This window comes from Oryzias latipes, chromosome 12 (genome assembly GCF_053564925.1).
Source record: "Oryzias latipes strain Hd-rR chromosome 12, Olatipes_Hd-rR_3.1".
Taxonomy (NCBI): Eukaryota; Metazoa; Chordata; class Actinopteri; order Beloniformes; family Adrianichthyidae; genus Oryzias; species Oryzias latipes.
Window position 1 is genome coordinate 29,517,202 of NC_136248.1, and position 141,686 is coordinate 29,658,887.

The 141,686-nt window shown below is 41.8% G+C and overlaps 10 protein-coding genes across 15 annotated transcripts in view; 4 read left to right on the plus strand and 6 right to left on the minus strand.

The window, feature by feature from the left end:
* Positions 1-275: 275 nt before the first annotated feature.
* On the plus strand, positions 276-10,088 carry wdr41 (WD repeat domain 41). The gene is made up of 13 exons (XM_023960517.2): positions 276-613; positions 1,222-1,337; positions 1,851-1,899; positions 1,986-2,108; positions 2,180-2,242; positions 3,006-3,117; positions 3,202-3,264; positions 3,342-3,446; positions 5,511-5,695; positions 5,762-5,883; positions 7,814-7,899; positions 9,474-9,607; positions 9,679-10,088. Exons 1-13 carry the CDS (start codon positions 566-568, stop codon positions 9,817-9,819), a joined length of 1,347 nt encoding a protein of 448 aa, XP_023816285.1. The 5' UTR covers positions 276-565; the 3' UTR covers positions 9,820-10,088.
* A 718-nt stretch (positions 10,089-10,806) lies between these two features.
* On the minus strand, positions 10,807-68,128 carry pde8b (phosphodiesterase 8B). Of its 4 annotated transcripts, none has more exons than XM_020707479.3 (22): positions 67,928-68,128; positions 37,712-37,768; positions 31,035-31,225; positions 29,186-29,245; positions 27,756-27,813; positions 27,475-27,563; positions 26,531-26,609; positions 26,015-26,155; positions 25,839-25,927; positions 25,710-25,764; positions 23,909-23,960; positions 23,638-23,715; positions 23,261-23,337; positions 21,265-21,429; positions 20,367-20,412; positions 19,980-20,109; positions 19,676-19,874; positions 19,057-19,274; positions 17,719-17,857; positions 16,247-16,414; positions 16,043-16,172; positions 10,807-13,331 (listed from the first exon to the last, which is right to left on the minus strand). In XM_020707479.3, exons 1-22 carry the CDS (start codon positions 67,982-67,984, stop codon positions 13,222-13,224), a joined length of 2,388 nt encoding a protein of 795 aa, XP_020563138.1. In that variant the 5' UTR covers positions 67,985-68,128; the 3' UTR covers positions 10,807-13,221. The 4 variants fall into 4 exon arrangements, with proteins under 4 accessions (XP_020563138.1, XP_011479758.2, XP_011479757.1 ...); XM_011481456.4 differs by lacking the exon at positions 67,928-68,128 and adding an exon at positions 62,099-62,637; XM_011481455.4 differs by lacking the exon at positions 67,928-68,128 and adding an exon at positions 55,522-56,204.
* Positions 68,129-72,988: 4,860 nt separating this feature from the next.
* Positions 72,989-80,448, plus strand: crhbp (corticotropin releasing hormone binding protein). Its single transcript, XM_004074502.5, has 7 exons — positions 72,989-73,168; positions 73,238-73,328; positions 74,256-74,413; positions 74,643-74,853; positions 75,066-75,211; positions 78,001-78,118; positions 79,957-80,448. Exons 1-7 carry the CDS (start codon positions 73,088-73,090, stop codon positions 80,109-80,111), a joined length of 960 nt encoding a protein of 319 aa, XP_004074550.1. The 5' UTR covers positions 72,989-73,087; the 3' UTR covers positions 80,112-80,448.
* A 7,661-nt stretch (positions 80,449-88,109) lies between these two features.
* On the minus strand, positions 88,110-92,736 carry s100z (S100 calcium binding protein Z). Of its 2 annotated transcripts, XM_004074501.5 has the most exons (3): positions 91,219-92,734; positions 90,981-91,156; positions 88,110-89,028 (listed from the first exon to the last, which is right to left on the minus strand). In XM_004074501.5, the coding sequence occupies exons 2-3, from the start codon at positions 91,119-91,121 to the stop codon at positions 88,873-88,875; spliced, it is 297 nt and encodes a 98-aa protein (XP_004074549.1). In that variant the 5' UTR covers positions 91,122-91,156; positions 91,219-92,734; the 3' UTR covers positions 88,110-88,872. The 2 variants fall into 2 exon arrangements, with proteins under 2 accessions (XP_004074549.1, XP_078812096.1); XM_078955970.1 differs by having other exon boundaries at positions 90,981-92,736.
* A 7,474-nt stretch (positions 92,737-100,210) lies between these two features.
* Positions 100,211-106,459, minus strand: LOC111948343 (uncharacterized). Of its 2 annotated transcripts, XM_078955715.1 has the most exons (9): positions 105,738-106,459; positions 105,583-105,666; positions 105,432-105,497; positions 104,659-105,238; positions 104,494-104,583; positions 103,255-104,389; positions 102,031-103,108; positions 101,875-101,938; positions 100,211-101,769 (listed from the first exon to the last, which is right to left on the minus strand). In XM_078955715.1, the coding sequence occupies exons 4-6, from the start codon at positions 104,726-104,728 to the stop codon at positions 103,263-103,265; spliced, it is 1,287 nt and encodes a 428-aa protein (XP_078811841.1). In that variant the 5' UTR covers positions 104,729-105,238; positions 105,432-105,497; positions 105,583-105,666; positions 105,738-106,459; the 3' UTR covers positions 100,211-101,769; positions 101,875-101,938; positions 102,031-103,108; positions 103,255-103,262. The 2 variants fall into 2 exon arrangements, with proteins under 2 accessions (XP_078811841.1, XP_023816685.2); XM_023960917.2 differs by lacking the exons at positions 103,255-104,389; positions 104,494-104,583; positions 104,659-105,238; ... (1 more) ...; positions 105,583-105,666; positions 105,738-106,459 and having other exon boundaries at positions 102,031-103,116.
* Positions 106,460-113,757: 7,298 nt separating this feature from the next.
* Positions 113,758-117,330, plus strand: ch25hl2 (cholesterol 25-hydroxylase like 2). The gene has a single exon (XM_020707478.3). The coding sequence runs from the start codon at positions 113,908-113,910 to the stop codon at positions 114,805-114,807; it is 900 nt and encodes a 299-aa protein (XP_020563137.1). The 5' UTR covers positions 113,758-113,907; the 3' UTR covers positions 114,808-117,330.
* A 1,087-nt stretch (positions 117,331-118,417) lies between these two features.
* On the minus strand, positions 118,418-121,589 carry LOC101174360 (proteinase-activated receptor 2). Its single transcript, XM_004074500.5, has 2 exons — positions 121,433-121,589; positions 118,418-120,267 (listed from the first exon to the last, which is right to left on the minus strand). The coding sequence occupies exons 1-2, from the start codon at positions 121,503-121,505 to the stop codon at positions 119,183-119,185; spliced, it is 1,158 nt and encodes a 385-aa protein (XP_004074548.1). The 5' UTR covers positions 121,506-121,589; the 3' UTR covers positions 118,418-119,182.
* Positions 121,590-125,358: 3,769 nt separating this feature from the next.
* LOC101167884 (proteinase-activated receptor 2) lies at positions 125,359-127,579 on the minus strand. The gene is made up of 2 exons (XM_004074640.5): positions 127,323-127,579; positions 125,359-126,651 (listed from the first exon to the last, which is right to left on the minus strand). Exons 1-2 carry the CDS (start codon positions 127,402-127,404, stop codon positions 125,591-125,593), a joined length of 1,143 nt encoding a protein of 380 aa, XP_004074688.1. The 5' UTR covers positions 127,405-127,579; the 3' UTR covers positions 125,359-125,590.
* Positions 127,580-129,104: 1,525 nt separating this feature from the next.
* On the minus strand, positions 129,105-131,556 carry LOC101167634 (proteinase-activated receptor 1-like). Its single transcript, XM_004074639.4, has 2 exons — positions 131,242-131,556; positions 129,105-130,740 (listed from the first exon to the last, which is right to left on the minus strand). The coding sequence occupies exons 1-2, from the start codon at positions 131,315-131,317 to the stop codon at positions 129,494-129,496; spliced, it is 1,323 nt and encodes a 440-aa protein (XP_004074687.1). The 5' UTR covers positions 131,318-131,556; the 3' UTR covers positions 129,105-129,493.
* Positions 131,557-140,315: 8,759 nt separating this feature from the next.
* LOC101167381 (proteinase-activated receptor 3) overlaps positions 140,316-141,686 on the plus strand; it is a 4,701-nt gene continuing 3,330 nt past the window's right edge. Inside the window, exon 1 of the mRNA XM_023960583.2 lies at positions 140,316-140,722. Within this exon, the coding sequence (XP_023816351.1) occupies positions 140,650-140,722 (73 nt within the window). The 5' untranslated portion in view covers positions 140,316-140,649. The remainder of the gene's footprint in view (positions 140,723-141,686) is intronic.

Sequence of the window (141,686 nt, forward strand, 5' to 3'; positions counted from 1 at the left end):
TAGAGAGGGTTGCGTCAGGAAGGGCATCCGGCGTAAAAAATTGCCAAAATAACCATGCGAATCATCCACTTTTTAGGCTTTTAAGCTGTTTAAAAATGTGTTTTCAAACGAGACCAGCTTGAATATTAAAGAAAAGTAAGCAAAATGCCCTGTAATTGAATATTAATAGTATTTGCGCTCTGAAAAGCGATTTGTTTTGTCATTTCGGGGGGCATCGAGTTCCCTTTTCCAGCGTTGCTGGAACGCCGTCAAAAAGGTCCGCGTCAGGCTTCCGTAGTTCAGTCACGTGAACGCATTTCTGTTTGTCATGACTGAAACGTAAACAAACAGACGATGTAGCTTAATATTCTGCGGTTTAACGTCGTTGCTTTCTGTTTATCGAGGTACTACGTGGATGGGGAAGGTTGTTCTGTGTCAGAATCCTCCATAAAGGTCAGAAACATCGCGTCGATCGAGAAATCGTCAGTTTTTGGTGCAGCGCGTAAACCAAAACTGGACGTTTCCGCTCACAAAATCAAGCAGATTCCTGGTTTTTGGTTGTTTTCTGGGTCTAAAGTATCAAATCATGCTTCGGTGGTTTCTGGGAGGCCGAGAAGCGCAGAGCTCAGTGGAAGTAAGTTCGCTGCTTTTTTTAAATTATTTTTTTACACAGAATCGACATTTTCCAACCAAACCTTCAAATTAAACCTCCGTCTAACCGGAAATGCCCTCACAACAAACGCAGAGTGTCAAAATAAAAGGACAAAGCGAATTTCTTTCTTATTAAGTCGTCTTTCGTTTCCTTCAGAAATAAACATCCAAGATGAGTGAAGTTTGCAGAGAAGATTTAGAAAAAGGCGTCAGATCTGCTGCCAATGTCCGGTTCTTCACACTCTGATGGTGGAGATTTGTGACAAAGAAAACACAAATTGGATCTTCTTTTCTCTCCCTTTTGTGTGTGTGTGTGTGTGTATGTGTTTAATTGCATTATGTTAATGAAACATAAAGAAAGATTGTGGCATTTGTAAAATGTGAACATAAACTTGTTTGTGGTCAAATCTGGTCGCCTTAAACCGAACTGTTCCTCTTTTTCCAGACATTCAGTGACCTCCATGTGTTTGTTTCCACATTTGGTGTAAAAAAAAAAAAAATCTTGCATTTTTTAAATGTATATATAAACTTGCTGGTGGAACAGATGAACTGACTCCTATGCCCCCCCGCCCTCCCTCCTGGGTGTTGCAGAGAAGCGGCGTGCTGAGCATCGGAGAGGAACAGCCCAGAAACTGCTTCACTGAGCTGCAGGTGCTCAAAGGACATTTTGACATCGTTCGATTTCTGGTGCAGATTGATGACTTCAGGTAAGCAGACAGACCCCCCCCCCCCCCCCCATAACACCCCCCAGCTGGCCTCCATCCCCTTGTGATTGACAGGAGATCCTCACCTACAGCAGACCTACAGAGCATGACAGGAGGCCCATCATGGGCTCTGTTTGATGCCGCACAGCCTTTAACGGCCCCCCTCCCCGCGTAAGGAAAGGCTGAGCACCTGCTCTCCTCTGGCGAGTGCCCAGATGGCCATTTATGTGTGCGGGGGCTGCTTCACGCCTGGCCTCCCCCGGTAATAACCCCCCTCCTCGGGGTCTTGTCCTCGTTGCTCGCAGGTCCGCAGTCGGGGGGCAAAGGCCAGAAAATTCCCTCCAGATTGCTTCTGGAGTCCACGGATGCATCCTGTGGTTCCATTTCATCCGCTCGTCCTGCATGTTTATTCTGCGGCGGGAGGGGCGAGCCATGGGGGCGGTTGGAGCCCCCACCCTGCTGTTTTTGAGCGACACGATTCTACCTGTCAGCTGATGTTCCTGATGTGTGTTCCAGGTGTGCGTCTGCGGGGGATGACGGTCTGGTCTTCGTCTGGAACATCGAGGTAAGACGCCGCCGGACATCGGATCTAAAAAAACAAACAAAAAAAACCCGCTTCCCAATCATTGACCACTTTGATGGCGCTCTCAGACCGGCGAAAGGCTGCAGGAGCTGAGAGGCCACACCCAGCAAATCACCGCCATTATCACCTTCGCCTGTGAGGCCGCCGCCCACACGGGGCTCATCACCGCCTCCTCTGACCGCAGCGTCAGCGTATCCTGAACCACAACAAAACTTTCAGATGGTCGCTCAGAACTTCCTGTTGTCCTTATCCGAACCGCCAGCTGTGGGATCCAGACTCCGGAAACAGAGTCCAGACGGTGTCGGACCTGCAGTCCTCGGTGAAGGTGACCAAAACCTCTGAGGCTCTTTCAGTTAGCAGAGACACAAACCATGATTCTTACACCTCCATCCTTTAAAGACGATCCATGATTTCCATTGTTTCTGTGCGGTTTCAGGGTTCTTGCATAAAATTTAGGTTTGTTTGACTCACATCTGGAATTTAGATCAACTCTTAACAGAACCGTTTGGTCCAGTGTCTGACAGAACTAAACCCAACGAGAGACGCAAAATCCCAGCTCCGTCTTTAGAACACAACACTATTTATGGTTTTATCCATCCATCCATCCATCCATCCATCCTCCGGCCTGTTCCATTTATTTCACTTTTGACAGCAGCACATAGAAGTTACTTTCAAAATAAAATACATCCTGTCAAAAAAATCCTCCTTAATTAACTTGATAATATTTTAGACTTCAGAAATTTGACATAAAAACCGTTTGGTTGCGTTTTCTGGGTGAAGATCACTAAAAATACATTTTTGCTGAAGCTCCACTTGGACGGCCGGTCTTTTTTTTGTGTGTTCCTTGATTCCCTCATTCCGTGTTGGAATGTTCTAATTAAAAGGTTTTACTCTGAAGGTTGTTCTGAAGTTCTGAAGCGAGCTGGAAGAAGCTAATTGTCTCCTTTTGATTGCAGATGAAGGTTAATTGCAGCGTGTAGAAGCTAATTAGCTTTGATTTCTCAGCTTCAGTGGAGCTTCATGTTTGTGGAAGCGTGTGTGTGTAGGTCGGAACCCGCTGCTGACGTGTGCGTGTCTGTGTGTGTCAGTGTCTGCTGGGGCTGGAGCGTCTGTGCTTGTGGGTGTCCGGCGGGGAGGAGTTGTGTGTTTGGAGCAAAGACTTCCAGCTGCGGTGCCTCCAACAGACACACGGCGACAGCGGTGAGAACGCAGATTTTGTGCCATCGTTGCTGAGCCCCCCACCCCCCCACCCCCTACAGCCGTTGAACGTTTGTGTTTTTTCAGGAGTAACCACTCTGATCGAGCTGCCCAAGAACCACCTGGCAGCGGCGGTGGACAGAGAGATCGGTAAAAGAACCGGATTGGTTTTGTCGCCACTCCGCGTGAGAAACGTCGATAAGGAATTTCTCCTCATTTCTCTGCAGTCATCTACAGGCTAACGTTTTCCGACGACTCTGACGTGTCGCTCACAAAGATCCGCTGTCTGTCGGACCACCGAGACCAGATCAGAGCTCTCATCAATGTCAATGGTGAGTCTGTCTCAGAAGCTTTAGAGGCTTCGGAAGCTTTAGAGGCTTCGGAAGCTTTAGAGGCTTCGGAAGCTTTAGAGGCTTCGGAAGCTTTGGAGGCTTCAGAAGCTTTGGAGGCCTCGGAAGCTTTAGAGGCCCCGGAAACTATAGAGGCTTCAGAAGCTTTAGAGGCCTCGGAAGCTTTAGAGGCTTCAGAAGCTTTGGAGGCCTCGGAAGCTTTAGAGGCCCCGGAAACTATAGAGGCTTCGGAAGCTTTAGAGGGTTCGGAAGCTTTAGAGGCTTCGGGAAGCTTTAGAGGCCTCAGAAGCTTTAGAGGCTTCGGAAGCTTTAGAGGCCTCGGAAGCTTTAGAGGCTTCGGAAGCTTTAGAGGCCTCAGAAGCTTTAGAGGCCTCGGAAGCTTTAGAGGCTTCGGAAGCTTTAGAGGGTTCGGAAGCTTTAGAGGCTTCGGGAAGCTTTAGAGGCCTCAGAAGCTTTAGAGGCTTCGGAAGCTTTAGAGGCCTCGGAAGCTTTAGAGGCTTCGGAAGCTTTAGAGGGTTCGGAAGCTTTAGAGGCTTCGGAAGCTTTAGAGGCCTCGGAAGCTTTAGAGGCTTCGGAAGCTTTAGAGGCTTCGGAAGCTTTAGAGGCCTCGGAAGCTTTAGAGGCCTCGGAAGCTTTAGAGGCTTCGGAAGCTTTAGAGGGTTCGGAAGCTTTAGAGGCTTCGGGAAGCTTTAGAGGCCTCGGAAGCTTTAGAGGCTTCGGAAGCTTTAGAGGCCTCGGAAGCTTTAGAGGCTTCGGAAGCTTTAGAGGGTTCGGAAGCTTTAGAGGCTTCGGAAGCTTTAGAGGCCTCGGAAGCTTTAGAGGCTTCGGAAGCTTTAGAGGCCTCAGAAGCTTTAGAGGCCTCGGAAGCTTTAGAGGCTTCGGAAGCTTTAGAGGGTTCGGAAGCTTTAGAGGCTTCGGGAAGCTTTAGAGGCCTCAGAAGCTTTAGAGGCTTCGGAAGCTTTAGAGGCCTCGGAAGCTTTAGAGGCTTCGGAAGCTTTAGAGGGTTCGGAAGCTTTAGAGGCCTCGGAAGCTTTAGAGGCTTCGGAAGCTTTAGAGGCTTCGGAAGCTTTAGAGGCTTCGGAAGCTTTAGAGGCCTCGGAAGCTTTAGAAGCCTCGGATCCTTTAGAGGGTTCAGTGGCATCGGAAGCTTTAGAGCAGGGGTCTCAAACTCGCGGCCCGTGGGCTATTTGCAGCCCTCAAGATGATATTTTGCGGCCCCCGCCTTAATAAGAAAATTTAATGTCAATGCGTCCCGCCAGTTTGTATGAATGACACTTTTTCAGTGTTGTGCACGGATCTGACGAACCAACCAATCACAGTGGGGTATATGACTCTTGGGGGCGTGACAACGACTGGGCTTGAAAGCAGGACCACACTAAGGAGTTCCTTACTTTTCTTTTTAGAACGTTTTTATTCGCTCGTAATTTTCTAAATACATGCAGTCAGTGCTGAACTTTTTTCTTTTTTTTTCCTCACGGACCCGGAGGAGGGTTAAGGATATGGTTACGGTTTAGTTTAGTTTAGTTTTTGTTTAGACGTAAACAAACTCACAAAAACACACAGACAGACATGCACTCAAAAAGCAAAAAGAAGACGGTCAGAGATGGACAAAAACACACACACATGCACACACATATGTGTGTTTGCACTGATGCGCACACACAGACATACACGTGTACACAAAACACACGCACTTGTACATTTTTGCACACACCAACCACAAAAAACATACACACCCCCTTGCACACAAACACAGACACGCACTCATAGACATGCGAAATCAGAGATAGAGACTCACAAAAATCACAAAGACACAAAAACACACAAACGTATCCATGCTCACACAAAACTTTCACAAACCCCAACGCACATACAAACACTCACAAAACACAGACACACAACAAGCAGAGAAACCACAGGATTCTCCTAAAATCCTCCTAAGGATCTGAGCTCTAGTGACACATTTTGAACAAAACTTTATTTAAAAGTTGAATAAAATCATTTCATTCTTTTCTTCCTCCTGACTTCTGGGTTCCTGCTCCTCAGACCGCCTCTTCGCCAGCGGCTCCCACGCCGGCGAGTTGATCTTGTGGGACGCGGTTGATTGGAACGCCCTGAAGTACCAGCACATCCTGTGGGAGGAGTCACAAACGGGCGTCCAGAGCGAGAGCCGGCTGAAAGCTCTGCGGCCCAGCGAGATGTCCATCCAGCACCTGACCACCAACGGACAGGTGAGTGTGGACACGAACAAGCGTTCCGTCCTCGCGGCGTCCGTGACAGCGTCCGTGTGTTTGCAGCTGATCCTGGCGGCGGTGGGCAGCGGCCTGTACGTGTACGACCTGCAGAGCCAATCAGTGGCGGCCTACAGGAAAGCCGCGCACGACTCCAACGTGCTGCACACCATGCTGCTGTCTGACAGGTGAGGCTTTCCCACAATCCTCTCTGTCCGTGCGCTCCAGCTCCCTGCCAGGAAACCAACTCAAGCCCGCCGCTGTTCTGATTTGAGGCGAGGAGCCACTTCCTGTGACCTCGGCAGCCGTGATGGTCACTTTTAGCACATTTGCTTAGAACTCAAATGGAAGCCTGGAGGAAATTCAGCAAAACAAGCCAGCTTTTTATGATCAGATGCTTCCTTGTTGAGTGGTTTTTTTCCCCTGTAAATCCGTCCTGCAGCGTGCCAGGATGCTGGTTAACCGGCACAAATGCGTTTGACAGTTTAATTGGTGCCGCGAGATCAGGATTTATGATCTTTTTTCTGACGAAAACACGCCATTGGAGCTTTTTGAACCCTCGCCAAAATGCATTGATGTTTTCTGATGATTACAGAGTAGAAAGTGGTGTAAAGAAGACCGCCACAAGAGGGCAGCACTGCACCGCACTGCTATTGTAAAAGTATTTCAGAAAATTGACTTGAGGAGCGTCACAAGACCAACTTTAAAGAACATTTCTGTCAATTTAAAGATGCGCTAACTGTTTAGTGTTCTAGTTTTACCTCAAGGAACTAGGATAAATCTTTTTTCTACGGTTTTTACTCCTACCTGGCAGACCTGATGCACATTTGTTTCAGGACAGAACTGAAAGCAGACGCAACTTTCAAGAAAAAAAATGTCAAATTGATCTTATTGATTAAAACATTCTTCATCCTGTAGGATCCTAACGTGAATTTAAACAACAGAAAGAATCAGCGGAAACATTTCTCCTTTATTATCTAAAATTCTCTACTTTTTTTCTGGTTGTCCTTGTAGCATAAAAGTTAATAAATATACAGGAATAAAGTTGTAAAATTATGAGGAAAAAAGTCAAAAAAAAAATCTGTACAATTATGAAAACTTTTACGGCAATATAGTTGTTAAATGATTAAAAAAAGTCAAAATTTAACAAGAATAAAGTTGTAAAATTCTGCGTAAAAAATCTATAATTTAGGAGATTAAAAAGTCGTAAATTTATGCTTTAAGTTACTTTGTAGACGAATCTGCCGAGTATGCTTTACTTTTGGTGAAAATAAACACATTTATCTTTAGGAAATCACAATTTTATCCTCATGACTTTTTCCTTGTAGATTTTGTAACTTTCTCATAATTTAAGACTTTATTCTGGTAAAAGATTGACTTCTTTCTCATAATTTTACTACTTTTTATCATTTATTTTTCTTCTTTCATTTTTTTCCTTTTATTTCTTACTCTGAGTCAGTATCTCATTTTGAGACTTTTTTTTTTTCAGCAACAGCAATGCAAACCCGCCTGTGACATCAGCTGCATTCGAAGTGTTTTTGTTGTTGTTTACAAATTTCTTCCTATTTACACAAATCATTTTTACTTTTTCCTAAAAAAGTTAAATATTTATGGGATTTTCACAGAAAAAACAAACAAAATTCTTTTACTTCTTTCTTTAAGATGAAGTCATTCGAGAAAATGACTATAAAATGTAAATAAAGGTGAGTTGGTGCTGAAGAAATGATACCAAAAGCAAAGTGAACAGAAATTGACGTTAACATCCAATAATAACCTGAACTCGTAAGGGTTAAATATGAAAAATGTATTTTATTATTTTATTTAAAAACAAAACAAAAACAGGACTTTGATCCTAAAAAAACAGACTAAATACAGACTTTTTTTAAAATGTCCATGAATTTTTCTTAGACAATAAAATCATCAGTCAATGCCATCTATTCCTAACTATCTATCTATTCCTGACTAAGCCTCCAAGAGGCTCCTTTTTTAACAAAATAAAAGCTGAAAGCATTTATTTTCTCTCATCTGTCACTTTTACTGGAAAAGGTTTTGTTTTTCTAAACATGAAAAGTCGTTTGGCTGCTTCCTGCTTTGACCTCCTGACCTTTTCTGTTCCAGCGAGTTGATGTCGTGCTCTGAGGACGGCAGTGTGAGGATGTGGGAGATCCAGGACTTACCTTTACCTGCCGAGCCCGCCTCTGCAGGTGAGCTCCGCCCTCCATAGAAAAGAGCCGAGTGGTAAACGGTTCGCTATCCAGGATGAAATCTTCTGAGGATCTAGATTTCACATCCATGTTAGTACTAAGAATCACCAAAGCAGTGAATTGATTTCCGGTTCTTTAAGCTGATCCAGACTTATTGACTGAACATTTCAACAAATAAATGCTTTAAATTCTCCTTGAACAATCTATTGTTCAAATTTTCAGCTGCTTTACATCGTCAAAAGCGCTGAAGGTTGGATTTGTTCTCGTTTATAAACGAAATTAAGAAATCAACAACTCATAAAAATTTCTGGATTTTTTGACGTTTTACTCTGAATTCTTTTTAAAAATCCCAGAAAGAGTCAGAATTGAATCTCTCTGCCGCCTGGATTAACCCTTGTGCTATCTTAGATCAGTGTTTTTCAACCAGTGTGCCGTGGGAAATTCCCCTCATTTACTGATCTAAAAACATTTCCCATCTCCAGGATATCAGCTCTGTGTTCATCCAAACAGGCCCTGATAAAACACTGAGTAGTTAGGAAGATGAAAGATCATAAAATACTTTTTTCTTTGTGTTCATTTGATTAAATTAAAGACATTTTGATAAGAATGACGGTACCGCGATTTAATCCCGCCCCTTTAACTGTCTCCACCAATCATTCTTGGAGGCTTAATCACACGTCATCAGTCTGACCAATCAGAAGTGGTTAAAGTCTTCACTTCCTTGTTCTGATTCTGCTCATAAAATCTCAGTTCCAACAAAAATACCAGCTAAAGCTCGTCTTTAGCGGTGTAGCTTCCCACAGAATCTGGTGTCAGACCGTGGAACAAGTGAACCAGAAACAATGAAGCTCAGAGAAACGATCTCTGGCTGTTTTTACACTACATCTCCCATGATGCACTGGGTTAAAGTGACAGCGTCTCAGCGCACAATGAGTCTTCGTGTTTAACGTCTTGAAACAACAACGAACACACAACAGTTTTTAAATCTTCTAATTTAAATTACATCTTTTAGAAGAAAAAAACGCAGCTTCCATCTTTTTCTGACACAATTATCACAAAAATGCATGTGAGATTGTGGAGGGACTGTACATCAATACAGACTATGAGTTTCTCCTTTCTTTTAATTTTTGGATGCTGGTGTGCCGCGGGATTTTTGTCAAGGAGAAAGTGTCCCTTGGCTCTAAAAAGGTTGAAAAACACTGATCCAGATGACCCCCCCCTTCCATTGACGTGTTCTCCCCACCATGACAAAGGTGGAATAAAGGTGGAAAGATTTCATGTAATCCATGGACACCAGTGAAGATCACAAATCATTGAAGAAAAAAGGTTCAGAGCACTGTCTAGTGGGTCTAGATGACCCAACTCCCAATGTTAAAGTGCCTAGGATAGCACAAGGGTTAAAGACGATCAATTACCATAGTTATACAAAATGAAATGATCTTTATTGACACAGGAAACAGACATATTTTAAGGGTTATTGTTTCCTAAGAAGGTTCGAGGCTCTTAGGTAAGCTTGACTTCTAACCCTTAAGATTCCGCTTTTTTACATCTCGCTGTTTGGGATCTGGCCTCAGGCTTCTTCGGGAATTGGACGTTTGGCCGCTCCAGCAAACAGTCCGCTCCTCCGTCCAAGAAGGCGACGGACTTCCCCAACACGCGGAAACTGGAGCTGATCGGAGATCTGATCGGACACTCGGGAGCCGTCCAGGTAGGAGGCCCGCTCCCTCCGAATACCGCTCCGCCTTTCGCGCCATGCTCCTGAACGCGTCCCTCCCTCAGATGTTCGTTGGCTTTGGCGAGGACGGCCTGGTGACGTGCTCCGCTGACCACCTGCTGATTCTGTGGAAGAACGGCGAGAGGCAGTCACGGCTGCGCAGCCAAGCGCTCTTCCAGAAGCTGGAGGAGAACGGCGGACTGTGACGGCTTTCAGGCGCCGGAATCTGGACGGTCTGTTACGTTCTACAACGTCTACCTGTTGGCTGAGACGTCGCCATCAAACTGGTTATTTTAGCGCCGTGTTTGAAATGTTTTTTGGTCAAATCATTTCCTGTTTTGCTGTAACAGATGATCAGATTTGCACTAAAGTTCCTTGATGCCGATAATATTTATGAAGGAATAAAAAATGTGGATTTTATTTTTGGTTTTACGTGGTGAAACTGTTCCTAAAATAAATCATGACTTATCTTGAATGGATGAAATCCTTTAGAATCCTCAGAGAAGTGAACTTTTCCTGTAAAAAACGGCTCCTCAGCATTCCTCCAAGCTCTGAAGTTTGCTTGGACCAAAGGAAAAGTGTGGAAAACAGAAAAAAAAAGCCTAAAGCTAAACATTGAAGATAAGTAACCCTTGTGCTATCCTAGGCACGTTAACATTGGGAGTTGGGTCATCTAGACCCACTAGACAGTGCTCTGAACCCTTTTTTCTTCAATGATTTGTGATCTTCACTGGTGTCCACATGAAATCTTTCCACCTTTATCCACCTTTGTCATGGTGGGGAGAACACGTCAAATTAAGGGTGGGGTCATCTAAGATAGCACAAGGGTTAAAGCAGAAGATTCATATTAACCCCAAAGTCCACGGTACTAAGTATGGGCTACTAAGTCTATGCTACTAATTCTACGGTACTAAGTCTACGGTACTAAGTCTGGGCTACTAAGTCTGGGGTCGTGGCTAGTCCTTTAGAGGTCAGGGCGTGGTGAGGCACTTAAGACGTAGCCTCAATTTAGATTATCAGCAGAAATAAGCGGCTTCATTGAAGAACATTGTTAGTACCATGTTCTTCATTGTTCAGGCGCTTAATTTGAAAACTCTCAATGCTGCCATCTAGTGTTCGGAGGCTTCATTACAAAAACAAAACTTCAGCATCGAGTCAAATTTCCCATAAAAAATGGTGATACTGAACACGCGTCATATTTCAAACTGCTTTAATCGTCTCACGATACATTTTCGTGTTGAACAGAAAACATTAAAAGACACCGCAGAGATACGAACATTTTAGGTGACGGCGGTTTAAAGCTTTTACACGTACAATGCATTCTAACCACCTCCATAAAAATCCCGTGATTGTTTTGTGGCTGTCGTCACGTTGACGCCACCCTCCTGGCGGCGGTCCCACTTTGTCCACAGAGGAGGCAGAGTTCAGCTCCTCGTCAGGAGAAAACTTGGCGGCACAAAAATATCCTCTGGAGATGGTTTGAAGCAGCCGCGGTGAAACACATTTCAAGTTATGGTTACCAAATGAAAGGAAAGGAAAATGAAGCTTTTGGGAAGCAGCAGGTAAAAACAGCAAAGCTGGAACAGAATCAGCAGGTAGCTTACAGTGCAACCACGGCGACGGAGCGACAGCATTAAGGCGTTTCTTCAGACCTTCGTTGTCAGTAAAGTGACTACAGAGCTGGAAACACAGAGCCGGGATGCCAGCGTGAGCCTCAACCCCAGATTCTCAAACACTTATGGCTTTTTTTCAATAACGATACAGAAGAACGGATGAATGAATAATTGAATAAGGCACCGGTAACGAGAGCTCTCTGTGCCTTTGGTTTACTCTGCTTCACTTAGGATGATTTTTTATGGGTTTCTATCGATTCCACCACCAAACATCCTCCTGTTGCTTCCTTTTAGTGGTTTTCAGCTGAAAAATGACCTGAGAAATGCCCCGACGCTAATGTTCCTCCGCGTAGACCCACTCCGATGAAAACCTTTGTGGCAGTTTTACGATGATTGAGAACAAATATTAGGAAAATGAATCTTAAAATATCATTTTCGAGTATTTATGTCATCAAATGGTTGTAAAATCAGGATGCTGGTTGACGTAGAAACGTCGAAAAAAAAAAGCCACAGGGTCCATGCTCCGGCCCTGATGCATCAGAGAGCATAAGCTAGCGGGAGTGTGTGTAAACAGAGAGCTCTCAGCAACGGGGAGGAAAACAACTACAATTTTCTGATCTCGAAGGAAGATATATTTGAGAAAACTACCGGATTCTGTTCACCACATCGGTCTATCTTGACGTGTCACATGACTTGAAGCTGCTGCTCGGACCGCCAAAGTAAAAGCCCAGAAATAAAAAGCTGACTAACGAGCATAAAACTGTGGACAAGGGAGAAAATAATCAGTGAGGAAACCGAAGAAGAATAATGTGTCTCTTTGTATTTTGCTTTATTTATCCGTCACACCTTGAAAGTGGGACGTGGCTGAAGTTAGCGTCCGGTTGTTAGCTTCCACTTTGGAAAAATCTTCATCGCAAAGTCTAAGTTTGAACCGGCCGCACATATTTAGCAGAGAATGAAGATTCAATCAAATGCAGTCGTTTCTCAATTTGTGTCAACTTGTAAAAAGGGACATTTATGATTTTTTAGCACAGAAAATGTAAAAAAATTATAGGTTTTACAAAAAAAATCCTCGTGACCTGAAAGACGACGTGAGTCTGGGTTACTCAGTCCTATAACGGCATTCTGTGAAAAAAACTGTCCTGTGGCTTTTTTTATGAATGTTTTCTTCTATAAATCAACTACTTTGTTTCATTAAATCTTAGTCATGTGAGAAAATCGAATGTTTTCAGATTTTGTTTTAAGTGTTAGACACTTTAGACGATCGGAGTGGGTCTTTCCTGCCACTAGGGGGCAGACACGCTGCACCAACCCCATCATCATCAGTGGGTGTGTTTGGTGTGGAATTGCAGGGGGGGCCGGGCAGGGTTTGCCTTCACAGGAACACTGACTCTGGATCCGAGGCCCCAAACGCCACAGAAGGAGCTTCTACAGTTCGTGTCACAGCTAGGAAATGTGGTCTAACTAAAATACAGTGCGTCTCTACTCGTTCGTTGTCGTCATCCGCTGCTTTCACTAAAGAGAAGAAGGTCTTTTTCTTTTTTTTTTAGCTTCGCTACCACAAAACAGCTGATTCCTCAACGTCCAGCCCTTTGTGTTTTATTGTGAATCTGATCAGAACCTGGTCCCAGAAGCACATCCATGGGTCTTGGAGACAAAAGAGAAACGGAAAAGAGGAGTTGATCCTTCTGAGCACCGTCACAAGTTCGTGATTAGAAACCAGTCAGACTTGGTCTGTCCTCCGCCACGTGACACACAAAGGGAGGGGGAAAGCGAACGCAGGGGGGGGTTCCAGGCGTCTGGATCGGCTAAAGTGCGGCTTTGTGGCGAGGTGCATCGTATGGTACAGATTGTCAGGCGAGCTGTTGGACCTGCAGTTCACGGAGGTGCTACAGAGAGGGGGGGTGGGTGGGGGGTTGACGAGCCCCCCCCCCCTCAACAGCCAGGAGACGGTTCAGAGCGCCATCATGACCACGCCGGGGACCCTCCTGCAGGTCAGGACGGAGGCGGGGGCCGCAGGCTCTTACACCTCCCCTCGTCCAGAGTCTTCCAGTACTTGTAGTTCTCCGACAGGTGCTCCATCAGGATGGGGAGGCCGGCGAAGGCTGCAGGAACACAGACACTTAGGGGGGGAGAGAACAGCACCCCCACCCCCCTCCAACAAGGCGCCGCTTTGTGTTTTTTAACGTAAACACTTGGCTGTAACACTGCATTGATTCTCTCTTTCACAGGAGTCTTTGGAGGCTCTTTGGTAATTGTTTCTATGTATTTTTTATTTTTGACACGATTTGAATCTTTTGAAATCGGTTTGTTGGAGACTCAGATCCACAAATATAAAAACATTCGCTAAATAACTTAATGTTAACTTCCTGTAATGAGTTCGCTAGTAAGAGATGCAAAAAAAATTATGGACGATTTTAAAATCTGACAGAAGTTTAGGATTTGTATTGACTGAAAAAAATAATGTAAAAAAATGTAAAAATAAATACATTTTAAAAACTAACCATCTTGTCATCGTTGTGTTTTTTTAAATGAACCTATATTAATAATTTTTTTATCCTGTTTGAACACAAGTGTATTAATTGTGTGTACAAAAATAAAAATAAGAGTCACATTTTTGAGATCATTGGAAATCTGTAGGATCCCATTAAACACTTTAATCTAACAAACTGAAGGTAAAAAAGTAATTTTACAGACAATCTGTCAATTCTTTCCATACAGAAAAGACCTAAATCTCATTGAGCGTCACTATTTTCAATAAAAAGATCTGGTTGAGTGTAGAGTACTGAGGTTGACCAGCAGAGGGCGACTCTGAGACAGAAATGAATCCAAACAGTTGAGAGAAGCATAAATAGACACACCTACCCAGTTTAAATGTTTATTCAAAATAGATTTAGATTAAACATTGATACTCTGTAGTTTTTGCTGCAATTCCCCTGAAACAGTCATCCATCTTTTCTGGTAAGATGGATTGTAAGTGTTTTGGCAGAAGATTTGTGATTTTATTGATGACTAAATTTCTGGAAAAATGTCTCGTTGGGTCTAATCTCAAAGACGATACAAAAGGACTCTGGTTTACTTTTAAATCTTTTGCTCATTTTGGCCAAATTTCCTATTGGCAAATGTAAATTCTCTGGTTGAAAACCTTGTTTTTTTTGTCTTCTTTCCTGAGTTAAATCTGTATATTAATAGTATTTGTAATTCTGAGAAGCAAAAAAACAATCAAAACCTCGTCTGTATGAAACGTTCAACATTTTCTAACATTTCTAACCCTAATGGCAGAATTTGCAGTTTATTTAAAAAAAACACACATCTGCTGTCATCCTTCAGTGTGTGGTTGTGTCTGTGTGTGTGGAAGTGTGCATTTGTGTGTCTCTGTGCGTTTGTGTGCACCTGTGTGTGTGTGTGTGTGTGTGTGTGTGAAAAGCACACAGACAGAAACAGACACACACACTAAAAAGCACACAAACGCACACAGACACACAAACGCACACAGACACAGAAAAGCACACTGACAAGCACACAAACACGCACACTTTTGTGAGTGTCTGTGTCTGTGTGCGTTTGTGTGTGTCTCTGTGTGTGTCTGTGTCTGTCTGTGTGTGTTTGTGTGTGTCTGTGTGCGTTTGTGTGTGTCTGTTTTTCTCTGTGTGTGTCTGTCTGTGTGCGTTTGTGTGTGTCAGTGTCCTTTTGTGTGTGTTTGTGTCTGTGCGTGTCTTTGTGTGTTTGTATGTGTCTGTGTGTCTTTGTGTCTGTGTGTGTCTCTGTTCGTTTGTGTGTCTGTGTGTGTTTGTATGTGTCTGTGTGCTTTTGTGTGTGTCTTTGTGTGTCTCTGTGTGTCTCTGTTCGTTTGTGTGTCTGTGTGCGTTTGTGTGTGTCTGTGTGCTTTTGTGTGTGTCTTTGCGTTTGTGTACACGGAGCAGTGTTGCACCAACATTAAAGGGGTTGAAAGGTCGTCACACACAGTGAACGGTGCTCCCAGCGTTTGACCCCCCCAACCGGCGTTATTTGTGCCCCTGTTTCCAGTCTGTAAATACCCCCCCCCCCCCCCAATAACGACCCTACCGTGTTGATGAGTTACATTGTGTGTGTGCTCAACCCCCCCCATCCTCATCTTCCCCATCATAATTTTCCCAACCCCCCCCTCCGTCCCGCTGGTGTTTGGGATATTTCCGTGACATCAGAGCGGCGCTGACAGTAAACAAGTTTCCTCCTGGGGAGTCGATGCTGAGAGGATTCAGTGGGAATGAAGAGGCAGGACCCCCCCTCCCCCTATTTCCTGTCTGACTCTTCCTCTTCCTGTCAACTCCACCGTCAAACAAAAACAGCAAAGCGTCGTACAAACGGTTTCTGTTTTCCTCATCAGTCTGTCCTCTAGTTCTGCTCCCAAAACCGGGAAACTTTTCCAAAAACGTCTCGACACGTTTGTCTCTAAATATTTCAAATTCTGTCTCAAACGCTTCTCAATTCAGTTTCTGAGATTCAGAAACGTAAAAATGCGAGTTTTAGAACCTATATCCTAAGAACCGGAGAAACGTAGCAAAAACTTCTTTCTACTGTCTGTCCAGCAATCAATCAAACTCTGCGTGAAAATCAGACTGAATGTGATTCAATGTGACTCGAACAAATACGTCTATTTATCATCTCTGTCATTTTTGATTATTTTCTAATCAACGTATTCCTATAATAGGCTTCATAAAACTGTTTTGTCCACTTTTATTGCCTTATTTCTTTATTTCCAATCAAATCAAACTAAATCAAATACTGCGTTAGGATTTCTCTGAACTTGTGACTGTGGATTCTAAAGTCCTCTTACCATCCAGGGCATCGAACATGTCGGTGATGAAGTAGTCCATGAAGGAGATCTGGGACTTGGGCACGCTGCAGGTGTTCCTGTCGAACACGGGCATCACCACGGGCAGCCCCAGCCGCTTCTCCTCATCCGTCTGCAGCCGCGCACAGAGAACAGTGAGCGTCCGAGGGGACGCGGAAACCCAACGCCGCTAAAACATCCCTTCACCTGAGCAAAGTACTCCTCGGAGATCCGGCCCGCCCACTCGATGCACAGCTCCAGCGGCCGGCAGGGGTTGGCCACGTCCGCACACTTGATCAGCATCCTCTTTATCAGCAGGCGGTTCTCCGCAGAGTTCCTGAAGTTGGTTTGACTCTCCGACTCGCTGTTCCCGCTCTGTTGGAAACGCCAGGCAGAAAAATGTTGTCGTTTTTATAGAAAACCTGAAAAAAGCTTCAGCGGTGCAGACATTAAAAAAAAAATTAAGCTACTTATTAAATGCTCTATTAGCTAAAAGACATGAAAGCAGCACTAAAAAAGCCTGAAAATCTGTAAAACAGTTCAGGATAAAAGCGAAACAAATAAAAAACTGAATGAAAGTAAACAGCAAATGCTAAAAATTAACAACATTCACAAAATAAATATTTTTAAAATTTAGTAATAACAATTAAACAACGCATCATTTTCCCAAGACAAATAAAAAATAAAATATTGACCAAAATAAAAGAGTTACAGTCAAAAAAGTATAACTACTTTACATAAGTATAACGTAATTCATCATTGTCATGTGATTTATTGATCCTTAATCATACGGAATGACCTGAAACTGCGTTTGTAAGGCATTGATAACAGATTATTATGTTATGAACCGGATAATGATAAATCATGTAATAAAATGGTTACGGTAGAACAGTAGTGGGATTATTTAATCTTTCCACTCCCTATCAAGCAATATTTAATTTACTATTTAATTATACCATGGTCCGGGTGAATACTCGATTCTGATTGGCTACTGGGTGTGCGTTAAAACCTGATAACCGCAAAAAGAAGTTCCGGTCACCTAGCTTAAATGTATCACTGCGCCGGCTTCAACCTCTTGCTTCATCATTTGGACAAAAACAAGCGGTAAGAGGAGAACTTTCTGAAAAGCATCGCGCCGCATCACGCAACAAATAGTCGGCTTTTTGTGAGAAAAGCGATGCAAATCGGTAAAAAACAAGAATTAAGGACTAAGAACTGGTTAATGTGTATTGCTTTTGTGAGTGACCATAGCATAAGCGGGTTAATGGCCTTCGAAGTATGCGTTATTACTTATTAATGCACTATTCGTGCAACCGTCCTCCGCTTTGCGGGGTGCGTTAAAAAGTAATAACGCACACTTCGTCGGCCATTAACCCTTACTTATCCTAAGTTTGATACGTCTTTGAATGAATGTATGAATGCTTATTGTATTGTTTTGTGATTGAAAATCAAAAATCAAAAGGTTTTTCAATAACAAAATAATTTTAGGGAAACACGTCTTAGAGACTAAAATTGTTTTCTTAAAATAAGATACATATATATTTATCCCATTGACAGAAGAGAATCCACCAATGGGGTAAAGACTGACGTCTAAGAGGCCTGTAAAGAATAAAACCGCCTCATTCCTGTGGGTCTGTTTCTTTTTCTGTAAGCGATGGCGGCGGCGGGCGGCGTCTTACACAGGTGCTGGTCTCCTCGATGGCCGCCATGGGCTTGTTGATGCTGTTCACGAACTTGCTGACGTGCTCGAAGTGTCGGGTCATCTCTGTGGCCAGAACCATGTCGATGACGGACTGTCGCAGCGTTCGGTACTGATTCCTGACGGCAGAAACAGTCATCCTGTGATTCTCCAAAACATCCTCAAATGTTTGCGGACGCTTTCATCTCTGCGGCCAGCTGTGTGACCCCAACCCTCGCTAAACTACCGGGACCCGCTACAGGAACAGAAATACACTCTCAGGTCCCTGAATGTTGGTTACAATTTTTACTAAAACTCATTTTATTCATGAAATACCAATATGAATGACTTCCTCTAGAAACTACAGCCATCATTCAAGTTATTGGTGTTAATCTTGTAAAGCCCATTTAATCAAAAGAATAACAGAAAATGTTTTTGGAATTAATATATTTGTTACGATGGAGTTTTAGGGTCACCGTAAGAGCAAAAATATGGGAATAAAATTGTAAAATTTATGGGGAAAAAGTCTAAACTTTTCTAGGAAAAAGCCATAAACTATGAGAGAAAAGCCCAGATTTGACAGATATAAGGTTGTAAAATTATGGTAAATATTTAAAAGTTTACCAGATGAAATAAAAAAGAGAAAAAAAAGAGTCAAAATCTAACAAGAATAAAGTTTAAAAAACAATCATTAATAAGTAAAGTTTTTGTGGGAATAAAGTCGTACAAACATCATTTACTATTATGAGAAAAAAGGTAAATTTTGCACAAAAACACCAAACAATTTACAAGAATAAAGTCATGAATTTATGCGTCAAATTTGTAACTGTACAAAATACATCTATTATTTTATTCTTGTAAAATGTTGAATTTTTAAATAATTGTTCAACGTTACTCTGACTCAAAATTTTTTCTCTTAACTTTATAGTTATTTTAAGACTTTATAGTTATTTTATGGTGACTGTAATAATCAATTGTAGCTTTCTTTTTTTGCAAGATTAAAATAAATATTAATTATGACGAGTTGGGGGATTTGGTAAGTTTTTGTTCATAACAATGTTAGTGTAAGTATTAACATGAATGTTTAGGGAAAAGCAGCTTATTTACTGAATCTCTCAAATTGTCGTGAACGAATAAATGATCAATTTAATTTGCAGTTTTTTAAAGCTAGTAGTGATTTGTGTTTGAGGTCAGAAGCATCAAACGACCATCTTCTGTTTTCTCTTTGATTGCAGCTCCAATCTGCTGCAGGTTTCCTGCAGGCTGCTGGAGTTTCAGTGAATTTCCAATGAATGTCTCTTTGCTCACATCTGATTCTTAGCTTTGGATTTGGACCCACCTGTCGATGTTCTTGAAGATGTTGCTCTTGCTGTCTCTGTTGGTGAGCTGGAAGGCGAGGGCGGCGTGGTGGCTCTCCAGCACGGCCGTGTCGTTGTACAGGATGGCCAGCTCGCTTCCCGCGTTGCACAGGAAGGAGTTGGTCCGGCCCGGGTGGTCGACGTCGTGGACTGTCGCCGCTATCAACGCCGCCACCTCGTCCAGCTGGTCCAGACTGCTCTGAAGGAGACGGCAAACGGAGGAAAAGCGTCATCCACACGGACGACCCACGGCGCTTCCACCGACTCACAGAGAAAACTCTGTCACTATGGCAACCGATGCTGCACATGTGCAAACGACTGTTTTTGTAAGATACACACTTATGAATTTGTGGACTCCATACATTGTTGCTCCTTGACTCTCTGTACAAACATAAATAAACATAAACAACCAAGAGAGAAAAAACTCAAATTGAAGCAGCGAGGACTGTTTTTAGTGCCATGAGTCTGGCGGGAGTTTTTCCGGGAGTTGTGGTAAAAATGAGGCCTGCATGGTTCGTGCGTGCAGAGCTTCTGAGACCAGATTGCATGAAGGACCTGCAGGAAGAACTCATGTCATCTCTGCGATGTTCATTCTCTAACCTTGACCCGCTCTCTGCGCAGGAAGTAGGCGGTGGCGTGCAGCACGTCTGCGGCGTGCGTGGAGTTGTGGTAGGAGTTGGAGGAATGGTAGCTGGCTTCGATGAGCTGCAGCCAGGAGCGCAGCGTGGCCTCCGAGCAGTTCAGGAAGTCGCACACGCCGAAACTGGTGAAAATCTTCAGGCCGAGATAAGTCAGCGGCCTGCAGGGAAACGAATCCGAGGAGAAACGCTCACCTCCAAACCCAAGATGGAACTTTTTCAGGGTCTTCTCAGCATCCTTTGCTCCAGTGTTTACATTGACTCACCTCTTGTGAGTCGCTGCTTCCAGCTCCAGGATGTTGAAATCCCAGCATTCCTCGTCATTCAGCATCTCTGCGATGGACGGAGGCACGTCGTTTAAGGTGACCGGGATGGCCAGCTGACTCTGGCTCATGTCTGAAAGACGCAGCGCAGCAGATTAGGGTCAGAAACCAACAATCCTGATCCCTCTGTGAAGAAAACTGAAACAATGAGCCAGAACGTCCACATGAAGACGCCAAGAGAACCAATTCAGGCTTTTCTTTTAGGATGTTTTGTGATCAAATCTGTGACTGAAAGCTGCAAAGACTGCAGGCAGAATTCAACTTAAAGCAAGTTAAAGGTTTAAATGTAAAAATGAATTTATTTTAGCGTAAAAATGACCTTAAACTTACTTTTGGAGAAAACGTATTCATTCCCAGAGAGTCTCCGCATCCCATCCTAGAAAAATCAAAGCCAGAATTTTATTAAATGTCGTTGCAAAAAAAACATATAAAACACATATAAATTTTCTTAAAAATACATATCAGCCTTCAGTTCAGTTCAAGTTAGTCAAGTTATAAGGTGACCAATTAAAAGCCTCAGTCAATGGGTTCAACCCAAACAGCCTGTAAAGGTGCAGGATTTAAAAAGAAAAAAAAAGTTTTCTGCTGGTGGATTGTAAAAAGTTTAGAAGAAAAAAGAAATAAATATTTTTTCAGGCCAGAAGTTCTGTCATCTGGTGGATTTTGATGGTAATTAGAAACATTTAATAAAGGTTTAAATATATTGAATCATAAAAGTCGGTGTCATTTGACCTTTAAAGTTTTGTACGGTAGCAAAAAAACAAGTTTCTGATTTTTATCTTTACTTTTGTTTGGTTTCAACACTTTTTCCAGTGAAAAAACAAAATAAATAAAAACAAAATAAGTTTTTAATAATATATAATATATATATTTTAAATGTGAAATTTAAAAATCCTTTTTGCCTTGAATTTGATTTAAATCAGGCAATTAGCAGCAATTTAAAAAAAAAGTAAAATTTGAAGTTTTGAAGCTTTTCTTTTGTCTATTTCAGTATTTGATTCTTTAGAAGATATTTGAATAAATATACTGAGTATTTTTTATATCATTACATAAAAATCAGCTGCAGTCAGCAGGTAATCAATTCAGGACTAAAACGAACCCCCCAGCAGGGACTCAGGAATTTTCTGTTTAGTCAAAGTTTTATTTGAGGAAAATCAGACTTTTTTTTTTTAAATAGCTGCAGGACTTCAGGACTGCGTTTGTGAAAGCATAGATAGCTGCCTCTCACATTCATGAGCCCCCCAACCAGATCATTGGTGTGGGGGTCGTCTTCCTTGGAGGCGAGCTGTGGGGAGTAAAGCTCGGTGGTCCGCAGGATCTCCAGGACGCGGTCCAGAGCCTCGGCCACCGTGACGGGGCTGTTCTCCTGGGCCGCGTTGATGATGTTTATCACCTGGAGGAAAAGTCCTGATCAGAGGAGAGAAGCTTCAAACCAAAACACAAAGACCTCTCTGGCTTTTGGGCCACGACACAGTGACTCTTTGTGACTCTAGTGTTGCATGTGATTCTCTACAAATCGGCTAAATAAAGACACTTGAACACACAAGAGCATCACAGGACCGCTGCAGGAGGCCAAGGAGACAATGGGATACTCTGTGGGGAATCCGGCCCACAGAGCCACTTGACCGTGGCTCTATAATTAGAACTCCATTCTTGGTCTTTTCCCTCAGTTTGAAAATAAGACGACCACAAAACGTCCCGTGGATATTGGATAAAATTCCGCAAAGCGTGGAGGGCAGACGCTCTGCTGTGAGATCTTGAAGCCAAAGGAACAACTTTAGTTCAGGAATGAAGGGACTACAGTAAAGTGTGTCGATGGGTTCAGTCTCTCTGGGGTTTGGCGGTTAATCTGAACTAGGATGGCGTGAATGTTGCCTCACTAAAGCCTCGAGGCCGTGTCGTCGTGGTACATGCGTGATTGACGTCAACCATAAGTGTTTCTTGCGTTCGTCATTCGTAGATGTGCGCAGATGTCCGTTGACGGTTTCGGCCAACGGGTCTTCATGCCAATTCGGTTTTGAGCTGTTCAAACTTTTTGGTTGAGTGTGACTTACGCAGTTTATGCGTATTTTTTTACGTAGTTTATACAGAATTATTACGTGCATCATATACAAATGCGCCTGATTGTTTCCACGTTTGTCAACTTATGTCCAATGGACTTTCCACTCAACTACCACTGATGTTTAACTCTAATATTGCGCATTCGGCTCACATACTCAAACCACGAATACATTTCATATAAGCGGCGCACAGTTCATGCACGATTGGCGTGTTGTGTGACGATCTTTCACCCCTCCAGCAGTCTATACCAGGTGGGGGTCTCCCACTCAGGTCAGGTCTCTAGCAGGGGAAGTGGTGCGGATAGGACTACTGATGGGACCCCCAGCTGCGGCTACTGCTAGGGGTCCTCTGTCACAGTGTGGGTCCCCTCCCCCTGTGGGCTGCCTCGCCTGGCGCCTAGCAGCTGACTTAGAACTGGTGCTGATCGGTGGAATCCAACCGTTTCAAAGGTCATGGTCAAAGTTTAAAGTCAACTTTATTGTCGATTCTTCACATGTGCCCGACGTGCAATGAATGGAAATTCCCGTTTAATCCGACTGTTTAGTTGAAACACAGCATCGCGAGGGACAGGGCGGGCGCTGACCGTGGTGCTGACGCCATCTCTGCTGAGTGCTCTGAATGTCAAAGTGAGGAAACTCAATGAAGCGCGGGTTTACGTGTTCTCTGCGTGGTTTATCCCTACGTCTTCCGCGGTTTTATAACGCGGTTCATTTGTGAAGCCTCTGTGAAAATGTCACGCAAAGAACCACAACATTTCCAACGTATGTTCACGTATGACCAATTTTCCATCGTGCAATTTGTGCAAATTGTAAGTAGCGGCAGTGTGACACGGCCTTTGGTCACATGCACCCGTACGTAGACTGACCCACAGCGGTTCTGCAGGTTTTTGGGGTGTCTGGGCCTGTGGAAGAGTCTATAGAGAGGCATTTGCATCTTAAAGGAAGGGCAGGTGTGTCAGACAAAATAAAAGCACAAACTTTACCCCTCTTTCACTTATTTTTTTTTTTTTTAAAAAGCGCCTTCACTTCCTGTCTGCAACTTTTTTTACCTCTTTTTTTTAAGTTTTAGTCTAATTTTTCAGGGACAGAGAGTTTGTTTTCTTATTTATAAAAGACAACAGATTAAGCCGCGCAGAATATAATCGGTTTTGGAAACATGCTAACCTTGGTGATGGGAGCCTCGATGGTCATCGAATGAATCCTGGCGACGGACGAGTGCCTTCGATTCTGTAAACTTGGACCTGTAATGAAGATCAGATGCATCATGGGACATTTTACAAACTTTGCTCATCCAATAAAACATCCACATACAAAAAAATAAAAAACCAAACAAAATCAGTCAGTTGGTGTTTAGAAAAAAAACAGGACTTTAAATTATAAATTCAGGTCAAGCCCTTCCCCTAACACAGTCCCACTCACATGTGATTATCTGTCCCCAATCCAACCCGAATGCATCTGCTTCACCTTCATTTTCTGGAGCTCCACTCATCCAAACCCCTTTGAATGTTTACAGAGGAACAGAGAATCGGAATGTGTCTTACCGTCACTGCCACGGGAACTGACCGATCTGGCGTCGATCGAGTCTTTCCTCCGGTCTCTGTGGCGCAAAGAATGGCACTCTGCGGGAAAATAAAAAAAACGAATCAAAACGTGAATTAAGATTTGATTCTTCATTCTTTTCTTCCAGTTTATTCAATCAAAACATGGCTGTTCAAATGCATCCCACAAATAATACAATTTTAGTCTATATTTGACTATTTTGGCCTAAATCTGTGTATCCTGCTGTGGATACAGGGTCTCACTGACGAGTACCTGACTGAGAATGCTCCCCGCTACATCGCTCCTCTTTGTTGAACTTGTGTACCTGTCAGAGAGAGCAACAGATGATGAAGGTGGAGGAGCTTCGCCTTTCAGACTCAGATCGTCACACCAGGAAAAGAAAAGACAGGCTGTACTGTATGTAGGAACTTTTTGAACGGTATAAACAGCAAACTGTAATAGGCTGGGGGGAAATAACTAAACTTAAGTGCACTTTAATGTTCCTATGAAACAACAGCCTCCTTCTTTTTCTAAGACACTGAGGTTTATTCTCAATCTGAGGGAAACATAATGGTTTAAAAATAATCCACACAGAGAAATGCTTTTCTTTGTTATGTTGATGTTGTACAGGGTTAGTCATGGTTATCTGGTGATGGATCAGTGTGTAACAGTTTATCTGGTTGCATAAGAACCCGTGTAAGTCACTGCACCTTTACCTGCTGCTGACACAGCATCATGTGCATTTGTGTGATGAACAGATTAGACGGAACATCATGAACTGGTATTAAATTACACAGAAAAACATAAAACAAACGTCAGTTTTTGATTGGTTTAACTTGCTGTAGGGTCGTGTTTTTATAGCTTTTGAATTTTAAAACCTCCTTTTATGATAGTTTCTGAGCAACAGTGTGGACTTCATCGGGTCAAATTGACCCCGGTAATGTTTTACCTCCCTGTTATGGTCTGGGTCAGATTGACCCGTTTAAAAATGTAAAAATAAAAATACTTCAAAGTACTTTTTATTTAGGGTAATCAACATGTAAAACAGTTAATATGTTTGTAAAGCCGTCCCAAATGCTCATATTTCAACCCTACTGTTTGGTTCGGTTTGACCCGGCAGTCAAACAAAAAGCTGAAAAACTTTTAGAAAGACATAATAAGACACAAGCCAGACGTATGAATAGAAAGTGGCGCCTTGCCTACATGGCTCTGCTCGACCTCGGCGGGGGACCCTGGTTCTTAGATGTAGCTTAACGTCATTTTCTTGGAACTAAGCTGGATGCAGCAACACGCTGGCAGCTGAGGTGTTTAACCAGACAATTTGGCCTAAAAGTTTAGAGAAAGTATCCTATCTGCATCTCTTTTAAACCACTTTTAAGGTGGTCTTATAATTCTGATTATCCAAAATCCAAAAACCAGTGTTGTTTTCTGGTGACTGCAGAGCGTCAGGAGTTCATCCAAATTCACCTCTGAAATGTTGTTAGCACGGAGTAAGCCCGCCCCTTCTTCCCGCCATCCTTCTGCTAGCTTACAGCCCCTCAGATCCCCAAGCTAACATTAACGCTGCAAAGAAAACTGTAGCACCGTCACTGCTACAAGGTGTTTTCTAACAGCATTTTTTTGTCTGCTCCTGATTCACACAGGAAGTACTAACTATAGCAACTGAAAGCTTGATTTTCTTTATACTGCATGTCTCCTCCATCATGTGGAAATGCCACAACATGTTAAAAACATGATTTTCTTTGATGAAAACCACGCTTTTCCAGAAAATAGTGATTTTGCAGCATTTTCATGTAAACAATTTCTAAAGAACTGCCGCTCTGCAGAAACTATGTCCTAAAACGATGCAGATTTTTTTGATTTTGCCTAAAACACTATGATCGAAAGACCACCAGGAGCGTTTTAAGGTCAAATGATCATTGGAGGGGGTCGTTTCATTCATTACAATCTTACTTTTTACAATAGAAAAAAAAGAAACTCTTTTTCTCTGATTTTAAAAAGACGGTTTATTCGTTCGTTTTCTGATATTCTCCCAATTGAACAAGTGAGAACCCAAATTTCCAATCCTCCTCACCTGGTTATTGTTGTCAAAGTGAGGTCTTTTGAGGGCTACAAAATGTCGAATTTTCCTGAAAGGACAGAGGCAGTCAGTTAGGGTCATTGACCTCCATTGACCTCTCTCCACTCTTCATGAAGATCTTACCCTCCTTGGCCGAAGACAGGAACGATCTTCACTTGCTGTTGGATGCTGTCGCCTGACTTCTTCCTGGCATAGTAGCATCCCTGCCATTCCTTCAGACAGAACAAAACAGCCGTGCTGTGAAACCCGGCCTGGTTCTGCAGGGCGGTCTGTTGGAGGCGGGCTCCTCCAGAACTCACCTTTCCTTTTTTGATGCAGGTGTTGATCGTGTCCAGAAGGTCGGCTCGGTTCTTGTCGCTCTTGGGAAGCTCGGTCAGCTCCTTCCCGATGACCTCCCCCCTGTGGTATCCCGTCATCCTCTCAAATGCAGGATTGACATACTGGAACAGTTTTTAATATTCTATTTGAATGGGTTTACTGAAACTTATTTCCCAGGAAAAAACATTTTTACCATGAATAAAATCAACATTTATAAATTATTTTTGGTACTTTCAAAGTTTTTCCTTGTGCAATAGAATTTAGAAATCATTTAAGATGATCAAAGTCGCATAAAATTTAACATCTAGACACATGCAAATACTTGTTCACAACACTTTATGGGGCAACAAGGTGAAATTGAGTCCATAAAAGTCAAATATAATTCTCTGGGATGCTAGTTTGGACTTGTGGAGTTGAACAGAGTATTTTTTCCTTTGTTCCTGTTCTGCTAGGCTGTCATGAAATGTGATATTCAGTCAAACTCATATCCAGTCTACCTGCAGGATGTGGTCTTCACTGGTGATCTCTACAGCCTCTTGACAATGCTCCAAAGCAGTGAAGACAGAGTTGCAGGCCCTAAAAACAAACAAACAAACAAACAATTACAAAAGAGATTCTTGAAAATGAAAGTGAAAAAATTTATGTGCAAAAACACAGTTTCTTATTGAAGCGTCTTATTACATTAGATTTAAGACAAAACTGACTCACTAATAGCTTTTCATTAAGATGCTGAAAAAAAATCAATTTTTTTTTTCAGTCATTTGATTTTGATAAGATCTTATTTTAAGCGATATCTCAAAATAAAAAACAAGTTTTTTGTTTCAAGAAACAGATGAGCTTGACTCATTACACTGTAAAAAATGCATTTAACAACAGCAGGTCAGAAATATGAAAGTAAAAATGCATTTACGTATAATATGTAGAAACAAACAACCTTAAAATGAGTAGTTCTTCTCTTATTTCTAGTTTTCTATGGACTAAAAATAGAGACATTTAGACTGGAGTTACTAAATTGGACATTAACTTGTTTGTGTGTGTGTGTGTGTGTGTGTGTGGGGGGGGGTTGGTTATAAATATAAAAACAAAACAAAACAACATGCGTAAATTTGAGTGTTTATAGCCAAGTTCAAGAGCTTATTTATTCCTAAAAGCGCAGAACATCAAGGCATGTTTCAACAAATCTTTCCAAGACAAATTCTGCTAGTTATAGTAACTGATTTTTTCACTTATATCAGGAAAAGAACAACGAGCATTTTATATTTTTATGTTTCCACGTGTGCTAGTAGGCATTTGTGTTGATTTGCGTCCTGGCAGAACTTCTCAAACGTCTCAGTGAAAGCCTCAAACTGCCATGCCGGAGAACCTCAGCCGCTCTTGGAGTGTTTTCAGGTCGTCACGGGAGTTTGTGACGACCATCAGAGCTCCCCCCCCCCAAAAGTACCTGAGTTTGAACTGGCAGCGCACCTCGCCGTGTTCAATCTGCAGCAGCTCGTTGTAGCACGCCGCCACGCTGCTGTTCTCCACGAACCTCTGGGGACCGACAGGTGGAGTTTGAGGAACCACAAGGAGAAGAAAACGGAGAATCAGACTGAAAGTAGAGGCTTCAAACGAACTGCGATGCTGGTTCAGTTGGACATGTCTTTGCTGTGAAATGAGTGAGGCACAGATTGTTCTAGTGTGTTCTAAGCACAGCCACGAGTGCGGGAAAGGGTTTGGACGTACTCGGCTGAATCCGGCACACAGCAGAGGGAGAACGGACGGCTCCTCCTGCTCGGGCAGCCTGGGCGGGAACACAGAAGAGGGATGAGAGCCCTGCTGGCAGAAACTAGAATAGACAACAACTGGGAAAACTAAAGTTTTATAAAGACTGGAAAATACGAGACTTCCAAAATAAAGTTCCTCCTTTGTTTAAAAATAGTTTCAAACCAAAAGCTGACCCCGTCTGGAGACGTTCCTGTGTTAGAGCTGTTGTGCAACCTCCTGACCAGCGGCAATGCAACTTTGTCCTCTGTAGAGAACAAACCTGAGTATCTCCAAACCCCTTCATACGTCTGAATCAACTACTGTGAACTCATGTGGAGTTCTGGGAATTGTAGTTTTTTTTTTCTTACACCAGAAACAAATCCACTGAATGAAATCCAGACGCTGTTTAGGCTCTGAAACTGTGGCTAAGTTGTAAACCTTAAGAAGTATTCGTCCTGGTTGATTCTCCAAAGTCGGGTGCTTTTAGGATCATTTAAAAAAGATGAGTAGATGTAGCATCATTACTTTTTGTCTCTGGTTAGTCACAATCTAGCCTCGATTTCCTAACATTTTCTGACTCTGAACCTCTCTGAACTTTTATGTAAAACATTTTTGGAGATATATTTTTTTAAAGAGTGGAAATTCATGTGAAAATCCCAGACTTCCAAAAGCATTTTCTGTGGAGCCTACCGAGAATTGACAGAAAAGTCACATTTTTAGGGTTAAAGAGGTTTTTCCTATTAATGAAATCCACACAAAAAAAAAAAAATAGAAATATCCATTTTTTGAAAATATTTTTAAGGTGCAGATTTTCTGATATTATTGTTGTGAGCAAAAAAGTACCAAAAAACTGAAGGCATCATAACAGACACCGTCTATTTCTAACAACAAAAAAGAAGCTTATTTTGTGGATTTCATTACAGGCTTTAAAAAAAAACATATTAAAAAAAAAAAAAAGTAAATATGTTTTGTTCATTCTTTGACTTGGTGGTCTTCACAGGGTTTTTAATGGGCTTTGACATTCAGGTTTCACGATTTGTAAAAAATTAAATAAATTTGACAAATAATTTTTTTTTTCGCTTGTACATTTTTTTTTTAATTTGAACATCCAGATAAAGAATTGAAATATTTGGTCATAAAAATCATTTTGAACCCGGAAAACCCCAAAACTATACCCTTCTGGCCTTCTAAAGGTTAAATTTTGACATTTTTTCTTATGTTTATTTTGAGAAGCAGCATCAACAGCAGCCAAAACAACATGGTGGCCAAATTTGACCCCAGGGGTTCTCCAGGGTGAAAAAATATGGTGCAGGAAAAACAGTTAGTGAGATTTTTAAACTGATTATAGAGATCAACGTGGCTTTGAAGGAGTTTTCATAAAGTATGACGTGAATAAAACCCAGACTTACTTTTGTGGGACAACAGCTAGAATAACTGTGTTTTCAGAGGGCTTTGTGGCGCGGATCATGCTGCAAAAAAGACAAGCAGATGCGGATTTCAGACTGGCAGCGGTTAGATTCTTCTTCTCGAGTTCTGCAGAAGCGGTTGGGACTCAGCAGGACTGAGCAGGAGGGCAGGATGGGAGGAGTGATGTCATCTGCTCTGAAGAATATGTCTGCTCCCGACAGAAACGGCAAACACGACATGTGCGCTGAAGGCTCGACCACGAGGCCGCACAGCTGGCAGGAAGCACAGGAAAGGGGTGACGGGGGAGTGAAAGAGGGAGGAAAGGAGCACAAATGGCCACAGAGGGGAGGAACGAGCTGAGAAAATTAGGATCACTTCAGGTGTGAAGATAACATCATCGGAAGTCTGCAGAAAATCAGAGTGAAGCTCTGCAGACCAGAGCAAAGCACCCATCACTGCCTTCAGTGTCGCATTAAAGCCGGCAAAACGACATTACAACCAAATATACACTTGGGGGCTCAACAGGAAAAGGAAACCGTGCAAAATACATGACTAAAAATAATCCCTAAATAAATCCTGAACTACTTCTGCAGGCATGAGAGGGACACACAGCTGGGGAAAACGGGGGCAAAGGCGTTATTCGGCCATAAAAGAAGCCTGTGAACCAAAGCCAAAGGCTTTTAATGTGGAAAAACTGAACAAGAAGAAAAGCTGTGTCCCCTCCGAGCCCCTGAATCCAAAAAAATGAACTCAGCAGAGACTCATTATAGCATAAAGAGCACTGAACTAAGCGGCACGAGGACCTTCAGCACGTCTCTGCAGCTGCTGGGGTCTGCAGTTCCTCCAACAAACACTAGATGGCGACAACCAGGGACGCTCAGGTGTTTTGAGACCAAAAAATTATTGAAAATATTTTTTTAAATATGTCTATTTATAAAATAAAAGTTTCTTTTTTAAATATTAGAAAATGATGTAAAAACAAGTTAAAAGTGGAATAACTTCACTTCCTCACACTTCTTTTAGAGCAAATAATTAAACTCTTTTTGTCAAACTTTACACTTAATTGGTTTTATTGCATCAAATATGTCTATTTATGACCAAGAGTACATATAATGACATCATTTCCATGTGGATGTATACATATGGAGAAGTATTTCTTTTAGTTTATACTTTTTAATTTTCCAATTAAATCACACTAAATCGTCCAGAGTTTGAGCATAAATGCATATTTCTTTAGCCTTTCTTCTTTAGTATTTTTGTTTTGACTGTTTGAAGTAAATCAATTCTCAATTCCAAAATTAAACAAGATCAAAGGATTTTAAATGATTTATTATTTAAAATTTAGTACAAATACACCTTAGAGTGTTCTTTAGCAGAAAGAAAAGATTTAAAGTCTGTCATAAAACCTGCAAAATTCTGCAAATTGGAATAAAAACATGAAACTTTTCCAGATTTATAGTGTTTGTAAATTAGGTCGTAATTCCTATGGAGGCTTGTGGTTTCAAATTTTCCTGTGCAGTGAGGCAGGTTTTAAAAAATATCAATGAAATCTATAAATATAAAATAGATTTATCTTTATAATAAAATTTGCATTTTTAGGCCAAGAAGTTCGTTTTTTTAATAGAATAATTTACAATTTCATAAAGGAAATTTCACCTTAGCTCAATTTTTATTGGAAAATGTAAAGAAATTGTACATGAAATCAAACTGGATTCATTTGTTCTGTATAATCCGCCCTGCTATTTTGAGCAGTTTAAAACATCCACTGTACCGTTTAGAGGGAAAATAACGTTCATCTATGTAGAAAGTGATGGAAACCGTGCGAATGCGGCGAGAACATCCAAAACTCACCGGCAGACAGCCTCGGGTTCAAAGTAGCGTGAGTGACGCCCATCAATGACTACGATCTCGTGGTGTTTGTCCAGGAAACACTCGACAGCGGACTCGGGCGTGCGCGCGATGTTGCACCTGAAGCCGGCGCGGTCGCAGGCCCACCAGAAGGCGTCGCTCTGGCCGTCTTCCTTAGCGAAAACGAGGAGGACCTGAAGAGACATTTGAAGAGAAGTTTAACCATGAAGATCAGACACAGACAAATCCTGAGTTTGAGGAGCACAACAATGACCCTCCTTCTTCACAAAAGTTCTGTTATAAAGAAATGTTTCATATTTTTCCACCATTTTCAGATCCTTAAAGTGGAAAATGACACCAAGGGGGATTTCAAAGTGGACTTTCTTATCGGAAGGTTTGAGCTTCTTCTGTCAAGGAGCAGTTTTGAACACCAAAGGAGACCTCGCAGGAGACATTAGGAGCACACACGTGCTCACCTCCTTCACCTCCTGCGCAGACTGTCCATGCAGCTGGAAACCCCAGAAGAAGAAGAAGCTCCAAGCAGGTGTGGGAGGAGAAGATGCAAAAAGAGGAGAACAGATGGAGAGGGAGGAATCATATTTGTGAGTCCCTGTGAAAGCTGCACACGCTTTGATCCTGTGCTGGCTTGTGTAACCACGGTGCTAGCATGTGAAATTCCACACAAAGAGGAGCCCGAGGACCACACGCATCTGCGATCCGCCAACCAAATATGTCCCCAAACATGGGCCTGCTAGGAGGCGCCGTTGGTCTCAACCTGGACTCCATCGACAGATATCTGAGCCTCACTGAAGAATTACTCACAAAAAGGTCTGGATATTTGGAAAGAAACTTGGTGGATGTCGTAAACACAGTGTTTGTTTCACTTTACAGATTTTATAGGGATGTAATTGTATTGTCCTGACAGACACACCTTGTGTAGTGTTTTCCACATAATGGTCTCACTGTCCACAGTGTGTTTTTCCTTTTTGGGGCCAAAACCACAAAATCTGAAAGCAAAACTTTTTCAGTGTGGCATCAGTGTCAACATTCTGTGGGGATAAGAAGAAGATTTTGGCAGTAAGTCTCTCCAAGTTCATCGTTCAAACAGCCTTGAACAGGATGTGGCCACAGCGCCTTCAGGTTGGTAGGAGGCAGTCAGGTGTTGCAGGTGAACTTGCCTCTAAGTGTCATCAGCAGAGATGCGTCAAGAGTCTGTGACAGACCCAGGAGTGGAGCCCCGCCAGCGACAGACCACAACCATGACCAGAATCTAATGACCTCTGACCTCTGACATGGTTTGGCAAACACCACACAGCTGCAGGCCCGTTTATGTGGGGGGCACTGGGGTTTCCAGACAAACCACTCACAACCGACTCCACCGCTTTGACTTGAAAGCCGGGTTGCAGGCGACTCCACCGGCACCAGACCATGTGACCTGGACAATGCAGCAGTGGTCTACCGTCCTGTTCACTGATGAGTGTCGCATGACCTTCCACAGAGATGATGGTCATCAGCGTTTATGGAGAAGGCGCCGAGGTCAACACGATACCCAGGGTTGGCTTTGGTGGAGGAGGTGCAACAGCCTGGCAGCTCTAAATTGGTTTGGCTATTGTAGACGGCCCAGTCACCTCAAAAACATCATACACTGACCAAAAATATAAACGCATCACTTTTGTTATTGCTCCCATTTTTTATGGTATGAACTCAAAGATGTGAAACATTTTCCACATACACAAAATAACCAGTTCTCTGAAATATTCTTCACAAATCTGTCTAAATCTGTGATAGTGAGCACTTCTCCTTTGCCAAGACAATCCATCCCACCTCGCAGGTGTGCCATATCAAGACGCTGATTAGACAGCATGATTATTGCACAGGTGTGCCTTAGATTGGCCACAAGAAAAGGCCACTCTGAAATCTTCAGTTGTATCACACAGCACAATGCCACAGATGTCGCAAGTTTTGAGGGAGCGTGCAATTGGCATGCTGATAGCAGGAATGTCCACCAGAGCTGTTGCTAGGGAATTGAATGTCCATTTCTCCACCATAAGCCGTCTCCAAAGGCGTTTCCGAGAATTTGGCAGCACATCCAACCGGCCTCACAACCGCAGACCACGTGTAACCACACCAGCCCAAGACCTCCACATCCAGCATATCCACCTCCAAGATCATCTGAGACAGCCACTCGGACAGCTGCTGAAACAATCGGTTTGCATAACCACAGAATTTCTGCACAAACTGTCAGAAACCGTCTCAGGGAAGCTCATCTGCATGCTCGTCGTCCTCATCGAGGTTTCGACCTCACTCCAGTTCGTCGTCGTAACCGACTTGAGTGGGCAAATGCTCACATGCGATGGCGTCTGGCACGTTGGAGAGGTCTTCTCTTCACGGATGAATCCCGGTTTACACTGTTCAGGGCAGATGGCAGACAGCGTGTGTGGCGTCGTGTGGGTGAGCGGTTTTCTGATGTCAATGTTGTGGATCGAGTAGCCCACGGTGGTGGTGGGGTTATGGTATGGGCAGGCATACTATATGGTATGGGCCAAGAACACAGGTGCATTTCATTGATGGCATTTTGAATGCACAGAGATACCATGACGAGATCCTGGGGCCAATTGTTGTGCCGTACATCCAACACCATCACCTCATGTTGCAGCATGATAATGCACAGCCCCATGTTGCAAGGATCTGTACACAATTCTTGGAAGCTGAAAACATCCCAGTTCTTGCATGGCCAGCATACTCACCGGACATGTCACCCATTGAGCATGTTTGGGATGCTCTGGATCGGCGTATACGACAGCGTGTTCCAGTTCCTGCCAATATCCAGCAACTTCGCACAGCCATTGAAGAAGAGTGGACCAACATTCCACAGGCCACAATAGACAACCTGATCAACTCTATGCGAAGGAGATGTGTCGCACTTCATGAGGCAAATGGTGGTCACACCAGATACTGACTGGTTGTCTGACTCCCCTGATCCCCTCAAGAAAACAAAACTGAAGATTTCGGAGTGGCCTTTTCTTGTGGCCAGTCTAAGGCACACCTGTGCAATAATCATGCTGTCTAATCAGCATCTTGATATGGCACACCTGTGAGGTGGGATGGATTGTCTTGGCAAAGGAGAAGTGCTCACTATCACAGATTTAGACAGATTTGTGAAGAATATTTCAGAGAACTGGTTATTTTGTGTATGTGGAAAATGTTTCACATCTTTGAGTTCATACCATGAAAAATGGGAGCAATAACAAAAGTGTTGCGTTTAAATTTTTGGTCAGTGTACGAAACTGACCTGAAAAATGGGGTCAAAAGTGGGAGTTTTGACTCCTTGGGGCAAAAAGCTTCACTACTCCCACAAACGTTGCAAAGTCCAGCAGTTCTTGTCCATACTTTACTGACTCTGTGCTAAGAAACTCGAAATGAAAAAATATTGTTTTTTTAAAGCAAAAAACTGCACCAAAACTGGACTTTTTCTCTTATTTTGTGTCTTTAAAGAGATTTAAACTTTCACAGCTCGGTGAGACACTGGCTGATGTTCATCTCTAAACCAATACTGATCTTCAGCCCCTACCTTCCAGTCACAAGAAGTGTCACTTCAAGAAGGATCCTTCATAAAGGATCATATATTGCAGTTCAACCAAAGACTGTAGTAGGCTGGTTGTAGAAAAAAGCAATTTCCTGTTGACTTCCATGTTAAAAAGTCAGATTTTACACCCAAAATGATAGTATTTAGAGTTTAGTTTTCACTGTAACTGACTTTTTTTTCCTGTTTGTGAGAGCTTTTTTTGGGGGAATGTATATTTTCCTTTTGGAAACAGCTGTTTTAGTTTGGTCAGAGGTCAAATTAGCTTATTTTTAGGGGCGTTTTTTTATTTTTATTGGCAAGTAAGTGGACCCTCGGGTGAACCCAACAGAGCTTCAAACTTAATGTGTCCCACTCATTTTCTGTTTTTGGAACACTGTTAAGATGGACAGAAGAACATCCACACGTGGCTCTTTCTAACTTTAGCCAAGCAGAATCCAATGCGTGACCTCAGAGGTGTACAGTCCGGCAGTCTGTGGTGTACCCATAGAAAAACGCCAACAAAAACAAACCACAGGTATATTCCATCTGTGGTTAAACAAGTTGATGAACAGTCATATAATCATAATATTATTGGTAATATTTTTAGTCCCATTTGTGAGCTTTACCAGAGACAAAGACCAAGCTGTACCAGCCAAGGAGGCTAACCATTAGCTTGTCTAACGGAGACATGCTGATGATTAGCATAACTCAGCCTTGCTTGATTGGGATTTTATCAACTAAAGCAGTCGTTAAAGCCTGAGTCACAAATGCCCTTACACATGAAAATAAGCAAACCTGTACGGAGCATGCTCAGTGAGCCCTTAAAGCACTTTTTTGTTTTTTTTCATATGCATGCTGCTAGCGACAGGTCAGAGTGAACACTTACACAACAGCCAAGGGTGAAGTAGGCGAGACACGGGACTTTAGTACAGATTGTTCCCATTTTCAACTCCCTTAAAACCTGTACACTCCGCAAGATGCCCGTTGGTGCTGTTCAATGAATTAATCAACCAACCAACCAACCAACCAACCAACCAACCAACCAGTCAACTGATCGATCAACTAACCGACCAATCAATCAACCGACCAATCGATCGATCGATCAATCAGTCAATCAATCAATCAATCAATCAACCAACCAACCAACCAACCAACCAACCAACCAGTCAACCAACCAGTCAACTGATCGATCAACCAACTGACCAATCAATTTACCAACCAACCAGTCAACCGATCGATCAACCAACCAACCAATCAATGAATCAATCAATCAACCAACCAACCAACCAGTCAACTGATCGATCAACCAACCAGCCAACTAACCAATCAATCAAGCAATCAATCAATCAATCAATCAATCAATCAATCAATCAACCAACCAGCCAACCAACCAACCACCCAATCAGTCAACCAATTTATCAATCAACCAAGATTTAGAGTGTGGCATGAGGGCATTATACGACAGCATCATCCGTACGCCTCAAGTGCGTGAAACTGGACATTGACAAAGGTACGTCGCATTTTCCTGTCGTCTCTTAAGGTGGCCGTACGATCCTCAAGGGTATTGCAAGACACACCTGCGCTCCCGTTAGGATACAGTCCCTCCTCTCTACGACCCTACACGGGCCCAGACGACCCAAAAACCTGCAGCATCGGTACAGATCAGCCCCTACACAGGTTCATGGGTCTAAGGCTTCACCAAAATGTGGTTGTTTTGTTTTTTTGAGTTTGACTTCTTTTGTGTGGCGCCTTTACAAGGACTGGGTTGTGAACTGCCACTTTATAAATAAACTGAACAGGAACTGAGTTTGCACAAAACATCCAGTTTAAAGATTCTCCCAATTCATTCAAATTTTACTTAGATTTCCAGCTTCATTAAAGAGGAAGTCTAATGTCCTTGTGAAGAAGTTCTTTGCGAGTGGATGGGTTTGAGGAACACTTTATTCTAAATTAATGTAATGCCTGCATTTCCAGACATGGGAGAGGAATGTGGAGAGGATGAAACTCTCCACGGCTGTAAAGCAGAAACAATAAATTTCAACAAAAACTTCCAATATACGGCTCTCTCCTGCAGAGCCTTTGATTTCCCTCACCCCGCCGTTGTTGGGTCGCGTTAGGTCATGGATTCAGCAGAGCATCGATCAGAACATTTCTGGTTGGAGGAGCAGTTTTAGGCTTTCATAGAGGGAAGCTCTTACGGTTATTAAAACCCTCCACCTGCCTGCGTTCTGTCAGATATTCCTGCTTTAGCACTTTTTGACTCGTTCAGTCGGGAGTTGGAGTCAAAAGGGGGGGAAAGACACAAGCCAGGCTTCTCACATTATTATGCTGGAGTGAGAGCAGATCTGACCTCAGAAATCCCTGGAGATCCGTCCAACAAGAGCAGCTCAAACCAAACTCAATCAAATTCCGACATGAGGATCTAATAAAGTAACTCAGGTTAGGAACTTCCAGAGCACACAAGCCCTGCATCCCAGGCAGCTGGTAACCTCCACCAGCTCTGTCTTCCCTCCTTACATAAGGATAAATCTCACCGACACATGCTCTAATCCCTGACCAGAGGATGAGCTCGAACAATCCCGACTCAGCCTCCCTAACCTTGCAATATTCCCCAGTTCTTGCCGTCCACAACAAAACCCCACTTCTAATCCCAGAAGGACAAACAAGGTGCCTTTCGACCAAATCCAAAATACATGAAGACATTTTGGAGCATTCTTAGTCATAGAAATAGCATATTTACAGATCAATTATCCACTGTGCATGTCAATAAAGTTATTCCCTATATTACTTTTTAAGGCTTTTTCATGTTAATATGCACCTTATTGTTGTAGAAATAGAGCTGTTTGGGGAGAGATTAGCTAAAACATTGCCTTTTGTGTCAGGCTCGTTAGTTTGATTAAGGATATTCAGGAAACAAATATTTATGTTATTCATGTTTTTCAGTTTGTGCAATTCTACCATAAATTTGCATTTAGGCCTCAGTGTATAACAAATGGAAGAACAACTTCATCAGGAAAAGTTTTTATCTAAATAAAAAGTTTGAACAAACTTCACGTGAAATGTAAACAATTCGAACTGTGAGTTACAGAAATGAGAAATGCTGTTGTCTTGTTACCTGAATTGGCTCCTGGGTCAGTCTCATTGGTCCAAGACATTCTTCTGTCGCTGAAACCTGCAGAAGAGAGCAACCAGTGAGGATCTCCTGCAGACTGAGAACATAACAAAGACCAAAAGAAAAAGGAACATTCCTCACCATTTTACCATTAATGTCCAGAAACATGTTGCATATTTTTGTCTGCTCCTGATGCAATTCCAACCTCCTTCCGACTAATAAGACTGCTATGCTTTTCAAAAAATAAAAAAATGTATATATCTGAAGGTCTGATCTGCAGCTTTATGAGGGTCTGTCCCACATTGGAGTCACGGAAACCTTCCTGAATTCTGAGCCGTCTGCAGCCGTCCACGGCTAACCTCTCTGGAGGGTATTATCCACCCACTGAGCCCGCAGCTTTAACCCCATAATCCCACTGTGGGAGCATCACACACACACACACACACACGCGTGTGAGCGTTTGCAGGCCGTCTGAGCAGCCTCTTAACCGCATGCGTCACTCTGCAGTGAGCAACCAACGCAGATACAGGTGCATCTCTGCGAAAACATGCTTACACCCCGCAACAAAACACAGGGTGAATCAGCGGTTTAGAGTATCACGATGTACCTCAGCGGACGGAGCATCAACCGCGTGTGTCATGTCTGCGTAGAAACCCTCACAAATCCAACTGTTTTTCAGCTACGTCTGCTTTGAGGGCTGTTTTTTTTTCTGATGACAGAATTCTAATGAATCTGTGGTGTGTTGGTGGGTAGGAGTTGGTGATTCAGGCAGTGGACACATTTTTATCAACACGTAGTAAAAAAAACAAAAAAAACTTTTTACTCTTAAATCCTTAGTCACAACCATTTACTGTATATATGTGAAACTGGACTGAGAGACCCCTCCCCCCTGGCGTTCCAAACAGGAAGTACCTGCTGGCTCCCAGAAGGCATAATCCCATAGACTTCTATAGAGAAATAAATATATTTTACTCACTTCTATAGGGCAGAGTAACCATTCTAGATCTGGTATAGGCCTTCACAATATACCGCAAATTTATCGTTATCGCAATATCCAGCTCGGCAATATCCATATCGCAAAAGACAACAAAAATCGCAATAAATCGTAAACCTTAAATGTGTTAAAACAATCTTATGGCAGCTTGAGGCATTTAATGAATCAAATAAATCCCTTTGTGCATTTGACCAATCGGATGGAGGCCTTCACGTTGTTGACCAATCAGGTGGAGGCCTATTATGTTAGATGTTTGTCACCCATGTTGACGAGGGTCATTTGGAGTATACTTTTTAAACTGTTGCAATGAAATGGGAATGATGTTTTTGGTTATTTTGCTATTGGTTTATATACCGCAAATTATATTGTTATCGCAATATTAATCTCTAATATCGCATATCGTAAATTTACCCTTATATCGTGCAGCCCTAATCTCGTACCTTTTTTTTAACATGTTCTTGATGATTTTTAGTCCAAGCTTTTCAAGTTATAAACTGACCAATCAGATGCCTTAATAAAAGTGTGTGGGATCACTGTCAAAAGATTCACTCCTGATTGCGTGGTTACCACAGAAACCTTTTGACTCAGGCCGACTCAGACCAATCACTTCTTACGGACGACGCCTGGCTCCAACATGGCGGCTCCCATCTCGCAGGAAAATGGCTGGAGAATTGACTTAATCTGATTGGAGCCAGAAGTACGTCATTTTTCATGGGTGACGTCACACTCAGTCGCCCCAGTTCTCAGACAAAGTCACAGCTGTCCTTATGGGTAGACACAGGCTGTCTGCAGGTGAGGTTGATCAAAGCTGTCTGGGGGATGCAGGAGGCCCAGACAAATCATTAAGATGGTAGAGAGAAAATGCACATTTGTTCCTACAGGCATGCTGTGAGGGACGGGTCGTAGTGAACACTCATACAACCCGTCAAGGTAAATAAAGGGGAAATAGATGAGACGCAGCTGAGTCATATGGATTTTTCTTTTTTTAATCCCCTCAAATCCTGCGGACTCAGTAGGAACCTTTGAATATGATAAGTGTGCGCTCCAACCTGACTGTTAGGAATATGGAAATTAGACAATCAGAGCATCCTATGAGCACTTATGCATCACGTGCACACCCTGTGGCTGCAGCATTTGTCAGTCAGTAAGGAGCCAGTATTCGCACCTCACCAATGACTATTGTGGCATAAGGGCACTGCACGACAGCATCATAAGTACGCGTAACTTTCGCTAGTCTTACAAATACGATACACTAACCACACGCACAACAGTGGTACGTTCCATTTCCAGGGCCCCCTTTAAGCTGGCCATACGAACCTCGACGGGACTAAAGACACATCTGCACTCAATTAAGATGCAGCCGCTCCCCTCTACGACCCTCCACGGACCCGGAGATGCCAAAAACAAACAGCACATGTACAGGTTAACACCCCCCCCGTACCGAGTGGGTGCGTGTGACTAAAGCCTAACGTAATCAAAAATTACTTACAGCTTTGACACGAGAATTTTCCAGAACGGCACTGACTCTGTAAACATCACAGAGCAGAGCAGCCGCTTTGGTTTATGTGGACTTTACGTTCTGTTTGTCTTTCAGATCGCAGACTTTCTTGGAAATCCTGAGCGAAAAAACACGGGAAAAGCTCCTGTGTTGGTTTTTTTTTTTTTCTGTGAAGGACAGAAATGTAAGAGCTGAGATTAGCCTTTCAAAACATGACAGAATGTGTTCCTCCTGAAGATCAACAGCCAGATGTGAAGCAGAACAGGAAGGAAGGCGGCAGAAACAGGTCAGCATTCATAGCAATGAGAATCATTTGGACAGAGATCAGTCTGTGGAGTTAAAAGATACAGGAAGTGTAGAGGAAAACATTTAGTGGACTTGTCCCCCTTTATAGGCAACACATCTCAACAGAAAGCAAGGATTCTGGAAAAAGTATACAATTTAAAGCTTCTTGGAGGCAAAAAGCACAAATAATAGTAGAAAAAAAGTCAAACTCCCTTTTACTAAATTGTGGCACAATGACACAATCCTGTGCCATCATGCAATCCGTTTTTTCTCATTTACTAAGATTTTGCTGTAACGAGAGCTCTAGTTAGATCCAACCTGTTTAAGGATTCATTTTCAATTTGTTTTTATTGATTTAAACCCTCAACATTTGAGTTTCTTAAGTTGTCGCATCTTCTAAAATCAGCTGATCAGCTAACAAAACGACAAAGTGCCTTTGTTGCAGCACAAAATCTGGTCCAATCTGCCCTCCACATCAGACAAGATGTTTTTGTGTGTCAACACGATGCATTTACCACACGCACAACAATGGTACGTTCCATTTTCATGACACCCCTTAAGGTGTGAGCCTTAAGGGAACAGCAAGACTCACCTGCGCTCCCCTTAAAGGAATGGCACACAACCACAGCATACATTTTACGCATTTTCCACGTATAAAATTTCGGCCTTTCGTGAGTGATGTACATAATCCATAAGTGTTTCTTGCGTTTGACATTCCTCGATGTGCGCAGATGTCTGTTGAGGGTTTCGTTTACATTCATTCAGATTTGAGCTGTCCAAAATCTTTGGTCTGTTGAAAAATTACGCATTTCATGCATATTTATTATAGTTTTTACCCCAATATTGTGTAAATCTGACACAATTTTTGCATAATTTCTGTGAGCAAACGCGAATGTGTGGCTTTCCAGGACCGTTCCACATTCATCTGACTTTTCACGTATGACTCACTTTTAAAACTTTTATAACCTGAATATATACGACACACAAATCGCTCATAAATTGTATATAAACAGAGCAATAGTCATGCACGATTCATGTTCTACGTCAATTTATGTGTTCTTTGAGAGGTTTATTTCTACTTCTCAGTGGTTTTAACGTGGTTCATTCGTAATACATCTGTGAAAATTTCACGCCGACGCCACAACTTTTCTCACTTTTTCCCACGTATATTCACCTATGACCAATATTCATCCATGCAATACGCACAAAATGTATATAGTGGCTGTATGACATGACCTATTAATCAAACACTAGTCTGTGTGACCCTCCACAGACCCGGAAAACCCAAAAACCTGCAGCATCCGTATAAATCAACAGCCGCTACGCCTGTAACTGACCAAGGCTTAACTTGATTCTAGTAAAGCAGGTTTTGTCTGTCTGTAGAGCTTTAGTCTAGCTGTTTTTCAAAGTGCTAACAACTAAAGTTGGGTTGGATTACCGTGCATGTGGTTTAGTTACGCAGGTCAAACTAAAGAAAATGCAGGAAAAAATGTTGCAGCCCTGTTAGCGGGATCAGTTGATTCCAGGTTCTGATGGACTGATCACACCTGATCCAGGTAATCTGGACATAAATGGTTGGCATACAAACAGGGTGGAAGACCTTGAGGACCAGGGTTGGGCAGAGGATTTCTTGGCACTCAAAGGTGCAACAATTCTGTCTTATTTTGAAGTTTTCCAGTGAGGAAACGACATGCTATTGGGCGCCTTTAACCGCAGAACCTCTCTCATTTCTGCTGAAAAATTTCGAGATGTTCCTCAACATGAACGGATCTTATCTGCTGTGCATGTGACCCTCTGCATGCATTAGATGGACCTGAAGTCATCTGCGCCTGCATGCCCCCCCCCCCCTACTCTGAAGCTTCTGTGCAGTCAGACAGAACTGATCATCTGATATTTTGACACGGCGAAAGGCTGTCATGTGAGCCGGCCTGACTGCAGCCTTCAGACTTTACAGCCACATTATCAGTAAAATCATCTGGTAAAGATTTAAATCACATTCTCTTTCTGCATTTAACCCTTTTGCTGCCAGGCTTCGCTCTAAACGTTTACATTAAGGAGTCAAGAGTTGGCTAGAAAAGTCATGTGACCGGCGTTTCACAGGAAGCTGTCAGAACAAGGAGAATGACACTTTCTGATCTATGGTTTGAATTATCTGTCATGAAAACCTCAGTATGTGGTGCAGAAAGCTGCTGCACACATGCAGATACACAAAAGCATCAGGATTCTGCTTCCAGCCTACGGCGTGATCCGTCTCTTTTACCCACTGCATTCAACACATCGACTTCATCTGAGAACAGGAGTGAGAGTGATGTCATGCAACCAAATGAGGTCAGTTCAGTTGCCAAATTCTTTGTGGTACCGACATTGTAGGTAAGCGTTGGTCGGTCGGTCGGTCGGAGGGAGTCCGTGTCAACGTTTCTATGGCAACCACTCTCCCCAATCAGGAGTGAGGTTGTTGGTAGGCATTTGCAAGCGGGCTACACAAAATCTGTCAAACGTTTTGTCGTCGGGAAAAATTGCGGGAAGCAATGTGTATCACATTAAAAAAAAATTTTAATGAGCCTGCATCCGACCAAGTGAGTTGCTGTGTCTCGTCGTCACGGTTGCTTTCTTTTACATCCCGTAATGCCCGGCTACGGTGGCCGTTTGGGTTGGTTGTTTTGCTCTTAGCATGGAGCCTATTCAGACTGAGGAAACTCAATCTGATTGGAAACAAATCAAGACCACCTCGAAAGATGGATCCTAGATCAGTTTCCAGGCCCTGGACCAGGGTTCGCTTGGGTGTATTCAGATTTGTTCCGGATTATCGGGGGAGACGAACTCTGGTCCACTTCAAGCAAACCAAATGTGTCCACTTAGAATTTCCCCCTAAACTTTAGGTCTACACCTAAATTCTTTACAAAGATGACATGGAATTTCTTTTAAACTTATAAGCAGCCAAACTTGCTCAGATCTCCTGAAAACAGGCTTACTCTCAGTTTCCTGAGTTAGAAAGAATCAAGGTGAAGTCAGTTCAAGGATTATTCCCCCAAACCTGCATGTCAGCCAAAAGTTTAAATCAGCCAAATCTGTTCCTTTTTATGGAGTTTTGATCTGCTGTTTTGAGTCACATTTTACAGTCTGTCTGTGCCTGCAAAGCTCCATGCGTGAGCAGCGATTCTCATCTTCCCCGTTTCTCGCGCGATCACCTGCAAAACACTGAAAAGTAAGATATTGTGACTGTAAACACAATCATACGTGCTCTTCATTGTGTGTAAACAGCTGCTCCAGTCAAGCATTTGAAAAACTCTGCCTGGATGACGCAGAAGCCCAGACAGCGCCCGCACTGCAAAGCAAAACCTAAAAGAACATTTGACATGTTTAAGCACACAAGCTGCTGTCCAGCTGCACTTTTCTGTCCACCCTGATGTTTTATGACGCTGGAAAGTTTAGGACAAATTTAAAGATTTGTATACACATTTACAAGAATAAATAAAAGTGTGCCATAACACCACAAACTGTGTGGACAGAAAGTAGCTCAAGCGCACTTTAATAATCTGGGACATAAACCCAACCTAGTGGCTCTGATGTAGAGAGAGGAAGCAGAGCTGGAGGTCGCAGAGACGAAGATGTGGAGGTTCTCTTTGGGAGTAACCAGGATGGATCAAGAATGAATCCATTTAAGGAAAAGATCATGGTAGATGTTTTGGAGATAAATGCATGGAAGCAGATAGAAATGGTTTGGATCCATTGACAGGAGAACAGTGAGGATGTTGGCAGATGGATGCTGAGGTTGAAGCTATCAAAGAGGAGGTACATGGATGAAAAGATGGAGGTCGTGGTGCTGGGTGATGTCGACGAGGAGGATACAGAGAAGAGGGTTGGATGAAGTTGGATGACTTGATAAGGTGACTCCTAAATTGAGCAGCCAAAACACAAAAGGCTGTGTCACACAGTCACTACGTACATTTTGCGCGTATGAAAATTGGTCTTACGTAAATATACGTGGAAAAAGTGAGAAAAGTTGTGGTCTTTACATAAAACTTTCACAGATGTATCACGAATGAACCACGTTAATACCTTGGAAGAAGTGCAAATAAACCACGCAAAGAACACGTAAAAGCCAAATTTGCCCATTTGTAAGTCAATTATGTAATTTTAATGTGATATGTGCGCCGTATACGTGATATAAAAGTTATTCTGTGGTGGTACATACATGAAAATCTAAGACATACTGTACATAGAACGGTCATGGAAAGCCATGAATTTTCTGTATGCATCTCGCAAAAATCACGCACAATTGTGTAAGGTAATTGCGTTTATACCACTGTACGGGTAAATATTTGATTCTGATAAGCTCCTGGGTGTGGATGAAAAAGTGATAATCCAGAGCGATAATGCACATCTTAAAAAAGAAGGTCCGGTCACATAGCTTAAATGTTCTGGATTCTCACGTCGGACGGTTCAGGCTTCCACAGCGTACGTTAATTTCTGATAATGCACACTTGGTCGACCATTATCCATCACATAAACTACGTAAAATACGTGTGAACTGCACTGTTCTCAACCAAACAAAAATTTTGAACAACTTAAAACCAAATTCATGTGAAGACCCGTCGGCCGAAACCTTCAAAGTACATCTGCGCAGATCGATGAATGAGGAACACAAGAAACATTTATAAATTACGTATATCATGCGCTGAAATTTCATACGTGGAAAATTTACACAGCTGCTGTTTGGCACTTAGTTTCTTTATGTTCTTTTTTTGTTTTCTGTCCCAAAGCTGCAGGTTGGAAAGTTGAAAAGTTCCGGTGACCCAGAGACTTTCCTCTCATAAACGCCCAGGTTGCTGGAGGTTATCTCATCATGCACTGGGCGCTTCTCCAGACACTTTTTTTCAAACTGCCAGCCTGCATCAGTTCAAATAGATGACTGTACTTAAAGAAATTATGTCTGATAAGAGGACAAATTCTCAAAAAACAAAAAGCATGAAGATTATTAATTTAGCTCTCAGGTGGAGTTAGACCAAAATAAATGAAAACAGGACCGGCACAAGATGACGTTTAAAAAAAAAAAAGGAAGGAAGTGAAACCTCAAACGGTGCAAAAGGATATGGAAACCCATGGAAATGTGACATATGGCCTCTCTAGGTGCTGTTTTTGTTCCAGAATGGAGACCATTAGAAAGATCGCACAAAATTATTGCGGTCAGCACAAATAACTGCAACCAGGAGGTTATGTAATATTTGTCACAGATCTAATTATAGCCACAAACACTAAAACTGTGAGTAACCTGAATCAAGACTTCTCAATAGCTCATTATCAGTGTAAGTTAAAAAAAAAAAAAAAAAGATTTTGGGAGAATTTTTTTCCTACTAAACTGGAGAATATTTGTTTGACAAATGCTCGCTTATCAAGAAAACAGAGCAGTCGTGTTTTTGAGGAGTGTTCATTTAGTCAGCTTTTACCCACAGATTTGTGCAAATAAAATTGATTATCTGTGATACTATATATAGACAAAGGAATTATATAATCTTAACATCTGACCTTTATCTTATAAAATGCCCTGTTGCATAATAGAAAAAATAAATATAAGAAACAAACATAATAGCAGGGCTCCAGACTAACTTTTTTCACTAGGAGCACAGTGGCCCCCAACTGAAAATTTTAGGGGCACAACCAGAAAATTTAGGGGCGCATACCGTAAATCAACATGCTAACCAAATCTACTAATTTCCACTGTATTACGAATAAATACTTTAATATTAGATGCCGAAATTACAATGTACTGTTCCAAATTCAGTGTCACATTTTAATCTGCACTTTTGAAGATGCAACAAAAAGGTAAACTGACAGCACCATCGCTGTCATGACAGTAGAAATAGTAAAAAAAAAAATACCATACATTTATAATTTAAAAAAAGTTTTTAGTAACAAGTGATTACCGTAGTAACCTTTCGGTCATTTCACAGTTTCAAACAATACTTAAATGTATGTAAACATTAGGGGATGGAAATTCATGTTGGCGACACCAAATAGGTGCAACCAAGATGCACAATAATTTGAGATCACGCAGATGCACAACGCTGCACAGATCACCTGGTGTGAGACATATTTTTGTTTTTGCTCTAACATCACCTGTCAATCAAAACAAAAATATCACCATAAAGGGGCGGAAGCAAGACCCCAACCTGAGCGAACGCAGCTGGAAATTTAGTACTGAACTGACTGAAAGCTGCCCTACAGACTACAAAACAATGCATTATGGGACATGTGTCCTGATGGGTTTTGTAGTTCACTGATCAATTAAAATAATTTAAAATACCAACTGATTAAAAAAAGATTGCATACATTGCAAAACATTAAAATAATTATAAAAGATGTAATATCACAGATCATACTTAGGGGGAGAGGCAAATTAAAACTAAATTGAATGTTAAGGACAACTCCTAATTCCTGTTCGCCTTCATGCCCCCCCCCCCAGGGCGCTGGTTCATCTTAAACACGTCTATTGTTGCACTTTCCCCGCCTGTTTTAAATCGTGTTGTTGCTCGCACGTGTTTAATGCTAGAGCCCCGTTAGCTGTCACGCATGTAGGTGTGGCACATTTATGCTCCTCAGCTGACCATCTCCCGCAGGAGCGGTGTGCTGCCGTAGTAACAGCCGTGCATGATGAGAACCGTGGTTTGCTTCGCGAGTTTGAGACCCCTGCTATAGACTCTGGCACTGGTACCGTAGCCGCAGGTCGGAAGAATGAATCAATAGTTCACTTGCTCATAGCTCAGACGCACATATCAGGTTGTGATGATATTTGTCTCCGTTACCTTCCCACAGATGTTTACGCGCGCTCATTATCTCTAGGCCCCGCCCCTCCACATATTTTAGCCACTTACAGTGGCTTTCCCTATTCTTCTCACATGCATTGGCCGCCTCAGGCATCACTCAATGACACGCGAGTGTCAGTCGCACACTCTCAAATTTTGGTCGCAAAATGCGACCAAATGGTCGCAGTCTGGAGCCCTGTAATAGACATAATAGTAACAAATAAACAACAACAATAAAACTATTTATAAAACTATTTATCCGATTGGTAAATAGTCCTAAACTGTTGAAAAGTCTGTTTATCTGCGCTGTGCCACATTAGTAAGGGTGGTGCATTTGTGTGATGGGCAGCAGAACTGCACATGTAGGCTGTACACTTTATCAATTTGCCAAATCTTCTCTGCCAAGTTTCTGGTACCGCCACAAGTCGAGAAGAACTGTTCAACCAAACAGATTTTCCTTCCTTCTGGGTTGGGTTCTAATTCAGTGGCATTTGGATCGCTTTCCTCTGTTATTAACTTGTTCCGCTTTTGTCTCGTGAAAGATGTTCCAGTGTTTTTGTCCGTTTCTTTATTGTTTTTACCTCTGAGTTAGCTTCTTCTGGAGGTTTTCCTCTCCACAGACACCCAAATGTCGTCTCAGCACGCATATAACATTCTTTAGTTTTGTTTTTTAACCCTTTGACACCAAAGCTTCAGCTCCAGCTGACATTCTTTGGACTACTGTAACTCATCGACCGTATCATTTCAACAGATTCAGAAGCGGACAAAAGCAGCTTTGCGCTGAGATGCAACATGTTACAGAAATGATGTCCAATCGAAGAACTTCCAACATATTCTGATGCTGAGGTTAATATGCGACACATATAGTAGCATATTAGCACAAAGGCTACGTTCACACTGCAGGCTGAAACGACCCAATTCCGAATTTTTTGCCCCTAAGCGGCCCAATTCCGATCTTTTCATGACAGTCTGAATGACACAGATCCGATCTTTTCAATTGCGACCCAGGCCCCGTGGGTTTGCCGTCCTGATTCCGAATTGTAGCCGTTCTTTTCAATTGCGACCGCCGTCTGACCGGCCAGGCGACTTGATTCCGAACTGTACGTCATCGACACGCAACAAACGTCATCATTTTGCGTTGAAGTAGGCGGGAACGAGAACGTAAACATCAACCATGGTGGACGATGCTGCTGAGACCAGTCAGTGGAAGGGAAGCAGGTCACGGATTGGATTAATATTTGGGCTGATCGCTCTATTCAGGCCAAACTCCAGGGCTCTGATCGCAACTGGGCGGTTTTTGAAAAAATTTCCAGATAAATGGCAGAGCGTGGTGTTGAACCTTTCCCGCGATAACTTTTTTTTCTTTCTCCTTTCCCACCGTGCTCAAGCGCAGGGGACCCAGGCGATCCTCCTCCTCCTCCCTGTTCTGATCCTTAGATTCTCCAGAACAGGTTAATAAAGAGTCCATAGCATTTATTCTGGGGGAAACCTTCTTTTATTACCGTCCTCCGTAACACACAACATGAATGCGCGCACACACTGCCCCCCCCCCCCATTCTCTATCGCGGCACGCGCTTGCACACACGCGGGCGAGCGGCTCCAACACATACACATTTCCATTCCACAACAGTGGGTACAGACGATCCCGACTCCATTGCCTTCTTAAAATGAGAAGATTGTAATTGTGCTGCTCCTTCGTGAAAATAAATTTAATATTACAAAAAGAGCTCCGCTTTTGACAACACTGTTGTTGACATCTGCTCCGCAAACAAGTGACGTCGTTCACCGTTGAGTATTCTTCTGGCTTCTGCGCATGCGGGTCTCGTTTGGGTCGTGTCACGGTCACACTGGAGATCACAAAAGTTCGGATTTACTTGGAAATGTGAACGGTCTAGCAAACAATTCGGATTTTTTCAAAAAATCCGAATTGAGCATTAAGCCCTGCAGTGTGAACGTAGCCAAAGATGCCTTTGTCAGCCAATCAGTTGGAATTATGTTCTTAAGTAAACTTTTATAGAATCACAGTACAGTGTTCCCTCATTTATTCTGGGAGTTATGTTCCAAGAAATAGCCTGCGACAGGTTAAATCTACAAAGTAGGATAATAAATGTTTTAAGGCTGTAAAACTCCTCACTGCACACTTTCTACACTTTTCTCATTCAGGCATGAACACTTTCACACTTTTCTGGGACAAACATCTTGTTTAAACTTTCAAATTTCAAAAGATGTCGACTTTTATAGAATGACAAGAAGGATCTGATTGCAATTCAAGATCTATGTAAATTTGGCGAGCTGAATGCATTCTGTACAGGAGACATGTAGGGTGGACATAGATTGATTGACAATGCTCTACAGCCAATTAGGACGCAGAACACAATGCACAGTTAGAAAGAAAGAAATGAATCAGACAAATTGCAATGGAAAAAAAAACCTGTGAGACTGCGAAAGGTGACTCATGATATAGCGAAGCAACACTGTATTTCAAAGAACAGGCGATATTTTGTTATTGTCTGCAACAACTCTGATGTTAAAGAGTTAATGCAATCTGACTGTAAAGATTATTGCCAAAAAAAAAACCTACAGAGAGCTGAACCCCCTTGGAATGAATTAGACGAAACGGGATCATAACAATGAAACTCATTATTTAACATTTTGATCTAGAATTTTTGTTAATTTTCTTTCTAGGTTTAGCCCTTCCTCAGTTTGTCATTGGTGCATAAACTAAAAACACTTACCACAAGTATACGATTGTAATAAAATAATTGAACATAGACACGTTTTAAATCTATGACAAACTAGCAGCTGGTAGTTTTCTGTTGTTGAAGGGATCCATGTATTGACCAACAGTACAGTCGTGGCCAAAAGTTTTGAGAATTACATAAATATTGGAAATAACAGCAATTTGTATCTACTCCTTAGTATAGACTCCACCGTCTATTGTATCTACAAAAACAACTGAAACAAAGATTTAAAAGCAGTATAGCAGCAAACTTTTTGAAAACTAATATTTGTGTCACTCTCAAAACTTTTGGCCACGACTGTAGGTTCCCTTTTTTTGGTGCATCACAGAAAATCCTGATGCGTCTTTTAATACGGAACCTTTATAGCTACGTTACTCAAGACTTTTATAAGCAGAAAAATGGTCCCAAAGGTCATCTTTGTACATAAAGTATCAATATCTTCCATCTGGACTAGATAGGAATCAAAAACCTTCTTAAAATAAGGCTCTAAATGAGCTTGTAATGTTATTCGTTTTTATAAAAAACAGGCTGAATCCGATTTCTTTCCCTACCCCTACAGTTTCTACCTGCCCCTCCATTTGTAGGGGTATTTGGAGGGGTAGGGTTTTCCGAAATACAGCTGTTTCTCCCGCAAAGGAGAAGCGTTTTTCTTCATGTGGGTAAGCACAGCAGTCTATATTTAAATGCAAGTAATGACTTTTTGTTTTAGCATGACCTTTTTAAAGTTATAAAACCGATGTTTTTGTGTATTTTCGAGGGCGGATTTTCCGAATTTAAAGACACAATTTTCTATATCTGTTTGACGGGGTAAATTTAGGGGTAGGGGAAGAATTTGGATTTGGCCACAGACTCAGATTTGCTGTTTATACAGGTCTAAACTATTTGATTGTTTTTTTCTCCCCAGTATCACAAACACATCAACAAGTAAACAAACCCGGAAAGGTAGACACGTCCATCACCAATTGCTGCCCGGATGGTCCTAAAAGTGTTACAGAACCACACATTTTACCAAACATTGGCAGCATTAAAGGTTTCTGCTTTAGTGTTTCAGTCTCTCACTTCCTATTATTAGTTCATCAGGAGAACAGTTGCATAAAGTCTCTTATAATTCGATGATTTGAACAATTGTCTTCTGAGAATTCTTCTGTCAGTGACTCTGAGTTCTGTAGAGTCATCTGTACCAGCTACCAGCATCTGCTCCTGCACATGTGACATTTCACACCCCTGCTGTACACACCAGAGGGGTAAACAAATGATTTGTGAACGCACACAAGCCAACACTGAGCTGCGTCGACAGCGTGGCGGATGGTGAAGATCCTGCAGGGAGAGGCGGGTGGCTTTAATAATAAATGCTATCATTGATCCTGTCTGTGTGACAGAAGGGGCAGAACAGAGGAACAGCTGACAAACCGCTCTCACTGCAACCACACAAAACTCAACAACTAAATTAACATCTCTTCTATATTAAAACTAAAATCATTTAACAGAAAATTATGGTGTGTCTTCCTTGTTTCGCTGGTGCATTTTACCCTACAACTCATCCCTCCCAAAGGTGTTTAGTTACTTTCACTTTTATTAAAATTAACACCTTCGGCGGACAAAAAAAAACAAAGGAAATGTCCGCTTTTCAATTTCATTGTGTTGTTGAATGAAAGGCTTTACGTTCTGTCTGAGTTCATGGATAAATCAATTCACTCAAAGGCGTGCACCATACGTTCTCTGCTGCAGAGCAGGGCGGTGTATCTGTCTGTCCTGTGGCACATTGATACTCAATAGTTCACAAAAACACGTTTAAAGCGTGATAACGTTTCTTCACGGGACTGCAGCAATAATTACAGTATTGATCAATTCTAATTTGGTCAAAAGGTTGTTTCATATTCCTACAAACACAAGGACAACTTTGAAATAAAAATTGTAGTTCAAAAGACCTGCCTCCAGTTTTGTGGCTTGGACCAGACATCAGGCTAAAACAGGGACCAGTGGGGAGTTTGGACCTTTTAGTGGCAAAAGAGCAGGACTTTTTTCCTTTGATTGACAGGACCGCAGGGCTGGTGATGTGATCTGGACTGACGCTTGTTTCCATGGCGGTCATAGCTGTGAGTTTTCATCCTGTCAGCTCTGCAGTAGCCTCGGTGGTGCCCTTTTGATGGACGGGTGAACTCTTACGTAGGTTTTTCCACTGTAATTATCCACTCTTGCCTCATGTAACTGAAGTCAATCAAAAAAAAAAAAAGTTTGAGCCTTTCTGACCCCATCGCTGCTGCTGCTCCACCATCAGAGCAGCTTTTCCTTCTCTAGGTTTACTGTTATTCCTAATTCGTATTTAGTGAAAATGAACATCTGAGGTAGAAAATGATTGCTGATTAAGTCTTCGTGTGGCTCTGAGAGTCTGATAACTGGATCATCTGCTGCTCTTTTTTTTTTAAATCAAAGCATTCCCCAAGTTTCAAACAGAAACATGACTGCATGTTGCCTCACCAAACTGGTCCAGACAGCAGAGGTTCAAACTTGTCTTTTCCAGCATCTGAAACATTTTCTCTTGGTTTACTATTAAGAAACAAAAGAACTGACCAACTTTCCCAGCATGCATTTGTGATTTCTACACACAGACATCAGCAGCAGCATTTTTCCTTCAACCCAGTTTCATTCCTCCTGGTTTTTTAAATCTAACTGTCCCTGGTTTGTCCGTTTTTGGAGGCTGAAAGTATAAATTTGGAATCAAAACAATCAATGTACACTAGCACTAAATTGAGTATGAATCAGGCTAAATTTCTTAATTAAGATTCCTGAAGAACAAGCTGCAAAGTTTGGAAAGTTGTTCTGTCTGCATAATTACTAAACACTGTTTTAATAAACGTGCAAATGCTACAGCTGTGAGAGTTTCTTTGTTACATTTTTCTCTTCAAATCATCTTCATGTGATGTGATGGATTTTATCTTGGGGCGGCCGCGGTGCAGCGGTGGGGCGGTGGACCCATGATCGTAAGGTTACAGGTTTGATTCCCACCTTGCACACCCATGAGTCAAAGTGTCCTTAGGCAAGACACTGAACCCCACCTTGCCTCTGGTGGTAGGCGGGCGCCTGTGTTTGGCAGCGGAGCGACCACCAGTGTGTGAATGTGTGTGTGACTGTAAAGCGCTTTGGGCCTTCGAAAGAGGGTAGAAAGTGCTATATAAGTATACGCCATTTACCATCTTTGAAGAAGAAAAAAAAAGCCTGAAAAGTTGAAAGGCCTCCTATTTCTAAGGTTCATTCACATGTTTGTCATTCTGCAAGAAGATTCTCCTCTGGCTGTAAATGAAACATCACATGTTGCATAAACTATGGCTATATCTGAATTCCCACCCTGGTCCCTTAACTACTAAAAAACTTTATAGTGTGGCACCATGGACTCCCCTGGATTTTAAAAGCAATTTGGACATTGTGCTCACTATTTTTTTTAAACGACGGATTTGATGTCATCGATTTCACAAAGTTAAAATCTAATTGCTGTGAGCGTTTTGCGACTATTATTTATGAGTCCACTGTCTTCTGAAGACAAAAACATTGATGGATTATTTTAAAAATACATTTAAATACATGTTTTGGGCAAAAATTGTTCCGATACAAAGCATTGTGGTCTATGTTCGCTGATATAGTGAGCATCGATGCACACTAGTTTTTTCGCAGGGACTTGAGGGGAAATTTCAAGGGCACTGGATTTTGGAATTGTAGATTTAGACAGCACTACAAAATGGCAAACGCACTCTATATATATACTGTAAATATATATTGGGGCGGCTGTGGAGCAGTTGTAGGGCGGTCGACCTCTGATCGGAATATTGCAGGTTCGATTCCCACCTTGCCACCCATGTGTTGAAGTGTCCTTGGGCCACCTTGCCTCTGGTGGGATGTTGGTGCCAGTGAGCCGCCACCAGTGTGTGAATGTGTGTGTGAATGGGTGAATGGGTCTGTGACTGTAAAGCGCTTTGGGCCTTCGAAAAAGGTAGAAAAGCGCTATATAAGTAAACGCCATTTACCATGTATAAGTATATGCCGTATAGTGCACTCTATAGGGGTTAGGGTGGGAATTCGGACATGGGGTATAACACCAAGCAGATCAGGAAAGAAGATGATTGGTTCACAGCAACCGCACCTTTTAGTTTTACATTTGAATCCAATAGGCTACTTCCATGTTATTTTTCTGTAAATTGACAGACTAAGTCCACATTTCCATCTTTTTTTATCAACCAGCAGGTATGTTTCCACTCCCACATCATTAACATTCATGTCCAGGTTCAGGTGTGACATCATCGGTCTCAACAGAAAAGGAGCTCCTCATCAATGAAGCTGTTCATCAGCCGTCTATAGGCGCTTATACTTTGGCTCCAGTGCCTTCACCACACTGACCGGCATAAAGTCTGCACCACTTTGGAGATGGCTCAAAGTCTGCACCAATTAGAGAAGTGAATGGCAGTTAAATCATAACTGCTCTTTGGCTGCAGCATCAAAATCCTGCAGTTTTAAAGTCTCACTCCGGTCATCTTTTGATCCATTTTCAAAGCCTTCCCAGTGGTCTTCTAAATATGTTGATGCTGCTTTTATCCACAGTGAAGTTTTCTAGGACATAGTTTCTGCAGAACGACAGGAGTTGGTTAGAAATTTCCCTCCGAGCTGTGGATGGAATTGTTGGCGCTGAGTAAGCCTTCTCTCATTTCCCATCATCTCGCTATCTTACAGCCCCTCACACCCCCAACCTAACGTTACTGGTGTAACTAAAATGGTGAGCAATATTAGAGCTATCCAGCGGTACAGCTTAGATCGAGAGGAGGAAAACAAAGACATACATGGATCTATTTGCCTGCAAGTGGATTAATCTGAATGGACTGGAGCAGGGAGGTTGTAGCCCCACCCAGGCTCTTTCCTACACCAATACGATCTTTTCTTCTGCTCCTGATTCACAAAAATCTGAATAAAGAAATACTAAGAAATATAATTTTAAGCTTATTTTGTTATACATGTCCTCCATCATCATCAGATGAACATGTTAAAAACACCAAAAACCTCATTTTTATTGAGTGGGTCTTAAAAAGAGAAAAGCAGCTGTAAATGTAAGCACCTTTCCAACAGCCCAAGTCAGTAAGGTTTTATGACTTGTATTATGAAAGACAGGCGTTCAGGAAAATAAAGGTCATGCCTATTTCAGGGTGTCTAAAGTTACTAACAGAACAAAACCCCATAACAGAACCACCGAACCATGCTGCATGTTTGGGCCTTTTGGTGTGAGTTCAGGTTTGCGCCCTGAGGTCACAGACCCAAATCCAAGTGGAGTTTGTTTCTAAGCTTCACTGTGGAGAGCATTAGGAGGGCGCAGACCCGTGGACCGGCAGCTCCCGGCCTCCTCTGCTGATGAAAGCCAAAAAACAAAGGCCTCCTCCAGGGTGGCCGTCACCCTCCGCCCGCCGGTGAAGGTGTGCGCTGCGCCCGCGCGCCGCCACGGATTCGCTCTGTACCTTGACGCTGCTGTTGCTGGTCTGCGTCTCGGCCTCGATGCGGACGTGGGTTCGACCCCGGCAGGAGTTGTTGCGCGCGTGGCGGCTCTGGTAGGTGATGACGGAGGGGATGCTCTCGGCCGCATCAGTCTTGATGAAGAGCCCGTGCAGCGCGGTGGCGGTGCCCTGCGAGATGGTGGTGGTCTGGTGGGGGGAGTTGGATTCGTCCGAGTCCCGGCAGTAGATCACCCCGCTCTGAGAGACGTGGATGCTGGGAGCGCAGCCCATGCCTCAGCGCCGAGCCCACGCTTGGGTACCACCTTCCAGCCGCGAGCCGCTGCCGCTCAGTCCGCGCATCCGCGGCGGGATCCACGCGCTCTCCCCTCCGTTCGAGGACATGAAGGGAGGGGAAGGTGCGGTTGATCATGCGCTTCAATCCGGCTGCTCCTCAGCTCATCGCTCTCATATTGGGGACGCGGTGTTTTGGAGGCTGTAATCCACCCAGCCGACGGCCTGCGCCGCCCGTGACGCGGACTACTGAGCAAAAGTTAATAGCCTAAATGGACGAAACCCCCCGACAGCTCCTCGTCACGGCTATATCCGACTTCCGCGCGCATCCTCTCGCGTTTTCAGCCTGAAAGCGTCCCTGTGAGGCTTTTCCTGCGTCTCCTCATCAGCTCCTCCGCTGAAGGATCATTGGCTGCGGTTCATCTCTCTCTCTCCTCCCTCTCTGTTCATCACTGACATTGTTTCACTCCCAGCTCTGCAGCAGGTCCTCTCTAATCCCCCAGGAGGCCTGATCTGACCCCAGGGGTCATTTAAAGCTGGGCTGTGATGAATCAGATCCTGTCGGATGAAAACTCCCCTTACCGTCAATGTGCAGCCTAATGTTTAGTTAAGTGGTTGCATCTTTCTCCGTGGATAACTTAACTTTGGAACAAATATTGACATTTAGTCAGAAATAATTTTTAAATATGTTTGAAGACCCACTCTGATGAAAATTGTGCTTTTAACGTCTTGTGTCATTTTTCTCATGATGTTGGACATATATTAGGAAAATTAAGCCTAAAAATCCAATTTCTATGAAAAAAATCATATGATAAAATCATAAATCGGGAGAAGATGAAAAATATACTATTTAAAAAAAATATTATTTGTGACGTAGTCAAGCTTCCTGCTCCGCTCCATTCTGATGCATCCACTGTCAGACAAATAGATCCACGTTTGTCTTTGTTTTCTTCGTCTGAGCTGGAATCTGGATCTAGACTGTGCGGCTGGATCGATCCAATATTGCTTGCAATTGTTGTTGCAGCGCTAATGTTAGCTTGGGGTTGTGAGGGGCTGTAAGCCAGCAGGTGAGTGTGTAAACAGAGAGCTCTCAGAATGGATGACGGGAAGGAGGTTGGGGTTGCTCCGCAGCATCGGTTCTGCCCACAACTCTGAGGCGAATTTGTAATCAAGTCCTGCCGCTCTGCAGAAACTATGTCCTAGGAAATGACACTGTTTTTTGTTTTGATTTTTGCTGAAAACAGCTTCATCATAAATAAAAGTCTACTTAGAACTTTGACAAAACGTCTGGAGACATTTTTGTTATTTTTGACTGAACATATTCTATTTAAGTTTGTGTTGAGCAAAAGCTCAAAGTTAAAATGATTATATGATCCTATAAAAGTGTGCTAAAGTAAAAATATCGTTCTTTTAAACCTATTTCCAGTGGAACCAGCGAGTCGGTGCTGTTGTACATTTTTTTCTTTCATCATTTAACTACAAATACCAGCATCCAGATCTGTTCATTTATAAGAAACTTCTTTTAGATTTATTTTCCTTTTCCAATATTGAGATGAGCCCGTTTTTATGCTGTGTGTAAAAATATGTGTAAGATTCCAATCAAACATGGCAGCTCATTGTCGCTAAAAGTTACAAAAGCAGCTGATCACCAAACTTAACTTAGAAATCGAGTTGATGGCAAAATGGTTAAACTCTGTATTGGTGGTTGCCATAGCAACTTATGGTGCAAAGCACTGCGTCACTATAGAGCTCCACAGCTAAAATGCAGGCGTGTCTGTAGGTGCGCTGTAATTAGTGTCACATTTTGACGCTGGTGCAGAGCCTGGGTTACAAAACCATGAGTTTAATCACAATTTCGGTTGCAACGTTTGCATTGAATCAGTTGTGCTAATACTGGAGGATGGGTTTTTGACATAGATTCCTGTTTTTCAGCAGCACGTCCGTCACACGGTAACGCAAGACTTGTGTGAAAGAAAAAATGTCGATGATATTTTCAAGCGTCTGTGTCACAAACTGACTTTTTAGACTGTATCTCAGGGAAATCCATGTTTTGGCCAGAGTGATGAGGAATTTTGAAGGGTTGGAGACAATACGATTGGAAGTATCAAGTGCTTCACAAGAGGGATAAGGAGTGGATGGGTGGAAGTATGTCTATGACATCGACTGTATAGGTTAACTGGACAGAGTGACTCTTTCCCCCTGGTGTTTCAAACAGGAGGTACCTGCAGGCTCCAATAACCAAACATCCTATAATCTTCAAAGGAAAGATAAACAGCTGTTACTCATTCTACTGGTCAGAGGAACCATTCTAGCCCTCATACCTTTTTTAAAATCTTCTTGCTAATCCTCATTTTTTCACATCTGTCCTGTAGTTAAAGGTATTCAAGTTATAAACTGACCAATCAGATGTCTCAATAAAGGAAGGTGGAGTCTGCTGGCCGACACGTGTAATGTTCAAAACCTTTGACAGATTTCGTGTATTCCACTTTCAAGTGGTAGGGGTGTGCCCTCCCAAAAAGCTCACTCCTGATTGGTGAGCAAGGTTGCAATAGGGATTCAGACGGACTTGGACCAATCACTGCGTGCTGACAACGACTGGCTCCAACATGTCTGTATCGTGAAAAAAAGGCGACTGAATTGACTTCATTTAATTGGACACAGAGGTGCGCCGTTTACTGCGGGTGATGTCACACTTCAGTTCCCATGGTCAATGGTCTACAACCATGAGAATAAGATCGTAAACTACTGAGCAACAGGGGTATGCTGAACCCTGGTCCTCCCAAAGAACCTCTACCCCACTTTTTTTTGTGATCAACTAGAGCCTCCACTATCACCAACAAATGAATCAGGGGTGGTGGGTACCGGAGTTGGGCACTTGTGCCATAACATCCTGGCACAGGTTTTAGGGCTCATTAAAAGGTAATGCATTTAAAAACAGATTACAGCAACAACGTTTTGTCTCAAACCATTATTGGTTTTAGAGCCAGAAAGGAAGGAAAGTTTTGTGATGCGTTCGTGACCCATCAAACTACAGTTCTAAATCTCAGGCTAGGTTCGAGTCCACTCAATGCTAACCAGTTAGTGCACTGTATCACCATCTAAATCTATAATTCCAAAATCCAATGCCCTGGAAATTTCCCAGAAGTCTCTGGAAAAAAAAGTGTACAACTATGTTCATTAGATTGGCGAATACAGACCACTAATCGTTTGAACGATTGGTCACTGGAAAAAAATGTGTGTGCATTTTTTTACATAAATCATCCAAGTTTTCATCATCAAAAACAGTGAATTCATAAACATTCTTTGTAAAATGTTCTTATTTATTAGGTTTTTACTTCTGCAAATGGGTGACTTCATAAATAAAAATAATAAATTAGTGAGAATGGTGTCCGAATTGCATTTAAATCCAGGGAACCTGATAGTCCCACACTATATAGTCTTTTCAGAGTAGTAAAGGAATTCGGGTTTCAGTCTGGCATTCTGGGCACAAGTGCAAAAATTATTTTAACTCCATAAAATGTTAACACAAAACATGTCAGTTTTTTTTTTTTTTTAATATTCTGGTGTCGTATTTTTGTCTCCAATTAAAAAATGCTTCTCCAAGGTGCCAGAGCTTCAGAGCTTGAAATGCTAGGTCTGGCGTTTTCATCCAGGATTTTTGTTCACAAGTGAAAAAAGGATAAACAGTCCGCAGCGCCTGCAGTAACTGATCCAACCAGGGCCACGATCTCTGTGTGAGCCTGGAAAGCCCTCAGTGTCCGTCTGGGAGAACTAGAAGAGGTTCAGGAGTTCCTGCGGAGACTAACCCGACAGGTTTAGCTGATGGATAAATGGATGGATGGTTTAGCCTCACTAACATTAGAACAATTTGAAAACCAAAAAATATCTTCAACCATGTTAGCTTTTAGTTTTCATGAGGTCATCGGTGTCGTGCGCACATTTATACAAACTATAAGGTTTAAAAACATCAAATATAATTTTCTTCCCAACAGTAATAAGAAATACGACGTGGAAAAAGAAAAAAATCCACAAAGTTGTGCGTCGTAAATGAAGTCAGATGACGGCAGATATCCCGGGCTTGACAGTCACCGTGTCGCTGTATCCCTTGTTCTATCCTAGGCACTTTACCATTGGGAGTTGGGTCATCTAGACCCACTAGACAGTGCGCTGAACCTTTTTTCTTCAATGATTTGTGAACTTCACTGGTGTCCATGGATTACATGAAATCTCTCCACCTTTGTCATGGTAGGGAGAACACGTCAATGTAAGGGTGGGGTCATCTAAGATAGCACAAGGGTTAAACTAAAGACTGATAAATAACTTAAATGCAAATATCAATATTTAAAGAAAGACTCAGTCAAACGCACCCCTGTGGGGGGTTGACCCCTACGGGGGCTGCAGGCTTTTGAGGTGTCCAAGTTCCCTTGCTGCTCACGCGGCCACCTTATGAAAATGAAATGTACCATAATTGTGAGCAAGGTAAGCGTATTGCATAGTATTAATAACGTTAATGTAAGCTAGTCGCATTTGTGACGTACGGGTGATGCTGTCGTACGGAGTCCTTCCCCCACACCCTCGTCGTTAGTATAGCCCCTTACTGAGCGCAGGCAGATGCTGCACACAGGTGATTCGCAAGGGTCCATGAGAGTATAAAAAATGAGCAGGAACCTTTTTGTGGGGTCACCAAGCGGTTTACGAACATCTTGTGTGGGACACTGCACAGGTTAGCCCATATTCTTCCCGCAGACAGCTCCAAATGTAAGGCACAGGGTGGAACTGTCCCCTAATGGCTCACATAAATGAACACAATATGGAAGAAATCAAGACTGGAAGATAACAAATTGAAGAAACTGGACATTTTTGAAGACATCTTCAGGTCTATTGTTGATGTGAGGCCTGTCAACCAACCAGAGCTTATCCTGTATTTGTGCTCCTAATAAAACATAAAATCTACATCTTCAAATGAGGATCCATCTCTAAGGTACCACAGTCAGCACCTGGTTCTGAATCAAATCCAGAAGATTTCTGGAACCAAAACTTCCAGAATGATGCATTTAAGTCATTTTTGCTCTAAGAAAGCTGATACCACCTCCACTGAAACATAAAAAACTGAAACCGTGCTTCTTTTAGTGAGGCAATAAGGTCTTATCGGAAATTTTTAGTGTATGCTCTAAACCAACAAAGAGACAGGGAGACAAAAAATTTAGAGTGACATTCCATCACTAGTGTGAAAACTGTTGCTTAAAAGCAGAATTCTTCTTTGTTTTTAATCAAAAACTGTTGTCATTTGATTTTTATCAAAGTTCACAGTTACTTTTTGGTCATATTAAAAATGAAACAAAGTCAACACATCTTTTAGTAAATATGTGAGTAAACCAGAAAAAGTCCCAGCAAAAGCTGAATTTTTAAGAAGGAAAATTAAAAAAAGAAACAAAAACAGTTCAAAGAAAAGAGAAACATTCAGAGAATACATTTTATTTGCTGGATTTCACATTTTAGATTGGTCTAAAAAATATTAATGATAATAACTTTCAAAATTCAGTCACCTGGTTTTACAAAGAGTTTTTTCAGAAATTGTTCAAATGTCACCAAGTGTTAAATAACTATTTGTTATGTCTACAGTGCAACAACAGGCCTCAAAATGTAAAACAATTTCTTTAAATAAATAAAAAAGATGCACAAAAATGTGTTAATTGGGTATAAAGTTGTCCTACTAAGAAATCTTACTTTAAAAGAGAAATTCTAGTCACTAACACATGTTTTCTTAAACAAAGATTATTTGAAAACCTTTTTAATCTGATTATTTTTCTTGGAAGACAAGAATAAAACAGGTCTTTTTCTTTCTTAAGATCCAGGTTTTGCAGCGTAAACTCTCTTCATTCACTTTATTGTGCCTGAAATCAGAGGTTTGCAGTCATCTTTAAATAAAAAACGTTTTGCGCTCAGCCTTGTTGTTGTTGAGGGCGCCCCCTGGTGGCCGGTCCGTTTGCTCGTTAAGTTTCAACACGATAAAGAGAGAAAAGTTTGATGCTCAGTTTGGAGAGAAAATGTAAAAACCGTTTAATGGTTTAACGAACACGAATGAAAAAGCAAATAAAAGTTCATCAGGAGCAAATCCGTTTTGGTTTTGCTTTTTTATTAGACACTGAAATTCGTAAACAAAAATTAAAACTTATTTTTCATGAGTTTTAATAGTTTAAATCGTGTATTTTTTTATTATTATTCTGATTTTGTAAATGATTGGAGCTTCCAGTGTTTTTTTTTAACCCAGAAGATAAAAAAGGATTAGTAAAGATGGTTTCCCTCCTACCTTCAGAGCTCCGTTGGGGGGGAGCGCCGCTCCGCTCATGTCTCTGCAGCCGCCGAACCGCCTCCAATGGACCAGCAAACGGCTCGGCTCAGACCGGACCGGGACCGGGACCGGAAGCTGCCCTCTGGCCGCTTCAGGTGAGGCTCGGTGTCCGTGCGGCCCTAGTGTCCTCCTGAGCTCGGGATCATCCCACCAAACGGATGTCTGCCACGGAGACCCGAGTCTCCAACTCCAGTCATGCCACTGATCGATACATCCATCAATGATCATCCATCAGTGATCATCTATCGATGCATTTCCAACCAAAACAAACGTTTTACACGTGCCATCAAAGCTACAATGGAAAATGTAGGGTCCAGTGTTTCATGGGCAGACTTTCACTTTGGACAAACTATGAAAATTTTAATTGTTTTTATAAATAAATCGTTTCAATAATTCAACAATTTGTGTAATATGACCAAAAGGACAATTCCGTTTAGTGAGATACCCGCTTCTGACTGAAGATGGCGCCCTTTCCAAAGACTACAGCAATCTCCATGATCAGTTTGTTTGTTTGTTTTTAAAAGAAAAGAAAAGAAATTGCTGTGGCCACATGGCTGCAATAGTAAAGGCTGGTTTCTACTTGGAACAGTCACAGAACAACTTGATTTATCCTAAAGTGAGCCAGCAAAGATCTAAACTCTACAGTCTACCGCGACAAAAACCTCTAAAAGACGCTACGTTCACAGATCGTTAGGTTTTTAACGATGAAGGATGCTGTAGTCTTTTAGCAGACTAAAAGAAATCTACAAAAATGCAGATAAGGCACGGCGGAGGTGGTATGATGATGAGACGCTTCAAACAGAAAGCAATATTAAAGGTCGTTGCTGTTGCAAGCATAACGATTGCAGTGAACCAGCGGTCTCCCACCTCCTTCAGGCCGGTTTAACATCAGACATTATTTTCACAGACAGGCCTGTGCGAGGCTGAAGTCAGCGTCTTTCTGGGGGTTTTTTTTAGCTTCCCGTTTCTTTTAACGTTTGAGGGTCAACTTTATCTTCATCCCCTGTAAAATATCTGCAACTGCTTTCAACTTTATTTGTACTATTGACTGTAGCTGAGAACTGGACTGAGTGGGAGTGACGTCGCCCATAGAAAACGGTTTAATTCCAGCTCCAAACAAATGGAGTCGTATCAGTCGCCATTGTCCCACGATATGGACGCCGCCATTTGGAGCCAGGCGAGGTTAATAGCAGCGATTGGTCCCAGTCGGTCTGAGACAACGTTTCCATAGCAACTACTGTCACTAACCGGGCGGTGCAGCCGCTTTAAGGAAGTAAGCGTATGTTGTTGTTTTTTCCAGCACCCAAACAAGACGACTTGCATCAAAAGAGAGACAGATGTGGTGGAGACAATCCGGTTGTTTTCCCAAAATAAAACTTCTTTTAGTATCAGATTATAAATGCAATGAAGCGGTCGGTACCACTGTAAACATTAAGAAGATGCAATGGTGTCACTTCTGATCCTCTCAGTTTTTGACTCATCAAAAGGTTTCTGTCTGACAAAAGTCTAAATCCATCCCACACACATAAATCTATTTCTTCTTATATTAAATTGTTCCTTTTGTTCTTTATTTCCATTGTTAATTTTTCTTAATATACTGTAAAATATATATCTATTTGAGTTTAGTAAATTATTTCACTAGTGTAAAATGAAAAGCAGTTTATTTCCCCTCAGATGGGTCCACATATGCTTTTTTTCTTTCTTTCTTACATATTTACATTTATATGTCCTATCCAGCAGTAAAACTATTACAAATATAAAGTGAATAATTCCAAATGGTGTTTTTTGTTATGGAATTTACACACAAAAAAAGAGTAATCCTTAGTCTGTAAATGAGGATTTGGAGTTGTTTTCTTTTCTAAATCAGCCAGCAGGGGGCAGAGTAGCATCAGACTCACATCCTCTCTGCCACGTTGTCCCGAGACTGTTGGAGATGCAGAAAAGAGAAAAGATCTGCAATACACAAAATAAAACAAGGGACTGCAGCGCTTAAAATCCAAAATGAGTGATGGGGTTTGTGTAGACAAATAAACACTACTGACCTCCAAAAAAAGAAACTAAAGATGGATAAGTCCAAGACACAGACAACAAAATACTAAAATGTAAAGATGTTTAATTAAAATCTGCTATAAAGCCCAAATCGTCTTGTTTAGCACAAGTTTCTCGCCGTGTTTCAAATAAATGAATGTCAACAAAAACAGAAGTTTTCCTGGAAAATGCTTCAAAGTCTCCGAATCTGGACACACATTCATCCTGTTTATGTGGAAGCTGGATTTCCCTCGCTTCTGCTTCACCTGCAAGAATGTCCCGCGGTTATGACATCAGCAGGCCTTTGTTTCTCTAAACCTGAATTATGCACGCTTGCACTAAATCCCCTTTGCACAGCGCAGGCTTGTGTTACACTTTGATGCGTGAAGGAGGCTTTGGTGGGGGCTGTTGTTGACATGCATGTGCAGAAGGTGTGAGGTCCTCTCGCACCAGCAGGCTTTTCACTTCAGTCATCAGGTTTTACTAATCTGGGAAGAGATGTGTAAGGAGTTTGGAAAGAATACAGTTTTCAAACAAAGAGCCATTATGGAGTACTTAGCTAGAACCCCAAAAAGGTTCTAAATAATTAGATTGCACCAGGATGCCAACTCAGTGTGCATAAACACAAACAGGTTAGTTGTCGTTTTTCCTCCTGATGAGAAAATAAAGGGCCGCCATCAATTACCACCTTGTCATGGGGGGGTGAGGGTATCACTGAAGCAAATGTCCTTGTGAAAGACCCACCTGTATCGTTTTCTAGGACCGTTTCTGCAGAGCAGCAGGAGTTCATTACAAATTCGTCTCTGGGTTACTGGTGGGACCGTTGGCACAAAGCCCCCATGACCATCTCCTGCTAGCTTACAGCCCCTCACACCCCCGACCTAACATTAGCGGTGCAGCAAAAATGGCGAGCAATATTCGAGCTATCCAGCCGTACAGTTTGGATCCAGATTCCAGCTCAGACGAGGAAAACAAAGACGTAGAATGGATCTATTTGTCTGCAAGGGGATGCATCGGAATGGAGCGGAGCAGGAAGTTTGTGGCCCACCCAGCATAGTTTTTACATCACAAATACAAGCTTTTTTTAAATGGTATTTTCTGTCTGGGTATGGATTTTTCCACAGTGACCAGAACCCACCAAAACAAACAAACAAACAAAACATGTACAACAGAAGGACAGTACTTTATGGTAACTTTTTGTATTCTGTGTTTTGAAAACGAGAATGGCAGTACTCCTTACAAAACTAGTGTTATTTAAAGGGTTCAAAACAGTATTTCCAGCAACATAAAACATTTATATGCTTCTTTACATCTTCAGGGGTCACAACAGCAAATCAGTTTTTTCCATCTAACCCCATTTTCTGCATCCTCTACCCTCTGTGCTAGCCAAGGCATGTTACTGGTGGGAATGGGGTCATATGGACCCACAAGACAGCTAGACTTTTTTTTTCTCCAATGATTTTTGATTGTTACTGGCTTCCATGGCAAACATGAAATCTTGTCCACCTTTGTCATGGAAGGGATAGCATCAGTGTAAAGATGGGGTCATCTAGACGCCACCATCGGCTACCTTCATGTCTTCGTTTACTGCATCTCTCAACCTCCTCTTTGGTCTTCCTCAAGACCTCTTGCCTGGTAGCTCTAGACTAAGCATCATTTTGCCAATAGATTCATTAAAACAAAGAAGAAGAAGAAAATCAGCCATTGCATAACTTTTTTTTAAATTTTTAAAAATGATCTTCAATCAAACACATAAACTTTGAGCTCCTTAAGGCTCTTGAAAGAGCCATACCTGTATGAGCCCAACTACAGAACCAAACCAGGAACTAAGCAGAGCGAAATTACCTTTGGATCTTTTAAAAGTTTCTCTTTATATAAAAAAAAAAGTTTTTATTTCATTTTAAACTCTTAAATAATACCAATCTTTCTAACCCTTGTGCTATCTTGTGGTGTCCAGATGATCCCTCCCTTACATTGACGTGTTCTCCCTACCATGACAAAGGTGGATAAAGGTGGAAACATTTCATGTAATCCATGGACACCAGTGAAGATCACAAATCATTGAAGAAAAAAGGTTCAGGGCACTGTCTAGTGGGTCTAGATGACCCAACTCCCAACGTTAAGTCAAGAATTTTCCTCTGAAAAGGTCTAGCGTCCTGTTGATTCACTAAAAGACCGTGTTTCCTTATTTGTGAAACCAGCGCTATGGTAACCGCTTACAATGCACTTCACATCTCACATACTGAAACACAATATTGGTCCTTTTTTTTCATCGTTGTTTATATTTTCTTAGTCAACAGGCTTTTACCTCAAATGTATAACTTCTCAACTCTTAACTTATAAAATTATTGTGGCGTTGGGGGGATTCCGGCTGCCGCTGCTGCTGCGGCGGGGGTCTGGGTGTGGGGGTGGCTGGGCGCTCCTCCTCCTTATTTTCACATTCCACCATCCATTTTAGAAGAACATAAACACTCACCTGAGCACAGGTGTTAGCTCACCTTTGCACTTATAGTTTGCATGATTGAATGAATGAAATATTTCACACTAGTTGGTTTAAAGGCATAGGTATGCGTTCGTGAACACTATCTGTTTTGTGTACATGTTGACATGTGGACATTTTTGCAGCTAGCAGGTGTGTTGATAATATTTGAGTGTGTGTGGACAGGCCCCGCCCTTTTTGTACTACATTTGAACCGAACCGTAATGATAAACAACCAGTAAACCTGTCTGCTCTATGCTGCTTCATGGTCTTACCCCCCCCTTTCACTATCACCCCCCCCCCCCCCCTCTGACAACCCTCCCTCTGCTTCCCTTCTTTCCTTTTCCGTTCGGTCCAACACCAAAGATTTTCAAACATGGTTGAAATGAATAAAGTTTGGCCTCAATTACAAAAGGGGTTTGTTCAGTCATACCTTTGGTTTGTCTGAAGATTAATAACCCCTCTTGTTAAAGTAAAATATGTCCAACACAAGAGGCCCTCAGCTCTCATCTGTCTGCCTAGCTGTTGGACAGGACAAGTTAAAAAAAAAAAAAAAACTTATAAAATTATGCTTTTACTTTTGCAAAAAATCGACTCATAAATTCTACAAGTTCTACATTTTTTTCATAATTTCACATTATTTTGTAAAAATCAGTTTTCCTTTTTTTTAACTTTTACTCATAAAGCTACAACTTTAATCTTGTTAAATATGATTTTTTTTCATAATTTTACAATTTTAGTCTTGTAAAAATCATAGTTTTATAAAATAATGTTTACTACTTCTTATCGTAATTTTTTAAAACTTTTTTATTCATTAAGTTACAACTTTAATCTTGTAAAATTATCATTTCTTTTTTCTCATAATTTTAGGATTTTTAAAAATTATTTTAGCACTTTTTTTCTCCTCTGTCTATGTTTGACTTTTTTCCTCATAATGTTACTACATTATTGTCATATTTATTTTTATAGAGGCCTAATACTTCATCAAACCAGGAACTAGTCATAGCAACATTCTTAACTTATAAGATAATTACTTTTATCTTTGTTTTAAAAGGTTAAAAAACATTTTAATTCGTCTAAAAGAGCTAAGTGCTTACGGCTAACTCAAATCACATCGATAAGAGCTACAATTGTATCAAATTAGGAAGTAATTGGAGCAACAAAAAAAAATCCTTTAAATTCATTTAAAACTCTTTTAAAACAACAAGATAGCTTGTCTTATACCATTTTAAAGACTACATTTAACCTTTCAAAGGGCCAAATTGTAACGGCTAACTCACCGGATCTTGTTGTTGACAGCCGGAAATGACTTCCTGTTCCTGACCAGCAGTCGCCATTTTTATCTTTAAAGACAGGAACGTCAAAGTAAACTCTTACCGGAACATCTCTTTTGTTTTTGTTTTTCGTTCTATATGTCTTTTGCCACTAATAATCCGACTATAGTAAACGGCGAGCTTTAAATGTTGCAGCTAAAATGTACTGAAAATGATCAGAAATACCGCACGTTTGCGGTGCATTCACCAAAACTCGGAATTTGGAATGTTAAAAAAGTACTCTTTTTTTTCTTTTTCTTTTCGTATTGATGTACCAAAAATAAAATAATCAATATAAAAATACTTGATATTACTCAAATTTGTTGTGGAAAACGGTATAAAAGCTTTGATTTTGTTTAATATTAAAAATGTCGGTGTTCAGATTGGAATAAAAAGAAGGAGAGTAACAAAATTAAATCTGTACTTGAAGGCCACTACATACAATTTGCACATATTGCACGAATGAATATCGGTCATACATAAATGCAGGTGGAAAAAGTGTGGTTTGTACATTAAGTCTTAACAAATGTATCACAAATGAACAACGTTAAAACCATGGTAGAAGTAGCAAAGAAGACAAGTAAATCAGCGTAGAACATGAACTGTGCGTGATAATTGCACAGTTTTTATGTAATCCATTAGTGATTTTTTTGCCAATTACATAATTTTAAGTTGACATGTACTGTATCCATGATATAAATGTTACACATCGGTGAGTAAAATTTCTGTCAGACATACGTGGAAAGGTCGTGAAAAGCCACAAATCTGCGTATAAATTTCGCAGCAATCATACACAAATGCATACGATTTACTTTATAGTTGCTCATAAAACTGTGTAACATAAACTGTGTGACAATGCACATCTAAAAAAGATGGTCCGGTCATTACTTTAAATTCTAAAAATCGCTGCGCTGGCTTCTCACCTAGGATGGTTCAGGCTTCCACCGCGTGCGTAAATCTTTTGATAATGCACACTTCGTTGACCATTGTCCCTCACATTCATTCATTCATTTTCTTGACCGTTTTTCCCTTTCGGGGTCACGGGGCTGCCGGAGCCTATCCCGGCCACTTGTGGGCGAAGGGAGGGGACAACCTGGACAGGTCCCTCACATAAACTACATAAAACGCGTGAACTGCACAGTTCCCAACCGAACTAAATTTTTGAACAGCTCAAAACCGAATTCACGTTTGACCCGGATTAAGACATCCGCTCACAATGACGAACACTAGAAACACTTATGGAATACTTATATCACTTATGGATCACGAAAGACCAAAAGTTTATACGTGTAAAATGCGCAAAATGTACGTGGTTGCTGTGCGACACGGCCTTCAAGCCAAAAAAAAAAAACTGTACGGCCTTCAAAAACAGGAGTCTGTCCACGAATGTTTGTTCTATGATAAAAACAGCAATTGTTTTTATAAATAAAAGAAAAAAACAGAATGCAGCGGATTTATGAAACCTGTCAATAAGGCGAGATTGTGACAGGCTGCGGGAGCAGTGTGTCAGTGTCAGGAGGGCGCAGATAGCAGCCCGCATGGTCTCAGCATCTCAGTCACAGAGTTTGGCTCAGCAGCCTGTGAGGGGCAGGTGTAGAACCATCACCCTCCTGCGAGCTGTTTCATGTGTTAATTTCAGTTTGTAAATACTCCTCTAACATAGCTGTGTTTTTAACTAGTGAAACAGAGTTTTTTCAAGTTTTTGATTGGAGTCATTAAAGTAGAAGGGAATTATCATCTCCTCGTGTTGATTGAGGACAGACTGGTCTCAAAGAACTGTGATAACAGTTACGCAGCTTTCCAAATACAAAGCTGCAGTAGAACAGCACTGCTCTAAAGTATCTAAAAGGGCAAAACATGTTCAGGAATCTGTAAGGATTCAGTGGTTTGGTTTTCTTTGTCATGTTTTTGGTTTCCTTGTCAGTCACACCTTCAGGTTCATGATCCACAGCTGTCTTCAGTTCAGTTAATTGCCCTCAGTCTATTTAAGTGTCTTGGTTTCTGTTCTTCCTTGTCAGGTCATCTGCTCTGTTGTGTCACAGTTTTGTTTCCCCTCATAGTTTTGTCATGTTTCATTTAGCTAATTAAATGTTTTAGTTCCTGTCACCAAGCTTGGTCTCCTGCATTTGGGTCCTCCACCACCAGTTCGTGACAGAATCAAGTTTAAGCTTTAGAGACACTTTGCTGTAAAAATCAGACATTACAATAACCCCAATAAACCATAACAACATGTACACTACAACAGACACACCCGAGTACTCCAGTGAAACTGATTTCTCTGTAAAAGTTACAAAGATGAGATCCTAACAGGGGTGACTTTAGGAGTCAACTGCTTAAAAATGAATCCCATATTTGGTGTTTCACGGCAGATAGACTTTATGGTTCTATCACTGCTATTCTTTTCTGTGCTCAACTTTGACAGATTTAGTCCATGTAACTACTTGGTCATGTTTATGAGGATTTACTAGGTTAAAGTACTTTATTTGAATGTGTTTATTTTATCTGGAGGACACTTTTGTACATTTCAGACGATGAAACTCAACCGCCACTGATGTTCTGCAGACAGTCTGCAGACAGTCAGTACAACATTTGTACCCTTGAGGGTACTGCCCCAGTGACAAGCCATTGTACCTCTAAAGGTACAAATTTTGCACATTTTTTCTGACTCTATAGGATCCAAACATAGAGCAGTTTCTGTCTCTGTTGGAGCATTTCATAAATGTGACAATGGGAATATATTTAATAAAAAGGGTAAAACTGTCTAATTCCATCTAATTGATCAATTTTTTCATCTAGTTTTGTATTTTTTGCTTTGACTGCTTGAAATAAACCAAATCCAAATTAATGTGAATAATCTAACTTTAGTTTGGTCTATGTGTTGCTTTGTATTTGGAGAGACACAAAACCTTTTTTCTCAGGCTCGTGCACCATGTTTACTTAATACTAAATGTATGTGTGTAACTTGGTTAGCTCTAAGGCTTTTTACCTTGGTGTAATGGTACTCTCATCTCATTTGTTTTAAGGACCTAAATTCCTTCTTTTTTGGATAATATTTATTTTGTAGCCAGGTTGTACATCTTTTCCTGCGGGACAACGAAAATATGGTTTGTTTAGTTTTTTTGAGGATGGATTACCTGAGACCCAATTTGTGAATTTGAATGGATTAACCTTTTCAACTGCCTGAGGCCGACCAAGGGGACCGAGAGCAGGCAGATGGAAGATGAGTGTATGTCCTTGACTTTTGACAAATCAGCTACAAAAAACTCACAACTTTTCAATCTGGAAACTTAAACTGCACAGCAAATAAGAAAACCCCTGAGGAGTTGAGTTTCAGAGCCTAGACTTTCGGTGGAATAAAGCTGAATAGCCGGTACCACTTTCCCATTGCTTTAGTGAGATGACGTTCCATGTCCAAATGGTTTGGACCATCGAAGACCTTGACTGGTGTTCAAATCACTCAGCACTGGCCCCCTTTAGACCTGTGGGTGGCAGGCCGTCAGGGAAGCCCAGTCAGATGACCGCGAGCTCCAACACCAGGCCTGGCTCCAGGCTGGAATCCAAGAGACACGAACCTTGTTTTTTCATACTCCATAAGGGTCACGGTCACAGTTTAAATGTCAATATCACCAATAAAACTAGAATAAAATCTGTTAGAAGTCAAAGCTCTGTCTCCCCCTTTGGTCACCAGCGGCAACAGTCCCATGAGTACAGAAGGCACTTCTTCTCCCAGTAACCCCAGCGCTCACTTCCTGGATGCCACACACCTAACTCTCATTCACTCAATCAACCACAGCGTTCTCAAGCACTGTACTGAGCTAAGCTCAGTGCGATGTTTTGTTTCTGCCTCTCTGCCTTAAGGTTCCCTATGAGGGGAGCACAGATGTGTCTCACAGTTTCCTTGACGCTTGTACGACCACCTCAAGGGACGTCATGAACATGGAACGTACCAATGTTGTACCAATTTGAATCAAGAAATACTCATAAATGCAGTTTTAAGCTTAAGTTTCTCAATAAATATGTCCTCCATTGTGAGGAAAATGTCACAAAAACATGTTAAAAACACCATTTTCATTGGAGTGGGCCTTTAAGGACCTTATCTAAAACAAATTAAAAATTGACTATTGCATTAGTAATATGAAGATGATGAAACTTTTCCATCATGAAACGTGACTCATATCCAGTTTTGCAGATATTTGTATTGGGTTTTTATCCATGTAGCAGCTTTTTGCAGAATCTATCATTTGTTCTGATTTTTCTCACAAGCAGCCAAAGAGAACAGATTTTGACAGACCCTAAATGGTACTTTTGCACTGGTAATGTGAACCACAAGCAGACATTCATCAGGCTGCTGTCTGTCACCTCTCTGACATGCTCTGTGTATAATGAGAGCTGGACGTGAGGCTGAATTTCCAGGTGAGGTTCGATCATCTCATCATCGGCCGCAGTTAAAAGTTCCGCTCTCAGATCCGGAGACTCTTAATTCTCCTCTTCTGTCTGAAGCCCATTTAGAACAAAACCTGAGGGTTTGATGCTCAACAAAGAAGAAACAAAAAATGGTTTTGATCCACCAGAAAGACATGAAATTTGTTCCATCCATAATATCTGTTGGAAGTATTCACTCTTTGTGTTAGTTTTTCTTATATACTTTTTGCTGTTGTTTTGGTTCTTTTAGTTGCAAAGCACTTTCATGTTCTGTGAAAGTTACATATGAATAAACTACTTAATTATTCAACCTCTTTTAATGTCATATATTTTTTTTGTCGTTTAAATTGTTGAGTAAACATGGTAGTTTGTCCAGACAAACATGCAAAGTAACATCAGAATTGTTATGGATTTATTTTTATTTGTTGCTTAGATGTTTATTCTACGATTTCATTTAAGATCAGAAATAAATTTTCTTCAGGAAAAACGTTTAAAACGTTTATAACTTTTGTTTCTTTTTGCTTTAGATAAACAGTGGAGCAGGTCTTGGTTTTGTCTCTTGGTTGGTGATTTCTCTGGAGGGGAGGGGGCGCACGCGGCGGGCTGACAGCGGCCGCTGAGTTGTCCTCGTATAAAACGGCGCGCGGGGCGCCTTCAGCATCTCTCCTCCTCCGCCTGCTGCTCCTCCTCGCTGACACGCGCGTGATGGGGCGCACCTTCCGCGAGCAGCTCTGCTTCCTGCTGCTGAGCGTGTCCGTCCTCCGGGGTTGCTGCCGGGACCTGGAGGTAAGAGCCGAGCCGCGCCTCCGCTCAAAATGAAACTCCGCGCTGTTTATTGATTCATTTATTTTACAGAACAACGAAATCTCCGATGAGTTCTATTCGCTGTTCAACCCCGAACCCCGGCGGGACCCACCAGATGCGTTCGTGTACCGCAGACCTTTGCGTGAGTGCTTCTAGTAATTGGTTCAGTTTCAGCTTCTTACAAAAAACAAACATCGTTTTATCGCAATAAAACAGAAGTCTAAATTAAACGTGTTATTTGTGTTTGGTGGAGGTTTGAACACAGCACCTTCATCAGTCTCAGAAGTCCAACAGTATTATAAAATACAATAATTAAAGATACATTCATTTTTTTTTGTCCTCCAGAAGTTATTGATTTTAGATAAAGATAAAATAAAACTTTTTTTCGACAATTATAACTACCTTATTACTATTAGTCTTGATAAATTTTGTTACAGACTTATTAGAGGTTATTTCAGTTTATAATAATAATTATTATTTTAATTATATGGCGCCCAAGGTCGCCTTACAGGTACAGAACAATCATGAAACACAGTTACAAGAATAAAACAGTGTTAAAAAGAATATATATATATATAAATATATTATATATATATATATATATATATATATATATATATATATATATATATATATATATATATATATATATATATATATATATATATATATACAGCCTCAACAGTAACAGTAACAATGACTACAAAAATGAAAGTCTTTTTTTTCCTTTAAAATAATAAAGCTTAAGATTATCTCAAAGAATTGGTTTTATTAAAATATAAAAAATATATAATACAAAACCCAATTTTTACATTGAAAACAAAACGCTTACTTGGTCTTTACACTATTTTTCTTCCACCACATTAAGTTTTACTATGTAGTTGTTGTGTTTTATCCTTTCTCGTGCATTTCATCATTTTTTATTTTAAACGGCTTCTTCTTACTACATTTGCTGGTCATTTTACAGTTTTGAGTGTAAAAACACCAAATCAGTTTTCTTTCGTGATAAAACATTGTATTGTGTACCGGGACCTTTTACTCTTTTAAAGGGGAGTTTTGCCCCCCCCAGGCTGCATGGACATGGTGGCGGTGGAGGGTCAGTTCACCTTCACTGCAGAGACCCCCCACTTGAGCTGTGCCACCTTCCTCATGGCCGAGCCCAGCGAGCTGATCAGCGTGGAATTCGGCAGAGTGGACATCGACTGCAGCGGAGGAGACTTCATCACTGTGAGGAAAACCACGCGCTCTGAGACGAAGCTGTTGTTTGTGTGTTTTTTGTGTTGAACGCTGATCTTGTTTTCCTGCAACTGGGATTAAAAAAGCTTCCCGATTAGACAAAAAGCTCCTGAGCATCTGTGTTAAACCTGCTTACTGCAGGTGACCCGCCCTTGACTCTCCCTGTGTGCTAAAAATACCGCAAAGCTTTCTCTCAGTTTGTGCGTTTACGTGTGTTTAGGTGTTTGACGGGTGGGTGATGAAAGGGGAGAAGTTCCCCAGCTCCCAGGATCACCCGCTGCCTCTGTACGAGCGCTACGTGGATTACTGTGACTCCGCGCCCGCCAGGAGGAGCGTGCGCTCCTCCCAGAACGTGGCCATGGTTTTCTTCAGAGTCCACAGCGCCGGCAGCAGCTTCACCCTGACGGTCAGGAAACACGTCAACCTCTTCCGTAAGTTTCAACCCACAAGAGGGAGAAGCAGCTCAGGTTTGAGCAGCAGATGAGGGTGTGGAGCAAAGCTGCCACCAGAGAAAGAAACAAATCTGAGAGAAACCTTTTTCTCAAATCAATAATCTCCTTTAACGTTTCCTGTTAAGACCTGAGCTTTGTGTTGATGAGGAAGACTTTGGTCCTGACTGCCATCACTCCTCCATCCTCCACAGCCTGCAATGCCATCTCACAGTCACCAGAGGGCAGTTACACGATGGTGATCCCGCAGCAGCGCAGAAACTGCAGCTTCTCCATCCTCTACCCCGTGGCCATAGACATCTCTGAGTACAGGCTGGGACGACACAGCAGCTTCCCCAAGGTGAAGAAAGTCCTCCCCACCAGTGAAATATCACTTTTTTTGCTCAAGGTCGTCCTGATTTTGAGTGGCGGTTTTTGATATGGGCGATGTGGGCGGTCGCCCAGGGCGGCACTTCATAGGGGGCGGCATTTGCCGTGCCCGATGCGTTACAATGTACTATTATATTCAAAGAGGCGGCTTTCTGCTTTTAATTTGAAATTGCTTCAGCTACCGACACTTAACAATTTGATAATTTCACATCGGACTCTTAAGAATGTCTTGATCCTGTTTCCTCTTCACACTTATGGTGCAAAAAAAAAAAAAGAAAGATGAAATAACTCAGAGTGAAACAACGTAAAACAGGCACATGAAAAGGAATTAGGCAGAACAATCACCCGTGCTCAACCAAATTTCGACAAAAGCAGGCAATGGGGATTTTTTCCCACAATTACTTGCTCCGACACAGCAGACCCGACGCACACGTGACCACCGCCCTCTGCTGCAAGATGCTTGCGGCCACACCTCTTTGCGGTAGTCTTTGGAACGTAAGTCAAAAAACTCGAGAGGAGGGTGCAACTCGCCGTTGGCTGGCTGAATCACACTAACAGGTGATTGGGAGTTCTTTTTCTATCTGACAATCAACTCTGGGCCGCAGCTGCGCCTCCTGTCATAGAGACGGAGCCGCGTGTGTCAGAGGGAAGGGGAGGGGGAGGGGTTGTTACGGGGGGAGAAGGGAGGAAGCCCCCAGGCGCAGAGAGCGAGAGGAGGCAGGAGGTTGCAGGGGAACGGGGGCTTTAATAAACAAAACTAAGGACACAAAACCACTGCAGACGGCAGGCTAGAAACTCGAAACACTAAACACTCGAAACGGGGAGAGCAGACTAACATACTGACTAACATACTATGGACCAGCCCAGGAGGAAAAGAATGACAAGACTTAAATACATACAGACAACCGAGACACAGGTGAACACAATCAGGAAGGATGGGGAACCAAAGTTAAACTCACAACAGAAACGAAACAGGAAACCCTACAAAATAAGACAGGAAGTTATACTCAAAACATGCCAGAACAAAAAGGAAACAAACTACAACGGCAAAGAAACAGAAACCGTAACAGGGGTGGTGGGCGCAGACCATTTTTTATGGATTGAGTTTTTTTGGAGGATTTCTACTGTTGGTGTTGCACAAATTTAGGGAAATGCCAAATATTTTTGGAGTAATCCCACTGATGAATTCTATGATTTAGTCTTTAATGTTTTATAAGACCTAAACATATTAATCACAATAAGTTTTTTTTAGATCTAATCCCTCTGATATGTTTCACAAAGACACACACAGGACGTCACACATTAAGAAATTATTGCTAAAAATGAAGCAGGAGTCCAGCTCTAAAAAAAATGCTCTAAAAAATGAGAAAAGAGCAAAAAAAAAACGGAAATATTTGATTTGTTATTTCTTATTAATATTTCCAGGCTTTCTTTGTTTTGTTCTGCAGCATGTTCATATTTGTATAATTTTGACAGAATATATTTCTATGGAGAGCAAAATATTACAAGTTATTTAAGGTTTAACTTGTGTTCCTGTTTTTATTCATATTTATGTTCAAAAAGTTCAGTTTAAAAGGTTTAAAAGTTTAGCTTTAGTGTGTTCAGTAAATGAACCGGCCCAAACCTTAAGCGTGTTTTTAACTTAGATCCCTTGTGTGACTGAGTTTGACCCCCCTGTAATACGAGTCTAGAAAATTCATGCATTTTTTGTGTAAAATGGCTAAATAGCAGATAGGGAACACAACAGGATGTTGTCAAATTTTGTATGTGTGTGTGTGTGTGTGTGGGGGGGGGGGGGGGGGCTGTGGGGTTACTCGCCCAGGGAGTAAGTTAGTGTAGAACCGCCACTGCGTGGTGCAGTGGTAGGGCGGTCGACCTCTGATTGGAAGATTGCAGGTTCCATTTCTGCCTTCCCCGCCCATGTGTCGTAGTGTCCCCACCCTGCCTGTCGTGGAAGGCTGGCGCCAGTGTTCACCAGCGGAGCCGCCACCAGTGTGTGAATGGGTGATTGGCACTGTGACTGTAAAGCGCTTTGGGCCTTTGAGGAAGGTGCTTTATAAGTGTAATTTACCATTGGTACAAGAACAACAACACATGTTAATCCCTTCAGTATTGTAGAGTTACAATGAACATGAGATTTTAGACTCTTTATTAAAAATCACCTATTCTTTTATTTTATATCTTTTCAGTTCTTGTATCGGACCGTTTGCAGAGGCGAGCTTGTTGAGACACAACCACACTTACAAATCATTAAGCTGCAAAAAAGAGATCCAAAGGAGAAAAAAACTTTATTTTCAGTCACAAATTTAAACTAATATCTAAATATTAAAAAAAAAATTTCAGTCATCTTTTTTAACAAAACACTTCCTTTATTGCAAAACTCTGCATCTAAATTGAAGAAAAAAAAAAGGTTTTAAAAATGTCTTTTTTGGACTAAAAGATTACTTTAGAGAAGCTTTTGTGTGAAAAATTACCATGTTTCTACTCTTTTAGACAAAAATAGATGAAAAAACTAATAACCAGGTCCATAAACTAAGTACCGGTATGTATGAGTGCACATAGTCATGCATTGTGCATTATAAAGCTTTTATGAGCCATGAACATGAAAACCAGTCACTATGAAAAGAGAAATCCTTCAACTGTAGCAACGCGGAGGTAAACGAGGGCAAAGCTTCCTCTTCTGCTGTCAATTTACCCAAATCCAGTTGTTTCACTCTGACTAAAGAATCTCACCTACCTCGAACATTTCCATTTCCACAGAGGATCATGCCTGGATGTACAGAGTCGGAGGATTTCGTGCAGCTGCTGGGAGGAAACGGCATCGACACGTCTAAACTTCTCCCCATCACAGACATCTGCACCTCCTTCACTGGACCCAGTAAGATCTCACTGTTTGCTGACCTTCAAATGTGGGTTCACAAAAGTCTTTTTGGCACCAGATTCATCTGGAAGTACATTTTAAATTACATTTCTATCAGGGAAGTGCAATCATGATCTTTTTGGGGTTGGGAACCATAATCATAAATTGTATTTGAATTAATAAAGCGTAGGTCCATGGATCAATTTTGAAACGACCCCCCCCCCCCCCACAGAAAAAAAATCGAATGAATTGTTCTAAACTAATGTATCATACAGTCAATGAAAACAATGGTTTTATGTCAAATGGTTACAATAGTCTTCACTTATTATTTTTTATTGTATTTATGTATTTAAACTTTATTTACCCAGGAATTGTCCCATTGAGATTAAGAATCTCTTTTTCAAGGGAGTCCTGGCTTGGGGGGAAACAATAAAAGCCCTAAAGCCTTTTTAGCCCTAAAATTTCACGTAACATTTTTTTCTGTGCACATTTGGTATTGAAACAAGATCTGATCTTCACTGATTTGCATATTTTCCTTTTTTTCAACTGTTTGGGAAATCTCTAAATATCAATCCATTCTAGCTATGCTAGCCGACGGAGTAAATCCAAGTGCAGGAAGGTTATGACACTGATTCTCGAAATAATCCAGGTTTAATTAACCTCTGAACCAGAACAAACAGATCACTAGACGTAGGTTGTGTCCAAATTCCTTCCCTACTCACTATATAGTGCGTTGGCCATTTTCTAGTGCTGTCCGAATCTACAATTCCCAAATTAAGTGCCCTAAAAATTTCCCAGAAGCCTCTGTGAAAACCAGTGTGCGTCGATGCTTACTAGATCAGCAAATATAAACCACAATGCATTGTGTCAGAACAATTTTTTCCCCAAAAAAAGCAATTAAATGTATTTTTTTAACAAACCATCAACGTTTTTATCTTAAGCAGACAGTGGACTCATAAATAATCGTCACAAAACGCTCATATCAATAAGATTTTTACTTTGTTAAATTGATGACATCATATCCGCCGTTTAAAAAAAAAGTAATGAGCATGGCGTCTGAATTGCTTTTAAAATTCAGGGCACTACATAGTGCCGCACTTTCATGATTTTTTTTGCTGTATAGTTATTCAAGTCATAAACTGAACAATCAGATGCCTCAATGAAAATAGGTGGAGCCTGCTGGACCCCACGTCGAATGCTCAAAATTTATGATGTACAGATTTAAAGTGGAAGGGGTGTGGCCTTCCACAAGCTCACTCCTGATTAGTGTGAGTGGTTACCATGCAAACTCAGACCAATCACTGCCTACTGATGACATCTGACTCCCACACGGCAAAAAAAATGGCGACTGAGTTAACCTTGTTTTGTTGGCGCTTGAAGGAAACCATTTTCTACGGATGGCGTCACGTCAATGACGGTTTTGAAGTGAATAATTACAAACTGCTCCACGAGGGACTTTAGAATCTTTGCAGAAACTCTTTTTTTTTCTCGTTCACTTGAAAATGAAAACCCAAAAATGCCCTCAACTGTTCCAGATTCACAAACAATAATAAGGAAAATGGAAAATGCTCACAATTTTCACTTTGACTTGCAAGAATGACATCCTCATCAGATTGGAGCTTTAATTTGCCCCACATCTTTATTATCACCAGAGGGTGATAATAAATGGAGAAAAAACCCAATAAAGGAATTGTCGGGGTGTTCTTCATGCAAGATGTGGGGCAAATTAAAGCTCCAATCTAATGAGGATGTCATTCTTGCAAGTCAAAGTGAAAATTTTAGTGTTATTATTGTTGGTCCTCAAAAGTACTGAAGGTGTCATGAAAATGTCCCATCTCCTCCTCTTCCTCCTGCAGCCCACATGAAGATCGGCTGCGACAACACTGTGGTGAGGATGGTGTCCAGCGGGAGCTTCGTCAGCCGGGTGTCATTCAGCTACAGGGCGTTGGACAGCCAGGAGCTGCAGACCATCAAGCTCAACAACGTGGAAGATTTCTGTTTCAACAACTGATGCCGGCTCACGACTTAAGCCGCAGAAGCACCCAAAGACACTCAAAGAGTAGAAACGATGAGCATCTTCATCCTCGGTTTGTGTTTCCATCCTCTGTCGGCCTCACTGAAGTGTCCTTTTGTTTGTTGTTGTTTTTCCTCATGCTCTGTACATATTGTGTGTGTCGTGGGATCCCTTCTGGCTTTGTAAAGCATCCCTGGTGGAGGTCGGTGAGGAAGACGGGATCAGCAGAGTCATGGGTAAAAGGGCATTTAGAGACAGACATGGTGCCATTATGCAGTCCACTTTGATAATAGGAAGACATTTTTGTAATAAAATCATACAGCATGGCAACACACTCTGTCTCAGTCTGCTTCCTCATGCTAGTCAAACAGCGTTGGGCCTCAGTTCTGATCCATGCGTCAGTGTGGTGGGACCAGAGTGACCTGCTTCCTATGGGAGGCAGGAACAAAATCTTGCTTTATTTGTCAAAACCCACACTTGCTCACACCTGTTCTTTCCCCTTCACGGTCAGAACCACAGGCTCCAAATTAACTGACTGGCCACGCCCAGATAGAAAGCCAATTTAAAGAGCCACTCTGATCTTTTGATCTGTTATCAAAGCGGTCCCAGTGGTCTTTTAATGATGACATTTTTAGCCTAAATTAAAAAAAAACGGCGTCGTTTTCCAGGACACAGCTTCTGCAGTGCAACAGGAGTTTGTTGGAAATTCAACCCGGGAGTTGTGGGCGGAGCTGTTGGCGCGGAGTAGGTCCACCCTCATTTCCCATCATCCATCTGTTCACACACCCAACCTGATAATACCGGGGCAACAAAAATGGTGAGCAATATCGGAGCCTTCCAGCAGGACCCAGTTTGGATCCGGATACCAGCTCAGACGAGGAAAACAAAGACGCTCATGGATCTACAAAAATCAGAAGGGAGCAGAACCCGGGGGGGCTTGTGGTCCGCCGGTTGCAGCACCTATGTCACATCTGCAAGCCTGTTTTTTTTTTAACCTGCTCCTGATTGACATCAATCTGAATAAAGACATATTTAGAAATTGCAAATGTATGCTTAATTGTCTTGATGTATGTCTTTCATCTTTAGAAAAATGCCACAAGAACAAGTCAAAACACACAGCTTTCAGCAGAGAGTTTCTTTAACCAAAGAAAAAACAGACACTACAAAACCCACAGGTTTACTGAAAAACATTTCAACTCCAGACATGAAATAAGAAACAACTAAAATTTACGACAAACCAAACGGTATTCAGACATTTGAACCCCCCGCCCCCCATCTCCCTCTACTTCCTTATGCCCAATAATCATAACCAGGAAATAGCTGCCATTGATCATGTGGGCCCCAGGAAGAAGAGGTGGGAAACATTGCACATCATTAAACTCATTCAAACCTGTTGTGTGTGTCTTTGTATTTAGTTTCTCGCATAACTGAGACTTATGGTGAAGTAGGAAAAAACGAATTTTAACACAACATCAACAATTAGAAAAGAGTAAACAAAAATGAGAATGCAGTCAAAACAAATCAAACTCTGTTTGACCTCCATGATTAATCATTTTTGTTACTTCAATAAACATTTCCATCTCTGTACGGTCACTGGTCAATGCTGCAGGCCACCCGATTGTCATTTACATTTTCCATCTCTTCTACTCCGTTGAGTTCAACATTTCTGAAAACGCTGCAGGTCACTTCTACAGAATTTGTTTTCATATTTCTGCCCCTCTAGCAATAAACGTGCTAAAGTTCAATGCAGCTTCACTTCCTGACATCTAATACATCCCATATTCTGAAAGAATCTGAGAAAATTAGTTCATTTTGAAAAAAAAAAAGGTCCACACTTGAGACTGTTTGTACGGTGGCCCGGAAGTGCCAATTACATCAACAAATCACTGGATGCAAAAACTTTTTAAAGATAACAATGACAATTAGAAAAGAAAAACAGATGTGGATAAAATAGCATTACATTCCAGAAAACAAAACAAAATGACAGAAAACGAAACGTTAAAAAAAAACCAAATGAAAAAAACAGCCACTACCCAGATGTTGCGCCATTTCCACATATAAAAGTTTTCGGTCCATGCGTGATCCATGCGTGATAAATGGAATTTATTAGTGTGTCATGCGTTCGTCATTCGTTGATGTGAGCAGATGTCCGTCGAATTTGATTTTGAGCTGTTCAAAATTTTTAGTCTACTTAAAATTACGCAGTTTGTGGGTATTTTGCATAGTCTATAGGCAATTATGGCATAAAACTTACCCAGTTGTGCGTAATTTTTGCAATTTGTGGCTTTCCACAACACGTATGTCTAATGAACTTTTCACGCACGATGTGTGACTTTCATGTCCCGTCAAAATTACATAATTGATCCTTGATCCACTAATGAATTTCATGAAAACAGCACAATAATGACGCACGGTTCATGTTCTACGTTGGTTTACGTATTTTTCGTACTTCTTTAGTGGTTTTAACGTTGTTTGTTCATGCTAAATCTGTGAAAATTTCACGTAAAGACCACATTTCTCACTTTTTCCACACTCTGACCAATTTTCATCCGTGCAATATTCTCAAAAAAACAAATGTAGTGGCTGTGTGACACGGCTTGAAAGTGAAACAAAATCCCCTGGATGGAGAGCTTGCAGGTTTTTGTGACAGACACATCTCCAGAGAAGGAATCAAGCAGCAATCAAACACTGCTGGCATTTTCCTCTGATTACTGTCATTAAAATTTACTTCTGTTTTCAGGGAAAAGCAGTTGAACCTGAAAGCAGGAGTCACAATCAGGAGGGTCAAGGGAGTAACTAATCAGAGCTGGGAAGCAGAAACAAACGAAACGGGAGATCTGTGGATCGAAACACAGGGAGGCCATGAAAACACAGACGTTTCACGCAGATTTGATGGCAGAAAACAACATGTTTATAAAACATTGGACATTCAGAAATTAACCCTGGAGAAAAACAAAACTGTGACAGGCTTTTAAATTCAGGTGCAATCAACAGAAAGTCGTTTCATGAAAGTTTGCTAAAGCATTTTTTCCACATTCATCCCATTCTAACTTTAAAACATACTGTAACCATTCAGATAAACTTAAAAAAATTGATAAAACGCAGAAAAAATGCAACAAAATTCTGCCTTTTTTAGCTGATAAACATCTTTTTTCAAAATCTGAAGCTGAAAACTTGCATTCCCTCCAGCTTGATTCATCACAGTGAAGGAATGCTCTGCAGAAAAAAAGTCTCTGAGGTTTTGAGGGCTGCACGTGTCCCCCCCACCCCCACCCCCACCCCAAGCTGATGGATGTCAAAGCCTGAGGCGGCGGTGGCGGCGGTGGCCTCTGCTGTGGAACTGCCCCCTCTCCGTCACTACAGAGAGAAGAGCGGGCGATATCGCGGGAAATGATGGCCCGAATTGCGCAAACCAGTGAGCCAGGCAATGATTAAAGGCCTGCAGGTGCATTATCACTTACAGACACCTGCAACCGCAGCTGCTGATAAACGACATAAAAAAAAAAACCTCCGCGTTCTCAGACGAGAAGAAGAACTGTTTTATTGGCTACAACAAGTTTTGAAATCACAATATGTTTTCCCTCATCTCTCTTCAGTTTAGCAGTTCTCGTTGCTTTGACTTGCAGCTCAAGTCCTGCCTATATGGATTCAAGGATCACAGGGTTTTTTTCCACAATCAGAGCTTCCATGAACAATTATGACCACTTTCGTCCATCGTTGGTCGTCCTCACATTTTCACAGACAACAGCTGCCAGCTTTGATGCGTTGAAGATGTGTGCTGATGGACCAAGACAAGACAAAGAAACTACACTTTCAGCAAAGCGGCTGTTTTTATCTTATTTTGCTTGTACTTGAGACATGGCCAAAAATGACCAAAGGGTCATGACTTTAACCCTTCAACCCTTCTTTCCACTATGGAAACTCTTTAACCGTTCATGCTAGTGGTCTCCAAATCCTGCTGGTTTTCCAGAATCCTCGCCTTTTTTTTGCTGCTGATTACCTGGATCAGGTGTGTTTTAGCCAATAAGGATCTTCAATGCAGGACCCCGGCCCTCAAGACCTGGATTTGGGGACCCCTAATACAATCAACGTAACCACATCTTGCATCCCGAACAGCCAGATGATTCCTTCATTGCTGTTTCTCTCTATTTTTACGCAATCAATGGCTTTATGCTCCTTGCAAACTGGCGTTAAGGTGACACGAAAAACCGCAATGTTGCACCTCAGCGTTACGGTAATCACGTAAAAGGTTGAAGAGTTGCAGTAATTAACAAATGTCATTGTTTTGAGTGTATAAAAGTGAATATTGGTCTTCTGTCCACATTCTGAGGGACTCATTTATGAGATCACTTGCACACCGGTCACGGTAAGCAGGCTCTGGCCTGTGCGATGCCGACCTTTGGCAGCAACATTTAACCCTTTAACACCGAAGCATTAGCTTCTTCAACCGTTTACGCGATTAAAGCAATTCCAGCTGATTCTGAAGCGGAGGAAACCGGCTTTGCATCGCATTAGTCATGTGTCAGAACAGAAGTGCGGGTCAAAATCAGCTGATTGGCGTTGATCGCATTAAAGGTCAAAGAGTCAAAGAGCGTGGGTCACTCAGGTGTCACTGGCAACATCTCGGTGTTAAAGGTTAGATCATTTTTTTTATGTTTGAAGGGTATTTATAGAGTATTTCAATGTTTTCGTGATATGCTAGGTATATTAATGTGGTGTGAATAGACAATGCTAAGTGTCCCCATACGGAGCCTTACATCCATCAGGCAGGCCCATTCTGATGACAAACCATCAAAACTTTAGATTCAAAAGTATTTATTTTTGTTTTACTGAACTGTTCCTCAAAAAAAAAACCACAAAACTATTTAAAAAAAGAGATCGTTAAAAAAATGGGAAAAAAACAAGTGTTTTTGTACATTCAAATGTGATCCATTTCTCTTGTTGTGCTGGAAAATAATGATTGTGCGTCGGTTCTGAGCGAGTCCAAAAGCTGTGGAGGCTTCATCTCCAGCAGGCGGCCGCTTTATAATTATCTCGGTGAACCTCCCCAGCGAGGTCCCGGATGCTGTTAACCGTGGCGACAAAGCCATCGCCTCTGGCTGCATTCAGGCTATTCTTGGGTGTTCAGCAGGTTTCCAAATTAAACCAGCCAGTTGCATTTCATCACATGACATTGATTCTGTTTTTTTGTTTTGTTTTTTAAATACTTCCAAATTAACTCCATAGGGGGTTTAAAAGGCACTAGGTGTGCAGAACACGTATTTTCAGAGACGGGTTGAATATCAAAGCGTCCTTTTTTTATGCAAGTTCATTTAGCAAATCTGTTTTTGTCAGGACACCGAAACAGAAGCCAATTAACATTTCCACCTCACCGTTTGTAACGGCCATCACTCAATCTGTCACATTACTGAACATTTCAAGGTGAGAAATCACTGTTTGCCCTTAGATGCACACAAACAGGGCGCCTGCAACCTCTAGTTGATAAAAACACACTTCAAATATCCTGCTTCACACCGCAAGATGCCCACAAGAGTTATTTGATCCGAACACGAGCTAAGAAATGAGTTCAGGCACAGACGCAGACATGCAGGTCATTCCTGTAGAGGAGTTATGAAACTAAGAGTGACGCACGGAGTGACGAAATAGGCGGACGGACGCCATGTGGGAGATAAGAGCTCCGGGCGGATTTGAAAGACATCCGTCACAGGTGGCAGCTACACTTGGACGGATGACACACGACGGGAGGAGAAACCGTCCTGGCAACCTTTAAACGGACAAAACACCCCATTTGGACGTGTTGATGTGTTGTTGTTTGTTGGAGTATTGTCCCCAATAAAAACAAATGTTGCTTTTCGGTCAATTTACAGACCAATAAATGACACTCTTGCACCAAGAAAACCCCAGAAAATTGTCACAAATTCAAAGTTCTTGGGCAAACTTTAGGCCGTACACTTATCTTTATCACACTTAAGTGTTGCTGGAGCTGATTCCGCCTGTATCAAGGCAGAGTGCAGCTCTTGAAAATCCATCCTCTACGTTCTTAAAACGACTGCATCAGCCGTTAGATAATAACATCCAAGCCAACAAAGTTAACAAAACAATAAAAACATCTTTGGAAAGCGTCTTTTCCAGAGAGGAAAACATAAGAAGAGCCTTTGATTTCAAAATAAAAATAAATCTGCATTTAACAGAAAAAAACGGGACTCCTTATTCCAAATATGGATTTATTGTGACCATTATAGGAACGGAGAACATTTAGCATCCGGTTGTCTAAAGTTACGAAGGTGCTGCCAATAAAGTTGATCAAATGGTGGATTCATTATAATATTTAATAAACACAAGTAGACTTCCATTTTGACAGGTATGGGCTAAGGCAGAGTTGTCTAATTCCTCGAGACTTGTTGTCTTACATGTTTTGCAACCAAACTGCTGTTGAAGCTCCTTGTTGGCTAAACACACCTGATCCAGGTAAATGGTGTATACTTGTGTAGCACTTTTCCACCTTCCTAGAAGGTCCAAGGTATTCAGCAGTCACAGTGTCGTTCCCACACTGATGGCGGCCCCGCCGCCGGCAGCCTTCCACCACAGGTACACTTCGACATTTAGGCCCGCAACGTTCCGATCGCCACGATCAACTCGCCCTTCTCAGGACACCAAATTGCAGATGAGACAGGGTTTTTGGAAAACCAGCAGGAGGTCAGACCCCCAAGGCCTGGATTTGGACACCCCTGTGCATCATTTAGGCGACTTCCCACCAACAGCAGGAGGGTTGAAGTCACACGGGAAGCAGTGAGCCGGTCCTGACTGGAAGTTTGCTCACACTGATGATGCTGACAGGAAATTTAAAAGAAAAAGAAAAACGTCTATTTTGGAAATGTTCTCTGCAAAGTGGAACAGGATGGCACTCATGAGAGAGGAAATATAAATATCCCCGTTTTAAAATGATCAGATGGCACTCTAGATTGATTGCAACCTTTTACAAAATGCAACAAAGGAATGGTAATTAGTGCATGACATCTTCTGGCGGGTGATTATCCAGTCAGATTGCAGCCAATCACCAAGAAATTGCATTGTAGCTCAGAGGGTGTAACTTTTCTTTTTTTCCTTCTTTTTTTTAGATGCAGCATCTGCGCACACAAAAGCGACACACTCGTCTCTGTATTTAGTTTTAATCACCTTTTATATCGTGTCACAGCGGCAAACGTCACCGCAAATTAACAATCTGCTCTGGTATTTTGATGAAGCCACAGAGGAAAGTCCTCAAAGCCTCGCTTACTTTTGTCCTGCATCTGCTAAGAATATTAGCATGGCTGCTTAACCCTTGTGCCATCTGAGGCACTTTAACATTGGGAGTTGGGTCATCTAGACCCACTAGACAGGGCTCTGAACCTTTTTTCTTCAATGATTTGTGATCTTCACTGGTGTCCATGGATTACATGAAATCTTTCCACCTTAATCCACCTTTGTCATGGTAGGGAGAACACGTCAATGTGAGGGTGGGGTCATCTAAGATAGCACAATGGTTAAGGGAGCATGCCGGAGCCGACTGGACCCAGGCAGAACTGAGAACCGGGATCTCCGGAAACCAACACAAAGTGGCTTTAAGGCATGGAGACGGGATAAATGAACGCACATGTTTACCCCCACAAACTCATTTCCTCGGTAGAGTCCTTAGTTTACTTAGAGGAATGTCAAATTAAAACGAAATGGCTTCTTAGTTTGTAGAAAGCGGAAAACAACAGTGATGAAGTTTTGGGGGGGGGCACCATAAAAGAAGGAAACTGAACAAAAATATATGAGAATGAAGTGGTAAAATTATAAGAATAAAGTCATACAATTATGAGGAAAAAGAAACGATGGAAAAGTCAAACATTTATGAAGGAAAAAATGAAATTTTAACAAAATAAAATCAAAGTCAGACAAAAAAAGTCAAAATTATGAAAAAAGTTGTACAATGATAAAAATAAATAAATTAAAGAAAGTCTTACAAGACGAGAGAAAGATAATCACAAAAAGTCAAGATTTTATATTCTACATAAAATATAAAAAACTTTACGACATTAAAACTATGACATTACGAGGAGAAAAAAATAAAAATGTTACAAAGACAAAGTAATAAAATTATGAGAAAAAACATCAAAACTTTACGCATACAAATATGAGAAAAAAGTCATAATTTTAAAAACAAAGAAGTTGCAAAAAAATAACCATCATTAGACAAAAGTTTAGAAGAGTAAAGAAAAACGTGTAAAACATGTAAAAAAGTGATAAAAACTAAATGAAAAATATATTATAATTACATTTAAGGACAAAGATCACATGAGGTAAAGCCTTTTATTTTGGAAATTAAACACCAACAAACTGCAGCATCAGGAAAAACACAGCATACTTTACCATTGACATTTAAAATTGAGTCCAGCAGTTTTAATGTGGAACATCTGCTTCAACGAACTGCCACAGAAAAGTTTTGTTTTTTTTAAGTAAAATGTCACCGAATTATTTCTAGCAGGAGTCGTTATGTGACGTCTGGAGGAGGAAAAACTCAGACAGGAGCTGAAATGAATCCAAGGCTGTAGCAAATCAAAGCTCCGTGACAGCAGATGCAGCATGGAAAGGACACTTTGTTCTTCTGCTTTATTCTCACTCACATTTGCAGTAAACACAATATATCATCACATCAAGTGGTGGGGATGAGACTTAAGCATATTTGGTCAAAAATAGGTCTGTGTTTGGTGCCCAGCTGGACCTCTGCAGACGTCTACTTGGCGTGCTTGTTCTGCTCCTGGAAGAAGTCGTTGCAGGCGACGGTCAGGGCGGCCACCAGCACCACAAACTCGTTGAAATCCACCTCGTTGTCTTTGTTTGAGTCCAGGTCGTTCATGATTTTCTCCACCAGCAGCGGATCCTTCTGGGACTGAAACAGGAAAGGAAGAGTACCTTTAATGTACAGCTTCAGGTGTTTGTTCGGTTAAAAAGACTATAGACGCGTAGATCAGGATGTCAGAAAAGCGACAGAGCAAATCCATGGATCTGAACGCGATATGTTAATTTCAGTGATATTGACACGTCCTCATAGTAACTGGGAGGACATGTTTTACCTACTTTCTTTTAACTCTTTAACACCAGAGCTCCAGTGTTGACGTTCTTTCGACTACCGTAACTCTTCAACCGTTTAAGCAGTTTACGTAACTCCAACTGATTCAAAGATGGGAGGAAAAAGTAGCTTTGCGCAGATGTGGAACACTCTACTGTAGTGAAGTGCTCACGCAATCAGCGTAAGATGATTCTGATGCAGACAAGAGCGTCTTTGTTCTTATTTCTTAAATCAGTTGGTACTACGATTAACTGCGCTAAAGGTTGATCATTCAAAGACTATCAACCCTGGAGCAACAGCTCTAGTCTCAAGCACAAAGCCGGCAGCACAGAATAACACAGAATAACACATTATTGCAACCCTTTACGCAGTTAACAGATTAACAGAGCTAAAGATTTACGGTAATTCAATCCATCCATCCATCGTCTCATCTGGGATCAGGTCACGGGGGCTTCCCTAGCCTCGGCCACTTCCTCCAGCTCCTCTGGGGGGACCCTGAGGCGTTCCCAGGCCAGCCGAGAGTCTCTCTAGCGTGTCCTGGGTCTTCCCCAGAGCCTCCCCCTGGTGGGACATGCTCCTGGACGCCTTCCTGGGGAGGTGTTGGGGACATGCCTGGAACACCACTCCAGGAAGGCGTCCAGGAGGCATCCTGATCAGATGCCCGAGCCACCCAGACTGGCTCCTCTGGATGTGGAGAAGCGGTTCTACTCCGAGCTTCTCCCCCTACCTCTGAGGGAGCGCCCAGCCACCCTACGGAGGAAGCTCATTTTAGCCGCTTTTATTCGGGACCTCGTTCTTTCGATCATGACCCAGAGCTCATGACCAAAGGTGAACATTATTAGAAACTGCAGCTGAATCTCTGACTGCTCTTGGACATTGTGCCACAAGGGGGACACTAATTTCAGTAAACTGGGTTTATGGGGTGTTTTGATCCCCCTTGAGAGTCATTCCTTCAGCTATAACAACATATGAGGTCAACAGTAGCTGTTTCATTATTCCTTTCTGTTCTTTTATCATGTTTGTCAAACAAGTGAAACTTTATTTAAAATATTGTTCGAAACATGTGTGCTAAAATTTATGTTTTAGAAGATAATACAGATAATAAGGTCAGTGTGGAATCATAATAGAATTTATTAACAACAATTAGGGTTTTTAAATGGTCAGTAAACCATCAAGGTGTGGAAGATGTTATGCTATGTACACAGAGGCATGTGCATACAACGACTCCATAAAACAGATGTTAAAACATGTAGCGATGAATTAACGCAAGAGCTTTGAACGCGTGAAACGCCTAAAACGCGCATACATGTGCGTTTACTTTGACTTTTCGTTGAAAGTGGCCGTATGTAGCATGAGGCTCCTGCGGATCGTAAGTATGTGACGACACATTTCTCTGTTTGGATGCGATCCGGACGCATGAGCACACCGGAGGCTTCCCGGCAGCGTGAAGGAGACCAAGAAGCATCAAGGATACCTGAAGCCGGCAGAGCCTTAAGATCTCTGCTGTTCGCCTTCAAGGTCACAGGCTTCGCACGCCGCCATCACTCAGACCTCCTCAAATGACCTTATTTATCTCCGCCTCCACATCCTTTATTACTATGAGCAGTTACGCTCTGACCGACGGATACAAATCAGTGAAAAATCAATTTCCTCTCGCAAGGTCAGACTGCTAAATCATTTGAAAACAGCATCATCCAGTTTGACCTTTGAAGGCAAACCGAACCTAAATCCAGCACCACTGCTCTTTGGGAAAACGCTGGCTCGCACGTTACCGTGAGGAAGTCGGTGAGCTCGCTGTGCAGGAGCTCCTTCAGCTCGCCTTTGTTGAGTTTGTGCTTGTCTCCGTCGTTTCCGGAGTAGTTGTAGAAAACGGTGATGAGCGCGCCCATGGCGCCTTCCAGCTGACTCGGCATCCTCCTGAGGGGTTCTGAAAGGTTTCCTGCAGCTTCTTCAGAGGAGAAACATCGGGTCACAAACGCTGATTTTGGCCGATCAGAAAGGTGCTCCTACCTGCTCAAAGTCCCGTCCAAAAAGACGGAGAGGCCCAGCAGCGCGGCTTGTTTGTGAGGAAATGTGGGGCAGGTCCGCCTCCACCTTCCTGGAGATAATTAATTCCACAGGTGAGAGGCCCATGGTTACTGTCTTTCATCGCACGTCTTCGGTAAGTGAAAAACAAAACGCGCAGCGGCGCAGCCGGCAGGCCTCATGGGGGCTCATCAAGGCCCGCGACCGCGTCGGCTTCGTCACGTCTGTGGAAGTGTTACTCAGAGGGAGGATCTGTTAAGACCTGTCTGCCCGCCGTCACCAGGTCATCAGAGATGATGTTCATTAAGTTTGATACAGACGCCGCCAGCAAGACTTAATGAACGGGCTGCATCGATTTTCCACGCAAAGTTCACAGGCCTGAGAGGCACTAATGAAATCAGGAGCTCCACTGGAAAAAACGCCGCTGGTCGTTCAGTCCTGATGTATGCAAACCTGCAGGGTTAAAGAAAAACGTTACGTTACCAAAATAGTGTATTTGTGGCTTTTGCCATATATTAAAACTCTAAATGAAGGTTCAAGGAAACATCAACCAACAAAAAACAGGCAAAAATTCCTATATTCCAGTTTATTCCAGAGGTCAAATCATCCCAAATGTATTACAATAAATATCCTAAATAATCAACCGACAGATTATATAATCTTGAACAACAAAATAAGAAAACTGTTCACTGAAAAAAAAAAATATCACCAAGTAATTCAGTCTAGTTTTTACTTTAAATATGTCATTACATTCAATAAAAGACAAAACTAACTTTCTAACTTTTCTGTAAAATGTAATGAATGGACGATAATTCTTGAATTTCTCGTTGAGTCATGTGATTTCTTTCAATCAAACTTTATTTTTAAAAAGCGCCTCCAATAATTGTGCAGCTCAAAGCGCTTTACAATAAAAAGAATTTAAAAAAGCACTGAAATAAAAAAAATTAATAAATAGATAAATTCACCTAGACAATAAAAAAGAGAAACAGTTGGAGACCACACCAACAAGCGACGTTTCAGGAGTGTGAATGGTCCTTCTGCATCCTTTTATTGAGAATACAAGTCGGAGCTTACAGCGTACAAGCAGAGAAACAACGATAAAAGGTTCATTAGGAGTGTCTTTTGATGAACCTTTTGGGCATGTTTTCCGTTCAGACAGCAACCTTCCTCATCTGCAAAGGGCAGAGTGACTTAAAACCCCCTCATCCTAGTTTGGGGGTGAGAAGCAGGGCATAAAACACTGAAGAACTGTTGCTGAAAAGGTGAAAAGGTCATCTGCGAGCTACAGTTCGAGTTAACATTTTAAAAAAATCCAATATGAACAAATGATTTCACAGATATAGTAAAGAAAAACCCAACCAACCCTTACCCCCAACCTCCCTCTGGTGACACGTACCACCCTTCTTTGACAACTTACATAACTGACACAAATATCACTAAAGAATTGCATATAAACAGCGCGATAATCACACACATTTATGCTTTATTTATATTTCTTCCATGATTTTAACATTGTTCATTCGTGACACATCTGCGAAAATGTAACATACTTTTTCCACGTATTTCTGTATAACATGCACAAAATGTACGTAGTGGCTGTGTGACACCGCCTTTAGGCTGGGGGTGTGAGTGGCTAGTGGGAGAGCTTGTAAACGGAGAGCTCTCAGCAACAGGGACTGGGGTGTGGTTCCCACAACTCAGAGGTGAATTTTGAATGAACTCCTGCTGCTCTGCAGAAACTATGTCTTAGAAAACGACACAGGTTGTTTTTATTTTGGCTAAAAGCAGCATAATATAATTAAAAGACCACATGAAATGCATTTAAAAATGTTCAAAATTTGACTTTAGTGGGACTTTAATGACCAGAGATGCTCCCAAATCTTTTTTTATTTATCAAGAATTGTGATTCAAATTGAGTGTTCATGGTCACACAATGTCACTACACAACCAAAAGAAACACAAATATGGTCTCTCTCTGTGCCTGTCTGTCACACAAGAACAAGAAAATGGGAAATAGATCTTAGCCGGTGGATCTGACAACGTCCCAGAGGTGAAACCACAGATAAACTCACGATCATCAGTCAGAAACCTGAAGTGTCTTTCAGGCGAAACTCAAATCAATTCGTCCAACAAACTGACAACTGAAAAACTAACAAAAACAGAGAAACCCTAACGTGAAGAGAAATAATAAATGAAGGATGTATCGCAGACAAAGTACATTGATCTGTTTTTGGTAAAACCGTTTCTTGCATCCCAGTTTTAATCAGATGGAGGAAACGTTTTTGGATTTGCTCTTTTCCCTCGGTTTCACCTTCACAATTCCTTCCTCTTTCTGTTTATTTTTAGTTGCTTCAGCCCTCCTCCTCTGTCCTGGGTGTCCTACGTCATGGTGTCATCACTGACGGGGGAGAAGAACTCCCTCCTCACAGGGGCGCTGGTCGTCAGGCGTTCCCGACACTCTTTTCCACTGCCGTGAGGAAAAGCTTTTTCCATTTGTTGAGGTGATGAAAGCGTTTCCCGGAGGATGTCGCCCTCAATGCTCACATTTGCAGATAAACAAAATCTTTGGGTGTAAAAGTCGGATTTTTGATCTACCCATGGTTATTAATAAAGTATTTATTCACTCAGTCCGTCAACAATTACGTCTATAATGAATTAAAATCAATAAATAAAGTCAATTAACTGTTACATTTAATTGAAAAATATATAAAAAAGGGATTTTTGTATTTGACCAATGAAGTTTCTGTTTTAACTTACTTTTAATATTCTGTTGGGTTTCATTCAAAGACAAAAAAAATGGATTTATTTTTTATATTTATTAAGATTTTTGACGTTTGAGATACACAGACTAAATGGAGTCTTTTCAATCTTTCAAAAGTTGATTTATACAGCACTTTTGATCAAATATAATATAAAACAAAATCCTCCACATGTTAAAAAACGAAATGAAATGAAATGAATCGCCTTCATCCTTCCTCTATGAAAAAGCCTTAAAACGTTTAATAACATTTTAAATAAGCAAAAACATTTTTGCCAATAGAGTAAAAAAAAAAGGTCCTACCAAGAATTCTTATTTTAAGAAATAAATTCTAGACATGTTTTCTTGGACTATTTTGCTTTTGAACAAACTTTCTTAAGATAAGATTATTTTTCTTGCAAGACACAAAATCAGACAGAATTTCTTGACTTTGACCTTCTGAAAGGTCAGTTTTTGGACTGTGATCCCATAGATTTTTGTCTGCTGATAAGAACAAAAGAAACAAAAAGTTAATTTGATCCTTTTCTAGCAACCACAAAAAAAATTAAACAAATAATAAACGTAGAAAATAAAATATAATTATTTTTCAATTAAAAGTAAAATTTTATTTTAAAAGTAATTTAATTTAATTAATTTATAATTTTCCTTTTAATTTAATTTTTAAAACAACCCAGCAGACCGATCTGACCCTGTGGGTTCTCCAGGGTTAATATTAAATGAATTTTCTGTTTGTGTGTCTAAAAATCAACAGAGCTTGGCAGTCAGAGGAAGGGTCACTGAAAGGTCAACTTCTTTCATTCTTTTTTATTCTTTTCTTAGTGAGTTTGATTTACATTGTTTTTATGATTATAATGATTACTTTTAAGATTTTTAACATCATTTTATGATCCTCATAATTCATTCATTGTTTACATTTGGAATGGATGAACATGCAAGTTCCCTCTGGATTCATAAAGTCATATCTATCTATCTATCTATCTATCTATCTATCTATCTATCTATCTATCTATCTATCTATCTATCTATCTATCTATCTATCTATCTATCTATCTATCTATCTATCTATCTATCTATCTATCTATCTATCTATCTATCTATCTATCTATCTATCTATCTATCTATCTATCTATCTATCTATCTATCTATCTATCTATCTATCTATCTATCTATCTATCTATCTATCTATCTATCTATCCTTTAAAGATGCACACTGCTCATTGTTTGATCTATTTATGATTATGATGTTTTTTAGGCTTACAGCCCCTCACCACCTCAACCTAACATTACCGGTGCAGCAAAAACGGTGATCTAAAATATACAAACTTTTATGCAATTTAGATAACAATATTTCACTTCCGACAACAAAATGGGATGCGGATTTGAGCATCAGCACAGATGAAAGTTTTTGGTCAGAAGTTTGTCTAAACACCTTTAAAATGACAAAAAGTCCAAATCTGCAGCTAATCCATTTCAAAACTCTTCACAGAATTTACTACACTGGACAGAGGCTGTTCAAGATGGGTCTCAGTAACTCAGACATTTGTCAGCACTGTGACAGTAATCTACCCGACAATTACATGCATGCACTATGGTTCTGCACTCCTGTCCAGGCTCTCTGGCGGCAGGTATGTGCCGATCTATCAGTCTGGCTTAAGGTTTCAATCACAGCTTCACCGTCACTTTGTGTGCTTGGTGACATGAGTGCCATCGATGTAGAAGGAGGACTAGGCTCTATCATTTTCATAACTCTTTGCATTGCTAAAAAAACTATTTTAATAAATTGGAAAAGCAAAAAAAATATAAATATAAGTCAACACAGAAATCTGCTGCTTGATCATATCAGCTTGGAAAAAATGTCAGCCCAAAGTTCAAGTAACTTCGAAAGAATTCGGTCTCTCTGGTCTCCCATAGCTAACTCCGTGACTTAGGGGGTGGGGGGGGCCTGGTCGTCGCTGCTCCTTGCCCTTCTTCCGTGGGCTGGGGTGGGGGTCGGGGCCTCCGGTGCCTGGCGGGGGTTGTTGGGGGCTCCGTTGGTCGGGGGATCGGGTCCGGCGCCTGGGTGGGGCGGGCTGGGGCGCTGCGTGGTCCTTTGGGCTTGGGTGTGGGGGTGCGTGGTGGTGGTCTGGCTTGGCTTGGGGGGGTGGTCCCTTTGCCTGTGCTGGGGGGGGTTGGCGGGGGGCGCTGCTCGGGGGGGGGGGGGGCCCAGCGGCGCTGGATGGGCTTCCCATCTACGCCTGGGGCTGGGATCGGCCCTTCCCTGGCTCTGGGGCGGGACGGGACAACCCTCTTGGGGCCCCCGGTCGCTCTGGGTGTCCTCCGCTTCGGCTGCGGGGTCTGGGGGGGGTGGGGTGGGGGGTCTTGTCGGCCCTGACCTGTGGGGGGGCATTCTGGGGGAGGGGGAGGGTCCCCCTTGGAAGGGGGGGTGCTTGGACATCACTGCCAGCAAGCAGCGGATGTCCTCCTAGCACCCTACCCGCCAATTTTAACCGCACCTTAGACATTTAGGGCCCCTTTCGTGGGGAGGGTGAGGGGACGTCACTGTGAGTAATCAGGAGATGTCCCCTTAGTGCCCTACCCGCCAATTTTAACTGCACCCCCCTTAGTACACACACCCCTCCCCCCTCAATATATACATCCCAACATAAACACACACACATGCACACACACACCCTCTCAAACACACATACACGCACACACATTTTGCAAGGAAGGTGGGACCTGGGTCCATCTGTCCCCTGCCTCTTCCCTGGTGGGGGGTGCGGGCCCCTTTGCAACGGCGGCCGTGTCCCCGGGGTGCCGGCTTCCTGGGCCCGGCGGTGCTCTCTCCGCGCGGTGGGGGAGTTCACATTACATCTGAGCCGGGGGTGTCTGGTCCCTGGGGGGTGGGTTCTGGTCCTTGCTCCTGAGTGCTGGGCCCCGCCAAATTTCCAACTGTGGCCGAGCCTGGTCGGGCCATATTTATAACACCCCTTGTGGGCCCTCTTTTTTTTCCCCGGGGTTCCCCCCTCCTGGGCGGGGGCGGCGGGCCCCCTGCCTCGCTCCTCCCTGGACCAACCGTGGGCCGGGCGGATGGCTGCCTGGAGTGCGGAGCGGGTCTCCCTTGGGGGGTCCTGGCTCGTACCTGGGGTTGGGGCGGGGGGATGCCCGTAACTCCTGGGTGGTGGTGGGGTGCTCGTTTGGGGCTGTGGGCGTCCTTCTCCGGTGGGGCTCTGAGTTGGGTTCTCCCGGCGCGGCGGGGGGGCTGCTCTCCTGGTTGGGCGGGGGCGGCGCTCTCTTTCCCTCCGTGCTTCCCTGGCCTCTGGCTCTGGGGGCCTTGCGGCGGCCCTGCTGGCCCTGGCCTGGGTGGCGGGCTTGGTCGCCCGGGCGGCGGTTGTTCCCTGCCGGTTCCCGTGTGGCGTTGGGGGGATTCCGGCTGCCGCTGCTGCTGCGGTGGGGGTCTTGGGGTGGGGATGGCTGGGCACTCTCCCTCCTTCTTTTCACGTTCCACCATCCATTTTAGAAGAACATAAACACTCACCTGAGCACAGGTGTTAGCTCACCTTTGCACTAACAGTTTGCATGACTGAATGACTGAAATATTTCACACTAGTTGGTTTTAAGGCATAAGTATGCGTGTGAACACTATCTGTTTTGTGTACATGTCGACAGGTGGACATTTTTGCAGCTAGCAGATGTGTTTATAACATTTGAGTGTGTGTGTGGATAGGCCCCACCCTTTTTGTACTGCATTTGAACCTTACCATAATGATTAACAACCAGTAAACCTGTCTGCTCTATGCTGCTTCATGGTCTTATCCCCCTTCCCCTCCTATTATCACCCCCTACCCCCCCCCTCTCTCTACCCCCCTCTCTCTAGCGTCCCTCTCTCTTCTTCCCTTCTTTCCTTTTCCGTCCGGTCCAACACCAAAGATTTTCAGACATGATTGAAATTAATAAAGTTTGCCCTCAATTACAAAAGGGGTTTATTCAGACATACCTTTGGTTTGTCTGAAGATTAATAACCCCTCTTGTTAAAGCAAAATATGTCCAACACAAGAGGCCCTCAGCTCTCGTCTGTCTGCCCAGCTGTTGGACAGGACAAGTTGAAAAGAAAAAAAAAAGAAAAAAAAACGGTGATCTAAATCCGAGCCATCCTGTCGTACAGTTTAGATCCAGATTCCAGCTCAGACGAGGAAAACAAAGTTGTTCAGATCATGGATCTGTTTGTCTGCATGTGGATTCATCAGAATGGAGCGGAGCAGAGGAGATGTGGACTGCTGCGGTAGCTTCCACGTCACTTCCACAAGCTTTTGTATTTTAAAAGGCTTTTTTTTTCATCTGCTCCTCATAACGGTGATTTGAATGAAGAAATCCTCAAAATGCAATTTTGAGGTGAATTTCTTTATATATGTCCTCCATTATCAGAAAAATGCTCAAGGGATGTCATGTTATAACATGTTATAAACACAATTTTCAACAGAGTGGGTCTTTAAAAAAAAGGTATTTTACCAAACCAGCATTAGATTTAGTTTTTTTTTCTCTCTATTCTAATTAGCTTGCTTGTTACTATATTTTCAACATGTTTGTCTTCATGACACCAACAAATCTGGATTTTTAAATTTCCACTTGTGTCTGCAAGGCAGCTGAATCCTCTCATGTTCAGCTTTCTTTCCTTCTGGACAGCTAAGCTGTTTGTTTGTTTGTGTGTTTGTTTGTTTGTTTGTTTGTTTGTTGAGTTCGGGACATAGTTTCCTAACTTCGCTAAAGGCAAAGTTGCAAAAATGTTACATAAATGCAACAAATATCAGCTTTCTTATGAGGTGAACGAGGAAGGTTATGTATTCTGAAGTGTTGATACCATAAAAATAACCATAAATATTGAGTTTTAGCAGTACGATTACCTTTAAACGATGAACATAAGTTAGGCTTGAATAACTAAAATCAGTGGGATTTATCAAAAAGGACAGATTGCTGCAAACGTAGGCAATAAGGAGGAAGACAACGTCGTGTGGCGTTACAGATGGAAACCATCTCATGGCCAAAAACATACTACAACAACAAAATAAAACTATTGATTACTTTTCAACCCTTTTTGAAGAGGTTGAGCCACAGGGAAGGATCCCTCAGGAGGTCATGGGTTTGGATTTGGCAATCTCAAACTTTATTTTTCCTACATTTAGTTTAAGATCTTATGAAGATTTCATCTTGAGCCTGACTTTAAGTTGATCTAGAAGACCAAAGTCGACCATGAAGCTCATCAAAAACAACCCTTTAAGGGGTTTTTAGTTGGTAAACTATCATTTTAGTGTTGATTTAGGTTTTAGTTAAATATTTGATTCTCTAGTGTGCAGCATCTCTGTTGTATGTCTCAAAACTAACAGGCCAGCTGAGAAACTGATTTTTATTTTACGCTAAAATGGAAATGTCTACATGTGCTTTTTTCCATGTCAAACACCAAACAATAACATCAACATTTATCAAATATATGTACATGAGATTCCACAGTTCTCAGTTTCAGTCACTGACTCTGTTTTTTCTAAAGATTTGAGTTCTGCTGCCCCCTGTTGGCTGATTCTACCAATCACAGGAGCCTGAAGCAAATTCTGCTTTTACTGTATTTGCTGTTTCCATCCCTATAAGTCTCTTCTCCTTCTAGAAATATTAATAATTATTGCTCAATTATGTTGTTTATGTCAAAATAATTACCTGTATATATTTTTTAACTTTGTATGGATGTCATGTCATATTTGGATGATGTCCCGGTGTGTCACTTTGTGTTCTTTTAGGTCAAGTTGTGTTACAGTTTTTCTCAATGGCTTTAGTACAATTCTCAGATCAGAATTGAAGTTTGCAAATACATGTGTGAGGGCTGCACGGTGGGGCAGTGGTTAGTGCTCTTGCCTCACAGCAAGAAGGCCCCCGGTTCAAGTCCCGGCTGGGGGACATGAAAGAACTACATCAACAGGGGACCTCGCGGGGGCCAGCCGTACATACCTGTAACACAGAACAGCCAATCAAATTGCAGCTACTGCAGCATAGTCAGCCAGTCAAACTGTGGCTTGTGTAGCGCTGTCCAAGCTGATGAAATCCTTTGGTCCCGAGTTCAAACCCCGGTTAGAGTGATGTCAGTCAGAAGTTGTGGTATAATAAATGTTTTTGTTAAACTGAATATGACATTTCATAATTATTGTTTTCTACTTCTGTCTCTCCTTGTTCCAAATAACAGTCATGATCTGTTGCTCATTTCAATTTCAACCATGTTTTATTAAGAAATCAACATGAAAATAAATAAAACACAGTATTTAACACAAAATGTACCAAAATGTTCAACCATGGATTTACAATTGAAGGGCAGAAGGGTTTAAACAGGCAAAACTTTAATACAAGTATTTTAAAGGTGTAAAATGAATTGAGGAAGTAGTAAATATGTTTGCTTTTTCTATCAAAACTAAACACTAATAATAAATATGTAAGAAAATTGTATTCACTAAATAGATTTCACAAACTAAATTAAAAATATTTTCACATTGATAGATAACATCACGAGTTCTATCATAATCAGTGTGTTATCAGAAGAGAACTTAATACAGGCAAACATATAGACAGGTTTAGCAGAGATTTTGACGTTTTACACTTATTTCTCATCCAATATGACAAGCTGAGGTAAAATGAGACAAAAGTGGTCAAAACAGCAACATCTTTTGATAACAAATAGAACAGACATAAAAGCTATCTCTTTCCCTCTTCTGCTTGCCGGCCAGCAGCCCACCTCATCTTTTCAGCCTCATAAAAAGGAGACTGAGAGAACTCCTCCCAGGTCATTTCTTGAGTCATCCCATTTGCCCGGTGGAGGGACAAGACTCTGGCAGGACAGTAAACATACTTCCCCACAACACCAGGGAACCCGGTGTGAATGTGTGGACTCTCTGGACCTTGTTTCAGTGGTTTGTGGCAGAACCTGCACAGACGCCCACTGGGATGCTGCTCCCTTGCCTTTCTTTTATGTCGGTCCTCCAAAACCTTTCTGCATTGTGCAGACCTCTGCTTTGCAGCCTTTAACTCTCTCTCAAAAAATGGCGTGGCAGCAAAGTCTGCAAATGGCATCCTGGGGTTTGTAAGGCCTTCTGCTGCATAGATCTGGAGTACTTTTTTGGAGCAGTAGAAGTATCTCACATCCCCAGACTGATAAAAGAAATGAACAGAAGATCCATCACCAAGGTAACGAGACTTTGGCTGCCCACAAGCAAGACAGTTCCTTGTCATTTTTTTTTCAGGTTTCTGCTGTTGTTGCTGCAGACCTACAATCTCCTTCACCATTTTTTCAACGTCAGTCTTCGTTAAAGGAGCTTCATCTGGTTGAGAGCTGGGGGGGTTCACTGGAGCAGGAGGGAGAGTCACAACTGGCACAGTGACAGTTTCACTGCCTTCAGTGAGTTTATGCCACAGCTGCTGGGTTTCCAAAAGTTTTTCGGGACTAGTGTTCATAGACGAACTTCTGTTAATCATCTTCGCCATGTGCTTCACGTAGCGGGAGATGTGCTGTTTAGTGGTGGGGTGGAGAAGGCTGTTGGGATTCCTGGAGGCAGTTTGAACAAGGGCGGCATACTCTGCGTCTACCTTGCTCAGAAAGTCCTTTTGTCCATGGTGCTTTGCCAGAAGGACATCAATGGCATCTCTCATTGGATTTGTCCAACGAGAATGGTCCAGGACAAAAAGCAGACCCCCTGCTTTGATAGGACCAGTGCGAGCTGCGCGTGGAGAGGCAGCAAAAGGCAGTGGTGGTGGTGTCGTTGAGACATCTGATGGAGAGGAAAAAAGAGAAAAGTTAACCCCTTCTCACTTCTCTTTCCTTGAATGCAATGCACAAATAAATTAAAAAAGGCTGAAAATTTGAACTAAATTACCTTTCACTTCAGGGGCTTGGGGCATTGCTAGGGATTCATCAGCAACCACACCTAAGACGTTATCCTGAAACATTGGACCATTCAGTTAGTTTAAACTTGTTATGTAGCTGCAGTTTTATTGTAATAGAGTGAGGATGTTTGTTACAACAAACTTACATGAGCAGAGTGTTCTTCTCCATGTTCTTCAGGCAGGTCGATGACTGTTTCATTGGAAGGAGGTGGTTCTGGAGACAAACGCTCTTCTTCCTCAACAACCGGGTCTCTCTGAGACTTGTGTTTGTCCCAGTGAAGAGGAACCGGACGGCAGCCAGGCTCCACATACTGCAGTCAAAACCTTTCCCCAGTGTCGGCCTGTGACAAGACTAAGGCAGGGTACTTAGCTTGTCCTGTCACTTCCTTTGACAGCTTGTTCAGCTGTACAATCAGAGCTGGATTAAAAACTAAAGGAAGCTTCAGACCAGGTTGCTTCAGGCTCACAAGGCGCTGGAAGTTCCACCGAGCTACTCCAGTCATGCCTTGGGCCTGGAAAAGTTCTGTCGAGACCTGATTTCCTGTCACCCATTTGGACTGGTGGAAATGAAATCCCTCCTGCTGGGATGTTCCTCGCACCGGGATCCAGATCGGTACCGCTGCCGCTTCCCCCTTGATGTGGTTCAGCTGTAACGTGCCACCGTGTCTGTAGAGGATCCCGTCTCCCACCTCCGGGTCGCTCAGACAGCCCCTGAGGATGTGAACGCGCTGAATCCTCCACACTTTCAGCATTGTTGCCTTAAACAGTGGTATGCCATCTGGATCCGATTCCAAAAAGAACCTCTTCAGAACACTCTCCACCCGCACCAGCAGCTCTCTGGGTTCTGGGATCTTGGTGCGGCAGTGCTCCCTGATGTGCTGCTTTGTGGGGTTAGCTGGCTGGATCCCACAGAAGGTGTAGGCCTCCTTCAGCCTCTGAAGATCGGTTTGGTCCACCACACAAAAAGCTGCCGAAAGGAACTTGCAGAAGGAGCTGTGAAGTGGATGATGCTCTGAGATGCACTCCCTGGTGAACCGCCGCATGCAGTGAAACAAGTCCAGCTTGATGCTTATTTCTCTGTTGTATTTGGTACGGGATGCACATCTATTGGTGAAGTCTCCAGATGTTGCTTCACCCACTATAGCCTCTATGGTCTTCCAGGAATCCCAGAGAAGATGCTCCTGAGGCTGGGAGTTTGGGATCCTGAATGGAGAGCAGCAATCCCTGTCCATGCACACAGGTAAAGCACCTTTTAATTGTTTATTGTGCAAATAAAGTGATTGTTTTTAAAACAATATTTACTTGTGTTTTTCACGTTTTTACTGTTGAAACCATTAAATTAGAAGTAAAATGAACAAAGTTTTTCTCACCTGTCAACCTACTGGTACTTTGCTTTTGGTAGCCCTGCAGAAATGTAACGCCGGGACAGCCCGTCGTACATTGGCTCCAGAGACTTGTCGCTTTCTGACTGCAGCATCACCCAGGACAAAATCATCCAGTTTTCATTCATAACTGCATAAGATGACATTGTGCCTGATGCCAGGACAACCTTCCGTGCCACCTTTCGGGTGTGGTCAGCCCTCAAGACCTCACCAAAAGTGCCTTGAAGGAGCAGATTGAGCGTGCCCTCCTCCCTATGGTACTCTTGTATGAGGCAGTCCACCAGGTAGTGTGAAGTCACTGTTACCCCACACCAGCCATCTATGTCTGTATACCCACCAAAAGGATCTGGTGTAGATATTTTCCTCATTGCCCCCGTGATTGTCTGCTGGCCATATAGTCCGCTCTCTCCATCCAGAACATTCTTCACTGTTCCCAGATAAGCCAAGTGTGCACGCTCGTATCTTAGGTGAAGAGCTTCATTTAGCTGATTGGCCATATCACCTGGAGACTTTGCTGTACGCCGCAGCTCATCCATCACAGTCTTGCATACTGCCTTTTTGTGGGTCAGGAAGGCTGGAAAAATCTCCTGAAAACGACGAGGCAGCATGTCCATCCATGAAGGTTTGTCTGCAAACCAGTGCTTCTTGCAGACTTTACAGGTCAGCCGAGAAGCAAGTATGTAGTACTGACCACTTGTGCCAATTATGACACGGGGCCGACCTGTTCCAGAGGAGACCACGAGGGGTTTTGGGCAGCCATGCAGACACGGGAGGGGGTAGTTGTTACGCACTCTTTCCATTATTGCATGGTCTGGTTTCCAGATAAAAAAAGGATGGAGGTGAAAGTACTTTGGGGATGGTAGCTCATAAATTGAGTCAATGAGTTCCGGCTGAGGTGGGTTACGCCACAAGGAGATCATATTCATGGCATGTCTTACAGGTGGAGACCCAGGCCACAGTCCTAAGGCTTCCATCTCTGTTTTCATCCAGATCCTCTGCTGGGGAGAGCAGTTCCAGCTGCTAACATCCTGGTCATAAGATGGAAGTGGTGAAGCAGCAGGCGTTGGCTGAAAGTGAGCAGGAGAAGGAGCTGCAGACTGAGCTGAGGGTCTTCCAACGACTGCTGCAAAAATAAAAAAATACCTTGAGTTGTTGTTGAATAAAATATTATCTCAAAGTCCAAATGAATACAGTACTTTGCATTTTTGTCAAAGTTAATGCACTGACTGTAGGTTTTATCCTGGACACTTTGAGGCAGTTCCAAAGCGAGCAACTCTGGTGGTACTGGCAGAGGAGTCTTCACTGGAGCTGAAGTAACTGGTGAAAAAGACAGTCAGAAACAGACAGGAAGCTGCAGCAGAGTAAAGCTGACAAATGATCCTCAACACTCACCTGCATGTGTGGCAGCAGGACAGCTGGACCTCTCAGGATGGTCTGGATTCAGATCAACAGAAATATCCATCAGTAATGCCCAGGTATTTAGAGTTCTTTGTTAGTAATTGTGCAAAACACTCAAAACCATGCAAGAAAACATGCTCAATAGAACAGGTGTGGTATGAAAATCAATAAATTAACTATTAGTTTCATTTTTTTATCTTTTGATTGACCAGGAAAGGTTCCATTATGATGTAATAATCCATGTGTAACCACTTTACTCTGATGTGTTAAGACATGTACTTTTGTTGTAATTCTGCTTTTTAAGACTGGTTTCCTTCAATCATTTTCATACCAAACCTATAACCAAACCCATGCAAATAACATAAGTCTGTACTTACCCTCGACGACGAACAATGAATACCTTCAGCATCATAAAAGCAGTCAAACAAAACACCTGCATTAGAACAGGCCTGAACGTGGCCAACCAGCAAACAGAGGAAAGGAAAAGGTGATCCTGGTTTACGACAGAACCATCAGGTACCAGCGGCGGCGGTGGCAGTGGCAGCAGCAGCATCTAGACCTTTACTCAGTGAACCTGAAAGAAAATAAACCAATGAATATTCTTCTTTTTGAACAGACACATTTAAAAGTGCTGAGTGTAAAGAAAGGACTGATCTAAGACTAACATGTAGTCTAATATCAGTTTTTCAACTACCAGTACTACTACTCCACATACAGAAACATAATCAACACGTGATGCATGATGTGTGCACGTTGGTGCTGCTCACTTGGTTGGGTTGGGATTGTTTCTAAACATGTTGGGCCTGTCATCTTCTTCACTAAATGTCTCTGCTCTTTAGTAAAAAAAATAAGAAAACAGGTTTGAATTAGAAGTAGTAATTAACACTCAGTGTGTACTTGTGTGTGATTTAGTTTTACCTTGTAAAGGGAGGAGTTTGGATGGAGAGACAGAAAGCATCATTCTCTCCAACTCTTCATCATCTTCCATCTCTAACGAAGATACTGAAAAGATGGGAAACATCATTTCTACCATCTTTCCTAACATCAGCATGAACGTCTAGTCTGCCACAGACCTGGAGGACTAGAAGAAGGTTTAGTAAGAGCAGGTTCTGAAGAGCTCTGAGTCTGAGCCTCTTTCTTCTTCAGGTACTGCTGGAGGACATTTTAGCGTCTGAAACCCCCTGTTTCCTGAGGATAAATGATGCGTATCCATCTTCTCTTTTCTCCCAGACGTCCCTCCAGGTCTTCTTAGAATGCACACCAAATCCAACCAGCTGGTTGTCCTCACTACTTGAAGGTGGCTCCACTGATCTTTCAGCTAAATAGTTTCTCAGATCTCTGATTTCGTGAAAGTGTCGGGTATAATCCAGAAATGAAAAGAGACTCTCCTTCTTTGGTCCCTCGGCATTAAAGAGTCCAGCTCTCTCCTCTTCCTCAACCTTGTTAATTAAATAAATGGTGTAGCCAATATCATTTTCTAGCAGCCACCGAAAGGACTTCCCCTTGTATTTGCCAAATTGAAGAACATACTCCCCCAACACCTCCTGCCTGTCAGATGTATCTCCACCCCTAATGAAGACTTTTGACAGGGCGTTTTCCTTCACTTTTTCCTCTCTCTGGGGAGCAGACTTGTCCTGGAGCTCAGGATTATTTTTGATCCTCTTGGCTTCATCTGAAGGGTCCTGCCTGAGAAACCCAGTTGGGCCTCGTCTGAAGCTCACGCAGATTTTTCCAGGAAAAATTAATTTCCTCTTCATTCTGGAGATCTATAACCAAAGATACATTTATTGTCGTTAGTGGGTGAAGTAGCCCAGGTCTACTGTAACTCAAAAATAGTAAAAAAAAAAACAACAACATACAAATATATATATATATATATATATATATATATATATATATATATATATATATATATATATATATATATATATATATATATATATATATATATATGTGTGTCTTCTTCTTTCTCTTTCGGCTTTTCCCATCAGGGGTCGCCACAGCGAATCATCCTTTTCCACCTCACTCTATCATGAACATCTTCTACCCTAACGTTAGCCAACTTCATGTCCTCTGTTAAGACATCCATGTATCTCCTCTTTGGCCGTCCTCTTGCCCTCCTGCCAGGCAGCTCCATCTCCAACATCCTTCTACCAATATATCCACTATCCCTCCTCTGAACATGTCCAAACCATCTCAGTCTGGCTTCTCTGACTTTGTCGCTAACACAGGCAACATGAGCCGTCCCTCTGATGTACTCGTTCCTTATCCTGTCTAACCTGGTCACTCCTAAGGAGAACCTCAACATCTTCATCTCTGCTACCTCCATCTCAGCCTCTTGTCTCTGTCTCACTGCTACCGTCTCTAACCCATAGAGCAGAGCTGGTCTCACCACTGTCTTGTACACCTTTCCTTTGAGTCTTGCTGGCACTCTTCTGTCACACAACACTCCTGACACTTTCCTCCAACCGCTCCAACCTGCCTGCACTCGCCTCTTCACCTCTTTTCCACAATCCCCATCACACTGAACTGTTGACCCCAAGTACTTAAACTCCTGCACCTTCTTCACCTCAGCCCCCTGTAACCTAACGCTTCTACCTTGATCCCTCTCGTTCAGACACATGTATTCTGTCTTACTACGACTGACCTTCATGCCTCTTCTTTCCAGAGCAAACCTCCACCTCTCTAGCTGTTCCTCCACCTGCTCTCTACTCTCACTGCAAATTACAAATATATATATATATATATATATACTGCAAATATATATATATATGTGTGTGTGTGTAAATGCACATATAGATATTATTAAAGTTATCTACCTTTGGTAAAATTCAAAAGCTTTTGAAAACACACAAACTATCATGACTAAGTTTGAAGAGGTTTTTCATCTCTTACGAGTAGCCGTATCCTCACCGCTGGAGTTTCAGACCTTTCATGCTCAACAAAAAATAACGGGAAGAGAAATGTCTTCAAACTAGGAACAGTTTTTTTTTTAACTTTTTACTTACATCAGACTTTAACTTGACTTTAACTTGTTGTGCTCTTGTGTTTTAACAGCGATCGGATCAAATCTGGCCGCAGGATTATTGTTGTTTTGTCTTCCTAAAGGCTCTTCCTGTGAAAACCTTACTACTAAGACGATGTGGAAACAGCGCCCCCAAAATCCCGCTAGTGGTGAAAAAGTATATTACATCCGTAGTGTTAAGAACTACCATAGAGAATGAATGAGAAAAGTTAAGAGAGTTAAGCTTAACCATTTTCGGCTCCCGCCGCGTTTCTGTGTGGAGTTTGCATGTTCTCCCCGTGCATGCGTGGGTTTTCTCCAGGATCTCTGGCTTCCTCCCACTGTCCAAAAACATGCTACATAGGTTGATTGGCAACTCTAAATTGTCCATAGGTGTGAGTGTGAGAGTGAATGGATGTGTGATTGAGGATATTCCACCCTGCAACAGACTGGCGACCAGTCCAGGGCATCCCTTGCCGACGCCCAAGTGGCCGGGATAGGCTCCGGCAACCCCGTGACCCCGAAAGGGAATAAACAGTTAAGAAGATGAATGAATGAAATACGTGTGTGCATTCCTCAAAACAATTTGTACAAACAGCAAAACACTTTCTTGCAAAAGCCTGTAACTTGCTCAAAATCTTTAGTTCAACTCTCAAAACTAAGTCTTTATGTCATTGAACATGTCAGTGCCATCAGAATGTCAAGTCCTTGTGTCATTGTCTACGAACAAGACAGTCAAATTACTCAGTCATGTTGTCAATATAAGTGTGTACTTTAGAGGGAGGTTCTGATGGAAACTATGGCTAAAGTTTGGATGACAATTATTGTAAAATGTAAGTTACACCTTTTTGATTGATTGCAAGAGACTGGACAAGATTCACATTTACACTTTTATTGTTCATATTGTAATTTGTTGACAGACCATGTCATCCCAACATAGAAAAAACCCACTGCAAACAGTAACACAAAGGGGAAAAAAGATTTTTCTGTACAACAGTCCAGGCAGTGCAGTAGGAATTGGTGTGGTCTTCCTACACCTCTTGTCGTTCCTGTATGTTAGGACACAAATTCTCATCCACATCACAGCGAATATCCTCTCTTGCAATGCAGCCAAATATGTTTGTCACATTATGACAACTTGGTCAACCATTTTGCTGTTAATGACTTATGGGATGAACTAATGACTAGGTGTTTTGAGGAGTAAGACTATTGCACAGTGAACTATATAATACATTTTGATCAACATGACATAAACAATTTAGAATGAAGGAATGAGCAGAGAATTGTACATAATCATTTGCATGGATGTACCAAAGCAATTGCAACTTGTTCAAAGAAGTGAGAAACTGCTTATATGATGTGCACAAGTGACATCATGATGTGAAGACTGAACAAACAGTTTTGTGAATTTCATTCTGATCTGAGAATTGTACTAAAGCGACTGAGAAAAACTGTAAAATGATGCATTTTATTTTGGTACTGTAAGTTCTGAAAATGTATTAATAATAGGTTGTGTGGGATGTTGTGTGTTTTGTCCACTAATGGCATCACATGTCCCAGCTATTACTGTAATATAAGCACTCAATGAAAAATATAATATGACAGATAGGTGGTCGTGTGGTTTGCTGTGGCAAAGTCCAAAGTCGCCTAACAGAAGTGACGACTCAATCTTTAGGTTCCTCAACAAAGTGAGATCAAACTTGACGTGATTCTAGTGTTGGGACATTAAAAAATGGTAAAAGCTGTTGGTAATCTGAAGATAAAACTGAAGTCAAAACTGTTTCTGTGCCTCTGTTTCAACTAGCCAGCCACGCCTTTTGCCTTCAGAACTGCCTTTAGTCCTTGGTGGCATGAATTCAACAAGGTGCTGGAAACATTCCTCAGAGACTTTGGTCCATATTGACATGACAGTATCACACAGTTACACTGTGTGATACTGTCATGAAGGGATGGACATGGTCAGCAACATTACACAAGTAGGCTGTGGTGTTGTAACCATGGTCTATGGCAGTGTTTTTCAACCCTTATTGAGCCACGGCACACTTTAACCTTGACAAAAATCCCGCGGCACACCAGCATCCCAAAAAAAAAAAAAGCAGAAATTCATGGTCTGTATTGATCGACAACCCCCCCCCCCCCCCCCGGCCGCAATCTCACGTGAATTTTTGTGATAATTGTGGCAGAAAAAGCAGGAAGTTGCGGCTGTTTTTTATATGAGATGAAATAAAAGTTAAATTAGAAAATTTACAAACTGTTTGTTGTGGTTTCAAGACGTTTCACAAGGTCGACTCAGTATGCGCTGTCCCTTTAAGCCAATGCATCATGGGAGATGTAGTGTGAAAACGGCAGAAAAAGGGCAGAAAGACTCCCGTCTCTGAGCTTCATTGTTTTGTTCACTTGTTCCACGGTCTGATACCGGATTCTGTGGAAAGCTACACCGCTAAAGACGAGCTTTAGCTGGTATTTTTGTTGGAACTGGGAGACTTTATCAGCAGAATTAAGAACAAGGAAGTGAAAACTTCTGATTGGTCCGACTGATGACATGTGATTAAGCCTTCAAGAATGATTGGCGGAGACAGTTAAAGGGGCGGGGACTGCAGGTAAATCGCAGTACCGTCATAATTATCAAAATGTCTTTAATAGAATTAAATAAACACAAAGAAAAAGTTATTTTAAGATCTTTCATATTCCTAATTACTCAGTGTTTTATCAGGGCCTGTTTTGATGAACAAAGAGCTGAAATCCTGGAGATGGGAAATCTTAGTGCAGTTAATGAGGGCAATTTCCCACGGCACACTTGACCATCTCCCACGGCACACTAGTGTGCCGCGGCACACTGGTTTAAAAACACTGGTCTATGGTACTAATGTGGCAAGAAAATATCCCCCACACCATTACACCACCACCACTACCAGTCTGAGCCATTGATACAAGGCAGGATGGACCCATGTTTTCATGTTGTTCTGACCCTATACCATCTGAATGTGGCAGCAGAAATGGAGACTCATCTGACCTGACAATGGTTTTCCAATCTTTTATTGTCCAGTTTTGGTGAGTCTGTGTGAATTGCAGTCTCAGTTTCCTGTTCTTAGCAGACAGCAGTGGTACCCGGTGTGTCTTCTGCTGCTGGAGTCCATCTGCCTCAAGGCTGGACGTGCTCTGTGTTCAGAGATGCTCTTCTGCAGACCTCCATTGGAAGCAGTGGTTCTTTGAGTTCCTGCTGTCTTTCTATCAGTCTTCTCCTCTGACCTCTGGTGACAACAAGGCATTTCTGCTCATAGACCTAGAGATAAACTCTAGAGGTGGTTGTGGGTGAAAATCCCAGTAGATCAGCCGTTCCTGAAATCCTCAGATCAGCCCGTCTGGCACCAACAACCGTTCAAAGTAAGTCCACTTTCTTCTCCTTTCTGATGCTCGGTTTGAACTGCAGCAGATCATTTTGACCATGTAACACGCCTACATGCATGATGTTTCTGCCATGTGATTGGCTGATAAGAATTTTGCATTGGTTAGCAATAGGAAAGGTGAGCCAAAAAAGTGACCAGGAAGTGTACATCTTTCTATATATTCTTTTCCTTTTTAATCTTCCAATGAATTTCCAATTAATGAATTCTAACAAAGTTTAAAATGTATATATTTGTTTATTCTTTTGTTTGTTTTTGTTATTTATTTATTTATTTTTTGCTTAAAAAAACAATTTCTAACTGACTGATAGTACATCATATTCTGCTATGTCAAGTTATATGCAGATGTTTTTTTTTTTTTTTTTTGCCGTTGTTGAATTTAAAGCTTAAAAATTCATGTTTGAGTTGCAGAAAAATGCTCTGAAAGGCCCTGAAACCTCACATTGCTTCATAAGCTATCCTATGACATGTAATTTTTTCGATGATGTTATCTGGAGTATATATAGTTTCTACGTTCCAGCTTATGATGTTGGATTATTTATCTTATTTCGTTCAATTTTGTGTCATTTTATCTCAGCTCCTGTTTGCCACACACACACACACACATATATATATATATATAAAAATATTTATATAGTGTTTATTTTTTATTTATTATGATTAATTTACCATAAATTAACTTCACTTAAGTCACATTAACTTAGCTAAGATATATTTATTTTTATATATTATTATTTCCTGTTTTGTGATCTCATCTCTGCTTTACAGCCATGTTTTGTTGTGTTATGTAATCTCAAACAACGCAGGGTTTTGATCTCCTCTCCTAAAATAAACCTTGTAAAGGTCGAACATGAAATATTCAATCAATCAATCAAACTTTATTTATAAAGCACTCTTCATATAAAACTATAACACAAAGTGCTTCAAATTAAAACAAAATAAATGATAGAAAAACAAGCAGGAAAATTAAAATAAACATGCACAAAAATAAAAAAAAAATAAGGCCCCCCTCCCCGTACCTAGACACAGCCCCCCACTTCTTTCACACCTCCCACCCCCTAACAGATGGGGAAAGACAGTGAGAAATAGGCTGAGCACGAAAACAAGATGTTGGAAACGTTAACAATTTGGACTTCCCTCTCTGGGAATAACTGCATAGACTGCCAGATGCAGCATCACAGGGGGGGACCGCTCCACCACAGCATGGTGGCAGGTCCCCATCTAGAGCTGCAGCGGCTGAACAGCAGCCGACCCAGAGGGAGAGGATCCAACTGAGGAAGCACAGATAATAAAAATTTAAATATAAATGAGAATGAAAAAGTAAAAATACAGATAAAAGCCATAAATTATAAAACATTGAAACAAGGTGAATTAAAATAAAGCATTAAAAATCGAGTGTAAATTCACAAAACAAGATGTTGTTTCCCTTTCAGCTTTTCCCATCAGGGGTCGCCACAGTGAACAAGTCGCATGGTAAACTTGGCAACGTTTTATGCCGGATGCCCTTCCTGGCGCAACCCTCTCAAAGCAACCGGGCTTGGGACTGGCACAGAGGTAGAGAAGGGAACAGGGAGCAGCCCGGAGTTGAGCCCTGGTTTCACAGACGGAAGGTGCCGCAAACCAGCACGAGCTAAACCGGCTCCCCGTAAATTCACAAAACAGGATAAAACGAATAAATAAACAGATAGATAGATAGATAGATAGATAGATAGATAGATAGATAGATAGATAGATAGATAGATAGATAGATAGATAGATAGATAGATAGATAGATAGATAGATAGATAGATAGATAGATAGATAGATAGATAGATAGATAGATAGATAGATAGATAGATAGATAGATAGATAGATAGATAGATAGATAGATAGATAGATAGATAGATAGATAGATAGATAGATAGATAGATAGATAAAAGAAGTAAAACTTAGCTAAAAGCCAGGTTAAAAAGATGGGTCTTGAGCCTTTTCTTAAAGGCATAAACGCTCTCTGCGGTCCTCAGGTCTTCTGGCAGACCGTTCCATAAATGAGGGCCATACTGCTTAAAAGATGCCTCTCCATGTCTCCTGGTTTTCACCACTGGAATGGGTAAAAGACCAGCTAAAGAGAGATGTAACATTTTATCTAAAGGTCTCTTGATGCTCTAACTTCTGTCAAATCCCGGCAGCAGGGGAACGACCAGAAGCAGCTCAGAGTCACATGTCAGCCGTCGGCAGAATTATTGCATCAAACCATAGAAACAAGAGCTGCGGTCGCCGCTCCAGTTCTGTCCAGCTCTTTCAAAGCACGTCTGATTTGACAACATTTCGATGATTAATGACTTCTTTGTGCTCTCTGCATGAGCCTGAGGGTGTGAGAGGCTGAAGCAGCATCAGGCCTTACGATTAGCATGCAGGGCAGAAAAATCGGACTGCTTTGGGAAATATCTTTGATTGTGCTGACGGCCCCAAGTCGGCGTTGCTCTGAAGTCAGATTCACAAGGAGGCGGAAGCTCTCTCTCCATGATTTGGGTCAAAAAATGAGAGCCGCTGTGGCCCGGCTCCTGAGTTCTGGCTGCCGTCCTTGTACCCATGAAAAAGGGCCTTCACAGAGTGCCTTCTTTTAAGATGCAGAGAGTGGAGGGGGGGGCGGAGGTGGGGCTTGAACATACATAAGAGCCAAAGACCGTCCGCCAGTCCAATTTGGCATAACATCACCAGACAATTTGTTTAACCTATACGAGGCAGCTGATTGGACCTCTGCTTTCATTTAGTGCCTCTTTATCCTCTCCCGAGGCTCGTCAGAATTAATCCTTTGGGGTCGGCCCATTTTGGAAGAGAAGCGGCACATTGGTGATGAGCGCAGGCCGGTTGCTCAGAGCAGAGGCTTTGTCCTGGATGTCGGATGTTCAAAACGTGACCGGGGGCCAGTCCCAGGACTTGGTTCTGCAACCTTTATGGGACTACCTCCACCAGAACCACCATGACCTTCTGAGGAGCCCTCTCTTCCCCGTGGTGCTCTCTGTCACCACCTACTTTGTGCTGGTGGGTCTCTACACCGTGCTGGACTTGCTGGCTCCCTCTTGGCCATTCATCAACCGTTATCGGTTGCATCCTGACAAGCCCGTCACCTGGCCCAACATCTGGATGACTCTTGGCGTCACCATCTACAACCACCTGTTCTTCATTTTTCCCGCTGCAGTGGCGCAGTGGCTGTGGCGACCACCGACTCCTCTGCCCCCTGAAGCCCCCACCCTCTGGAGCTTCTTCCTGGGCATCCTGGGCTGCATGTTTGTCTTCGATTTCCAGTACTACCTGTGGCACCTCTTGCACCACCGGGTCCCCTGGCTGTACCGCACCTTCCACGCCGTCCACCACCAGTACAACCAGCCCTTCAGCCTGGTCACGCAGTACCTGTCCGGCTGGGAGCTGTTCAGCGTGGGATTCTGGGCCACCATCGACCCCATCCTGCTGCAGTGCCACTGCCTCACGACGTGGGGCTTCATGGTCTTCAACGTCTACGTTTCCACCGAGGACCACTGCGGCTACGACTTCCCCTGGGCCATGCACAACCTGGTGCCCTTTGGCCTCTGGGGGGGAGCTCCCAAGCACGATGTTCACCACCAGCGCCCGGGCACTAACTTTGCCCCATTCTTTGCGCACTGGGACTGGCTGGGAGGGACGCACATCGCGCCAGCTCAATCCAGCCACGCTGCCAAGTGGGAGCCAGACGAGATGAATGAGAAGAAAGAGTGAAGAGGCTGAATGAACCTCTGACTGACTCTGCTCTGATCCACACAGACTCGTTTACATTCCATCCTTTCACCTTTTCTCTTTGACGTCGTCTCACTAAGTTTTCTGGAACTGCTCTAACACCTCCTGACTTGCTTGACAAATAGAATATTTTGCCAACATCGGTCATCCTGTGCTGCGATGAATGTACAAATGGGCGTAGAAATTCCTCCTGTATATATCACTGTACTGCTGCGTTTTTGCTTCTCTTTAAGCCGTTCTTAGGTCATTGTGCGTGTGCGATGTGTTTGCATTGGCCTTACAAAAATAAAACATCAAACTGCATTAGGCAGCTGTCGCGCCGTCTTTCAGACGGTGAGATCCGTCGGAAAGGATTCCCAAACCCTCTGCCTCCCTCTCGCAATGAAAGGCTGTCTTTTAGCTGCATCCCAGCATCAAGCATGGGTGCAATACTAATCTATCACCCTGCCTTTGAGGGGAGACAGTCTGCCTGCAGGAATCTGTAGCAGAGGAGAAAATCCGGGGAATGCAAAGTCGGAAACGGATCTGGGTTGGCCTGAATTACTATTGTTCTTCCTGGTGTAGGTAGGTAAACAAATACTGAACTTGAGTCATCACCTAGGCAGAAATTGATTCTTTTAAATGACAACACATGCATTTCCTCTTGAGAACCAGCAGAGGTCTTTCCTCCTGCAAGAGCTGCAAATCCTTGTCTGCATGATGAGCAACAAGTTAAACACAGGAACCCAAAACAAACCCTTCACTCTGTTTTTACATACTTTTTTTTAAGCAAGAACACGTCCAACTGATTTTAGCGAGACTGAAACGGCACTGGAACCAGTGACTCATTTTCATGCTCTGCAGTTGTTTACAGTCAAGCAGCAGCCAGAACTGGTCAGACCTGATTTTGCTTTCCACCTGACACACCTCTCTGGTGCACATCCGTCTGCATATAGTGTCTCAGTAAGCCTTTGTGTGAAAGGCAAAGATCCTCATATTTCGTATTTGGTGGCCTAGTTAGCACAAACCACAGTTCTGCAAATCCTCTTGATGAGGAACCTTTGAAGCGCGTCATAAGTACCTGTTGATTCCTCTGAGTTTTTGAGAAGTCTGTGTTCCCTTTTACCTGCATGTACAACTTTGATCGTTTGGATATTTGTACCAAGCTTAAAGTTCAAATGTGATCCAAAGGAGCAATATTTTATGGAGCATGCAGAAGGAAAAACATAATTGTTTCTCAACGTGACTATTAGTTTATATAAACATTAAAAAGGGGGCTGTACACAAGCTCCTCCCCCTGCAGGCAAAGGAGGAACACGACCGACCAGACAAGTTTGTGGTTGTTTTTTGTGTCCACCTGCTTACACGCCGTCTGTCAGCCCTTTTTCTCTGTTGTTCTCATTTCTGTGTGTTTTGTCGAATCATCGTTTTGTATTTGTTTCTGGTTAACAGGATTCTGGACTGATTCATTTGTGGATTTGATTATATTTGGTCTTTTTCCATTCTTTTAATTCTAGCTTTTGGATTTGCAACAACCTGCAGCACAAAGTTGACTCATTTTATGGTCTTTATGGTAATTTTATATGAGAAGGGAGGGGGTAAAAGACTAGGGTGGCAAATGACAACACCGGTCTAGGAGGCCATTACAAATTAAAGGATTTTGAAGCCTATAATTTGAGGGGCCGAAGATTTTGTTTTAAAAAATGCATTTTGTAATTTTTGCAATGCTGAAAGAAGCTTCTGTTGATGGTTTCTCAATACTAACGATACTTAAAACTGACTCAAAAATTGGGAGGCAAAGCTTTTTAGCTAAGGGGGCCTTTGCCCCTCCGTAGCTCCGCCCCTGCTCCTCCCGTTTTACCAGCATTATTATTTTATTCAAAAAAAAATTTGAAACTTCAAAATGTTAACACTGTCTGGGACAACCTTGAAGAGGGGAAATATGTTTTTTATTTTAATAGTCAGTTCCTTCCTCCTATATATTATTAGTCTGCATTGTAAAAAAAAAAAAAGCACTTCTGGTTGGATGACGACTGCATTTTAGCCACATTGACAGTAAAGTTGAATCTGATTATATCACCATAGCAACCTCTTTAAATTCAGAAACAATGAAGCCACAAAATGTACAAAAGTCACCTGCATGCATTTTCTTTGTGTCAAAACGTTAAAAAATATATTTATGATTTTATATTTTATTCTTAAGAACCCTATGTATGGAGGGTCAAATGTTGGGTTAAAGTGTAACTTTTATTAGAAACAAAACTTTTGAAACTTTTACATATCAACACCCGCAGACTTTTACTTTGTTGCAGACTTCACAAATATTTTAGGAGACTGAAACGGATTTCCCATGATGCTTTAGCAAAATGGAGAACTTATCATTGAAAAACAATTTTGCATAAAGTAATTGTTTTTGTGTAGTATTTGTTTTTGTACATTCATGGTGGAAAGAGGAAGCAGTGGTCATGAAAGTGTAAACATTTATGTTTCAGCTTAAATGCATAATAAAAACACAAACTGGTTTAAGTGAATGTATATTAAATACTAACTCCACTTTTTGTGAAATACATTATAATGTTAAAAATAACAAGAATAATTGATTTACTTAATATTACATTTTAAAATATTGTTTTTGTAATTGTGGTATAAGGACAATGCCCTTCGAAGTGTCCATTATTAGACTTTAATGGACTTTACAGGCGCAACCTCATTGGGAATTATCCCTTCCATATTTATCAGCACAATCTAATACTTTTTTTGTATTTCTTTAGAGTGTGCCACATTAAAGCAGGCTACACTTTAAATATAAATCTGTTATTTGGATTTTAGGTTTTAATGCATCTCTCTTAAAATGTGGCTCCTTTTTTATCCATAGCATCACGCTGCGAGAAAACAATTTTTTTAAGTCATTAAATATTACTGTGAAGTTATCTTAACAGAACTAATGAAAGCAAATTATCAAATGAGCTACAAAGACTTTATTGTTCTTCTTTTGTTTGTTTTATACTCGTCCTGAAGTCGATCATCATGGCAGATGCTGCTCTACCCACAATGCCTGAAAAAGGTAACTCGAGTGCTGACAAAAGGACAGGTGACTCTTAATCATTTACCTCATCGTTCACGGTCTGTTTACCTGGGGGAGGGAGGTGACTTGGGTGGGGCTTGAAACACTGACTTCTTATCTCCAAAAACAAATGAACTAAGGACCCCTCAGTCAGAAACAATAAACTCTTTGTTTTCCTTTAGGTTGAGAAAATAGAGAAATACGGCTTTGAGGCTCTGCCATGAAGCTAAAAAACAAAACTTCTTTGACGTAGAAGTAACTAAAACAATGACTTGTACTGAAACCAGTGGATAGGATCATCGTCAAAGCATGTCCCATCCTGTTCTCAAGCATTTCCACCCCCACTCCCAAGCTCTGGCTGCCTTTTTTAACCAGAAAACCTCCTAAAGAAGTGTTCCTTCTCATGGTGCAAGTCACCAGCACATTCCCAGAATTCTCAACATTTCAACTCATCAAGATGATCAACCTCTGATTACATCTGTGACCGTCAGAGGAACAGCGCGGCTCGGCGTGACTCAACCAAAACAGCACGAAGGACTTTCACAGATATTTCCTTCTGTCGCTTTTATTTATAAAAAAATATGTAACATTTTAGTAGCTGTAAAAAATACAGAGAAACCATAAAAAAATAAAAACAGTGTTGCACAACTCATCTTAAACATGCTAACTAGTTAGCATTAGCGTCATCATCAAACATTACATAATTGTTAAGTTGCTTTCGTGAATGGCACCAAACCCCGGCCTTGGACAGACGTTCCCCACCATTATGTACAATATAAAATACATATTTAACAACAATAGTTGAGGTTTTTTTATTATTAACCACAGTTTTTTTCACATTTTGTAAGTCTAACTTTGTTAATCTATTAACACCTGAGCGTTGGCTTTAGTGTTGACGTTCGTTGAGCTATCGTAACTTTTTAACCGTTTATGCAAAGGGCCTATACCATGCAGTGTCAACAATTGAACTGTGAAAATAACTAATATGTCATTAAAAAAACATTCTTTAGTGTGCTATGGGTCATATATTATCATATATAAGAATATAGTTTACTCTGAAAGGCTCAAGAAAAGCATTATATAGGCAACTCCAATGGATTGTGATATGTTACAATTACACAATTAACGTAAACCGCTAACTGTACTAACAAAGTTTTGCATATAGTCGCTTTTCTCAGCATCAGAATCTGTTAGAATTACATCTATTGTGTACATGGTCAAAGAGTTACGCTAGTTCAAGGAACATGTGTTACTTTGCTGTCGCTAGCAACAGCTTAGGTATTAGAGGGTTAACGTGACAACAAGGGTTTCGTGCTACAAGGTGCTGGTCTGCGTGGTTCCCGAATCCGACACATACGCCTTGCTCTTTTTGGAGTATTTCATGGAGCTAAAGGATACTCTCATTCTCTCCACAGTCCGGCTGCTCCTGCAGAGCAGCGTGTTCTTCACGTGGTTCCTGAAGTCCTCCGACACAAAGTAGTAGATGAATGGGTCCAGGCAGCTGTTGAGGCTCGACAGGCACAGGGTGGTAATGTAGAAGCTGTAACTATTTTCTGCCATCCCGTCTTTCAGAAGGGAATAATGCAACACCAGCATGATGTTGCTGGGGATGAAACAGACCAGGAACGTCACCAGGACGATCACAATCAGCACAACTACTTTGTGTCGGTTCTTTGATGTAGCGTTCTCCTCCTTGGCGCCCCCCAATGTTTTCAGTAGAAGGATGTAGGCCGCAATGATCACCACACATGGGACAAGGAACACTACCAGACCCATGAAGATGAAGTAGTAGAACTGGAGCTGGATGGAGCCGAACGGGTATTCGGCGTCTTTAATGATGCTCACATCATGGCAAGTGGTCACGTTGGGATCCTTGAGCTTCACCGTGTGGTCGTACAGGTATAGAGGCGTGGTAGTTAGCCAAATAAAAGCCCAAATGGCCAGAGAGATGCCAATCGCAATTTTGTTGTTCTTCCTTTGCATGGACAGAGGGTGTGCAACAACCCAGTATCTTTGCACGCTGAGGCATGTGATGAACAGCACGGAGCAGTACATGTTCCCGTAGAAGAAGCTGATAAGGACTTTGCACATCGGCTCTCCATAGGTCCAGTCGTTGCCATTTAGGTGGTACGAAATTTTCAGAGGCAGCCAGATGACGAAGAGAAGGTCAGCCAGAGCCAGGTTGGCCATGTAGATCGAAGAAGGGTGCTTCTTCTGGGTCCTGAAGAGGAACACCCATATAGCCATTCCATTTGCGGGAAGTCCCACCACAAACACCAGGATGTAGATCATCGGGAAGAAAACGGTGGTCAGGGGACTCTTCAGAGTCTTCACAGCTTCTGCACTCGTGATATAAAGACCCGAGTTGTTAGGGTCTTCCTGCGCTATAAATGTTCGAGCTAAAAAATGAGAGAGAGAGAGAAAAACGTTAGGTAGCTCAAAACAACGATATTTATCACAACAAACCCCGAGATGTTTGTTGGTCAATAACCAACAGGTACCGGTACATTGATGAATTTGATCAAGCATTGAATAACTGGGAGTAATCAGATGTTTGCTAATCAACTTCAAACGCTGTGTTATTTTTGTAAACTTCTGGAGGTCTGTCCTCCGTAAACACGGTTGCACAGACGCACGCAGCATTGGCGTTGATAATGTATGAGCCGACATGTCGGCAAAATACGACACATTGCTGACATTTTCTTCTCGTGAGGAGGAAAGAGTGGCTAAACTATCCCGAGTCTCATATCTTCTTCTTTAAGCGAAAAATCTGATCATTTAAAAAAAGCTAAAAACGATCTTAGCATGTTTTAGTGCACTTGCATTTCAATAAACGCAGTGAAACGTCGAAGGCCCTTAGTGTTAAAACGAGACCGTCCGGTTTAAGTCTTGGCTGTGTGTTGCACTGCTGGTTTCTGTAAAAACCCTGCCCCACCTTCTTCTGCGGATTACCTGCATCAGGTGTGCTCCACCAATGACAAACACCATGAAACACAAAATCCTGCCCTTGAGGACTATAAATGGACATGCCTGATGTGGGACGTCCACGGGCAATGTCAAAACCAAAACCAAGCTCGTCCAAAAACAAGAATTCATGTTCCTATGGTCACTCAGTCCCATGGGCTGCTAAGTAGACCTAATGAGGTGTGGCTTTGAAGAGTTTCCCCGATCCTCACTGTTCTAGTAAAGAAGTAAGAAGTTCTCCTCAGCCACAAAATGGGCCTTCAGCAAAAATGAATGCATTCAAAAAGAACTTCCCAGAGAAACTAATGGTTTCTGTCCTGCAAGCTTCACTGAGAACAACAGAAAATCAAAAGGGTTCAAGTTAAACAACTGTTTAATATACAAAAACTAATATCTTTGCTGTAATAGTTTTAAGGGTAAAGATAATAAAGTAAATCGTAAAAACTAGTCCAGAGCTTGTAATAAAAGCATAACCCGGTTGTTACGTAAACGATATTGTTTTAATTATTAACAGAAGAGGTAATTGTCTTCTCGTCTGGGATTTTTTTTTTCCCTTCTGAAAACAAACACTCATGTCAGTGAAACAAAAGCAGAACTTACAGTTTTTGGATTCTCCCACATAAAAGCAGCAGAAAAGCAGCAGCACGGCTCCTAGGATCCGCACGGACTCCATGTTTCACAGGTAATTCCTCTGGGCGCGCGTGCGTCTTCACGTTTCCTCTTGTCGGGGAGACCCTTTAAGAAAACTTCGACGACACGCCCCGAGACTACCTGCTGCAGCGGTGACGTCACTCGAAACCGCCCACCCCGCATTGCTCTCGGGTGGCTGGTGTTCTTTCACGGTTGCTATGGTTTCGGTGCGTGAGTAAACCAAACAAAGATGTTGTCGTTTTTCCCCATAAAAAAATAAAAATAACACACGGCACACACTCAATTAGATTAATAATACGGTTCTTTTAAAAAACCAAGGAATGAAATATTGAAAATAGGAAATATTGGATTAACTTAAAAAAAATCAAAGGACAAAAAGAAAGAAGACAAAGAAATTAAAATAGAATACAATTAAATAAATGTATTTTTAATCATATTAATAATATTTTCTTCACATATCATTCACTTTATTTGAATACGATTTTATATATATATATATATATATATATATATATATATATATATATATATATATATATATATATATATATATATATATATATATATATATATATATATATATATATATATATATATATAATATGTAGTGCAATGTAATTTAATAAATATCATATGATATGAAATAGTACTGCATATATTGATTAGAAATTTTTACAAAGAAAATATTTAGATCTTCCTGACATTATAATAGCTCCTAATCATGCTATTTTAGATGTTACTTAATAAGGTTGCACACATTTACTAAAATTTTAATTTCTACTCAGGCTATAAAACGGGTTAGCATATATTTTAGGGTCAGAAAACGCTGAAGAAAAATAATTTATATATATATTTTTTAAATTTGATTGCCACAAAACAAAAAAAAACTCAAATAAAATGAAATGAGAGCTTGAGAGTAGAAAAAAAATCAAAAAGAAATTAATTTTTAGGAAGTTTAAAAGAAGTGAATAAAGTTGTGAGGTTGTCTTTGTGATTTTCTTTTGTCCAAAAGTTCCAAAAAGTGTTCTGTAAGAAACACTGTCCTAAAAACTGGTCTAACCACCCCTATTATGAATCTAACAGGAAATGTCCTGCCTGACAGACACAAAGTCAATAAAATAAAAGGTCAAGGTGAAACTTATATTTATTTAGTTTCATTGTCTTTATTTTTATGTTAATGTAGATAATACTGGACATAATGTTTTTACACTAATTAGAATTTTTTATTATCATGTTGCTTTCTTAAAATGTTTTCTTTGAGAATTATTTCAATTATATTTGCAAAGTAAATGTAATAAAAGAAAAGAGCATGATTTGTCTTTTGCTTGCATATTGTAGTGAACTTTTCCTGTAAGCCCTGCCTTTAAATAAACCCACACCCTGAGTGTGCTTCTGAGTCAGCGAATGCCAGAACAATTCCAAAAATGTCCATTACCTCATGTCTACATGAAATTGAAACATGCTTTCAGGTCACATGAAAACCAAAGGTATGCTGCTGATGCTCTGATAAATAGCATCCGCAGGAAGAATAAGAATATGGCGGCTTATCTATGTAGGCGTTAGCACTGCGTTGGTAATGCTAGAAAATACTGAAGGAAATAAACAAATTTCTTGACATCTCCTCCCTTTGATGCAAATTCAACTATTCTAGGAGCTGCTTCAGGAGGAGGTGGTTCCCTGTCACTGTGGGGAGTGTTGACTGGAAACCTTTTAATCTACACACTAAATACAGATGTGATAATATAACACTTAAAGAGCTGATTTTACTTCTGAGCCAAAATAACATATGGACCTCATCTACACAGTGTTAAAGTGACACTGAACATAGTGTTCAATTTTCAGAGTTAACATAACTCTTTTGGGTGTTAATAATTGACACCATCTGTACAACTTTAACACTAAAAATCGTTGAATAACCCCCACAGAGTCATGTTTACTCCACCAACGCTTGGGAAAAGGTCCTTACGTTTGCTGTTTGACTACAGATTCTTGACACTGGGGGAATGCATTTGTTCATCTTGTAAACCCGTTTTGTCCCTTTCGGGGTCACAGGGCTGCTGGAGCCTATCCCGGCCACTCATGGGCAAAGGCAGGGTACACCTGGACAGGTCGCCAGTCTGTCGCACGGACACAATCACACACTCAATAAATCTCACCTTCACACCTAGAGGCAATTTAGATTAACCAATTAACCTATGAAGCATGTTTTTGGACAGGGAGGAAGAAAACCCACCCATGCACGGGGAGAACAAACACAGAAAGGTCCTCTATTCTGTTTCAGGTGTGGGACTTGAACCGGGAGCCTTCTTAGTGTGAGGCAACCACTACACCATCGTGCAGTCGACTGGGGAATTTGCTTTATTTGGAGCGTTGTACAGCAGGAGCAGAAAAAACAGTTAGAAAAAGATTGTATTTGTTATGCACTGGGTGGGCCATAAGCTTCCTGCTCCGCTCCATTCAGATGCATCCGCCTGCAGAAAAATGGATCCATGAACAGTTGTGTTTTCCTTGTCAGATCTGGAATCTGGCTCAAAACTGTACGGCTGGATGGCTCCAATATTGCTCGCCATATTTGTTGCACCGCTTTGGGGTTGTGAGGGGCTGTAAGCTAGAAGGGGTGAGAGATGATGGGAAGTGAGGTGCAGACTGCTCTGCATAAACGACAGGTTGTCTTTTTTAAAATTTTGGATAAAATCAGCATAATTAAAAGGCCTCTGGGAACGCTTTAAAAATAGATTAAAGAGGATCCAAGTGGGACTTTAAGAGGTCAAAAAGGCATTTTAAGACATATTTAAAATAATACTAGATAAACATATTTAAACACTGTAAAACTTTTCATTGTACGTTATCAATACAGTCTGTATGTTTCACACTGCAGCTTACTGTAAGGGATTTACAAGAACTACAGTAAAGTACTGTAAATTTTCCCACAGTACCTTAGTGTTATATAACTACAATGCTTCACTGCGTAACAACAGTTGATTATGTAATGTTGTATCTTCCTGTGCTGTTGTTTGTTTCTCAATTTCATCATGCATGTCAACCACTAAGTGTTAGCATCATTGTAGTCGGCTTAGCTTATCTGAGTCCTACACACTGAATGAGTTCATCAGGCTCACCAACTGGCAGACTTAATTGTCCTTAGTGAAGACATTAGACCCTGAATGAGCATAACTTTATCGAAAAGGCCAATATCATACAAAATCCACTTTTTTGAACTTTTAAGTGTATTATAATGTTAATTCCTGATATCAAAAAACACCTCAAAGCGGCATTTTGACCCATTCTTGCATCTCTGAGTATTTCTTTAAAATACACAATCCAGAACTGTCATTGAGGATTCCCACAGATTTAAATGGAGTTTTTAAAGCACCTAATACTCTATGAACACTAGAATCCTGTGATACTTACACCCATTTTATCTGTGTTGCTCACCTGAAATATGATACATCTACCCATAGATGAATTAAAATCCCTTTAAATCATGAAATGAGGTAATTTTACTCTCCACTAGCTTGATTTTTTGTTTCGGTCTCTCTTGTTGTCTTATATTTAACAATATTTTTGTTGCAAATTTGCCATTGATTTTTGGTGTAAAATCCATTTAAAATGTTTGATGTTGGTTCAAAATTGTGTATTTTTGTGAAAACATTTACGGTTAATGCATTGTAAACAGCCAACTTCTGATTATTCTGTAAATTTGATGTTTATTTGTTTTGTTTTTATACAAGAGGATTGCATGTTGATCCTTCATCCTAAATTTTAACTAAAAAAATAATAATGAAGTGTTTAAAATGTGTCCAGACATCTACTAAATAGCATATAAATATGAGAAATGGAAAATATTTCATGACCTTATACAAAATGACCTATAATTTCAAAAAAAAAAACGTTTATTCTGCATCATTTGTTTAAAAGGGTACGTATCACAGCTTCTTGTCAGGGTTAAAAGTACATTCATCTCAAAAAATAACTTTAAAAACACATTAGAATAAAAATGAAAGCACGATATTGCTAAAAGTTAAAAAAACCGACATGTATCAATTCAGTAAAGTCCTTGTCGCAGATGTAGGTCGGATTAGCGGAAAGCACCTGCCCGGGGGTCTTCTAGATTTCAGAGCTCTGCGTGTTCTTGGTGACCGAAGACGTGTACGTGTTGTTCCTCCTGGAGTACTTCATGGCACTGAAGGAGACTTTCATCCTGCCCACTGTCCTCTCGCTCCTGCACAGGAACGTGTTCTTCACATGCTCCCTGAAGTCCTCGGAGATGAAGTAGTAGATGAAAGGGTCCAGGCAGCTGTTCATACTGGCCAGGCACAGCGTGGTGAGGTAGAACCCGTACAGCGTGTTCTCCGTCTCCCCCAGCAGGAGGGTGTAGTGCACCAGCAGCATGATGTTACTGGGGGCAAAGCAGACGATGAACATGACCAGGACGGTGATGATCAAGACCACTGCCTTCTGGCGCTTCTTGGCGATGGTCGGATCGGCCATGGTGTTCCTGAGAGCCTTGAGCATGAAGATGTAGGAGACGACGCACACCACAGTGGGAAGCACAAACCCCACCAATCCCATTGTCACAAAGTAGCCCGCAGCTATACTTCTTTGGCTGAGCTTGGTGACGTCGTGGCAGGTGAGGATGTTTAGGCCGATCACGGAGACCGTCTGGTCGTACATGTAGAGGGGGATGGTGAGGAGCCAGATCGTCACCCAGATGACGGTTGACACCAAAATGGCAATGCGGTTGCTCCTCATGCGCTTCGACAGAGGATCCACCACGGCCCAGTAGCGCTGGGCACTAATGCAGGCGATAAAGGCGATGGAGCCGTACATGTTGGCGTAGAAAAACCCCACCAGAACCTCGCAGAACCCATCGCCGAAGGTCCAGTTGTTGCCGTTGAAGTGGTACGCAATTTTTAGCGGGATCCAGACGACAAACATGAGGTCGGCAAGGGCCAGGTTGGCCATGTAGATGGAAGACGGGTGCTTGCTCTTGATTCTGAAGAGGAACACCCAGAGCGCCAAGGCGTTGGTGGGCAGCGCCACAGCAAAGACGATGATGTAGATGATCGGGAGGAAGACTGTGGTCAGGCGGCTCTTCAGGACCCCCAGGGCTACGGGTCCCAGTATCACACCTGCATTTGTTTCCACTCCTGGGAGGCCTCTGGTTTCTGTTAAAAGCACAAGAAACAAAGGAACACAACGTGTTGACTCTAGGAAAGACCCGAAGCTCTGGTTTGTCCACTGCAGACTGGCCTAAAGCCTGCTGTGGACAGAGTTACAGCCCCATGTGGCCTTCGCAGGTTCGGATGGTTCAGGCCACCAAAAATCTAATGTGCAGCTAAGGGGAGAATGTCACGCTTTCAAAGCAGACAGCTTTTTTAAATTATCCAGCAGAGCAACATGGAAACACGTAAAATACGTCATTAGATAGATCCTGTGTCAAGCAAGCACATATTCCCACAGCAGACGTCTGCAAGTCTAGTCTGTAAGCCACAGGTGTCTCTGTTCCATAAACAACTCAGCAAAGAAGAGAAAACAGAGACCAGAAATCCCAGATATCTGGCAATGCAAGCACATTTCACTTTGCACCAAGCAAACATAGTTCAGAATGCAATCATAATACATGGATTCAAGTAAATGCATAAATAAAAAGCATGTAAATATAACAGAATCCCTGATCACCTCTACAACAGAGAAGTCAATGTCATTCAGGAGAGGAAGAATGGCCTCAAAACACAAGCGAGCCTCGGAGTTTTGGAGTCAAACAAAGCGGCAACCGGCTCCGAACTCCATCCAAAGCAAGCAGGAATGTAACGGAAAGCAGGAAAACCGTCGTTACCGGTGGCATTGTTCCCCGTCAGGCTCGTCTGCGTCCAGCACAGCAGCAGAAGCAGCTGAAGCCACCGCGACCCGGCACCCATGGCTGCGGACAGAAACTGAGCGACGGAGGGCGCGGCTCCTCCTAAAAAAACGGCTGCTTTCCCCCGCGCGCCCAGAGCACCTGAGTGACGTCATGCGGTCAGCTGAGCGTGAGTCGGCTGCAGCCACAAATCCCGAGGGGGGCGTGGTGACTTTCGCGTCGGTTTTCTTGAGAATGATTGAGCAACAGCAGATTGCAGGTACGGCAAGCCTAATGACCTAAAAACACCCAGCATTTCACTTCTCAAAGCAAGACTGAAAAATGAAAAATGATTATTTATTTATAAAAAAAGTAAAAATAAAATAAACTTCCAACTCTTCACAAATAATGTGAATTTACATCTTTGCAATATCTGGTACGATTCCTGTTTTTTTGAGTCTGAAATACAGTGAATTACAATTCCAGTTTTTTGTGTGAGTTGTATTGACAGCTGTAAATGATTAAATTGGACTTATTTTGAATGTGGTTTTGATAAGAGTGTAGCTTCTTTTTTGCCTTTGAGACCCAATAGAGGTACTGAAGGGTAAACATTTGCTCAGCTGTCAGCCTGCTGGAAATCAAGTAATAAAGAAAAAATAAATGAATTTGGTGGGTTTACCTCTGTTTTTTAGGGTAGTCAGTAAGTTGTCCAGAAATTCCAGCTTGTTGCTGATACAGAATTTTACATGTGGGCCTTAAAAGGGCTTTAATGCAGTTTATTTAGACTTCAGAATCAAATAATGAAGAGGAAAAAAGTTATTTCTACTGCGCTTAACATGTGAGTTTTTTTGCACATCTATCTTTCAGAGGAGAAAAGATTCTGGTTTTTGCTTTAACGGTATTCTACCGCCCCCTACTGGGCTGAAAAGCAAAGGACAGGCCAACAGTTTCAGCCGCCACACCTTGAGTTCCAATAAAAAAGAATTTCCCTCTTTTTTGGTTGATTTCTGATAAATTTGTCATGTATATGTAACAAGGAAACCCTTAAAAAAGATTTTAAGAGGTCCCAACTACTATGTCATATGTGAAAATTGGATAAACTGTAAATTACCCCAACTAGGCCGACTTAAATAACTCAGGACAGATGCAGGTCAAACCACAATCAGATGTGTTGAGATAGAAAAACATTTAAACAGAAAGTGTCTGATAAAATCAACGACATGAGTCAGCCTCAACCACACAAAATGACACTTTAGATAATCACTGTAAGATCAAGGCAGAATTAAGACCCCAGGGGCTCTTAAGTGGAAGAGAGGGAGGGCCTTTTAAAGAATATTTAAACTTTAGTTTTTCCCTGTGAAATAAGTGAGTCGCACTTTTTGGGCTGTGGAACTAACTGTGGCTATACAGAATCCTAAAAGCAGGAGGTAATTCTCCACCTCAAAGACCCACTCTAATGAAAATTGTTCTCTTCATACATTCTTGTGGCGGTTCTCTGATGATGGAGGACATATATAAAGAAAAGTAAGCTTAAAATTGAATTTCTGAGTATTTCTTTGCGCTAACCACGGCACCACCATGCACTCCAACTTTAGAGAGAACAATAAATGTGAACAGTTGATCAAAAACGACCCCCTCAGTAAGTACGTTTTTTTAAATCCAACTGTGCAGCTGCTGCAGTTCATTTGTTCCACAGCTCCACTCAAACTATGGGTGGAAATGCTGAAGCTGCAGAATAATCCTGTTTAGTTGAAGACAATGAAAAATAAAATAAATCACACAGAGAGTAGAAAGCATTTATTAAAAGGTAAAACTGCAAAAATATAAAATAAAAAAATAAGAAATAGGCATTTACAGAGAGCCTTCCCTTGGTAATATAAGTGCTAAATTCGAAGGCCGGCTTATCTGCAAAAAGGGGAGCAGTTTCCTTCCTTTAACTAACATCATATTTAGCAAAAACTCAGATGGAGAGCAAAGCCAGAAGCCTGTGATGCACGCCTTTCTAATCTAAATGTCCTTCCTGCTTTAGCCTTTACTTCATTTAGTGTCATGAGCTCAGAATAGTTGCTTGTCTTTGTCGTGGAATAAAAGCATCCGCTGAAGGGGGCCCATGCAATCGCTTCATAAAATCGCTGTCAGTTTTTTTTAAAGGGTAAAAAATAACTCATTGGTCACACCAGCAGCTTCCTGTACTGGCTGTTGAGACCTTCCTCCCGAATGTCTGTTTTCACAATTGAAGAGTTCAGCTTGGAGCTTTCTGTGGTGCTAGATTTGAGAATGGCTCTTTTGCTGGATCTACACGAATCCGAGCTGGAGTGGGAGATGGCGCGCCTGTCCTTGATCTTCTCGCACGTCAGCAGGCCCGAGAGTTGCCTCTGGCACTGCGACGACCCAAAGTAGTAGACGAGTGGATCCAGGACGCAGTTCAGACTTCCCAAGCACATAAAGAGCAGGTACAGTCCGTAGGATCCATCCGGAGTGTCCCGGTCCTTCTCCAGTTCCCTGTCAAACAGCAGGTAGTGAGCCAGCAGCAGGCAGTTTGTGGGCATGAAGCACAGCAGGAAGATCACCAGCACCACCAGAACCATCACCACCGCTCGGCTTCTCCTGCGAGAGTTTCCTGGAATGCCCCCGGGAACGCTGCTCAGGCTCCAAACCACCCGAAAGTAGGACACCACCGTGACCAGCAGAGGGAGGAAGAAGAGGGCACAGCAGAGGATGATGAAATACAGCCTGAGCCACGCCATGCTTTCTGAACCCTGGACATCGTGACAGGTGGTGATGTTCAGGTCTGGGAGGTCAAAGGTCTGCTTGGAGATCACCAGAGGGATTGAGCCAGCCAAGGATAAGATCCACATGCTTATGCAGGCTTTGACAGAGTTTTGAGGCCTCCTCCAACTCAGGGAGTCGATGGGGTAGACCACAGCGAGAAGCCGGTCTACGCTGATGCATGCAATCAGCAGGACGGAGCAGTACATGTTCCAGTAGAAAGCCGCCGTCACCCCGCGGCACATGATCTCACCAAATCTCCAGTTGTTGCCTTCAAAGTGGTAGGAGATCTTAAAGGGGAGCAGGAGGGCAAAAAGCAGATCTGTGGCGGCCAGGTTCAGCATGTAGATAGCCGCCGGCTTTTTGGGCCGGATCCCCCGAGCGAAAGCCAGAACCGCCAAGATGTTTATGGGCACGCTGATGCAGCACACCAGCGTGTAGAAAGAAGGGATGAGGATCGTGGAGACGGAGCCGGTGAGGAACAGCTGAGCGTCTTCTGACAGGCTCAGCCGGTATTGTGTGGCCCTTACAGTTTGATTCCTGCTGGAGGGACTGGATTTGCTTGTTTCTAGTCCAATAATTACGTTAACGTCTATGGGTTCATCTGTGACGGGATCTCGAAAGACGACAAAAGTCCTCGGACTGGAGCCTGAAGAGAGAAAACACTAAAGCGTCAGCATAAACCAAGACACTGATGATAAATGAATGTGTTCCGATTTAATTCAGGATGTATGGCACACTAATTACTTTTACATTTCTATAGTTCCAACTTTCTAAATATATAATACGATCATAAAAAAAACCCTAAACATTTTAACCATGCAGGAAAATAATAAACAAAAATCTTCAAGCTAAAAACCATTAAAAAAATCAAATTGAAAATTAAAAAACAAACTAATTAATAACAAATTATGATTTAAGATTTTGTGAAGGTTTTTGTTTTGTTTTTAAGTTAAATAAAGTTATGTAAATCACTTTGTATCAGTAATGTTTTAAAAATAAAGTTTAATTTTATTCAAACGTTATTGCTAAAAGAATTGTTTCCAGGCCAATGTTTTAGATTTTATTTTTATTAATGTTTAAGCAATGCGTAGAGACAAATAAAAACGCGACACATTTTACGACAGAAAAAACCAAACATTTTTCGTACCGTTTTTTAGCGCACGCGACGTTGCGCAGCCGCAAACCAGCAGTAGCAGCAAACATTTCCAAGACGTCGAGAACATTCCGCCGGTGGAAAAAGTCCGCTTGGAGTGTGAAAGAAACCCGGGAATCAGACGAAGGTGTTCGCCCCTGCGTGTCCTCTCTCCAGGCTTCTTCCCCCGCTGCTGCCGCTGCACCACAGCCGTCAGCCTCTCAATGTGCGCGGGTTTGGTTCCGCCCAAAGACTCGCCGGCCAGAACGGCCGCCCTCACCAATCAGCTTCAGCCTCCGCAGATGCCTTTCCTCTGAGGTCAGTGTTCCCGTCACAGGACATTATCCGCACGTAAAACAGCCAGATGAGACTAAACAGAAACAAAAAAGTTATTTTGACTGACAGTATTCTCTTTCATTGGGGGGAGATGTAAACAATTTATTTCATCTGATAATTTAAAGATAACCTGACAAGTCAATGATGGAAGTGTTTCTGTGTGATAAAACAGAGCTATGTCTGAATTCCTTCACTACTCATTGTACAGTGCACTATGTTGTAGTCCAGTCCGAATCTAGTGGTGTGTCCAAATTCCAGGGGTGCATCCCTCAATGGCCTTCCTGGGCGACCTCGGCGGGGTCATTCGTCCAACGCATAGGCCGGATTTTTACGGCTGTGAACTTGGATGAGTCTAGCCTTTAGATCAGGGGTCCCCAAATCCAGGCCTCGAGGGCCGGCTTCCTGCTTGTTTTCCACAAATCCTGCTTTATCCGCTGCTGATAACCTGGATCTGGTGTGTTTAGCCAATAAGGAGCTTCAATGGCAGGTTGGTTGGAAGACATGTAGGACACCCGGCCCTCGAGGCCTAGGATTGGGCACCCCGTCTTTAGATCATTCCAGTCGTTACATCGGCGAATAAATGAAGTAATGGCTAAAACAGGAAGGAAATTTTAGATTAGATAGGCATCCATCTCATGAGTTTTGGTCTCAGAAAACGGTGCATTAAAGCAACAGTCTTTGTTTACAATCTTCAAACTACAGATTCTCAGTTGATTTTTAATTTCTTAAACTGGATTCTTCAAATTGTTTTTTTTAACCACTTACCACTCCATTTGCTCCCTGACTTGCTCTGTTCCTGTGGCAAACTAATGCGACATACACACCGGGCATGTGATGTGCGTTCAAGAACGCGCTCAAAGTGGGTTCTTGAACACGCTATTAGCACATGGTGTTCATACTGATGTTGCACCCTCTTGAATGATGATAATTCAGGCGTACACGAGTTTGTGAAATATCTTTAACCTTTCTTCGTTTACAATCTTTGCTCGGACCTTACGACTTTGACCATCAAACGTTTGCCTTTTTCCTTTACTCCATCTGAACTCCCCCTAGTGCCCACACACTAAAACATCTCATTTCAGGACCCCTTAGCTGTCCAAACTGCCTGATTCTCAATATCCCTGCGCTGTACATACGTAAATCAGGGAGCCAGTTTAGCTCGTGCTGGTTTGCGGCGCCTTCCGTCCGTGAAACCCGGGTTCGACTCCAGGCTGCTCCCTGTTCCCTTCTCTACCTCTGCCGGTTCCAAGCCCGGTTTGAGAAGGTTGCGTCAGGAAGGGCATCCGGCGTAAAAACATTGCCAAATTTACCATGCGACTCGTTCGCTGTGGCGACCCCTGATGGGAGAAGCCGAAAGAGGAAGAAGTACATACGTAAATCACATTGGGTCACATGTGGTCATATGTGGCTGGACTGTTGCTACTCGATACTATTGCATGTAATCACAGTTGGAGGAGGCTTGATGCGAAATGTTGGAGTGGTGCAAATCTAGTGAATCTTGTTCCAGGCTTTTCCTTTCACTGCTATATTTCAATATATGAAAGAGTTGGTGTCATATATTTCCAGCCGAAACACAAACCGCAATTATTAATTTCTCCCCTATGATCAATTTTCAAACGTTTGGTATTTCCATTGATTAAAAGGGACACCATCCATACGTCACTACCAAATCCAAGTGCCCGATTGGTCAAAGGTCAACTGGTTTTACTTTTGACACACGTTTTGCACAAGCCAGAAGAGTCACACAAACGCGAAAGTTTTGAACCCTGAAGCCTGAAACATGCACATATGTCTGTTTACATAGACTTTACATTGGAAGTGATTGCTTGTATGTGCATTGCCCAGGCCGGTATGAACAAAACATAAGAGGTTTGCTGGACCTTTCTTTTAAATGCATAATTCTTAGTCTACAGACAGCTTCATGTTCAGACAAGAAGAGATAAATACTTCATATTTGTTTTTTTGTTTTTTGATGATTCACTAGCGCTAATGTTTCCTGTTTTGACTTTTTTGCTACTTTTTTTAACAACAAGCCCATTTCTCTCTCTTCTTTGAAGACATGATGTATACAGTACACAGGCAAATGTATCTACCATATGTCGAATGTCTATATTTACTTTCCATTATTTGAATAGGGGCTAGGTAAATTGGTTTATCCAAATGTTAACAACATTTCTTTTTAAGATAAATTGTGTTTTCACAGTACAGTACTTGTGGAGCTCCTGGTAGAAAGAGGAGTGGATCAGATAAAAAAAAATAGTTCAGAAATGCTATGACTAAATAGAAATGTTCTTTTTCTTTGTGAGAGGAAAGCACATGTTTCTCACCCTGATGAGGCATTTTAGGGTGGGGGCAGTCTGACTTGTTTATTTATGAGCCCTTTATCCCCCGAGACTCTTTGTCCGTGCTCACAGACTGCCAGACTGATCTGATCTTCCCAGGCAAACATGTTCGTTTCTCTCCTCTTTAACACAAACATATGAAAAATCTACTGCAAAACTACATTAAAACATGAAATTATTTTATCATGAACAAAAAAAACTTGACACATATTTAAATATTTATCATCAGTTGTTGCATCTTTGATATGATAAACCAGGTTGATGGTTTTCTCCCAAGTCATGGTTCTCCTTGAGCGACTCGGCGATAGCCTTACGCTCAGTTTCTGCTTGCTGGAGTGCATCCGGTGCCCTCCACTTCTTACCGGTCTTCACCACAGTTCCTCTCCCTTTCATTCTGGCATTGGTAGATCTAAGGTACTCCGGGTGTTTGTTTGGTTGTGACACGATGAACTCCTTCTTGACCAAGTTGAGAGGTAGCCTGAGGTTGTTTGTGCTTCCATACAGCAGATTCTACTTAGGCAGGGAAGCACCAAGAAAGCGATTGACTCTTTTCTTGAGCCCTTCAACCACAGTCAGCGGAACCTCTTAGATGAGCAGAGTCCAGAAGATTCCTGGAAGGATTCCATGCAGGTTTACCCATGTCTTGAGTCTTTCAGATTCAGAGTCTAGATCAGAACTACTTGCCTTGATCGAGTTCTGGTCGTTCAGATTTCATTTTAAGACATGCTAAAGGTGCTCGGCTGGGTTTTCAAACATTGAGGGGATTGGCTCCTCTCCCAAAGGGGAATTCACTGTAACCGTTCCTTTCTTTGGAACCAATGATCTGTAAATTTGGCCAAATTCAAATACATCCCCTACCCTTATGGCTTCTCCCTACCCCTACATTTAGCCCTCCAAGTGTAAAATATGGAAAAATAGTGTCTTTAAATTCGGACATTACTACCACTTGATGACATCATGAATAGTCGCCGCCTCGCTGGTCATCTATCATAGAGCGTAGCTACCAGAGCTTCTATAATACATATCGACATTGGTTTTATAATTTTAAAAAGTCATGCTAAGATATAACGCAAGTCATTACTTACGTTTAAATGTAGACGTCTGGGCTTCAGAGCTCACTCACGTGAAGAAATGTGTTTCTCCTCCGCGTCATATGGGGCACCCTATTGACGGAGGGACTTCCAGCCCTAAGTCACCACGGATCCCTCCTTTAAAAAAAACAAGTTTGGACACCAGTACAGCTCCAAATGCCCCTACAATTGGAGCAATAGGGGAGGAGCCAGAGAGGTAGGGGAGGAATTTGGATTCAGCCTTTGAATCCACCTGGGTCCTGGTACAGAAGTTGTTCTTACCTTTAAGTCACCCTTGAAGGCTCGGACAGCTGGTTACTTTATTCCAGACTTACCTTACTTACCTTTGCATCCTGTTTCAGCTCCTTTAGCCAGCATGTTCCCTTCTAGTCGGTGCCAGGTAGATGCCAGTTGGCTAGATGAGACTCTCAAACTGAACTTACTGGAGTAGTTTAGTATTTGGTCTTTCAGTTACTTGGGGCACATGATGCTTTTGCAGTTTGACCTGTGGATTCCTCAGTTCCAAATTGCTCAGCTGTACTGTTCTCTTTCAGCGTGGTCGTGTTTAGCTAATGATCCATGTCTCCCGTAGTTACCACATTTAGGATCTGGTTCACATTCTTTTTATCTCTGTCCTTTTACCGCAAAGTTAGCATTTATTTCTACACGTTTTGTCTATAAACCATCGTTTTTTATATTGAAATCTTTTAATGTTACTTTTTTATTTGTTTGTTTGCCTCTAAAGTCTGAAGACTGGAGAAGAACGGTTGTGTGGAAAGGAGGTTTTGGCTTTTGATACTGATGGTTGAGCTGTTCTTCCCTGCAAAATCATGGTGACTTGTCTTTTTGAAGGAAGTGCTTTTCTGCTGAAAACACTGTCTGCCACAGCTAAAGACAATACATTTTGTCTGTGTGAAACCTAACGGAGAACAGGAAGACGCTAAAGATCTGATGAGTTTCATGTGGAATCAGAGAGTAAAACTTCATATCCGGCAGGCTCATGATTTTATGGGACCACTTCACAACACTTGAATTTGTCCTCCCGCTTCAAAATACTTGTAGTTTATTGAAGTTTGTGAGAAAATATGCAGCTGGACTTGGTATGTGCTCCTGTTGCTTTCAGGCCTGCCTGTTCCTAAAATAACATCTGCCTCCTGCTGCACAGCGGAGGAGGCAGGATGCAGAATGTGGGAGATAAGGTGGGGATTCACGTCACCACCAAGTTCAATTCCTGTTGTTTTTGCCTGAGTAAAGAGACAAAAGAAGGGCAATTTCGTTGTTCGCTGCTTGTTTTTATGTGTTGAAAAGCCTTACTCCTGCAATTCAGTTTAGCTGTTTAAGTGGGAAATGACAGGAATGCCACAGTTTGTTCTGCTTATTGACTCGATCCTTCATTAAATGTATGAAGGGAAACATTCTAGGGTGGTTAACCCTTTCATAGATCAGCTGTTGCTGGCTACAAACGAAATAACTTTTTGAACTACGTTACAGTAGTAAAGTAGTATAGTCTTGCATGTCACAGCAAAGCTGGTTTTCTCTGCCTCAGAATTTCTTTTAATTAGGGAAATTGGGTAAACGGTTGAAGAGTTGAGGTAGTTTGAAGTGCGTGTTTCATTTTGTGTCACCCATGACTGCTGTGTTAAAAGGTTCATAAACTAAAAAAAGACCATGTTTTTCACATTCATGCATCCCCTCATAGCCTTTAGTTGAAACATTTTGATTGAAAAAATTTAGAAAGCAGATGCAACTTTAGGTTTTTTGTGCCTCGACTATGGTGTCAATTCAGCGCCTAAAGAATTGCGCATCAAAACAGTAAAACTGCGAATCAAAACCCCAAATCTGCTAATCAAAATGCATAAATTGAGAGCCAAAACCTATAATTCGCAACCAAAAGCTATAACCCAAAGCACAATCATATTTCTCAGTTGCCGATTTGTTTTTTTCGCCATTCTGAAATCCTGTTATTGAGTTGCAGTTTTATTTTAAAATCGTCTTTTTGAGTTGCGCTTTTACTTTTTGTGATTTTGATTCTAAAACCTGTCGACACGTAAAAACAGCGACACGTCAGTCAAGGGGAGGGGAGGCGGGACATCCCCGACATCCAGAAGCTCATTGGCTACCAAATAACACTGAGTCTTACATCAACAGACCAGTTTCAAAGGGTGAGTCCTTCATGTTTTTCAAATATTTTACTATGTTAAATGATCAGACATGTACTTTATGTAACCAAAGGACACCAGCACAGTCAGATGAGGAGCTCCACCAGTAGCTGCTAGTGAAAAAAGATGTTAGAAAGTAAGATGTTGTTTGAAAAACTATCACCATTGTTCTCCTTTGTTAGCATGCTAGCTAGCTCAATGCTAGCGGGGTTTCCAGCTCTTTTCATGACTTTTATGGATCAAACAAAGTCGATTTTTTACGACAGTTCAGGATCGGCTATGTTAAACCTGGGAATAATTGCCTGTGAATTGTCACAAGGATTAATCAAATATTTTTGAAAAAATTGAGGGGGACCCGGTTGCAGACAAGATGGCGCCCGGACATCATTAGCTGGAAACAGAATTTCTACAAGATTTCCCAATTGTAGCACCTTCTTCCAAAATCGTTTTCATGTAAATAAAACAAAAGTGGAAGTAAACAAAAGTGTTCAGATTTTTAAAAGTGTTACAGCGCAGCTTTAGCTTTAGTGTTTATATTCCTTCAACCCTTAACGCGATCAACGTGATGCTGGGGATTTTTAACCATGGGGCTGCGGCCCAATCGTGAGCGCCAACTTGTGGGCCACAAAACAAATCTGTTCTGAATCTGTCGGCCGCGAGGACCGCAGGACCTGAATGCAGCCTCCCACCACTTGGTGGCAGTGATGCGTCAGTCAGGTGTTGTAGCTAAGTCAAAAAAAACATTATGTGTCCGAATTCCAACCCCTAAGCCTACTACTATGTAGTGTCCTGGATTTTAAAAGCAATGCGGACACCATGCTCACTACTTTTTTTAAATGGCTAAGATGACGTCATCGATTTCACGAAGTCAAAATCTCATTGATGTGGGCGTTTTGTGACGATCATTTATGAATCCACTGTGTTCTGAAGTTAAAAATGTTGATGGATTATTAAAAAATACATTTAAAAACTTTTTTTTTGCGAAAATTGTTCAAACGCAATGCATTGTGGTCGATATTCGCCATCGATGCACACTAGTTTTTCGCAGAGACTTCTGGGAAATTTCTAGGGCACTCGATTTTGGAATTGCACATTCGGACAGCACTAGGAAATGCATTAAAGGGAACATTCTGAAAACCTTCTCCACTTGTTTTTAATGCCAGTTTGCCTGCTGTCATACGTTTGACGTCTTAGTTCCTATCAAGCCAGTATAGCGGGGGAAGGGGGGCACGCGCGCCTCGTTTTGGTGACGCACCACTTCTCGCGCTGCTGCAATTTCCTGGTCAAATGCTAGGTGATCTGATTAATGGTAAGACGTACTAAAAGGTGCTCTCTGTTAATAACGTTAACGTTAATTAAGAGCGATCCAGCCATTTCACCCGGGCTGGGTTTGATCATGTCAAGGAGACGGACCCAAGTGTCTCAGGAAGAGGTGAACATGAGATGGGATGTTAAATAAAACAGACTGTTGTTGTTAATTTGTTACAAATTTGGAGAGTTAACATCTAGTACAAAAACAAAGATAACTCATTTGTCAAGTATATCAACAGGTTATAAGGTAGTATTTTAATTAGCACTTTATTTAAATGTCATGCACAGTTTATTTAATTTGAAACTTTTATTTTAAGTGTGCTTGTTTTAATTTATCATTTTATTTATCAAAAGGCCTTATACATATTTTTGGAATTCTAATCTGTGTTAAGCATGACCCTGGTTTACCTGTTCCGTGTGAAAATAAATGCCTTTGACATTGTATCATATTTTCCCCCCACAAGGTTTTACTTTGATAAACCATAAAATGAACCGATTTCATTATTGAATACAAATCAAATGAGACATAGATCAATTAAATTATGCCACGGTCTATCCCATGGACACATTGTGGCTTTTTAGAACAAATATCACCTGTTGTTGTTTTTTTAGTTTTTTTTTTTTTAATCACACTTTTTTTTTTTTTTTAATTCAATGCAATACGTTTCCATACATTTTAGTGCTGTGCTCATCAAATTGTGTCATTGGATTTCCCCAATAAATTGTTCTTTCTCATTTTGCTTTTGGGTCACACTTCAGGATAAAAGTTTAAAAATCCCAAATACAAGCAGAGGTGTTGATGAATCCTTCTCAGTTGTTTGTTGTCCATCTCTACATAAGACCTTCTCGTTATTTGTATCCAGAAATCTTATAGCAGAAACGTCTTCGCTCTTTTTCTCTTTTGGTAGCTATTGTGTCTGTAGATCATCCATTCCAAAAGAACAGATTCTTCTCGTTGGACTGTAGAGAGACAGAGATAACCTAAAAATAATAAAACGGTCATGACGACAGAGACTTTCTCGGAAATATTCACAGGAAACCATTAAAACCTTCATCTCTGATGAGATCTATTGCCTGCAGGAACTTAGAGAAAAGTATCTCGACTCCTTAGCCTAAGAAAATGTTGCTGGCAGAACATGACCAGGAAATAAAATAAAAAACTTATCAGGCAACAAAGAGGTCAAAACATTTTTCTTTTTGAACGCCAACAAAAAAAATGAAAGTCAATGCTGCCCTCTTGTGGGAAAATGGTTTAAATAGCAGTTTGCAAGAATGTTTGTTTCTGCTTGTAACAAAAATAAAACTTTTTATGAAAATAAATATATATTCTTTACTTTTTACACTATGAATACGTGTGGGAAACACATAGTGACCATTTGCTGGCTATAGAAAAGAACCTGCACTCAGATGATTTGTCTTTCTCTCCTGGTGATTATTAATTTTGTTTTAGATGAAACGGTTTTCATCTTTTTTAGTTAAACATCAAATTAATGCAGGACACGTTTTCAAGAGGGAAAACACATCACCCTTTTTTTATTTGTTGACTTTTTCCAAATATGGAAGTGGCAGAGATCCACGCCACTCAGAGACGACTCTCTGTTCTCAGTTTGCGGCGCTTTTGATGTTGGAAAAAAAGACGTCACTAACATCCTCCAGGCCACATCTGTGATCAGCTGGAGGCTGGACCCCAGAAAAATAAACGCTTTCTGGGAATTTCATCACCCCTCACTGACATTGGCTTTTTTTTTTACATACATATATAACTTTTTTGGTGTTTTTTTGTTTTTTATGTGGAAAAAGTCACTGCAGAGGAAGTGAAAAGTAAACTGTTGGCTTATCATCTGCATTCAGGCATTTCCTCTTCTCTCCAGGGCATCACCTCATACTTCCTCAGTTTCTACATGCCAGCCCTTTTTCTACATTTCCATCCAGGGCTCGAATCTTTCACTTTAATGAGAGTTAAAAACAGTTCTGGCAGAAAACAGCGGCGTGTTAGCATGTGGGCTGAAGACGGCCGCTGCATGTTAAAACAGAAACCAACGGGGGGGCGCATTCTTGCTGAGCTTTCTGCAGACACCTCGGTTGTCCTTTATTTACCCCGAGCATTTGAGGAGGTGTTCTGACTTGACTGAACCGTCAGTGCAATCCGAAGGAGCGACGAGCGAGCTTCTCCCGTGAGCCTCGGCCGGTTTTTGCACCAAGAAGATGGAGAAATCGGAGAAATCAGCCGCCTTGCTCCTTGTTGCTCTCGTTTCAAGTGTTTCTCCGAGCAACAGTGGTAAGAAACCTATCAGTTATTTATTGTTCAGTGAAGCTTTGAGACGACAAGTGATGAAGATTAAACAAAAGCTAAATTAAAAGCAGCAGAACCGATGGTCACACTGATAGCAGCATTTTTATGACAGTCATTTCTGTGTGTGGTTTGTTTGTGTATCAGCTTTAGATTTATTGGAATATAAAGTTTATGTGAAAAATATACTAACAGGAAGACCTACAGACTACATTACACTGTCAAAACTTCAAACTAAATTACTTGTATCATGAAGTGAATGTAATGTTAACTACTTGATTAGCCTATAAATAAAAAAAAAAAATATATATATATATATATATATATATATATATATATATAAACTTTCGTTCTCTTTTTTTAAAAATGTGTTATTTTCAAGTGTTTTCTGGAATAAAAGGATTTATGAAAGGTAATTTTGAGATCCAAAATTCTGATTTAAATGAAGGTTGACTCCCTTCCACCAAAAGGTCAGTGTTCAAATTCTTTATGACCTAAAGTTTATCATTTAAACTGCAAATTCGTAGCATGAAAATGTTAAACAAAAAAGCGTTAATGGGATTATTTTTTAATTATATTTTTTATTATTTATTATGATTGAGGGAGCCGGTTTAGCTCGTGCTGGTTTGCGGCGCCTTCCGTCCGTGAAACCAGGGTTCGATTCCGGGTTGCTCCCTGTTCCCTTCTCTACTTCTGTGCCGGTCCCAAGCCCGGTTGCTTTGAGAGGGTTGCGTCAGGAGGGGCATCCGGCGTAAAACATTGCCAAGTTTACCGTGCGACTCGTTCGCTGTGGCGACCCCTGATGGGAAAAGCTGAAAGGGAAACAAACATTATTTATTATGATTATTTATTTTTTTGAGAGATTCTGTCGCATATTTTAAATGTAGCCTTCATTTGAAAAAATAAAGAAAACAAATAAACGTTAATACAAAGTGAATCATTTGTTAGCTAA

Excerpts from the sequence above, each read along its gene's own strand:
- s100z (XM_078955970.1), bottom strand. The coding sequence starts at position 91,121 with ATGCCGAGTCAGCTGGAAGGCGCCATGGGCGCGCTCATCACCGTTTTC. Across the intron at positions 89,029-90,980 it reads AGCTCACCGACTTCCTCACG|TCCCAGAAGGATCCGCTGCT; the intron begins GTAACGTGCGAG and ends TTCCTGTTTCAG.
- LOC101167884 (XM_004074640.5), bottom strand. The coding sequence starts at position 127,404 with ATGGGTGCCGGGTCGCGGTGGCTTCAGCTGCTTCTGCTGCTGTGCTGG. Across the intron at positions 126,652-127,322 it reads GACGGGGAACAATGCCACCG|AAACCAGAGGCCTCCCAGGA; the intron begins GTAACGACGGTT and ends TGCTTTTAACAG.
- ch25hl2 (XM_020707478.3), top strand. The coding sequence starts at position 113,908 with ATGAGCGCAGGCCGGTTGCTCAGAGCAGAGGCTTTGTCCTGGATGTCG.
- LOC101174360 (XM_004074500.5), bottom strand. The coding sequence starts at position 121,505 with ATGGAGTCCGTGCGGATCCTAGGAGCCGTGCTGCTGCTTTTCTGCTGC. Across the intron at positions 120,268-121,432 it reads TGTGGGAGAATCCAAAAACT|CTCGAACATTTATAGCGCAG; the intron begins GTAAGTTCTGCT and ends CTCATTTTTTAG.
- LOC101167634 (XM_004074639.4), bottom strand. The coding sequence starts at position 131,317 with ATGTTCTCGACGTCTTGGAAATGTTTGCTGCTACTGCTGGTTTGCGGC. Across the intron at positions 130,741-131,241 it reads GTCGCGTGCGCTAAAAAACG|GCTCCAGTCCGAGGACTTTT; the intron begins GTACGAAAAATG and ends TTCTCTCTTCAG.
- LOC111948343 (XM_078955715.1), bottom strand. The coding sequence starts at position 104,728 with ATGGATATTTCTGTTGATCTGAATCCAGACCATCCTGAGAGGTCCAGC. Across the intron at positions 104,584-104,658 it reads TCCTGCTGCCACACATGCAG|TTACTTCAGCTCCAGTGAAG; the intron begins GTGAGTGTTGAG and ends CTTTTTCACCAG. Across the intron at positions 104,390-104,493 it reads TGTCCAGGATAAAACCTACA|CAGTCGTTGGAAGACCCTCA; the intron begins GTCAGTGCATTA and ends TTATTTTTGCAG.
- pde8b (XM_011481456.4), bottom strand. The coding sequence starts at position 62,368 with ATGATCATTGATGGATGTATCGATCAGTGGCATGACTGGAGTTGGAGA. Across the intron at positions 37,769-62,098 it reads CCCCCAACGGAGCTCTGAAG|GTTTCAGCGACAGAAGAATG; the intron begins GTAGGAGGGAAA and ends TCTCTTCTGCAG. Across the intron at positions 20,413-21,264 it reads TGGTTGGGGGGCTCATGAAT|GATGGGATGCGGAGACTCTC; the intron begins GTGAGAGGCAGC and ends TGATTTTTCTAG.
- crhbp (XM_004074502.5), top strand. The coding sequence starts at position 73,088 with ATGGGGCGCACCTTCCGCGAGCAGCTCTGCTTCCTGCTGCTGAGCGTG. Across the intron at positions 74,414-74,642 it reads GCGGAGGAGACTTCATCACT|GTGTTTGACGGGTGGGTGAT; the intron begins GTGAGGAAAACC and ends ACGTGTGTTTAG. Across the intron at positions 75,212-78,000 it reads GACACAGCAGCTTCCCCAAG|AGGATCATGCCTGGATGTAC; the intron begins GTGAAGAAAGTC and ends CCATTTCCACAG.
- wdr41 (XM_023960517.2), top strand. The coding sequence starts at position 566 with ATGCTTCGGTGGTTTCTGGGAGGCCGAGAAGCGCAGAGCTCAGTGGAA. Across the intron at positions 3,118-3,201 it reads ACAGACACACGGCGACAGCG|GAGTAACCACTCTGATCGAG; the intron begins GTGAGAACGCAG and ends GTGTTTTTTCAG. Across the intron at positions 5,696-5,761 it reads ACCTGACCACCAACGGACAG|CTGATCCTGGCGGCGGTGGG; the intron begins GTGAGTGTGGAC and ends GTGTGTTTGCAG.